This window comes from Acomys russatus, chromosome 4 (assembly GCF_903995435.1).
Source record: "Acomys russatus chromosome 4, mAcoRus1.1, whole genome shotgun sequence".
NCBI lineage: Eukaryota > Metazoa > Chordata > Mammalia > Rodentia > Muridae > Acomys > Acomys russatus.
In genome coordinates, this window is record NC_067140.1 from 4,944,907 (window position 1) to 5,087,312 (window position 142,406).

Below are 142,406 nucleotides of genomic sequence, written 5' to 3' on the forward strand. Positions count from 1 at the left end.
GTGCAACAGTAGTCTTTCTGTGAATCATGAGTGTCAAAACATGGATGACCTCCCAAGCCTAAATTTCTAGATTTTCTTCCCCCTTCTTACTGTGTGGGCCCAGCCCTGGTCTTCTTTCATTTCCCTCCTTCCTTCAGGGGCCACGCTCAGGGTCTCAGGCTTGTTAGGTGAGGACTCTTTACTCAGGCTCATCCCCGGCCCACTTTCTGTCTGTCGTTTCCTAATTGTGAGGTGGGATCTTGCTAAATCACGTAGACTGGCTTTGAACTTGGCTCCTTCATGCCTAGGCCTTTTGAACGTTAGGCCTTAAACTCAGGGCAAACACGGCTAACTGAGGAGCCTCACCTTGGCCATTTGTCCTGAGTTTCTCTCAGACCTGAGTACCAGGACTTGCAGGTGTCTGACAGGCCCAGCTTTGTTTGGGTTTTCTTCCTGCTGGCTTTCCCTTTGGAGACTCTGAGAGGGGATAGAAGCTGAGAAGCCAGTGTCCAGGTGCTGCAGAGGGAGGCAAATCTTCTCGGCGCTAACTCAACTGCTGACCCTTGAGGCGCGGTTAGTGCTTTCCTTCTCTGGACTTCATTCTTCCTAGGTGCATGAAGGGAACTGAAGCAGATGGCCACAGAGCAAGTTCTATGGCTCCTGTCCCTGTCTCTTTCTGGAAGAGTAGCTCCTTTTTCTGCATGCACGAGATTCCCTGTGACTCAGTTTCCACTCCCGAGTGCCTTACTGCCTTGTTCCTGTCCCTGTCACTCTCTGAAACCCAGCTTCCTGACTGAGTGACTGCCTCTCTCTGCCTTTGTGATCCCCTGACAATGGGAGGTAAAAATAGCCCAGAGGCTGAGCTGGAGGAGATAAAAGGGAATTTGCCTTTTGTGTCCTGTGGCCAGGCTGGGGGGGGGCTGTGACACGTGGAGATTGCTGACATAGTTCTCCTTTGCTGACCTTGACAACAGCAATAAAAGGGGTGGAATAGCTCTCTGCCCTCACCGTGGTGCCAAGGTGGGTGATCAGGGCTGAGGGTGGGAGATCAGGGCTGAGGGTGGGTGACCAGGGCTGAGGGTTGGTGACCAGGGCTGAGGGTGGGTAACCAGGGCTGAGGGAGGGTGATCGGGCCTGAGGGTGGGTGATCAGGGCTGAGGGTGGGTAACCAGGGCTGAGGGTGGGTGATCAGGGCTGAGGGTGGGTGATCAGGGATAGCTTTGGAGCTGGAGGGAAGGCAGGAGAGAGCCCATGGTGGGCCCAGGACCTCAGTACCTATAGCAGAGGATGCTCTTATGTCTGGAGGTATGCATTTGCAGGTTCACCCAGGGAGTCACTCACTCTCAAGCCTTGTGGGTTAGAGGGTCATACCCCAGTGTGTGTGTGGCCCCTACGTTTCCTGCCATTGCATCTTCCAGTGCCTGCTGCCTAGGACTACCTTGGACCACCGCCCAGATTTTCAGGTCCTCTTCCTCCTCTACCCCTCACCACCATGATGGACATGAGTGAACTTGGCGAATCAGCCTGCTACCTCCGCCAGAGCTACCAGGAATTGATGAAGGTGAACACTGCCTCATGGGATGGTAAGTGAGAGCAGAGAGGAACACAGCCAAGGAGAAGCCCAGTGGACTCAGACTAGGAGTGAAGAGGGCAGACACTCTGCTTGATACCACAGTGGGACTATGACCTGATACCTGGTCTTTCCCTTAGTTTCTGGGGACTGTGTGAATTCACTCCCAGGGACCGAGTGAATTTGACTGTGTGGCCATAAGTGAGGCTTAGTTTGTCTCTCTGTAAAATGGGACAATGTCACCTTGCTCTTGAAGTCTCCGTGAACACGCAGGCTGGAACCTGGGGCCTCTAAAATGAGACTGATGTGTACAGGTGGCCTCCATGTCCACAAACCTGTGTTGAACTTATTTTTAGTGCTTTCCATGGAGCCAATGGCACTGTTTATTAGGGACAGGAATAAAGACTACTATTTATGACTTGATTGGCTCATGGTACAATAATAACATAGGCGATGAGCATCTGCGACCCAGAGCTGGTGACTTTCCGCGAATCTTCTCAATAATCTGGGCGGGTGGAATCCAAAGCAGAGCCAGATTCAGTGGTATGCAATATCTGGGGCTGTACACAGCACTATGCTCAAAATGTATAGTGCCTAGTTAGACGTGGTGACACACAGCTTTACTGTCGGCACTCAGGAGGCAGAGCTGGGCAGGTCTCAGTGACTGGAGGCCAGCCAGAGCTGCATAGTCAGAGCCTGCCGCAAAAGAAAAAAGTGTCTCCTACTTGATTTGACATTCTGCTATTGTCATCTTAATTGTTTTCTTTTGTTAAAAATTTTAGCGTGTAGAGTAGGGGATTTCCTTAGGGCATTTTAAATTTAATAAGTAAAAAAAAAAAAAAAGGTGGGGGGAGCTTGGTTTGGAGCCTTGTTATAGGAATAATTCTGACCAAGGCACGTGGCCAGCAACTGGGAGGGCAGGGAGCAGACCCTGCTGTCTGCATGAGCTCACATTTGTAAAAAATTAAATTTATTATTATTATTATTATTGTTTTTTCCAAAACAGGGTTTCTCTTGTGTAGCCTTGGCTGTCCGGGACTCACTTTGTAGACCAGGCTGGCCTCTAACTCACAGAGATCCGCCTGCCTCTGCCTCCCAAGTGCTGTAGAGCTCACATTTTATCAACATAAAAAGCTGGGCTCTCCAAAGCTCTAGGGGTGAGCTGACCAGTCAGGAATGAGCACAGGTCACAGGTGCACCTTCTGGCCAGCTGGGTCCAAGGCTTCAGTGAAACCGGGAAGGCGCAACCTGCGTGAGAGTTAGGGGCCTGGTACTGAAGGGGTGCTCCATCTCAGGAGGCCTTATGGTCTTTGCATTGAGGAAACAGGCCCAGTGAGAAGGCGTTCCAGGTGGCAGGGAGCGGAAACTGGTGTGTAGGGAGACTGTTATTGCAATCAGTTCATTTGAGATCGTGACGGACCATGCCAGCTTTGCCCTGGCTTTGGATGAGACTTCACTGGAACTCCTATGTCCTGGCAGAAGGGGCAGAAGGCGCGTGTGTGTGTGTGTGTGTGTGCGTGCGAGCGTGTGCGTATGTGTGACTGCTTTAGTATAGGAACTCCCACTGGGCATTTGGAACCCCTCTCAAAGTCTAATTTTTATTTTATTTTATTTTACCACCTAGGCAAGAAACGAGTGTGGGTGCCTGATGAACAGGACGCCTATGTGGAAGCCGAGGTCAAGACTGAGGCTACTGGAGGCAGAGTCACTGTGGAGACCAAAGACCAGAAGGTTGAGCTCCTCCTTCCTTGAGATTTGCCCCTCTGACTGGGAGCATCTCCCGTCTCTATTCCTCACAATATGGTGCATCTCTTTGGAAGGTGCTGACAGTGCGCGAAACGGAGATCCAATCCATGAACCCACCTCGCTTTGACTTACTGGAGGACATGGCTATGATGACGCACCTCAATGAGGCTGCGGTGCTGCACAACTTGCGCCAGCGTTATGCTCGCTGGATGATCTATGTGAGCCCTGGGCAGGGTCAGGACAGCGGTAGGCGGGGCCACCCATGGGGCGTGTCTAAGGGAAGCGGTAGGCGGGGCCACCCATGGGGCGTGTCTAAGGGAAGCGGTGGGTGGGGCCACTCGTGGGGCGTGTCTAAGGGAAGAATCAGGGTCCAGAGGGAAATGTGTGGGGAGAGCTAGGCCAGAGCAGGGCTAGAAGCAGGCTCTGGGGCTCAAGGAGCACAACTGTACAGCAGCAGAGGAGAGGGCTAGAGGAACAACCCTAGGTGAATGAGGGGAAGGCCTAGAGCCATGACGTGGTAATGTCTAGGGCCTTGGAGGCGGAGCCAAAGCTGTGTGTAGAGCCTGGCTGTCTACTTGGCACTTCTGAAGGTTCTGCCAAAGGCTGTGGGGTCATTTGTTACCTGGGACTCCAGGAGGAAGGGCTGGACATGGCTATCGGGAGACTTCTTGACTATTGCAGGGGTCATGGCGGGCCTGGGAACGGCAACTTGGACATCTCTCTTTTCTCCCTCCCAAACTCTGTCCGTGAACTCTTCTCTCCTCAGACATACTCGGGCCTCTTCTGTGTCACCATAAACCCGTACAAATGGCTTCCGGTCTACACCGCTTCTGTGGTGGCTGCCTACAAGGGCAGGCGCCGCTCGGAGGCCCCACCTCATATATATGCAGTGGCAGATAACGCCTACAACGACATGCTCCGCAGTAAGAGTCTCACCTCCCTCACCACCCCTCAGCTCCGGGGTGGCCTTCCCTTCACACTGTCCCCCTTTGGCGCCACCCTAGCAATTCTGCCTCTTTAGCTTAGCCGTCCTACTTGGTTTTCCCCACTGGGTCTTTGGGTGGTGATGACTATGTCTGTGCCATAGAAGATCCAGGTGGCCCACCTATGGTTACCCCCTCACCCTGGATGACACATTTACTTCCTCCCTTTCCTCTAGACCGAGAGAACCAGTCCATGCTGATCACGTGAGTGGGGCTCTGGCTTTGGGTATGGTGTGGCAAGGGCTGGCCATTCCATGGGGGTGGGAGTGGGGGTAGGGGAATCAAAGTTATTTCTCAGGGTTGGACCCAAAGTGCTTAGGGCAGGGCCTTTACCTCCTATAGCCAATGTCCTCCTTGTCTCCACTTATTCGTGGGGTGGGTAGAAAGCAGATATTCAAACATGGGTGTGGCCCTAAGCTCCTTGCTGCCTCTCTCCCAGCTAGGAATCTCCCATCTTAATTCTCTGGGGTTTCTGTACAGTTCCTTTTCCATTCTTCCTCTTCTCATCTCTGTGTCTCAGCCCTCATCCTCCCTTAGCCTTCAGGGAAAGCGGTCCCTTTCATACGTATTGGGTTCATTCCAGTCAGGCTAATACGTGCAAACACACACACACACACACACACACACACACGCACACACACATATACACACGCGCGCACACGCACATACACGCGTGCACGTGAGCACACACACAACCACAGCCTGGTTATTAAGAACAAGGTCTCTGAAACCGGAAGAAGCTGGATTCAGGCCCTCACATTCCCACCTCTTGCTCTGTGGCTTTGGGGCCCTTGAACCTCACCAATACAAACAGAACAACCTAACCTGCCACACAAAATTCCCAACAGTTATTGTGTCTTTAAATATGAACCTGGCACAGAGCAGAGGAAGGCCCAGAACTTCTGAGGATCACTTCCTTACTCATAAGATAGCCACGGTCCACCCTTGGGGTCTTCTGATGAGGTGGGGTACCTGGATTGGCACCAGGAGCTAAGTCAGCACTATGTTGGCACCGTCACCCCACAGAGTGGTGGGCACCTGGGGACGGCGGGGGAGGGCTGCGGTTTGGGGGCTGGAGGAATTAGAGAGACAAATGGGCATTGGTGACTCATGTTTGTGTTGTCCAAGCGGAGAGTCGGGGGCCGGTAAGACGGTTAACACCAAGCGGGTCATTCAGTACTTTGCCATCGTCGCTGCCCTGGGAGACGGGCCGGGCAAGAAGGCAGTAAGACTTGCCCACTTGGGCACCAACCCCCACTGCTTTCCCGCTGTTTTCTTTTCTTTTCTTTCTTTCTTTCTTTTTCTTTTTCTTTTTCTTTCTTTTTTAAAATTGCAACCTCTCAGAGCCCCTGGCCCTGCCTGAGCCTCCTACCTTGGTGAGAGACTCTGGCCTGAGCAAGGCTTGACCAGAAAACCTGTGGCCACCTCCTCCCTCAGTGTGTTAGGTCGGCTTCCCTCTGCCACACAGGCAGGAGCCATAATTGTTGCTCCTGGATGTTTTGGTGTGTGTGTGACTTTTCCACCGTGACCATCGTACTTTTTAAAGAGTTTGCCAAGCCGGCTGTTTTTACCTCAAAGTGATTGTTTTCTTGTGCTGCCTTCATGGAGGACACTGTTACCTGCTGCCACTAAGAGGGGCAGGCTCATCCACAGAGCTGAGGACACTGGGAATTCTTGACAATAGCATGGCCTGTAGTTTTGGTTAAGACTTTTTGAAACTTCTTAAACAGTGGAGGAGCAGGGGTTTTAGTTGGTTTTAATGTGAACCATTGCATCCCTGACCTGCAGGCCAGCTGCTAAGAGCTCTGTGGCTTCCGCTGAGCCCCAGGCATCTTCGCTGATGTGAGCAATCTTTTCTTTCTGAACCCCAGGTTTCCTCTGCGCAAGTGGCACTCCTGGTCCTGTTGAGCCTTGCTTTATTCTGGGGCGATTTCCTCTTTCTTCCTTTTTTCTCTTTTTCTTTTTCCTTTCTTCTTCTTTCTTTTATTTTTGTTTTTTCTTTGTTTCCCTCTTTCTCCTTCCTTTTCTTTCTTTCTTTTTTCTTATATTTTTTTCCTTCTTGCTGTGTTTTCTTTCACATTTTGTTTTGTTTTGTTTTTGTCTTTTGTTCCCTCCTTTCCTCCCCTTTCCTCATTTGATTGTCTTGGTTTGGGGACTTAGTTTGTTTTGGTTTTTGGTTGCAGACATTGTTGTTTTGCTGTTGCCTTTTTGACAGTCTTTCTTTCCTTCTCTTCCCACCATGTTTTTCTAAAAGGCCTTTGAGGATACTGCAGAAAAGTGGGGTGACCCGATAACAGGAAAAGATGATAGAGCCCAAAGCCGACAGGAACACAACTGGCAGGGCTGGGGCAGGGGAGTGCCTGCATAGGAAGGGCTCTGACCCTGGAGTCAGGGCAGGGGGACAGCTCAGGAGACGGTCACCCACAAGATGAGGGACCTGGAGTCAGGGCAGGGGGACAGCTCATGTGGTCACCCACAAGATGTTGGAAGAAAGGTCACCCACAAGATGTGGGAACCTAAAAGCTTCACTAGCTCCCTCCCTTTGAGCTCAGATCTGACTAACCTGGCCAGAGAGAGTTTTGAATAAAAACAGTGGGTGTGAATTGTGCATGGGGGGGGGGTGGGAATAGGGGGATGGGGTGGCAGGGACCCCTTCCTTCCTCTTCCCAGCAAGGTGTCTGAGGCATTTTTAGGTCTTGGGCTCCCTGGAGGTCAATAAATGACTGAGAGACCAAGTGACATGGTCACTATCCTGAGTCCATTCTTTTTTTTTTTTTTTTTTTTTTGAGACAAGGTTTCTCTGTGTAGCCTTGGCCATCCTGGACTCACTTTGTAGACCAGGCTGGCCTTGAACTCACAGAGATCCGCCTGCCTCTGCCTCCTGAGTGCTGGGATTAAAGGCGTGCACCACCATGCCCGGCTCCGAGTCCATTCTTTTCCTTCTCTTCTTCCCCTGCTCAGTGGGTAGAAAGGGGTGGGGTGGGGGATGAGCGGGGATAACAATCAGAAATGAGGGAAGAACAAAGCCAGGAGGGGAAGAGGGGGTGTAGACTCTGAGCAACATGTCCCCGTGGAGACACAGAAGGGCATTGCAGGTGACCCCGGGGACATGGACTTGCTGTGGTGGCCCTGAGCCGATCACCTGCTAACTCTGACTGAGCTGATCATGTGCAGCCGGCAGGGCCATGTCGAGTACAGTCCATACACAATGCTGAGGACACGGCTAACATAGTACAGAGACGTATGGGAAAGGGCCGTCACGGAAGTTAGGGTAGGAAGGTGGAGTTGGGAGAAATCTCTACAGTTTCAGAGATCAGGGAAGTCTTCCCAGAGGCAGGCCTCTAATGGAGAAGACTCCAGTCAGGCCCCGTGTGGATGTGGACAGTAAAGAGACCCCTGAGAAGCCAGAGGCAGGCTTGGCCTTAGTACAGCATCTCCCAGCTAATTGCCCAGGAGAGCTAAGTGTCCCGAGTCAGCAAGGGGAGAGTGTTACATTTAACATTACTAAATACGTTGGGTAACTAATATATACTGCCCCACTGACTACTGTCCCAATGCCCAACCCTTACCGGGAAAGACTCCCCACCCTCTGACATGTTTCTTCTTCCCCCCAGCAATTTCTGGCAACAAAGACTGGGGTAAGTATAGGGCCAGCGGCGGGGCAGACATTTTCGGGGTCCTGGGGACGCCCACTTCTCCTTCCAACCAGAGATTCCATGGGCTGCCCTGGCCTCTCATTCCTGCTGCCACCAGGGCACCCTTGAAGATCAAATCATTGAGGCTAACCCTGCCATGGAGGCCTTTGGCAACGCCAAGACTCTGAGGAATGACAACTCCTCCCGCTTTGTGAGTGGGCACAGTTGGGGAGTGCATGGGTCGGCGGGGAGAAGGGTCAGGGGCTGGGAGGGCCCTGGTGGTGGGGAGCCCTCAACAGGACTGAGGGTGGCATGGTCCCTCTGCTGTAGGGGAAGTTCATCCGCATCCACTTTGGTCCCTCTGGGAAGCTGGCCTCTGCGGACATTGACAGCTGTGAGTCTGGGAGAGGACAGGGCACGCGTGGGAGGAAGGGCAGAGGCTGAGCTGAAAAGTCCTTTGGCTTCTGTCTGCTCCGGCCATTTCTCTCCATCCCCAGCCAGTTCCCGCGTGAGTCCACCCTCACCCATCACGTTGGCATCCCACTCCATCTGTGGACCAGAGTTGATCATCTCCCTCAAAACCTCCTCTCTGGAGCTAGGGAGAGTAAAGTCCTTGCTACACAAGCACAAGGACCAGAGTTCAGATCCCCAGAAGTTATGTAAATGCTGAGTGGGTGTGGCTCCCTTGGGAGGCCGAGGCAGGGAGTCTTAGAGCAAGCTGGATAGTGAGAGAGCTTCGTCATTGACAGACTTCTGCCAGAGACTCCCACAGAGGAAGTCACACGTCCCACACAGTGACACAAACACTGGGGAAGGCACTTACCAGTGTAAGCTGGCCTGTGCACAGACACAGCCACCTCCACACATGCCCTGCCTGTCGTGGCTGCCATCTCCTTATCCCTGCATTGCGCTAGGGGCTTTGCTCTGGGAAGGTAAAGAGAGAGCAGGCTAGCATTCCTTTTCTTGGCAGACCTCTTGGAAAAGTCTCGAGTGATCTTCCAGCTGCCCGGTGAGCGTGGTTACCACGTGTACTACCAGATCCTCTCGGGGAAGAAGCCAGAGCTGCAGGGTGAGAACCCAGCAGGCCAGGCCATGGGATGGGGTTCGCCCTCTCTGCAGAGGTGTGGGTACCTCCGCTCTCCTGGAGAGCTGCAGCCTGCTGTATCCCTCCCACTTCTTCCTGCTGCTGGCTGTCACTAAGCCCTCTTCCACTTTTTATTTATTCATTTTGGTGGTGGTTGTTATTGGGGATGGGGTTGGTGGCAACGGGGGTGGCTGTGTGTGTGTGTATGTGTCTGTGTGTGTGTTCCTGTGCTAGGGAACAGGCCTCTTAGCTCCACTGTCCTGCCAAGATTGCAGCTGCCCCTGCCATCCTGAGACTAGAACCCCCACCTAGCAACAAGGGAACCCAACGGTAATCTATAGCTGCTTTCAGTTTTGCAAGTTCTTTGAAGGCAAAGTATGGGCCTTCCCTTTGTCCCGGTACCCAACTCAGGGTCTAGGCTAGAGGGATGACTGAGCAGTGGTCAAAGGCTGAGTGAAGCATATGGACTAAGGATCATGCCCAGACGTGCATGAGCCCTAAAAAGAAGCAGAGGCAGGCAGGTGTCTGTGAGTTGGCTCCAGTCCAGCCAGGCCTGTAGAAAGACCTTGTCTAAAAAATAGGTTAATAAACATGTTAATAAATAAGAATTTGAAAGTAGAACTCAGTGGTAGAGAGCACTTATTTAAAGTCCCGAGTTTCATCTTCAATCTCTCTCTCTCTCTCTCTCTCTTTCTCTCTCACTTTTGTTCTCTCTCTGTATGTCTCTCTCTGTCTCTGTATCTCTCTCTCTCACACACACACACTTAGACACACTTACACACACATATACACACAGACTCACAGACATACACACACTCAGACTCACACTCAGATACACACACATAACACACTCACAAACACACACACACATATACACACAGACTCACAGACATGCTCATATACATTCACACACTCAGACACACATCCACACATATACTACACCCACAGACACACCCACATGTACACACCCACTCACACTCAGACACACATATACACACAGACTCACAGACATACACACACTCAGACACACACTTAGCCACACATCCACACATATACACACAGATATACACACTCAGGCATACATACACACAGACATACTCACAGACACATTCACACACTCAGACACACATCCACACATATACACACACTCACAGACACATACTCACACACTCAGACACACATACACACATATACACACAGACTCACAGGTATACACTTAGACACACATACATATACACATACTCAGACACATTCTCTCTCTCTCTCTCTCTCTCTCTCTCTCTCTCTCTCTCTCTCTCTCTCTCTTTCTCTCACACTATAAAAAAGAAGCATCCAGGTGGTCATCCTGTAATTCTAGTACTCAGGAGCTGAGACAAAATGATCTTGAGTTCATGGCCACCTTGGACTACACAGAACCTGTCTCAAAAGACTAAATAAAAATGAAATAAATTAAAAGATATGTGTGGATAATAGGGACCAGAAGCTCAGGTTGGAGGGAAGCCCTGGGAGCGGCGGAGACTCTTGTCAGAGACCCCCCCCCCCCAGGGCCTCGTGGTGGGCTTGGAGAGGGAAGGCATCCCAATTCACCCCTTTGGGCCCCTGTCCACAGACATGCTGCTCCTGTCTATGAACCCCTACGACTACCATTTCTGCAGCCAGGGGGTCACCACCGTGGATAACATGGATGACGGGGAGGAACTTATTGCCACTGATGTATGCTCAGGGGGGGAGGGTGGGGGCTGGAGGGTGGAGGTGTGGATGGCGGGTGGAGTTGGAGGGTGGGGGTTGTAGGATGAGGGTGGGGGTTGGAGGGTAGGGGTAGAAGGTGGGGGTTGGAGGGTAAGGGTAGAAGGTGGGGGTTGGAGGGTGAGGGTGGAAGGAGGGGTTGGAAGGGATTGGCATGGGGGTGGTGCCAAGCAGGGTTCCCATGCTGTGTGTGTGTGTGTGTGAACATGTGAGCTGGGTAGAGACCAGGAAATAGGATCAGTGGGGTGGTCCGTGGCTAGACTCTCAAGGACCCTGCTTCGTTCCTACCACTCCAGCATGCGATGGATATCCTGGGCTTCAGCGTGGATGAGAAGTGTGCCTGCTATAAGATCGTGGGTGCCCTCCTGCACTTCGGCAATATGAAGTTCAAACAGAAGCAGAGAGAGGAACAGGCTGAGGCAGACGGCACCGAGAGTGAGGGCCTTTAACCCCGGGCTGAGCTGGCCTTTACCATGGACACCTCGTGTCTTACACACGTTCATTAACCCATAACCTTTGACCTCAGTGTTCTCTCTTCCTATCCAAACTCCTCACCCTTCTGGAAGTGACAACATGCAGGCCCTGATTCCTCCCAACTCTCTTTTTCTAATCCCAAGCTATGACAATGACAACAGAGCCCCAGCCCCCAAGTGCCCGCATTGCTGAGCTCCTTCTTCCTCATCCAGGCTTGTTCCCTGCCAGGTGCTGACAAGGCCGCCTACCTGATGGGGGTCAGCAGTGGAGACCTCCTCAAAGGCCTCCTGCACCCCCGGGTTCGTGTGGGAAACGAGTATGTGACCAAGGGCCAGAGTGTCGAACAGGTGAGCAGCCTACAGACTAAGGCTCTCCAGGAACAGCTGAGGCAGGACCCCAACCCCGCCTGCCTGCATCCACAGGTGGTATTTGCCGTGGGGGCGCTGGCCAAGGCTACCTATGACCGCCTGTTCCGCTGGCTGGTGTCTCGGATCAATCAGACCCTGGACACCAAGCTGCCCCGACAGTTCTTCATTGGGGTCCTGGACATCGCTGGTTTTGAGATCTTTGAGGTAAGACCAGCTCTCGAGCACAGGCACCGCCCTATCTGAGGCAGAGGCTGATGGGTGGGTATGGGGGACCACAGCCCTGCCCCCCACTTCCCCCCTACCCGCAAGGAGCCTGCTGACCGGGGTGCTGCTCCCGGCAGTTCAACAGCTTCGAGCAGCTGTGCATCAACTTCACCAATGAGAAGCTGCAGCAGTTCTTCAACCAGCACATGTTCGTGCTGGAGCAGGAGGAGTACAAGCGGGAGGGCATCGACTGGGTCTTCATCGACTTCGGCCTCGACCTGCAGCCTTGCATCGACCTCATCGAGAAGGTCAGGCCTAGGGCAGGGACACCGCCAGGAGTGTGTGTGAGTGTGTGTGTGTGAGTGTATGTGTGTGTGTATGTGTGTATATATGTGTGTGTGTTTGTATGTGTGTGTGAGTGTGTTTGTGTGTGTTTGTATGTGTGTGTGAGTGTGTGTGTATGTGTGAATGTGTGTGTATATGTGTATGTGTGTGTTTGTGTGTGTGTGTGTGTAGGCCTATGTCAGCTTCATGTCAGTGTGTGGCTGTGTGTGTGAGTGTGAACGTGGCTGTGTGGCTATGCACATGGTGTGAATGGGAACATGTGGGAATAGGAGAATAGGGTCGTGAGTGATATAAGGATGTATAGATTCAGGGCTGTGGGCGGCTCTGCCAATCACCAGGCCCCTGTGCAGAGCTGACCCGAGCACTATGTTTATTGATCGTAACACATTCCGTACGCATCCCCACTGTACAAAGAATGGAAAAAGGAAATTGACAACATTGGAAATAAAGGGGGGTCCCTCTGAGGAAGCCCCCCACATCCTGTGCATTGGCCTTGAGCTAATTTATTCTAGATATTTTACCAAAGGCATGTGTGTTCTTTTCTTTAAAAGGACCATTACACGCATTCATTTGCTTTGTGTATCAATGTGTTGGTAATCACGTGCCGTGTCACGTGTGTGGTCAGAGGACAACAGGAGTCACTTTTCTCCATGAGCCACATGGGTCCTGGGGATGGAACTCAGGTTATCGGCTTGGTGACATGTGTCTTTTCCCACTGAAGATGGCTTGCCAGCTCAGTACATATGTTCTCTATGGACATAGTCCCAGTTTATAGTATGTTTTTCCTCTGAACATGCATTTTCAGTATTGGGAAGAAGCCAGGACAGGCCATGCTGCAGGGACTCTCAGACAGCATCTGGCTAGTGGGCATTTAGGTGGATGATGTTTGCTTTTTTTTTTTTTTTTTTTGTCTATTAAATAAGCACTGAAGTGAACAATTCTTCCATTCAGTTATGAAATGAAGGTTTGGGGCTGGAGAGATGGCTCAGGCATTAACAGCACTTGCTGCTCTTGCCAAGACCTGATCAGCTCCCAGCACCCACACCAGACAACTCATCGCTGTCTGTAACCCAGGTCCAAGAGCTCCAATTCCTTTCTGGCCTCCATGGGCACAGAAACTCAGGCAGGCACACACACACACATACAAGTAAATGAATAGTTATTTAAAAAAAGAAAAGAAAGAAACAGGTTTAGTAAAATGCAGGGTTCCTATTTCTAATGAGTGTGGGGGCCAAAATGCAGACATATTGGCCTTTGGAAAAAAACCTCAGTGTGTACACTTAAGCCATGGATGTCAGTTATTGGGGCCCAAGGATTCCAGTCTGCTCTGCACACATGGGCAGGAAGGGACTGATAGTCAAGCCAGACTCTTCTCTCCTAGAAGGCGGGTTCCTGGGTTCCTGGGTCTGCACATGTACCTGGCTCTCATGTGATGACAGGGTTATGGATCTGAAACAGATCCCGGGGGCAGGTAGTCTGGAGACCAACAGCCTGGCCCTTCAATCTTGCTCCTTGTTCCCAGCCTCTGGGCATTCTGTCCATCCTGGAGGAGGAGTGCATGTTCCCCAAGGCTTCGGATGCCAGCTTCAGGGCCAAGCTCTATGACAATCACTCTGGGAAGTCACCTAATTTCCAGCAGCCTCGCCCAGACAAGAAACGCAAGTACCAGGCTCACTTCGAGGTGGTCCACTACGCAGGCGTGGTAGGTGCCCACCAGGACTCCCCACTCAGCCACTGCCGTCCCTCCCTCCTCAGGGTCGCCACCTGGGCCAACGCTTTTCTTTTTAGGTACCTTATAGCATCGTGGGCTGGCTGGAGAAGAACAAGGACCCCCTCAACGAGACAGTGGTCCCCATCTTCCAAAAGTCGCAGAACAGGCTCTTGGCCACCCTCTATGAGAACTACACAGGCTCTTGCTCCAGTAAGGACTGAGGGACAAGCTGGACATTCCTGGGGACCCGCAGAGTGGCATTCCCTGGAGTGACCAGCTGTCATTATCTCTCCTAGCTGAGCCCCCCAAATCTGGGGTGAAAGAGAAGCGCAAGAAGGCAGCATCATTTCAGACGGTGTCTCAACTTCACAAGGTGAGGTCCAGATGGGGCCCCAGCCCTGGCCCCCCACAGCTTCCCCACCCTCTCTGCTCCCTGCCGTCCCTGTGTCTTGGGTGGGCAGCTGTTAAGACTTGCAGTGATGTTTAGCTCCTGTCCATGTGAACATCACAGCAAGTCTGTGCTGCTGCCTGCCCCCATGCCGCCTGGGTAGGACTCGGGAAGGTGGGGGCAGGAAGGGAGCCCTGGGGGTGGGGGAGGGGGAGGAGAGGGAGCTCTGGGGGTGGTGGGCGGGGGGTGGGGCAGGTGTCATCAGGAGCATTTGGGCCCCTTGGACCAGTCCCCTCTGGTCCCTATTCAGTGCTACATCCAATCTTGGTTCCCTGCCCCTCCTGTGCCTTCTCCCTGCTCTTCCCACTCCCAGGAGAATCTCAACAAGCTCATGACCAACCTGCGGGCCACACAGCCCCACTTCGTCCGGTGCATAGTCCCCAACGAGAACAAGACTCCAGGTGGTGTCCCTGGGCTGGCCAGGATGGGGGAAGCAGAAGCAGCTTAGGCTCTCACCTTGCAGGGTTGGCTCAGACTCAAAGTAAGGCCAGGGTAGGGACCTAAAGGCATGGCCTTAGATTTCTATCTAACCTTCTCCTTCTACTCCGACCACACCCAGGGGTCATGGATTCCTTCCTGGTGCTACACCAGCTACGCTGCAACGGGGTCCTGGAAGGCATCCGGATCTGCCGCCAAGGGTTCCCCAACAGGCTACTGTACGCAGACTTCAGGCAACGGTGGGTGCTGGCTGCTTAGGTGAAGCCTGAGGGGTGGGAGGGACATGTTAGTCCCTTGAGGAGGCAGCTAGCTGGAGGGAAGGGGGTTGAGGAGAATGTAGGGGTGGAGGCTGCCGGCTTTGCTGTGGTGACTCTGAGTTTCAAGCCAGAGCTACTGAGTAGTGGGTTTACTGAGCAATAAGTAAGGCAGGATGCTTAGGTTGGGTGCACAAGGGTTTTGAGCATGCCCAGTTAGAAATGCCTCCTGCAGATGCCCCTGAAGAAGGTAGGACCAGGACTGGATTTACTATTCTGGAGCTCAGATGAGCAGCCAGCGGGAATGTAGATCTGGGAATTAAATATGGGCGTGTGTGGACTGGACCCCAGGATTGCCTGACAGGTAGTGGATGCACATCAGCGCCCTCGCCCCCTCCCACTTCCCCTGCAGGTTCTGTTGTTAAATTACAAGTGTCCCTGTTGCCTCCCCTTCTACAAGTAACAGGAGGGATGCAGCTGCCCTTTAGGGCTTAGATGCCTATACTGTCTGTGGGGGCGTGCGTACACGCAGAGCTTGCAAGTTTGTTTTCAAATTATTATCAGTCTAGGAGATGGTTCCCCACGTCCAAAGACTCCAAAGGCACAAATCTACATCATCCCTTAGTTGTTGCTTAAAGCAGGGTATTGCTGGGTAGCCCAAACTTTCAACATTCCTGGGCATGATTTCTCATGCCAGTAATCCCAGCACTGAGAAGGCTGGGGCAGAGGATCACCAAGGGTTTGAGGCCAGCCTGGGCTACATAGTGAGTTTAAGGCCAGCCTAGGCTACAGAATGAGACATTTCAAACACACACACACACACACACAAAAAAAAAAAACCAAAACAAACTCCTGGGATTTGACGTATGGTTCGCTAAAGGGCTAGCCTTGAAGCTGAGAGCCTGGGTTTTAGTCCCAGAAACCATATAAAGTGCTGGGCAGGGTGGTGCACCCTCGGTATCCCAGTGCTGAGGAGGCAGGAGCTTTGAGGCTCCAGGCCCACCCAGTGCAGCCTACGTGATGAATTCCAGGTGGTGAGAGACCCTGTCTCAAAGGCAGGAGACAGAATTCTTGAGGATAGCCCTGAGGCTGTCTTCTTTCTGCTCTTAAACCCAAACCTGTGCTGGAAAGATGATTCCGTGGCTAAGAGCACTTGCTGCTCTTGCAGAGGACCCAGGGTCAGTTTCTAGCACCCACATGGTGACTTAGAACCAACCACACAACCAGCCTTGTGTGACTCCAGCTCCAGGGGCTTTGGCGCCCTCTTCTGGTCTCCATGAGCACATGCATGCAGGCAAAAACACATTCAGTTAGCAACTCTGAATGGTTCTGCCTCAACCTCCTAAATTCTGAGAATACAGGCATGCGCCATCACACCCAGCGATTCACCGTTGTTTCTTGTTGTCTCTAAGACATACAGTAGCCCAGTGACCCCCCCCCCCTCGTGAAGGGCCCTTTCCTATCTCTGGGACTTTCCCTTCACTGTGTGGCCACTGACCACCTGCACACTTGTGTGTAAATGTCCGTGTAAGTGGACATGCTAGGAATATTTGCTCCTGAATAGAATTCTCAATTGTTTCTTAACTGTGGGGCATGGCATGGCATGCCACTTGTTTGTTTGCCTTTATCATAAAAGTGGCACGCGCTTGGCATAAAGCACCTCTCTTTGCACACTCACTAAAGTGCACTTCGGCCACAAGTCCACTTTTGAAACAGGACCAGGCCAGGTAACCAAGCTGGCCTCAAAGATCTTCCCACTTCTGCCTCCTAAGTGCTGGGACCTCAGGCATATTCCACACCCCTGGCCACTGTGATGAGGTCTGTACAGATGTGCTGGATCCCTCAGTATGGCGGCACTTTCCCCTGCTATCTTGTGTAGCATATGCCCCCTTCAGAACCTCACCTCTGAGAGGGTAGGCAACCACAAGTTTCTTGCTACAGCCCTTGGGTTCTTGTTGTCAGTGTCCTTTCCATGGCAGCTCCTCCTTGCTCTCCTAGGTACCGAATCCTGAACCCCAGTGCCATCCCAGACGACACCTTTGTGGACAGCAGGAAGGCCACGGAGAAGCTTCTGGGTTCCCTGGACATCGACCACACTCAATATCAGTTTGGCCACACCAAGGTTAGGGTGTGCCAGAGTTGGGGCTGAGCCTGGGTGCATGCAGGCACACTGAACAGGGGTCCCACTTGGCTGTACCCCTGCCCTCAGGTGTTCTTCAAGGCTGGACTCCTGGGAATCCTCGAGGAGCTCCGGGACCAGCGCCTGGCTAAGGTGCTGACGCTGCTGCAGGCCCGGAGCCGGGGCCGCCTCATGCGCCTAGAGTACCAGCGCATGCTAGGAGGAAGGTAGCTGTGGGACGAGGGATGGGGGCGTAGGTGTGACCACTGTCCCAAGGCTCACCAACCCTGCCATACTGCTTAGGTTGTTCCCCATGGCTTGTTGGGGCAAGCTTCTGTGTCCTTAAAATTCTGTGCCCTTAAAATTGGGGCGAGGGCAGAGCGATGGCTCAGTAGGTAAAGGTACCTGCTGCCATGCCTAATGTTAAGTTCAATCCCTAAGACCTACATGGTTGAGAGAACTAACCTCCAAGTTGTCCTCTGACCTACACATGTGTGCCATGCTACATGTGTGTACACACACACACACACACACACACACACACACACACACACAAAGAATGTGTTTTTAAAGTTGGGGTGAGCTCAACCTCTGCCCTTCTGTGTGTCTAGAGTGTGGCCTGCAGGCTAATGACATTCAGTGCTTCCCAGACTGAACCGTGGTCTTATTTATCACTTTCTTGGTTAAAGTAGAAGGCGCCCTTCTCAGGGGCGTCCCCACCCGGTCAGCAGAGGAGGCCTGAGTGAAGCAGTGTAACCACAGGGCCTGGTAGCTTAGCCATCTTCAGACACTTGCTGAGGCCACCTGGACATTTGGAGGTTATGGACTTTGCCTTGGAGGTAGATCTGTGGCTGCTCACCAGACCCTTACCCTGGAGGGCTGCTAGGAAGACTAAGTGAGAGAGGCCGTGGCACCTTGAAGGGGCAGGGCTGGCTGCCTCATAGGAGCTGTCTCTCCCTAGGGACGCCCTGTTTACCATCCAGTGGAACATCCGGGCCTTCAATGCTGTCAAGAACTGGTCCTGGATGAAGCTCTTCTTCAAGATGAAGCCACTGCTGCGCTCAGCACAGGCAGAGGAGGAGCTGGCTGCGCTGCGGGCGGAGCTGCGGGGGCTGCGAGGGGCGCTGGCTGCGGCTGAGGCCAAGCGTCAAGAACTGGAGGAGACTCATGTCAGTGTCACCCAGGAGAAGAATGACCTGGCCCTGCAGCTACAGGCAGTGAGTAGGACAAGGACAAGAGCATTCGGGTGGCTCTGATGAAATCCTGTAGCCAGACTGTGGCCAAGGCAGCCCTGGAGGGCTCTGGGCACTTCCAACCTCTGCGTTGTCTTTCTCTTCTGGAAGTACCAGGAGAGCAGGCCTGCAGGGTCAGTGTCTGCCAGCCTTCCCCACGGGCCTTGACTATCCAGTCATCCTAAAGCCAACACTGCAGGGGAGCCCCAGCTCCCCCATCTTGATCTCCCTGAAATATACCTTTGCTCCCTTCTCTGGTTCAAGGACATAGGATTCTGAGGCAGGTAACAGGGTCATACCTAGAGGGCAGGGGTCAAAGTCTGGAAACTTCCCAGCATAGGTTTTGAGTGTCACTTGGACGCTGGCCCCAGGCTGATGCTGACATGGTCCTGGGGAAGCAGTAGCCATGGTGTTATGAAACTCCCCCTCTAGCATGGGAGCTTATGCCACAGGCAGTGAGGGAACAAATGCTGTCACCTCCTGAGTGCCCTTGGTGCTGCTCTGTGGTGGGCAGGGCTTTGACCTCTCAGAGGACAGCTTCTCTCCCAGAGCTCTTCTTAGGCCCCTGGGTTGCCTGCATTGTGGATAATGTTAATTTTTTGAGGAGGGGGCCAGTTGAGACAGGGTTTCTCTGACTAGTCTTGGCTTTCCTGGACTTGCTTTGTAGACCAGGCTGGTCTCAAACTCATAGAAATCCACCTGCCTCTGCCTCCCCAAGTGCTGGAATTAAAGGCGTGTGTGTGCCACCATGACCTGCTGCTACTGTTAATTCTTTTTTTTAATGATTTTTTGAGACAGGGTCTCTCTGTGTAGCCTTGACTGTCCTGGACTTGCTTTGTAGACCAGGCTGGCCTCAAACTCACAGTGATCTGCCTGCCTCTGCCTCCCGAGTGCTGGGATTAAAGGCGTGTGCCACCATGCCAGGCGCTAATGTTAATCCTTAACAGTGCCATCTCTATCCCTGTGTGTTCAGGGCCCTGCAGAGGCCCCTGCAATAGTCCCCAGAGCCTAGCAAAGTGTAAGTCCTTCAATTCCTCATCTATCAATCGAACTGAATTGCCAATATGTGCCTCATTGGAGCTGGCTTTGCATGAACAACAGATGGCCTCTCTCTCCCAGGGCTGAGCCTGGTGTTCCTCGGATGGCTCTTCCTTAACTGCTTCCTCCCCGTGTCCTCAGGAGCAGGACAACCTCGCAGATGCTGAGGAGCGCTGCCACTTGCTGATCAAGTCCAAGGTGCAGCTTGAGGCGAAGGTGAAGGAGCTGAACGAGCGGCTGGAAGATGAAGAGGAAGTGAACGCGGACCTCGCCGCCCGCAGGCGCAAGCTGGAGGACGAGTGCACGGAGCTCAAGAAGGACATTGATGACCTGGAGCTGACACTCGCCAAGGCGGAGAAGGAAAAGCAAGCCACTGAGAACAAGGTGTGGGGGCGGCCCGAGCTGGGGACCAGTTTTGGTGTTAGGTGGCTGCAGGGTCCCCTTCTGGCTCTGCTTGGCCCCTGCTGCGGCTTCTCCTCTGTCAGGTGGGTTACCAGCACTTATCTCATTAGAGTGATTGAGGACTTGGGTGTAATTGGCCTTTGCTAAGCAAACACTACAAGGCCTTTCACGAAGTAGGTGCTTAGTAAATGCTGGCAATTGTTGTCTGTCCTGGACTGCAAGCTAGTGGGAGGGGGCAGCTCTTCAGAACACCAAATCCTTCTATCGCAGAGACCTCTCGGTGCCCGTGGTTGCCAGCGTTGAGTGGTGACTGTTGTACAGGAGAGGAACATGATGGGCTGCCCAGGTTCTCACAGATGCTAAAAGATAAGGCCGGGGCCAGGACACAGCTCATGGAGCACCTGTGGGTGTTGTAAATGGCTGCCAGGCCCCATGCTCAGCTGTGAACCTCCACCCTGCTCAAGGGGAGAGAAAACCCTTAGGCAGCAATGGTGGGGGTCATTCTAGTGGCCGCCTCCTGCATCCTGCAGCTAGGAGGGACACCTGCTCAGGCCAGCCTGTCGGGAGGACTGTCCCCGCAATGAATGGGGGCCTTGGCGCAGGTGAAGAACCTGACGGAGGAGATGGCTGCACTGGATGAGTCGGTGGTCCGCCTGACCAAGGAGAAGAAGGCGTCGCAGGAGGCTCACCAGCAGGCTCTGGGCGACCTGCAGGCTGAGGAGGATCGCGTGAGCGCGCTGGCCAAGGCCAAGATCCGGCTGGAGCAGCAAGTAGAGGATGTAAGCTGGGGTCGCTGAGGGGGGCCCCTCAGGGTGGCGACAGTGGCGCCCGGCTGGCCTGCTCCAGGCTGATGCTGCTCTGCCCGCCCCACAGCTGGAGTGCTCCCTGGAGCAAGAGAAGAAGCTCCGCATGGACACAGAGCGTGCCAAGCGCAAGCTTGAAGGAGACCTGAAGCTGACCCAGGAGACTGTGTCAGACGTCACCCAGGACAAGCAGCAGCTGGAGGAGAAGTTGAAGAAGTGGGTGTGCGCGCGTGCGCAGGCGCATGGCAGGGTTTCTGAGCCTGCTGGGCTCGCCCGTCCCTTCTCAATTCTCTCGGCCCTGTTGCTGTGGGGGAGGGTCCCGGGGCAGGGGTCATGTCCTGCCCTCTCAGGATCAGGGCTGAGGACAACAGATGTGCAGGATTCGGGCTCCCTAGCACCTCACGGAAGGAAGGAGGTGGGCAAGTGGATGGCAGGTAGGGCCAGGGCCGCCTCATCCCGCGTGTCCTCACAGGAAGGATTCAGAGCTGAGTCAGCTGAACCTGCGGGTGGAAGACGAGCAGCTCTTGGGGGCGCAGCTGCAGAAGAAGATCAAGGAGCTACAGGTGTGCACGGTGGCGCTTTGGGGGTGCGCTGGCTGGACCAGGCCTGGTCCAGAGGCTCACGGAGTCGGCATCATCTTCCCAGGCTCGGGCTGAGGAGTTGGAGGAGGAGCTGGAGGCTGAGCGAGCAGCCCGGGCGCGTGTGGAAAAGCAGCGAGCAGAGGCAGCCCGAGAGCTGGAGGAGCTGAGCGAGAGGCTGGAGGAGGCTGGGGGAGCGTCGGCTGGGCAGCGGGAGGGCTGCCGCAAGCGGGAGGCTGAGCTGGGCCGGCTGCGGCGGGAGCTGGAGGAGGCAGTTCTGAGACACGAGGCCACCGTGGCTGCCCTGCGCCGCAAGCAGGCAGATGGTGCTGCGGAGCTGAGCGAGCAAGTGGACAGCCTGCAGCGCATCCGGCAGAAGCTGGAAAAGGAAAAGAGTGAGCTGCGCATGGAGGTGGACGATCTGGGGGCCAGCGTGGAGACTCTGGCCCGCGGCAAGGTCCGTGTCCTTCGTGCCTCTAAACCTGCGTTGACCCTCTCCTCTGGCCGCTTCATGCCAACACTCCACAGCAGCGCTGACCTCCTGCTCGCCATCAGTCCTGACCTCTAACCCTGACCTCTAACCCCGAGAGCTCAACGTCATTCCCTGGCTCCAGGCTGTTCTGATTCGCACCCAAACCTCAGCCCTTCCACCTAATAGAAGCGTCACCCGCAGCTCTTGACCTCGGCCCTCACACTGTTCTTGTCCTGAACCCAAGCACCCAGCTTTGACCCTCTCCCCGAGTCCTGGCACCTGTTCCCAGCTGAGTCCAGAGCCAGTACTTACTACCTCACTCACCTGAGGCTTCCAGTTTGTGCCCACAGTAGGAACCCAGACACTGAGCCTGGAACTCTCATCTCCTTTTGACCCCTGGTCTCATATCTAGTGATCCAGGTCCCACTCCAGGCCCCAATCCCAAGTCCCCGTCTCTTGACTGGCAGCCCCCGGATCCTGCCCTTGGCTGCACACAAATTTGTCTTGATCCGGGTTCCAGGCCAGTGCAGAGAAGCTGTGCCGGACCTACGAGGACCAGCTGAGCGAGGCCAAGATCAAAGTGGAAGAGCTGCAGCGGCAGCTGGCCGACGCCAGCACCCAGCGGGGCCGGTTACAGACGGAGAACGGTGAGGCCTGGGGTTAGCTGGCCTCTGCCAGGCAGAGCTTAGGTGGCGCCCGCAACCGACTGACCCGCCTGCTGGCCCCTTCACCCGCAGGGGAGCTGGGCCGCCTGCTGGAGGAAAAGGAGTCTATGATCAGCCAGCTGAGCCGTGGGAAGACCTCGGCAGCTCAGAGTCTGGAGGAACTTCGGAGGCAGCTGGAGGAGGAGAGCAAGGTAGAACAGCACTGGCAAACGTCAAACGTCGGGGCAGACAGGCGGGCACCGGGGCCATTCGCCTGGGTTCATGCTGTGGCCACTGGTGTCCCTGCAGGCCAAGGGCGCACTGGCTCATGCAGTGCAGGCTCTGCGGCACGACTGTGACCTCCTCCGGGAGCAGCACGAGGAAGAGGCCGAGGCTCAGGCTGAGCTGCAGAGGCTGCTGTCCAAAGCCAACGCCGAGGTGGCCCAGTGGAGGAGCAAGTACGAGGCAGATGCCATCCAAAGGACTGAGGAACTGGAGGAGGCCAAGTGCGTAGCTCGTGTCCAGGCCACTACCAATGAGAGATTCAGGCCCGCGCCTGTGTGTCCCGTGTGTAGTGGTGGGGACGCTGGGCTCCTTTCCTCAGGCTCCCGGGCTATACAGTGAGTGCACCCTGCCTGGCCCGTGATCCAGGAAGAAGCTGGCCCTGAGGCTGCAGGAGGCGGAAGAAGGTGTGGAGGCCGCCAATGCCAAATGCTCCTCACTGGAGAAGGCCAAGCTGCGGCTGCAGACAGAGTCGGAGGATGCGACCTTAGAACTGGAGCGGGCCACCTCAGCCGCTGCGGCCCTGGATAAGAAGCAGCGGCACCTGGAGCGGGCCCTGGAGGAGCGGAGGCGACAGGAGGAGGCGATGCAGCAGGAACTCGAGGCTGCGCAGAGGGAGGCTCGGGGTCTGGGCACCGAGCTCTTCCGACTGCGGCACAGCCACGAGGAGGCGCTCGAGGCTCTGGAGACGCTCAAGCGCGAGAACAAGAATCTGCAGGGTAGGGCCTGAGGGTCACCTAGGAGTTGGGGTAAGGGAAGTGACCTCGCTCAGAGCAGACGTGAGGGTGAGCCGGCGCTCCGCTCTCCCTGCAGAGGAGATCAGTGACCTCACAGACCAGGTCAGCCTCAGTGGGAAGGGCGTCCAGGAGCTGGAGAAAGCCAAGAAGGCACTGGAAGGGGAGAAGAGTGAGCTGCAGGCTGCGCTGGAGGAGGCTGAGGTCAGGGCTGACCACAGGGGTGGGTGGACTCCGGGGGTGGCTCTCTGGCCTCATTGGTCCCCAAATACCTGCCCAGGCCCTCACGTCCTGATCCACATCCCTAGGGGGCACTGGAGCTGGAAGAGACAAAGACTCTGCGGATCCAGCTGGAGTTGTCCCAGGTGAAGGCAGAAGTGGACCGGAAGCTGGCAGAGAAGGACGAGGAGTGCACTAACCTGAGGTCTCGGCAAAGCAGTCTCCCAGTACCTATGGCTGCACACGGGCAGAATGACTAGCCTGCCCCCGCCACAGGACTAGGGCGTTCCTGGTACACGGCATCATCTACAAGCCTAAAGGATGCTCAGAGTTCAGCCCATGCCCTCCTGGGCCTCTAGTGCATGTACTTGCCGTCTTTGGCAGGTCACGAGGGGCTTTACAACAGAGAGAAGCAATCGCTTGTTTTCCCTAATGGGTTCCTATCTCCATGGGTCCCTTGGGCATGGCACAGGTAATGCCTGTAGGCCAAGCTTGCCTTTCATGCCACCTTCTTTCAGGCGCAACCACCAGCGAGCCGTGGAGTCCCTACAGGCCTCCCTGGATGCAGAGACCAGGGCCCGCAATGAAGCGCTGCGGCTCAAGAAGAAGATGGAGGGGGACCTCAATGACCTGGAGCTGCAGCTGGGCCATGCCACGCGCCAGGCCATGGAGGCACAGGCAGCCACGAGGCTCCTGCAGGCTCAACTCAAGGAGGAACAAGCGGGGCGCGACGAGGAGCAGCGGTTAGCTGCCGAGCTCCGTGAGCAGGGGCAGGCCCTCGAGCGCAGGGCAGCACTGCTGGCGGCTGAGCTGGAAGAGCTGAGGGCTGCTCTGGAACAGGGTGAGCGCAGCCGCAGGCTGGCTGAGCAGGAGCTGCTGGAAGCCACTGAGCGCCTCAACCTGCTGCATTCACAGGTGGGGATGAGCCAAAGATGTCCACAAGGATGGGGGGCGGGGGCCAGGGCAGAGCCCTGCTGGCGGGCTGAGGCTCTGCTCTCCTCAGAACACAGGCCTCCTGAACCAGAAGAAGAAGCTGGAGGTGGACTTGGCCCAGCTGAGTGGGGAGGTGGAGGAGGCTGCACAGGAGAGGAGGGAAGCCGAGGAGAAGGCCAAGAAGGCCATCACTGACGTGAGGATGGGCCAGGGCTGGGCATGAGTGGGTACAGAGCCCAAAGGGGCTCCCTTTGCCCCTCCCCACCATGCTACTTCTTACTCGACAGGCAGCTATGATGGCCGAGGAGCTGAAAAAGGAGCAGGACACAAGTGCACACCTGGAGCGGATGAAGAAGACACTGGAGCAGACGGTGCGGGAGCTGCAGGCACGCCTGGAGGAGGCAGAGCAGGCCGCCCTCCGGGGCGGAAAGAAGCAACTGCAGAAGCTGGAGGCCAAGGTGTGTGCAGCCCAGTCCTTCCTTCCCCAGCGGGGCAAGCCGGGGACCGCAGCCCAGTCCTTCCTTCCCCAGCGGGGCAAGCCAGGACTGCTCGGCTGGCAGGCTACCCTCCACCTATGCATCCCCAGGTGCGCGAGCTGGAGGCTGAGCTTGATGCAGAGCAGAAGAAGCATGCTGAGGCCCTCAAGGGAGTGCGCAAACATGAGCGCAGGGTCAAGGAGCTTGCATACCAGGTGGGTGAGGGGGTCCACCTCAGGAGGCACCACTGGAGCTAACCCAGTCCAGGCAAACTTTGAGACCCCCTTTTTTGCCCAGACCGAGGAGGACAGGAAGAACCTGGCTCGCATGCAGGACCTGGTGGACAAGCTGCAGAGCAAGGTCAAGAGCTACAAGCGTCAGTTTGAGGAGGCGGTGAGCACACTTGGGGTCCAGGCACCTGGGACTGTTCGGGATGCCAGTGGTGAGCTGCTTTCATCTGCGGGGCTTGCAGCCAGGGAGGCATCTGTAGCAGGCTGCACTAAATGGTGGCACCATGTCCTCTCAACTCAGGGAGGGACTTCTATGGCTAGATCATGGATCACTTACAGCTTTAGAAGGGGCTAAAAATAAAGTGTCTTTCCTCAGCCTAGGCCTGAGGATGGCCTGATGGGCAGGTGACACACAGGCACCTCTTGAAGAAAGGTCTCCATTTTTTTTTCCTTGTGTGGGTCCTGTAAAGGGAAGGCTAGTGACAGAAAAGGGGAAGAGGACCAGGAGAAGCCAGGTCCTTCCTGGGGATGGTGGGAGCAGGGTGTCCCAATCAGTTACCAGCGGGGACCGAGGCCCTGCATATGCCGCCAGGAGCAGCAGGCCAGCACCAACCTGGCTAAGTACCGCAAGGCCCAGCACGAGCTGGATGACGCTGAGGAGCGGGCGGACATGGCAGAGACCCAGGCTAACAAGCTGCGGGCAAGGACCAGGGACGCCCTGGGCCCCAAGGTGAGGCGCCTCTGTGTTCCGTGTGTGTTGACGTTGGGGGAGACATGAGTGGTATATGGTTCAGTCTGTCTCATCTCTTAGCACAAGGAGTGACAGACATCCCAGGCTTTGAAGAGGAAAATCCACTGTGATTGTGTTGTCTCTTTTCATCTGCCACTCCAACCTCCCTGAGCCCTGGAACCCCGAATAAACACCATGTCTGCAGCAGCAGCCACTGTCCTCAGAGAGCTGGGAACAGAATCTCATGGACAAAGTCAGGTCCACAGCGGTCTTTAAAATAAAGTTCTTTAATAGTCTCCATTTAATTGGTTTATTTGCTGTTAATAAATTGGCAACACAGGAGGAGCCAAGGGTAAGCTCTCAGCCAGGCTCCTGTGTCTGGGCTCAGGCAGGCACAGGCACTCCATGCCCCAAGGGATGGAGAGAAAAGGTCGCCCACTTCTGGGGACCCGTCAGGATGAACACAGTGGCCAATGAGCAAAGAACCAGAGGAGCTAAAGGAAGACAAGGGAGGTCAGGAGGGACGAGAGGATGGGCAGACCTGGGGAAGGCAGCATTCTCTGGTACCCACCCCTGCCCAGGGCCCAGGAGCCTCTGCCTGTGCCCTGAGGCCAGGGAGGCTTGGCTCACAGGGGTCTGTGCCTTCCTCCCCATCATGTGCCTGATGGGAGAAGCTCACATAGAGATAGTTTCCTATGTTCCCTTTCTCTGGCAGGCTCCAGGATTGCGAGGGAAGGGTGGGCATAGTGCCATTGTCCTTACCCTGCGGACAGTGAGGAAACAGGCTCCCCAGTGACCCGGGCCTCAGGCCCAGGAGACAAGAGCTTCTAGGATGTTCCTTCCACTGAGCCTGTACCTGAAGATCTGGGGTAGACAGAGCAGTGGGGAGGCACGAGAGGGGCAGGGACGGGCAGAGCGCGTGGCATGTGCACTCATGCTCACCCACACTCGCCCTGGCCCAGCAGCTTCTCAAAGCCCAGCTCAAGGTCACTCCTCAGTGAAGTCTCTGTCTATGTCCATGTAGGGCTCCTCAATGTAGCTGACCAGGGCAGAAGGCGACTGGCGGTCTGGGTTCAACAAGATGGACACTGTCTCCTTCCAGTATGAGAAGTTGATGCAGGAGCTCTGAGTGAAGAGAGAGGGGGGTTGGGGAGTGCACGGAGGACTTGGGCCCAGTCTGGTGTCACACAGGGACTTGGCAGGGTGGCAGCCTGTGCACGCTCTGCCGCCTGAATGCCCATCTGAGCGAGTGGCCTTTGGTTCACAGGCCACTGTCCTCCCACTGTCATTTGGGGCTGGGGCACTCACATTCTCCAGGCAGGTGCTGTCCTTGTCCTTGTGTAGGTAATGCTGCTGCCAAAAGCGCAGCAGGTTGTGGAAGTTGTTGAGCAGGAAGCCGGGGTATTTCTTGCTGTGCTCCATTCGCTGCAGCAGCCGCAGGTACAGGGGCAGCCGCTCTTTCCGCCGGGCCAGCATCAGGATCACCAGGCTGGTGTTGAGGCAGCTGACGTTCTCCTGCAAGGCCAAAGGCAGCTGGACTGGGTGCATGTCAGCAGCCTCAGGATGCTAGTGAAACTGGACAGCCACTGGGCAGGGAAGAGGCTATCCTGGGCCAACACAGAGGCCTGGCACAATCACAGGCACGTTCCCGTTCCACCTACCACGATTCGCACTGACAGTAACACTGTTCTTACTACACCTTGGTTCTGGGATGACCCTCCATGCCCTGCTGGGCTGGGTGCATAAGCCAGATACAGTCGTTCACTTAAGGATTTAGTGCTGCACTAGGATGTGAGCCTCAGAGGCATCCCTGGCCCCATGCCTTGCAACAAAAGAGCCACAACCAAAGAACCATTAATCGGAGGTGCTAGTGTGACTCATCTTAGAAAAGATGGCGTGAGGTTGTGAAAGGAGAAGACCGTCGCCACTCAGTCAAGGAGCTGGAACCATCTGAGGTCCAGGTCCTCTCAGTCAAGGAGTTGGAACCATCTGAGGTCCAGGTCCACAGCCCAGTGTAGTCAGGAGCTGGGGTAGGTAGGGTACAAGGGGAAGGGCACTGGCTTGGAGTCACAAGAGTGCAGTGCCAGTCTTACTTCTGCCCAACTGACCCTGTGACCTCAGGAGACTTGGTATCTGGTCTTAGTCCCCCTGTAGGAAGAGCTATGTTGCTAGAGAGAAGGGGAAACAGACATGCTGGGCTTCTGGAGGAGAGAGAGAGAGTTTCCAATCTGCCCTCCCTGACTGCTCGCTGGCTGGAACAGCTTACCTGGGTTAGTGTCTGTACATGGATGATGTTGATGAGACGGAAGAGGAAGGACATCTGAGTGGGCACCTGGGATATGTAGGCAAGCAGGCGGCACTCGGACAGGACCTCGGCCACTATGGAGGGAGGCAGAGGTGTAGCACCAGGTGTGTACAGTGGCAGGGCGCCCATGCCGCAGGTTAAGTCCACTTGGGTCCTGACTCTGCAGCGGGGCCTCTCTCACCACCAAAACAGTAGTTTACGATTACTCGCTGCTCTTGCAGAGGCCCTACAATGGTGGCACACAGCCACCAATATTTCCAGCTCAGGGTGTGCAATACCTTCTTCCAGCCTCTGCCTATCCTTGCATTTACGTGCACATACCCACACACTGACATAATTACAAATAAATCTTTAAGAAAAAACACAACAATGTGGTGGTGCATGCCTTTAGTCCCAGCACTTGGGAGGCAGATCTCTGTGAATTCGAGGCCAGCCTGGTCTGCAGAGAGAGCACCAGGACAGGCCGGGGAGACACTGCTGCACAAGAATGGGAAACAGAGCTCAGATCACCAGAGCCCTTGTGAAAACCCAGAGCGGGGTCATAGGCAGATCCTAGGCCAGCCAGCCTCGCCGGATCCATGAGCTCCAGGGTCAGTGGGAAGCTATGTCCAAAAATTACAGGTGGAAAAAGAGACCCTGATATCAACCTCTGGCCTCTACATATGTGTATACACATGTGCACATACCCACACATACATAAGCCACACACAAATAGAGAAACAGTGAAATGCAAACCACTTTCCAGAGCTCCTAACATGACTGGTTTAGCATAACTTTCACATGTCTGTGTCCACTGCTGCAGTCAGGGTGCAAAGGGCACCGAGCAAATGACCTCCGAAACTATTGAAAAGGCACTCAAAACCGTGACCAATCTCCTAAGACAGATCCTCCAGAGAAGAAACAGGCGGTAAACAGTCTAATTGATGCTTTTTGCTATCAGTGACAACGATGAGGAACACTGTCCTTTTTTGGAAGTGTTCATAAACTTGTGAGAATCTGCTTGGTACCACAGACCTTCTGCGGAAAAAAAAAAGAACCTATGTACACAGATGTGTAGCTAAACATAATTCTGGGTGAGGTCTGACACACCCACCACAGCCGCACACTGCAGTCCTGTGCAGGAAGATAGAATGAAGGGACACTGCACACTTCAAGCAGCCCATCCAGAAGGTGGCTTTTTCCCTTACTAAGACATCAGTGGAGAAGTCGACACAGCTGAGCGAGGCGGCCAAGACCACCCTCTTGGCCCAAGGCACGCAGAGCTCTGCGCAAGTAAGTCACGGGTTCCTGGCGGGAGGGCAGAGGTCTGGCCGTCATACTGCACCTGTTCACCACGGCACCCTGGCCTTACCTTTCATGTCAACCTGGTTTTCAAATCGGTCGAGTGACAGAGTGACACAGCGCACCAGCATGTTGGAGTCCACCAGTGAGCTGTTGATCTGTTTCAGGAACACCTGGAACTGGAGCAGAGATGGTGCTCACTGCCAGGGGCTGCTGGCCTGCTAAAATGCTGTAACAGCCAAAGCTCTCATCCCAATAGTCTGGCTTGCAGCCTGACACAGAGTAGGTGTACTGAAAACTGCCCTCCTGATCCCAGAGCCCTCCTACTGTGTGGGCACACCTGAGGGTGGGCAGGCCAAGGGCCACAGACAAACGATGCCACAGCAAGCACCGTGGAGGCCCAGGGCAGGCCTTACCTTTGCGTCCGTGTTGATATATTTATTGAATCTCTTGAATGCATCGACGTTGAACTTCATCAGCTCTCCCAGAAGATCAAAGTAGCTCTGGAGCACATCCCTCGACTTGCACTCGCTGTCCACAATGCAGTATAAGATGTGCTGAGGAAAGCAGGGAACAGGGTGAGGGTGTGCATGGGTCTGCCCCGCACCGTCTGCCCTCAGGCCTGGCTGGAGCTCAGACCACATAACTGCTTCAAGCAAGCATGCAGGGCGCTGGACCCTGCAACTCTGCCTAGGTTCTCCCCTGAGGACACTGGTGGCTCCAAGGAAAGAGCCAGGTGGCGGAGCTCAGCAGGAGGTGCTGGGTGGGTGTGCACTGTTCTCTTACCAGGGCTCACACACAAAGCCTCCAATTTGCTTTGCAGACACCTAAAAGGCCAGAGTTCTCTGCCTCCTGTGGCAGAGCTGTCTGCAGAGCTAACAAGGGCTGCTGCCTAAGCACTAGGCCTCTTCAGTAAATCAAGGACAGAGTGTGCATTCTGACCCTAGGGGCTAGCTTTGTGTTTATCAATGAAACTGTTTAAAGCATATATACAAATCAATACATGCTTATCAAGAACAGTGAGACAATTCCTGCAACCCTCTTTGTAGAGCAGGCTGGCCTCTGCCTCCCGAGTGCTGGGATTAAAGACGTGCACCACCACACCCAGCTTCAACTTAACTCCTTAATGGTGAAACGGTTTCCAATATTTTCCACTTGTTTTCTGTGTTTTCCCCTCACTCCCTCTCTTCACCCCTTCCTTCTTTTCATGGCTGTTTTGTTTTAAACAGGGTCTGGCCTTGAGCTTGCACAACTCCTGCCTCTGCCTCTCAAGTGCTCAGGTTCCCACTAACTCAGGTCATGTGATCAACTTCCGCTGGCTTGGCACTTATTCTCCTTTACAATTCACTGGTCAGTCTCCTGTTCATAGCAATTTAAACAAACAAACACAAAAAAAGCCCCAACTGTAACTCTGGCGATTTGCTCTCTTCTCAGTTTGCTTTTTCTGCAGGCCTTTAATCAATATGGGAACACTAACGTTTCGTCAGTACTGAACTACCCTCAAGCGCAGAGGGCTTGCTAGGAACTCGGCATTCTACAATCCTGCATGACTGCCCCCGAGTCCCTCGGTCACCCTTCAGTACCTACAGGGAGCACGCTGCTGGCACCCAGAACCAATGCGGGAGCCATGAGCACAGGAACCAGAGCTGGCCTGTCCCTGACCAGACTATTTAAGGCTCAGGAGGAGAAGTCAGTGCAAGAGGCTGGGGAGGATGACCGCCAGGCGCCCAGCTCCTCCGCCATACCTCTAGGAGCCCTCGCTTCAGCAGGAACATCTGGTCTGCATAGGAGGTGGTCCCTCGGAGAAAGCTTTCCACAGCCCGGGCTTGCCAAAACCTGTGACCAAAAAGTTGACCCCTAGACCAGGTGGCTACGGCTGCCTTCCCCTGGTGCAGGCTCAATTCTCCTGGGGTTGGAGTTGTTTGCAGTCAAGTATCTGACATTTACTGAACATTGTCCTGTCCTGGGCCCCAGACTTAGGTCTTGAGGGCACAGCAGTGAGCAAGAAAGCTACTATCCTCATATCCACAGCTCTGCAGGGAACGGTCTTTCGTGGGGCTGCACCAGAAAGGGTTTGTATGGCATAGTTAGTGGCATCTGGGCTCAAAGAGTGACCTCTAGTAAGCTCCATGAGGAAACTCTAGGCTTTCCACTCTCAGAAGACCCGAAGGACATGGACGGGAGGCAGGGGTGTGTGGAGAAGCCCTTGAGCTCATGTGCGCTGAGCTGGTCTAGAGACTCGACTAGACCCTGAGCGGCCCAGAGGCTCAGCTGTGACCCCAGGGTCAGCCTGAGTAGGTGAGGCTAAGTCGACAGGGACCCTGTGGGGACATAGCTTTGTGTCCAGGCCTGCTGAAACGTTGTCTGCAACCTTCACAACTTCCCCCACACCCCACACCTGGGGTGGCTAGGGACTCTGCAGCCCCTCCTCAGTGTCGAAGCCACCTAGCAGATGGCTCCTGGGGTGGTTTCTAGCTCTATTTCTTCCCATGCTGCATGGAAGCAGGTCTCTTGCTTATTTCCCATGACCCCTGATAATGTCACACAGCAAAGCCTGGATCCCATTTGTGCCCCACCTCTTTAGGGCCAGCTTGATGAATGCTCAGTCACCTCCTGGCATAGTCTGCTAGTGTGACAAGGGTACATACATTTAGCAGCTGAGCCCCATGTAGCCAGTGGCAGTGAGACCACCTCCCCCAACAGTGACTACTTTTAAGGAATATGTTCTGGAGACTAAACTATCAGGAACCTCCTGGATCCTAAGCCCCTCAGAAATGTAGCTGTCCATAGACTCACCTGAATGAAGACTCTGCTGGCTCCTTCTTCATGACCTGCAGCAGCCGGGTTAGTAAGCCCCTCTTGCCATCACACACCAAACTCCTGAAATCAAAGAGGCAGAGCCCTGGTGACACATCTGAACGGCTGATGGGGGCCATCGAGCTAGGCTCCTAGGCTGGTGCAGACGGACAAAAGAACAGGCCATGTCTCTGAGTCTGCATGGATGCTCGCTTGCTCCACCTTGTGCCAGGACATGAGAGATGAGCAGCCATCAATGCAGTAACCAAATGCATTTCTACTGCATCTTAGGCCAGTTTTCCCTCCTCAGGCCAGTTGGCAAGAGGGAGAGGCACATCCAGGGCCAGATGGGGCTCAGAACTGCCACTGGGGCCGTTTGTGTCACAAGTGGGTTTAATCCAGGCCACAGCAAACATACCAGATGGAACAACATCTGTGCCAAGAGGGCAGGGCCCAGAGTTCTTTCCCCTGCCCCAGGGCTAGTTCCAGCTAGCTGTGGGCTTCCAGACCTCAGCTTCCTATCTATGAGGCAAAGGCAGTAGGTAAGGAAATGATTAGGCCTGTCATGGTGGCAGGTATCTGGGCCCTTAAACTCTCTCTTAACACAGCAGTTCCATGTCCATCCCCTGTAGACACTGGGGCAGCACTGTGTCCATCTTATCAGGAAGAAGTTGGGGGTATGGTTCTGGTTGCTGGATAAGGTCCACACTTCACAAGCTCCAATGAGCCTGGCATGTCACTGTGTTGTTCTCAAAGGTGAGGCAGGAGGCAGACACAGGCCAGGGGTGAAGGGCGTGCTTCTGCCTACCCTGCCTGGCACAGTGGCCACTGGGCAGGAAATGAGTCCAACTGACCTTTGGCAGGGGAACGCTTGAGACCTCTGTCATCTACATATAGAGAGGAAGATGACGATGGCACTGCCTTCTGAGGGTTGCTGTGACATTCAGTTAGGAATTGCAGGAGATGTGACTATCTAGCAAAGCCGGTGGGGCATGGTAGCTACATTGGGGAAGGGACAGTATGCACAACTGTGCCTCCTGTGAGACCTGTAGCCACAGCTGTCCCCACCAGGATCACCTGTCTGTGTTGAGGACAGCTTCCACTTCAGGGATGTTGGCTTTCAGAGAGATGGCACTGAGTTCATTTAACTCCTGATTGTTGAGCAGCAGGTACTTGTTCCTGAAACAAATAGGTTCAAAGGGTAAAGGGCAGGACTGGGGCTGCTGAGCAGCTCTGTAGCAGGGCAGAGGTTCTGTCTCTGCTCACCCCTGTGGGGAGGAGCAGCTGAGAATCCACCAGCATGTCTATGCCTGCTTGTCACTCACTAACAAGTCCTTCCCCTGGCATCTCCAGGTCCCTGTGTTGCGCACTGCGCATTCCTATACGACTTATCAAAGTCACAGAAGCAGAGGTCTGACAACTATGACATCACCTCTCCTCTTCCATGAGGCTTGTCGTTATGGGTCTGTGCAGCACAGAGGCAGCTCCTCAGCTGTTTCTCACAAGAAGGCCCTCACACAGCTCCTTGAGTGGTTTTCAGAACAGTATTGAAAATGCTTCCCCTAATTCTCACAGTTCAGCTGTGTGACACCTGGGAGTGTCATGACTCAGAGGCCCTGTGCAGCCAGGCCACCTCTGCAGCCATAGCAAACTGCGCAGCTCACACCCATCACACCGTCTGGGCACTCTGGTGTTCCTGACCACGTCATGTCCTTCCTGCAGGCGTCTCGGCACGATGGGCCTCCCGGCTAACACCGTTCACGCTGCCTTTTCATCCTCTTTAGGCCTCTGCTCACACACTGCTTCTGCTGAAAGGAGCAGCTGAGCACTGGCCAGCTGGTCAGAAGACCTGCCAGCTGTCTGCCACAGAACTGAGCTCTTTTCGCCCCCAACATGACGCCCATGTGTCATCAAGCATTCCTTTACTGATGGCCTTCTCTAACGGAAATGTGCCCTCCGTGACAGCAGGGGCCACAGTATTTCCATTGGGCCATGCAGACAGAAGTGCTGATGAAAGCTAAGACCAGGGACATACACACAGCCACACACAAACCCAAAGATGAAAAGAAAATCACTTCTGTCACCTACAGGTGCCTTCAGCCATACATAGTCTTGCTCACATGAGAGAGTCACAGGAGAGATGGAGGCCCTGGGCTACACTGAACTCAGGATGTTCTATTAGCTCGTACAATGTTCCGAAATTTTAAATCAACATTTAAAAATCAGGTTAACCCCTAGAACTGTGAGGAAACCAGGACAAACTCCCTGATGGCTAAGCCCTCCTCTAGGCCTTTCATGGAAGCCTGAGTTTCTGCCTTCCTTTGAGGCATTAAAAAAAAAAGGAAAAGCAAGCAAACAAGCCATGTACTAGAGTGTCCACTTCTCTGTGCACACAAAAGTAGGCCACTGAAGTCCTTACCCTAATGCTAAGGCCAAGAATCACCTGTTTTTCTCTCTCCCCTGCACTGTTTCCTTTATAGTAAATAATCATTTTCTTGTACATTCTCCACTAAGAGATTAAACATTAAAAATCAGAGAGTAAGCCGGGCATGGCAGCGCACGCCTTTAATCCCAGCACTCGGGAGGCAGAGGCAGGCGGATTTCTCTGAGTTCAAGGCCAGTTGGTCTACAAAGTGAGTCCAGGACAGCCAAGAAAACAGAGAAACCCTATCTCGAAAAAACCAAAAATAAAAATTAAATAAATAAATAAATAAATAAAAATCAGAGAGTAGACTATCTCAAAAAATGCGGGGGGAGGGGTGCAACACATTTCTTTGTGGAGGTGGGAGCCTCCGTGTTTCCAGTTAAGGGCTCTCTGAGGCTCAGAGGGGAATATGTTGCTCCAAGGGCAACGAGGGGCAGCCACTCTTGTCCTTTCAGGGTGTCTGTCCAAGTGCAGGGAAAGCCCACACTTAGATGGAAGGAAGAGGGGACAGTAGGAGGCCCCCACCAGCCCCTACAGATACCTCCAGAGTCAGAGCAGAAGAAGAGGGGGAGAGAGCCTGCAGGAGATGCCTGCAGGGCACACATACTTACTCATGGTGGTCACTGAAACTCTGGAGAAGTCTCAAAAACTGGATCTTCAAGGTGATGTCCTATAACACATGATAAAGCTACATTAGTCATGATACTTCTAAATAAAACAAGGCTGGGCTCCGGTGACAGCCCTGTCTTTGCTACACTGCTTGTTTTGAGTGCCTGCTGGAAAGTCAGACCTTCACAGCTGGCAGTGTGAAGGTAAACTTACTGTAGAGCTCCTCAGCTAACAGCATCCTAGCATATGGGATTTTAGAGAAAGCACACGTTCTTTTATATGTGAGGCTAGCTTAGAAGCTAGAAAGGGAACCCGGAGGGATCGGAACAGCCTGGTCCAGAGAGCCAGGCAGAGGTGTTCAGGAGCTGAGGGGCCTAGTCAAACATGGCTATGCCGTCTATGTCTCGCAGTGACCAGAAAGAGCCAATCTGTGAACCAGAGAGCTGGGTGAGGAGTCAGGCCTGCTGCCCTTGGCCCGCTGGAGCCTCCCAGGAGAAGTAAGAGATCCTAACAGAGTGGCAGGGCCGGGCGTGGTGGCACACACCATTAATCCCAGCACTCGGGAGGCAGAGGCAGGCAGATCACTAAATTCGAGGCCAGCCTGGTCTACAAAGAGAGTTCCAGGACAGCCAGAACTATTACATAGAGAAACCCTTTCTCGGGGGGGGGGGGGACCCTAAAACAAAAACAAACAAACAAACAAAAACCTGGCTCCTCCTAAAGCACGAGCAAAACAGTGTCCAGGGCAGAGGCTGCACAGGTCACCAGGATCACCACCTCCCAAACATCACAAAATGAGGGATATGCCACCCTGAGGGTGGGACAACCCAAACACAAGCTGCTGACACCACATAAGCATTTCCAAGGGACCATACAAAAGCAGATGACAAACCATTAACGAGATAAATTGCAAAAGAAAAAAACAGAAGATGCAGTATGTTTATACAGTGAACAAAGACCAAGTGCTTTCTGATAGAGCCAGGCGTGTCATCTAGAAATATAAACTACACTCAGACAAGGCTAAAGATAATGACAAAGTAAGAGGCAAGGCACTAGGAAAGTTCCAAAATGCAGGTTCAAGAACCCACGGTACCAGGTCCTGCTGGCACTCAGGCCTTTAGTGTCAGGGGTGTGGGAAGGCCGTGCTGTGAGGACAACAGGCACATGACCCTCCTAGTCCAGGAAAACAGGCTCAGAGAACTCAGTGACTCAGTCAAGTTCTCCTGAAAAGGTGGGTGGCACAGAGGACTTCTGAGTCTCGTTCAACACCCTACCTGGGTGCTCTGAGATTCAGGTAGAGCTTGAGAAACTTCGTTTCTGCTCTCTTCTCCAAGAAGGAGCCCATCAGGGTCAGCAGTAGCTCTTAAAATGACTAACTTTAGCAGTTAGCCTCCTGTACACTCCCAGGCTCCCCTGCTTACCGGGCTGCAGTCACAGTTCTGGTTGTGACCATGGAGGACAAGGGCAGATGCTGAATGCTTCCTCCAAATGAGTTTGTCAAACAAATTATTGAGTCCTGGGATCAACTTGAACTCGGCAATCATCCTGTGAACCTGTGTAGGTGGAGTGGGAAGGGAGAAACACTGAGGCCAATGTGCGCACAACATCAGTACAGCCATCTTCAGGGTGAAGAACGCAATTGCCAGGGAGTGTTGCCATTTAAAGACAGACTCCACACGTCCTCTACCCTGGCTACACAGAAAAACATCCTTAAGACAGTGTGTGTGTGTGTGTGTGTGTGTGTGTGTGTGTGTGTGTGTGTGTGTGTGTGTGTGTGTGTGTGTGTGTGTGTGTGTACACACGTACACGCGTGCGTGTGCATGTGGAGTGTCATAGGCTGACCTGCGACTCACTATGAGGAGTGAGCCATTCTACTTGGCTTTAAAAAATGTTTTTAAGAGCTAGAAAGAAGGCTCAGTCACAAGCCGTGAGTAAAGCCCTGGCTGCTCTCCATAGGACCTGGGGTTGGCTCTCTACCTCGACATGGCTGTTTACAACCTTCTGTAACTCCAGCCCCAAGGGATGCATCACGCTTTCCTGGCATTTGAAGGTACAACACACACACACATGGTGCATAGACACACAGTCAGGGAAAACACCCACCCACCCACACACACACACACACAAAAGAGAGAGGGAGGGAGGAAGGGAGAGGAAGAGAGAGAGAGACAGAGACAGAGAGAGAGAGAGAGAGAAGAAAGGAAGGAAGGAGGGGGAGAGGGGGGAAATGCTCTTTAATGTGTGTGTGTGTGTGTGTGTGTGTGTGTGTGTGTGTTTTGCTTACATATATGTTTGTGCATCACACGTGTGCCTGGTGCTCATGAAGAGAGTGTCAGATCCCTTGGAACTGGATTTACAGGCAGGTGTGAGCTGCTCTGTGTGTGTGCTAGAAATCAAAGCTGGGCCCTCTGGAAGAGCAGCCACACTTATACACTGAGCCATCTCTCCAACCCTAAGAAAATGTTCTTACATCACAGGAAAAGTTCAACCTCACAATATGAGGAGAAATTCGTATTGCAAACAATCTTTCTTTTTTAGATGGGCAGAGGAGAAGAAAGTTGTATCTGACGTTGGCATCTGTAAGTGTGTGACACTTCACAGCTGGTGCTGCCACTTCAGGAGGCTCTCAAAACCGGGAGGAAGGATCTAGTGGGGGAGGCGGGTCACAGAGAGTAGGTCCCCTCCTTGTCTTTTTCTCTGCCCTTGGCTGTCAAATGGGGACTGCTCTGTTGCACTACTCTTCTAGACACAAGGACTGATACCCCTAAAACTGAACCCAAACCAATCTCCCTCCTTCAGATGCTTTTCACAGTGACACAGAAGCCCAAGAAAGAACACAGGTGCTAGAGATACAGGGTCACTGCTTTGGCCAAGTCAGACCACGTGGTTCCTAGGCCTTTGGAACTTGTTTGCCGGAGAATGTTGGGAGCTTGGTGGTGACGGTGGGGTGGATATGGAGAGAGGAGGAGACCCAGGGGGAGATCAAGCAGAGCTGAAGAGGAGATTCTTGAGGGAGCTCAAAAGACCAGAGTACCAGAGAAGAGCAGACCGAAAAGACTGCTCGTGAGGTGCCAACGGGAACAGGCTCTAGGGGACATTTCTAATACATACTGGCAAATAAGTCGTTTCTATTTTGCCTGAAGCTTTGTGGGAGGATGAGTTTAAAGGTGATAGATCAAGGAGCAAATGTTAAGACGTCACAGCGTTCAGGCTGCCGCATGGCTACTGTGGGCTGCTTACAGCCGATTTTAGTGAAAACTGGGAGCAAAATGCAGAGAGTTAAAGAGTGAAGTGGGCTAGTCAGGAAAAGGAGTTGCAAGTTGTGGATAGAGAGGATGTGGTTGAAAAAGAGATCAGAGCATTGAAAAGGAGCCAAGCACACTGCAGAGGACAGGAAACATAGCAGAAGTGCCTAATGGGATCTCCACAGCTAGGCAACCCCAGCCATGCCAGGCTCATCTGAAGCCCGGACTGGCTCTGAAGTGGGGTCTTCATGCCTTGAGTGCTAGGATTACAGGTTTACAGCACTATGCCCAGCTCACTGACACTGGCCTTGAGGGCATCCACAATGTAGGAGTTATGGAATTACTGAGATCTCAAGGAAGGCCTGGAGACAGAGTCCTGTGAGTGTAGTAACGGAGTCCCACAGGGAACCTCTGAGGGTGAGCATGAGCCCATGTGGGGCGGAAAGCCCAGGATGCACCTACAGCAGCTACAGAAGAGAGCTGCAGGCAGCATCGAGAGTCTGTCCAGGAAAACTGCCATAAAGGCTGCAATGACAAGATTACAGGGCAAGGCTCCTGAGCACTGCAGCTCACCTCAAGACACCAGACCCCTGCCCTAGACACAGGCTCACCCAGCCCTACTCTACGGCTCCGGGTTAATGGTTTCTCTGCTAAGTGTTGGTCTCATGTTTATCTAGCCCTTCCTTGCTAGTTACCAGAGGACCTGAGTTTGGCTCCCAACAACCATGTCAGGTGGCTCACAACTCCAGCTCTGGGGGTCTGGTGTCCTCTTCTGGCCTCCATGAGCGCCCATGTATATGAGTGAGCATGTATGCACACATGTGCACACACACAATCATGCACTTGTGCACGTACATGTACACAACACACATGCATATACACACGCACACAATCATTTTCTCAGGTGTCTGGTCATCAATGCAGAAGTCTGGCTAATTCAGCATCGCTTTGGTGACTGGTAACTGGTACTACCTGCAGAGGGAGGGTAGTTTGGCAGTGTCCCCCAAATCCAAATTCACAAATCCACATTTCCCTGGCCAACAGATAGACTCTTACACATGATAAATGACATATTTACAGCACCAGTGCTGGAAGTATCATTTATAATACCCAAAGCAGACAAAATTTACACTTCTATGAATGAATATTAAACAAATAATGATGTAGTCAAATGACAGATATAAAACAGGAGTGGGGAGGCCAGGCGATGGTGGCGCCTCTCAGCACTCGGGAGGCAGAGGCAGGTGGATCACTGTGAGTTTGAGGCCAGCCTGGTCTACAAAACAAGTCTAGGACAGCCAAGGCTATGCAGAGAAATTTTGTCTAAAAACAAAAACAAAAACAAAAACAAAAAAAAACAGGAATGGAAAAGAAAGAATTGAAGTCCTTCACATGTAGTGATAAACAATCAGTGAAACACACGAATGGAAGAGTCGCATTCAACTGAGTGCTTAAACATTACACTTGCTTCTGTTAGTACAACAGAATGTACATCAGCTGACTCCCTTACTGAGAAGGCAAACGCCCCTGGCCCCCCACAGGCTGTGTGGCACCTGCTCGGTGTCCCACCCTGAGGCCGGGGAGGAACGCACCTGGTTTCGCTGGCGCCCCATGAGCAGCACGCAGAGGACATAAAGCACTTCCAGTTTGTACATAATTTCGTGCATGATCTTCATTGACTGGGGCAGCTGGGTCCTGGCTGAGGGCTGTGGCAGCCCGCTCTCCTCCGAAGCGCCTAGAGGAGGGAACACAGTGGAGGCTGGCACAGCCCCAGTACGATGGGTGAAGCACAGCTCCCGAGGAAGCCCACTCTACCCACCAGCCTGCTGTGAAGAGACTGGAGTTAAAGAGCCATCGGACCTGACTCAAGCCCTCATTAGACATTTTAAAAGCCACGAAATCTCACACCCTAAAGAGCAACAGCAACTTAGACACTGAGGAGAGGGCCTCCGCAGTGCCACACTTCCCAACATCAAGTGCAGCATTCTGACACAGCCAACAGTCACTTCCCCTTGTACTTGTTACCAACTGGACAGACAGATGTCTGACAGCAATTTGTGGAGCCCACTCTTCAGGAGTCCAACGACCAAGTGTTTGGTGCTGCCCATACACTGCTGACCGCACGAGGGAGCCCTTTAAGTAATCCCTCCCTCACTCATCACCCACTCAACAAGAGCCCAGCACTGGAGTCTTAGGATAGCTCTGAAAATGGACAAAGTGACGCCAGGACAGTGACAAGTGGCACTGTGGCTCAGTGGTTAAGGATACAGATGCTGAGCCAGACTGCTGCTTAACCTGCATCACTGGTGTGTGGGGCTGGGAAGCAGGGTAACTTCTCTGTGTTTGCTATACATTCTCACTGGTGAGGCAACGGCGATGTCAGTGACACCAGCTACTAATGTTACAAGAATGCAAAGAATTATCACATAGAAAGTGTTTACAATGATGCCTGGCACCATCGAGCAACACGCAAGGATGTTAAATGGTATTTTTTTAAAAATGGAATTCTTCTGCTAATGCTTGCATGATGTAATTTCTAGTAATTTAGAAATTAAAAACGTTAATAAATAAAAACAAACTGTACCAGCCAGGCACAGTGGTGCACACCTTTAATCCCAGCACTAAGGAGGCAGAGGCAGACGGATCTTTGTGAGTTCGAGGCCAGCCTGGTTTACAGAGCAAGTTCTAGGACAGCCAGGCTACACAAAGAAACCCTGTCTCAAAAAACCCAGAACAGGCATACCGTCCCCATCAATGGAGGCATTTATAATGTTTTCATAGGCGTGTAACATACACTGTTTAATGTTTTGCTCAAAGTTAAACATCTTTTCAAACACCCGAAATTCTTTAGGTTTTTTGAGATCTATAGTAATATAGTATCTATAATAACAGGGCAATAACCCACTGGTGCTTTTTATATTTTTGGTTGTGAGCCTAGTCTTTAACAGCTGAGCCATCTCTCCAGCCCCCTGCACTGGAGCTTTTTATTTTTATTTTATTTATTTACTTATTTGAGCAAAAGTCTCACTCTGCAGGCCTGGCTAGCCTGGAGCTTGCTATGTAGCCCTTGAGCTCAGCTGTGTACCCAATGCTGCCTCCCACATGCTGCGACTGCACCAGTGTGCGCCACCTTCCATCACTCAGCAGACTACAAGTCCTTATTTCCACCTGGTTGTACATGCTTTTCCTTCAGCTTGTGTGCTCTTCCTGGTCACCCACGTGGCAGTAGGCAAAGCTTAATTAAATATACACCATAAAAAACAAAAACAAAAACAAAAGCCTGGGGCTGGAGAGATGGCTTCCAGAGGTCAATTCCCAGAAACCACATGGTGGCTCACAACCATCTATATTGGTATCTGATGCCCTCTTCTGGCCTGCAGGTGCACATACAGATAGAGCACTCATATGCATAAAATAAATAAATCTTTTTTTTTTTTAAAGGAAAAAAAAAACCTAAGTGAGAAAAAGTTATCCATTTAGTATACTTTTCTACACATAGGAGCAAAACTCAGGGTCACTACATCCCCACAGGTGCCTAGAACAGCACAAGAGTCCAGCAGTCTGAGGTGACTGGGGAGTAACAAAGCCTGCCTTGGCCACACCCTTGAGCCTTGAACACTATTATTACCTGGTTCTGTAGGGCTCTGGGGGGGCCTAAAGAAGACGTGGCTGAGGGAGGAGGAGGAGGAGGTAGAGTGGTGCACACAATGCCACAATGCCAGAAGTAATGAGTATTCACGGGTGGGAGCAGCGAGGGGGAACATACGGGCAGCTCACGTAAACACAGAAAGAAGTGGGGGGGGGGGCAGTGAGTAGGAATGTTTCCTCATAGTTTTCATTTGTATTTTTAACGGCTAAAGCTGTTGAGTGGCTTTTCATGTGTGCTCGGCCATTTTTCCTGTTTGGAAAAAATGTCTTATTTGGATCCCTGTCTGCATTTTGAAATGAGTTTTATTGTTTATGTATGTGTGCTCTTTATGTTTTGTTTTTTAAATTCATGTGCATGTGAGTGTATGTGGGTGTCGTGGAGGCCAGATGAGGGCTCTGAACCCCTGGGAATCAAACTCAGGTCTCTTTTCTAAAAGAGTAATAAGCAGTGTTCTTAACTGCTGAGCCATTTTTTCAGCCCCATGCTATTTGCTTATTTAACTCTTTGGTCAGTATTGGGCACCACCCAGGGTCTCATATGTCTGAGGTAGGTGACATCCTTAGACTTCTTTATACATTCTGCATTCTATATTAAAGCCCCTTATTACATACATGGTTGCAAAACCATTCTGATCTGTGAGTTGGTCTTTTCAGTTTTCTGTGATGTTTGTAAGACTTTTATGAAGTTTAATTTATCTATGACTAGCCTGCTCGCTGTGCTTCAGCGTCTGTGAAGCCACCGTGACGTCGAGTCAGGCCTCCTTGGAAGTATTTGTAGGCTGTCACTGTGCAGGTTGCACTTCCTATGCTTCCCACAGACACCCACATGCCTGTCTGGAGCCTAACACTGACATCAGAGACGTGAAAACTGTCTCCAGGGTCCCTCAGGGCAACCCGCAGAGTAACAGGCTACAAATACTTCCAAGGAGGCCACTATATGCAGCCCTTGCCACCAGGCTCCTGTGAAGGAAGGAACCTGGCCCACTTAAATGGCGGTAGAAGGCATTTTTTTAAAAAAAAAATCGTTGTATTTATATTCAAAAGATATTAGTCTCGAATTTTCTTTTCTTGTGATCTTTTTGTCTAGTTTTGGTATAAGGGTAAAATTTATCTCAAAGAATGAGTTGAGAAGTGTTTGCTTTATGGAAGGGCTTATAAATTTCAGTGTGAATTTTTCTTTAAGTGTTTGGCAGAAATCACCTGTGAAACCACATAGTATAGGGCTCTTATTATTTATTTATTTATTTTTGGTTTTTCGAGACAAGGTCTCTCTGTGTAGCCTTGGCTGTCCTGGACTCACTTTGTAGACTAGGCTGGCCTCAAACTCACAGAGATCCACGTGCCTCTGCCTCCCAAGTGCTGGGATTAAAGGTGTGCGCCACCACTGCCCGGCTTAGGGCTCTTATTTCGAGCAGCTTTTGCATCCTTATTCAATCTCTTTATATATTATGCAAATTCAAATATTTTTACTTCTTTTTATGAAGCAAAGGGGGACTTATTAAGTAAGGTTTTAATGGCGTCCTGGTGTAGGACTACCTTAAAGAAAATTCTACTGTAAGCAACTCTTACTTCTCCACAGAAAAGAGATCAACAATGTCTCCAAGGGGCCCAGAAAAACCTCACCACTCAGGGACCCATAGAGGATACCTTGATTGGGGCTGGAGAGATGGCTCAGCGGTTAAGAGCACTGGCTGCTCTTCCAGACATCCTGAGTTCAATTCCCAGCAACCAAATGGTGGCTCACAACCATCTATAGTGTGATCTGATGCCCTCTTCTGGCATGCAGGTGTACATGCAGATAGAGCACTCACATAAAATAAGTAAATCCTTAAAAAATGTTTTAAAAGAAAGTACCTTGATTATGCTCAGACTCCTCGCTGGCCACTCGCATCAGGGCATCCAGCACCAATGCATTGTCCAGCCATGTGTACCACTCCTCCAGTTCCTGGAGGAAGCTGGCTGTGCCCGTTGACTCGGACACTTTTCTAGTCGCCAGTTTGCAAAGCCGTTCCACGAAGCCAGGGATGCTGAGAAGAGCAGCTGCAAGGAAAGAGAGAGAAGGACCTTACAGAGCAGCTCTCCAGCCCTGAGCTGTGAAAAGGATGCTCCTCTGCTCCTTCTGTTGAGACAGAGTCTCCGAGGCCCGGGCTGGCCATGAACTCCTGATCCTCTGGCTTCTACCTTCCAAGTGCTAGGATTACAGATATGTGCTGCCATATCCAGATGGAAAAAACTTTTTACTGTGATAGCAACTACAGTTATCCTCTTAAAACAAAATACCAAAGGGCTGAGAGTCAGCTCAGAGGATTAAAGAGTTTGTTCTTCCCGAGGACCTGGGTTCAATTCCCAGCACCACACAGGAGGATATGAAACCTTCTTCTGGCCTCCTTGGGTACCAGGCACCCACGTGGTGCACAGACATACATGCAGGCAAAACACCTATATATATATAAAATAATAAGAAATAGATAAGTAGCCAGGAGTGGTGGCGCAGGCCTTTAATCCCAGCACTTGGGAGGCAGAGGCAAGGTGGATCGCTGTGAGTTCGAGGCCAGGCTGGTCTACAAAGTGAGTCCAGGGCAGCCACAGCTACACAAAGAAACTCTGCCTCGAAAAAAACCAAAAACCAAAACCAAAACCAAAAACAAAAAGTGCCTAATTTAAGCTATTGAACTCTGTCCTAAAACTGAAACATAAAAGAAAAAGACACATAAAATTTACAGACTCCAAGTGGGCCCCGGAAACCCTAAAACACTGATTGCATGCAAATACTAAGAGCCAGGTGGTTTAAGAAGAGTCTCAGGGGGCTGAGAGATGACTCAGAGGTTAAGAGCACTGCCTACTCTTCCAGGGGTCCTGAGTTCAATTCCCAGCGACCACATGGTGGCTCATAACCATCTATAATGAGACTTGGTGCCCTCCTCTGGCCTGCAGGCACACATGCACACAGAATACTATATAAATAATAAACAAACATTTAAATGTTGAGAACCCTTTACCTTGGTTGATTTCAGCTGCAGAAGGCCCCAAACTCAAGCTCTTCTTCTGCTGAGCATTTTTGGCAAGAAGTGTGTGTTTGTCATCACTCCCTGTGTCCATCTCGGAAATGGTGACAGCCAGAATCCGGCAGAAGTTAGCAAGCTGCTGCTGATCGAAATTGGACACTAAGGAACTCAGGTTGGGCACTTCATCTAGCCGAATCATCTCCTATGGAAGACACAAATAAACAATCCCCACGCTCAATTCCTCAAGAAGTTGCATGTGTTTTCCTGCATTCCTCTTATGTGGCCTCAGCAGTGAAGACCACTTAGGTTCAAATCCCAGCTCTGCAGACCTCAGTTAAGTTCTGGGATCTCTCCTACCTCAGTTAGGTGGGGGTTACATTTACCCTGTAAGCACAACTGTCCTACTATCTACCTTTGTTCTGGCAGCAAAATTTTGCCCCACTTTAAAAAGCCTACCATTAAGTTTTATAAATTACATAGGGTCTATGTGGCACAGGCTCGCCTCGAACTTTGTGGCTGAGGATTAACTTGAGTTTCTGATTCTCTTGCTTCCTGAGTGCTGGGATTACAGGTGTCCCTACTGTGACAGTTATGTGGGTCAAGCCCAGGGCTCTGCACACGCCAGGCAAGCACTCTACTAGTTGAGCTACAGTTCCTATTGGATTAACTTTTAAAAAAGAAGTAAAACTTTTCCTATTCAGCCAAAGGCCTCCGTGAAGTGCTACAGTTACCCTCAGTCCCCCTCCCTCCTGGAGGCAGCCATGATTTTGAACTTGTGTTTCCTGTTCTTAGGTAGTTTCCAGCCCTCATCAACACTCCCATCAACCTGTGTAGCACGCTGGGCATGTGATGTGAATATACTAGAGCCTACTTGTAATTCTATGCAGAAATCTATATAGAACCTCTGGCAAACGGCGCCAGCTCAATTCTCTTTCATGGCTTCACTACAGTGTTTCACTCTCCTCTATGCACTTAGGTGAACTATGATGTCTCACCATACTTGAATGCTGCAGGGAGCGACCCTATAGCTGTTTTTTGCTTACATGTACACAATATAGAACTTCTCTTCCTGCCTCTATCAGACATATTTCCAAAGTTTGATGTTTACTATAACTTTTGGGGGGAGTGTTTCAAGACAGGGTCTTTCTGTGTAGCCTTGGCTGTCCTGGACTCGTTTGGTAGATCAGGCTGGCCTCAAACTCACAGCAATCCACCTGCCTCTGCCTTCCAAGTGCTGGGATTAAAGGTGTGCGCCACTACACCCAGCTTACTATAACTTTTAACAAATGCTCTACAGCATATCGAGGAATTTTCCTTCTATTCCTAGCTGTATTTCAGTCTCACCACAGGTTCATGCACAGAGAACTAGGCTCTTAGGGGAGCTCTGCTGGAAGGTGGAGGACCTTCAAGAGATCCTTAAGAAATTAGGGTATCCTGCTGGAAGGTGGCTTTCCTGGGACTCCTTGGTAATTCATGGAATAAAAGTATAAAAAACCTAAGTCTGGTCCCATCCACTCTCTCTTCGTGGCTCTGTCACACTCCACGTTGCTAACTGCCATGCAGCGACACAGCCACGCAGGCTATGCTGTGTGAATTCTGATGCTCCAGAAATGTAAGTCAAATAAACTTCATTTTCTTCCCAAGGAGCCCATGTTAGTTTTTGTTTGTTTGTTTGTTTTTCCTAACAAAACCTGACTAATGCTCTATTATTTATTTAAAAAATAAAAATAAAAAATAAAAAAGGGCATTCTGGCCTGGGGCTCAGTGGTTAAGAGCACTGGCTACTCTCCCAAAGGACCCAGGTTCAATTACCAGCAGCCACATGGCAGCTCACACTTGTCTGTAACTCCTGGGGATCTAACACTTTCTTCCAGCCCCTGTACTGCATGCATGTGGTGCACATATATACACGCAGGCAAGACACCCATACACATAAAGTAAATACACAAAATGCTTATGTTTATGATGTATTTTTCTTCCTTCAATTTGTGTATGCTGCATGAGATGTCCTTGTTTTAAAGGGTCACATAGTCTACAGAGAGCTCCTGCTTCTTCTAAGCCCACTAAGTCGCTTAACTTCCACTAGACTGCGCATTTTTCTATCGCTGCATAGGAACTTGCCATTATTTGTCCCTCATCTATTTTCCAAGTAATCTGACACTTCTTCAAGAGGGACAGACCTTACTTTCCTTCAGGGCTAGCTCTCATGCACACTGCCTGGTGGCGCGGAGCTTAGTAACGGTGCACTAAATAAGCAAATGATTCTTGTATGTGGTGATGGAGGAAGCAGCATTTGGGAGTCCTCTCTGCCCAGTCAGCACACAGATGTCAGCTACTGTCATCATTAGACACTTTCAGCTCCTCATGCCCCGGCCCAGCCCATCTAACTCAGTATCTCTGACTCTCAGCTCCTCCCTCCTTCTAGTCCTGTCCCCCCATCCCACTTTTTATTGCTGCTGTTGTTTATGAGATGGGGCATCCTCCTGTAATTCAGGCTGGTTTACAACTCACGATGTAGGCTAGGGTAGCCTGAGGCATCTAGCAATCCCCCTGCCTCAGCCTCCCCACTGCCAGAATACAGGTTCTAATTTTTAAAATTTTAATATGTGATGCATGTTATAAAGCATAGTCGGCTGTGTGCAGCTTCCTTACCATATCTCTCCGCCTCTGTCAGAGGTGACCACTGCTATGAATTTTTTATGGCTTTATCATCAAAAAGGTTTGTTTTATCTTTTAATTTTATGAAAACGACACGCCATCTACAGGGTTCTGCAGCTGGCTTTTATCACTGTCACTCCGACTCAGCTGTGCTTTTGCCCACAGCACCAGCCATATCTAATGCTTTATTATATTTCAGTGTGTGAGGAGACATGGGTCATAGGCTTGCTTTTTAGGTTTTCTGCTCTGACAACCCTAAGTATTGTCACTTGATGCCCATAAAGAAGCTCTTCTAGGACAGTAGTTGCTAAAGAATTCTGAATGACCAGTAAAACATATTTTCCATCACAATCCAATAAATATGTATGGGGGTGGCAGGGAAGAACATTTTCCAGCAATATCCTCGCATAACACACTTGGATCTGTTCCCTCTAGCTAATAGACAGACCTTCTGGGTACACTCTAGTGGTCTCGTTCCTTTTTTTTTTTTTTTTTTAAATAAAAAAACATGTAGTGTATACATGTTCACATGTGTGTGCAGTGTGTATGGCACATGAGGTGTCTTCCTGGATCTCAATCTACCATGTTGACAGGAGCATGGAGCATGCCTGTTTGCCTTGTCTGGCTAGCCAGCTTGCCCAGGATCCCTGTCTATGCCTTCTAGGAGGTGGGATTACACAGGGACTACTCTGACCACTTGGCTTTTATGTGGGTACTGGGATCCAAAAGCCAGTTCTCACACTTAGACAGCAGCTGTTTTATCCATCTAGCATTTCCCTAGCTGATTATTTTTGCTTCCCTAAAACATTATTTTAGCCAAGCAGTGGTGGCACACACCTTTAATCCCAGCACTTAGGAGGCAGAGGCAGGAGGATCCCTGAGTTTGAGGCCAGCTCCAGTCTACAAAATGAGTTCCAGGACAGCCATGACTGTACAGAGAAACCCTGCCTCAAGAAACAAAACAAAACAGAACAGAACAAAAACCCTTTTTTCTAATTACATGTGGATGCGCACATGTGTGTACACACGTGTATTTGCATCTATGTGTATATATGGGGTGTGTGTATATGTATGGGTGGGTGTGCATGTGTGTGTATATGTTATGTATGTGTATATACTGGTGAGTGTGTGCCATAGCACAAAAGGAAGTCAGAGGACAACTCCCAGTTGTTGGTTCTCTTTCCACTGTTTCCCAGGGACTGAGCCCAGGCTCATGTCCCTGTACCTGTCAGGCCGTCTCTCTGGCTGCATGTTTTCATTTCTGAGAATCATTTCCCACAAGTACACTGAGGCACAGGTCACATTCAGCCACAGGAAAACACGGAGGCCCCAGTCCTTGGGGCAGTGCTTCTCAGGTGCTGGGCACACAGCATGCACACAATGAAGTTAAAAACAACGACAACAACAACAACAAAGCCCAAACTGGACAAGTACATACTCTGCCGGAAGCATTTCCACTCTGCATCCACTAGGATCTGCTCTCACTTCACACAGGTAGGATCTGCATTTCCTGACTTTCAATGAAACCAAACATCTCTTTATGGCTCATCTATTCATCCTTTGTGAAACACCTGTTTGTACCACTGCTTGCTTGCTAACTAGGCTTTGTCTTTTTTGTGCTGATTTGTAGGAATTTTTATGAATTCTGAGTATCAGTCCTTTGTTACAAGAATTGCAGGTACCTCTCCCACCCTAGTTTTGCATGCTACATCAAGGCACCTACAGAGGGTGGTAGAACCCCTCACCGATTTGGACAACACAGACAGGGATGAGAAGGCATGAGGGCGTTTGCCAGGTGAGCAAAGCTGAGGAAGAGCAGTCAGTGCTTCCTACTCAGAGACCGCCAGGGAGCACGGGGCTCCTGCACTGACAGCCACTCTCACACACTGGACTGAGCACATGATTCTTGGTAAATAACAAAGGCATTTTATCAAAGAGCACAAAGGGTCTGTCTGAGGCCTGTATACATGGGAAATGTGTTCCCACAGACAACGGGACACTTGTGATGCTTCTGCCTGGTGACAACAGGCAAGGCCTGCAGAAAGCAGAAGTGGAGGCTGGTTGACAGTGTGTTTGGATCCCCCTTTTACACCATCAACCTCCAGGAGACTATGCAGCAATGAGAAGAAACCTCCTACCAGCAATCAACAGGGAGGCGTGGAGAGGACCAAGGAAGTAAACTCTAGGTCCTAACAAACACTATACCAAAACCCTAGTATAGTGCACATGAGTATATTTTTGGAAGCCTGAGTTTCTGATGAGAAAACTTTAATGCTTTCATCTTTTTGTTGCTGCCTTTTGAGACGAAGCCTCACTCTTACCCCCATAAACCTCAACTATATGGTAAGCTACAGGATAATAGTTCTGTGGTAGAACACTTGCCTAGATTGTGCAAGATCCTAAGTACAGTCCCTAGTACCACTATTTAAAAAAGATAGTAATGGTGCACGCCTTTACTCCCAGCTCTCAGGAGGCAGAGGCAAACAGATATCTGAGTTTGAAGCCAGCCTGACCTACGATGTGACTTCCAGGACAGTCAGAGCTCCACAGAGAAATCCTGTCTCATAAAACAACAACAACAACAACAACAAAATGAAACAAAAAAGAAAGGGAAATGAGAGGCAGGATTTCAGTGCTTACACTGAAATCTCATGTTCACACTAAGTAACCAACTTTAACTGAGGGCTGGTAAAGAAACATAAAGGTAGATTAAATAAGTGAGGCCAGATATTCCCACTAGAGGAGCAAACACCAGGGGAAGCAGCCCAAACACAGAAAGCTGGCTTGTGAGCAGTCAGCAGCGCACACAACACAAAAGCATGCTAAGAACAACTTGTTCCACTAAGGTTAGTGAGGAGCAATTTTATCTTAGCAAGGAACACTATAAATGCCATTACATTCACCAATCAATGTAATGTTTTGTGCTTCATACTGTTTGATTTCAATTTATATGTGCAAGTCTGATAGCCATAAAGAGCCACTGGCATGAGGGGTATAACCTGACTTTATATATGGAGCTATCACCTAGCTAAAAACTAAGGATTTACCTCTAGGGCGTGGAAGAGCTTCTTTGAAAGAGGTCCTGTCCAGTCGTTAACCAGGGCCAGCAATGCAGTACCCAAGACACCCTCCCACAGCAGAACACAGCTCACCTTTTTAACACCCAAAATATCTTCGATGAGAGTCGCTGTTTGTAAGAACGTCTTCTTACTTGTCATCAGTGTAAACAGGAAGATCACAAAATCATTTTTTTCTGCCAAACGCTTTGTTACTCCTTCGGTCTGTCACAGGGAGAAAGGAGAAAAGGCAGAAGAGCTTGTGACAATAAGCATTATCCCAGATACAGAAAGCTATCCATCTCACCTTGAAAACCAGCGTGAGCCAACAAATCTAGGAAGGCATGGGTACTGGGGGAAGGTGGGTAAGGACTCCGGGCCCTCAGAGCACTTTGGAGCTGGGAACGAGGAAAAGAGCAGGGGGCAACGAACAGCTTCAGCTGGCTTGGCATCTCTTCACCTGCACATGCTATCTCAAAAGTCCAGAAGGATTCCAGTGAGAGTGCAGAAAGTTCTGCCCACACTGTGAGCCTCTCATTCTGCACCTGGAGCCAAAGTGATGCTGGAGGAACCAACAGGCTTTAAGTTTCCTTTGCTCTTCTGTTTGGCACTCCATGGTCCTTCACACAGGTACTCAGTGCCTCTCAGAGACTCACCTCAGATCAGGTCAGAGTGAATCTGGCTGTTAGCACATTCAGCCACATGGAACAAGCTGAGTGTTGGCTAGTAGAGACATATAAATCAAGTATGCTTTGTCTACATTATGGGGGAAATGCCATCAAAAATATAATGTAACTATCCTTTTTTTCCTTTTGTAGAATGAAAAAGCTTGTCATGAACTGCTTCTACACAGAGCAGCATACAAAAGTCTGAAATTATTTGTAGCAGATTACCGATAGCTGTTTAATCTCGTTAATGGGATCACATGTGATTTACACTCTGTATCTTGTCTAGAGTTACCATTTTCTTTAGTCAAGAATATGCTTCGGGGCCAGCAACAGGATGGTAAAGGCACCTGCCACCTGATCGTGATCTTTGGACCCACATGGTGGAAGGAGAGAACCGCCCCGCAACAAACTGATTCCAACCTCCACACACAAACATATACTCACATAAGTAAATGCTTTGTTATTTATAAATTACTGTCAAAGATGTGAACAGGCAGCCTACCAACTCATCACGATGAGTCCTTCTTCGTAAAATCGTCCCTAGCCCACTCTCAACACATGACCTTTTCCTTCCCTGGAGCCTCACAGCACCTGGTCTACAGCTGTCCACAACCTTCACCATACACAACCCTCCCCCGCCAGCTGTGATGTAACAGAGGGACTCTATTCTTTGTTTTGTTGTTTTGTTTTGTTTTCCGAGACAGAAAGGTTTCTCTGTGTAGCCTTGGCTGCCCTCGACTCACTTTGTAGACCAGGCTGGCCTCGAACTCACAGTGATCCACCTGCCTCTGCCTCTCAAGTGCCGGGATCAAAGGCATGCGCCACCAGGCCCAGCTTGAGGTACTCTGTTCTCTATTATTGCACCCCTGCTATCTACAGCAAACCTAGAACATGGGCAGTATTTAAAAGCTAGAATAAAAAAACAAGTTATCCATAATGAAGGAAATAAAAGAACTAGTTGGCAAATGACCTCAAAAGTAAGGTTCAAGAGTTTGGCTTTTAAACCAACCAATGGGTACCAAGCTAAGAGAATGTTATAATCTGTGAGATAAATGTGTCAATCAAATTTAACTTTCAAAACAAAGATATTGGTAGAAATGTGCTGAGTCTTTCACTGGCCTAGAATTCAACAAGTAAGCTAGGTTGCCTGGCCAACAGGCCATGGTACGCCCCTGTCTACATCCTCAGCACTGTGACTGTAGGCACGGAGCACCCATCGCTTTCTACATGAGAGCAAAGTGGGGCCCTTATGCTTGCACGGTGAGCACTTCAGACGAGCCATCCCTGTAGCCTTTAGTTTTTAAAACTGAACTGTCTTACTGGAATGTCTGTGGTTAATACTGGGTCACAATTTAAAACACTCTTGTAAGGCACTTGACAATTATGGAGTCACTCTCTTCTATGCTGTCTTTTTTTTTTTTTTTTTAATATTATTGAATTTTAGCTGCAAAAACAGTTGAGTACTCTTGACAACTAGCCTTTGCCTATAGAGCTGCCTCTGCTTTTCTGTGCTGTGCTGTGACAGCATGGCTACTGAGCACTTGAAAGCAGCTGGTCCAAACTGAGACACTTTCTACATGTAAAACTCACACTGGGTTCTGAAAGCATGGAGTAATAATATTCTTGCTAGATGTGTTAATAAAATATATTATCAAAATAATTATGTTTCTTATTTCAAAAGAAGTGGCTCTGAGGCAATGCACAGTAAACTGACATGGGTTATGACCCACAGCACACCACCACCAGGGATGCCGCTGTGCACGGGGTCCCAGCAGCTCGCCATCTGTGCTGGCCACTAAGAACCTAGAGCCCACCTGTGGCTCATATGTTTACTGTCTGCATTTCCTGTCAGCCCAGTGTCTGTAGATTGTGTGCCCACCTTTCTCCCATCCTTTCCTTTCTTATCTACTTCTCATTTTGTGGTCCTAGCAGTGCTCACCTCAAGTCCTCTGTAGAATGGTTAAATGTTTCTTCTGCTTCCATGACAGAGGCACAGCAGCACTTAGCGTGTTCTGCTGCGTACCGCAACAAGTAAGTTTACCGTAAGTTCCTACCATAAGTACCGTAACTTTGCTTTTCAAAGCTGACATTTACACACTGCTTACAGAGTGCATCTACACCTGTGATCTCACCGAGTTCTCCCAACAACCCTGTGATGTCAGTTTGATTATAAACACTCTGTGGACCGGGGTCAGGGAGCCGTACTAAGGCCAGGGCCAGGGCACAAAACCAAGTTCCAATAGTAAGTGTGCAGCTTTCTTCTTCCTGTCAGATTACTTCCTTTATTCACCACTCTTCTTGGAGAGTCACCCGCACAGACTGCTGCACTCAATATATGGGCAGGATCTATGGCTTTTGCTTTCCAATAAAGAAAACGAAGGACAGGTAGAGTGGAGTTAAAAGTTATCTTAAGGACAGATACCCTCTGCCATCACTTGTCACCCTTCAACAAGTAATGGTCATTCTCTGCTCAGACACCTGTGTGTGTGTGTGTGTGTGTGTGTGTGTGTGTGTGTGTATCTGTGTCTCTGTGTGTGTGCACGCTGGCTACAGAGTTCGGGCTTGTTGAGGTAGCTTAGGGTCTTACTAAGTGCTACAAAATTATGTTTTGGGTCAGGCATGGCGGTGCATACCTTTAATCTCAGTGCTTAGGAGGCAGAGGCAGGCGGGTTGTTGTGAGTTTGAGGCCAGACTGGTCTACAAAGTGAGTCCAGGACAGCCAAGGCTACACAGGGAAAGCCTGTCTAAAAAAGAAATTTAAAAAAAATTATGTTTCTCCATTATTTCTACCTGCTGGTCCCGATTGTCAGGCACACAGAAAATAAGGCCAATTAATTGCCTTAAGTACCTGAAGACAGTTCTCATGCCAACATTCCCATCTCATCACTCAAGACGAAGGAGGAGATAAATGGGCCGCAATGGCAGGAGTACTCACACAGACACAGGTGTTATACAGGATGCTCAAGCAGTCCTTTGACATCTCATCACTTACTGAAAAGGAAAGAGGAGACTTATTTTTCCTCATAGAAAACAGTGTAACAACAGCACACTTCTGGAACGTACAGCACGTTCTAGCTGGGCATGTGTAGTGTGTCTTCAGTCCCAGCACTGTGCAGGCGCTTAGACTGCAAGCGTTAGGTGAACACACAAGCTCCTCTCTATCAGGTGTATGTTCAGAAGCACAACTGCTAGGACCCAGAGCCAGGAGTCCTGGCCGTTCCTCCTACACACTCCCATTGAAGGCTCTGCTGGCAGAAAATAAGGATATCACTTTTGCCTCAGACTTGCCAAGGGGCTTAGGGTTTGTTGTTGCTACAGTTATTTATATTAGGAAAGTGGCTGCTGATGTCTCATATACTGTCAATTCCACTACGGAAAGAACTCACTATTTTCTATGATCAGAACAAGACAGTAGTACAAAAAGGAACTTAATTTTATGACCCCTCCCAACCCAGTGATGACAAAACTGAGTGTGAGCCATGGAGGGTGCTCTGTCTGTGTCTGATGTTGCTCTTTCCATTCTCTTCCTCACTACCATGAGCTCTAACATCGAGATCTCCCTCAGGGTCCCAATGAATGGCCCTGTGACCAGCCTGACCAGACAGATGGGCTGCTCATGCTTTTGACTGTGCAGGTATGTGGTGTCCCTTATTACCACCTCCCGACCTATTTGCCTTGCTTATTTTTTTAATGACTATTTCAGGAGTTCTCAGTTTTCCATTTCCCAAGGGAGTTAGATTCATGCATTCACCAGGAATCTGCTCACTATTCATTTTAATGTGGAGTTGCAAGCAAGAGGAAGAGAACTCCCACTCCTCATGGCACCTACAAAATCTACTGGGGGAGGGGGGGAGGAGAAACCAAGAGTGGCCAATAAGCCATTAAAACAACGGTTCTCAACCTGTGTGTCCCTTTGGGGGATGAATGACCCTTTCACGGGAGTCAAATATTAGACATCCTGCATATCAGGCATTTACATTATGACTCAGAACAGTAGATGAATTACAGTTATGAAGCAGCAATAGAAATAACTTTATGGTTGGCATTACCACAACATGAAGCACACATTAGAAAGGTTGAGAACCACTATATTAAAAGATGCTACTTCCTGTCAGAGATGAGAGCAGGGCCTGGCAACTCAAGCATGCACTTGGAAGGTGGAAGCAGGAGGATCAGGAATTTAAGGTCATTCTCAGGCACAGAGTTCAAGGCCAGCCTGCCTCGCCCCAGCCCCACCAAAGAAGAATATGATTTTTTTAAACTGCTACATACACAGTAATGGGGCCTCACACAGTAGTACATTCTGTTGACACAGGTGTAAATTTAAAATGTGTATATATAACACACACACACACACACACACACACACACACACACACACGTTAACTGAAGTGATCCCTAACTTTTTTTATCTTTAGCTTTTAAAGGCAGAGTATACCTTTTTTTAAGGTAGTTTTTAAAAGTTAAATATTGAATCCTAAAAAAGAATGCCTGTCACACATGTAAGTTATAAAAATATAGAACCAATATCACCCAGCTTTAAAAAATTATGTATTATGCAAACACTGAGTTGTTGCCATATACGACTCTGTCAATGACTGAGCTTTTTTTCATTACTTATTTATTTACTTGGATGCGGGATCTTCATGTAGCTCTGGCTGTCCTGGAGCTCACTGCGCAGACTAGGCTGGCCTCTGCCCCGGAGTGCTGGACTGGAGGAATTGCTCCACTACCCCCAGCACAACTGAGCTTTTTACAAGAACACAGATCTCCTTTACAACAAAAGTCTGACAGGGTTGTGGGCTGTTCAAACAAGACAATCTTACCGTGTAGCCTTTGCTTTCTCTGACAACACACGTAACATAAGAATGTCTCAAGAAAATCTAGATCCAGCAAAGTACAAAGATGCAACTAACTCTTTTAAAGCAGTGGCTTTTGTGGTTTTTCTGTAAAGAAACAAATCTTCCTTTCTAACAAATTCACAATTAGTAGAGTGCATTGCTTAGCCTGGGAAGGACAGAGCAGCTCCTGCCAATGGCACCCACACTGGCGGCACACTGGGACTAGGACCAGCACCTAGCAAACATACTTACTTTTTAGTTTCTGTCCCCGGATGGAGATTGTAGGCCTCATGAGAATTTCTACAAGAAGCTAAAAACAAACAAACAAAAATAGTATAAAAATCTTCAAAATTAATTCAAAGCACAACTCACAAAGCAACCTTTACTATGAACATGTGTGGTCTAAGGAGCTGCTACAAAGCCTCCTGTTCCAGGTGGCAGTGAGTAAGGGTCAGTAGACGCACTCTGGCCAGCAGAGGGCACTGGATCCTATGGATAGTTAGGGAAGTTGTGGTTCCCCATTTGGGTGCTGGGCACAGAATCAGCATAAACTCTCTTGACCCCTGAGTTGTCTCTCCAGCCCTAAGGAGCATCTCTTGCTTTTGTTTTTTTTTTTTTTTTAAGATTTATTTATCAAGTATACAGTGCTCTGCCTTCGTGTACACCTGAAGGCCACAAGAGGACATCAGATCACATTACAGATGGTTGTGAGCCACCATGTGGGTGCTGGGAATTGAACTCAGGACCTCTGGAAGAGCAGTCAGTGCTCTTAACAACTGAGCCATCTCTCCAGCCCTGTATCTCTTGTTTTTATAACAAGGGTTTTACTTGTTAAATAAAGCTATTTTCTATTTCAGTTTTTCTATTTGTTTTTGAGACACAGTCTAGCTGAGCAGCCCAGGCTAGCATCCAACTCATGAGCCGGGATTACAACAGTTCACCTCCAGCCCACTTTGTATTTAAAGATATTAAAGTACTTTGAAGTGGGGCTGGAGAGATGGCTCAGTGATTATGAGCACTGACTGCTCTTTCAGAGGACCCGGGTTCAATTCTCAGCACCTACGTGGCAGCTCACAACTGTCTGTCACTCTAGTTCTAGGGGATCTGATGACTTCACATAGACATACATGTAGGCAAAACACCAATGCCCATAAAATAGAAACATATTAAAATGTAAAAAGTATTTTGAAGTAATCTATGTGATAACAAAATATCTAAGTCCATGTTTTTAAAAGATATTCACCATAAATAGGTATTTAGCTTTATTTTGTTGTTTAAATCAAATTAGAAACAATTTTGGAACAGACCAAAATGCTCTTCCAGCCTTTTCCAGCTATACACCAGGACTGGACAGCATACACAAGACACTTTGAGCCAAGTGAGAGAAACAAAGATCCCATGGCATTTTAAAAGGTTTTGTCTCTTCTCGTGGTTTTTAAAGCCAATGGGCAGCCTGTAAGACTAGGGAGATGAGCTGAAGAGGCTAAGAAAGCCTCTCCTCATCCCAAACCAGCAGCAAATCTGTAGAAACCAAATCCATTCTCAGAGGTGCTCCTGACAGGAGTGAATCCAACACACCAGCTGATGGGAGGGGCTTTGGCATGAGGTGGTGGCTGACAAAATGAAAACCCTCAGCATCCCTGCCCTAGACGGTCTCTTCTGGAGACTCCCAGGGCTCGCTGCACTACTGCACTGGTGAAAGTCAAGAAAGAGGTCTCAGAACTTGGGGGAACAATGAAAGGCGCTCTGAAGGCAGCTGTTTTGCTTTGTGCAATAGTGGCAGCTGTGCTCTACCTACCACCCAGCCTCCAGCCCTCGGGTAGCACACTAATCAATGCTGGGGGAGGGGGGGGGGCACATACAGGTACCCTGGAAAGTCTGTGGAATTCAGAGGACAACTTGTGGTCATCCGTTTTCTTCTTCCACTATGTGGGTTCTGGGTATCAGCCAATGCTTTCCAAGAGAGATCAAAATCCCCTGAGCTCCTGAGATGTAAGTAAAATGCTCAACTGCATCAAGCATTTTCCCTAAGATAAGCTGAAGGAGAATAATGAATAAGAGGCCCTGTACGCCAAGTGCAGCTCTACCTGGCGTTCAGACACACGTTGTCTGACCCACACTTCAGATTACAGAGGTTCCTGCTAAGTGGAATCTGAGGACTCAAATCCAGGCCTTCAGGCTTTTAGAACAAGTGCTTGGACCCACTGAACCATCTCCCTACCTTTCAATGTACATGTCTCTATTTTTAGGTTTCATTGTTTGGATGCGCATGAGTGCTCTGCCTACGTGTGCACGGCTTGTGTGCAATGCTCATGAAGGCCAGAAGAGGCTTTGGACCCCTGGAACCAGAGTTAAAGATGGTTGTGAGCCACCATGTAGGTGCCAGGAACTGAACTTGGGTCACCTACAAGAGCAGCCAGTGATCATAAGCTCTGAACTACTTCTTCATCTCCTCCTATGCACATTCCTAACGAGGTCAAGGGTCTGAGTGAGTGGGTGCTACAGACCACAAAAGCTGACCAAGAGGGAATGCTGATCACCAACGAGGGGTTTACAAAGCGGGGCTGGGAGGAGGGGTGTTGGTGGTAGAGCCCTCACCGAGTATACTCAAGGCTGCGGTTCTGTCAGCACAGAAGGAAACAGAACGAGAATGCAAAGGCCAGGCATGCTGAAGACGTAACACTCAATCTTTACTTTTGCAATTAATGCCACTGTAGCCAGGTCTGGAAGCATAGGTATACAACTACAGCTATCTGGGAGTCAGGAGGGTTAACATTTTCTTTCTTTTTTTCTTTCTTTGGTCATTGTCTCAGACCATGCAGAAGAGACAAAACAGACTTCATCTCAATTTGCAGTGGCCCAATATTGTTTCATCCCATGCGTATAACTGCTCCTGTCACCTAGAGACTACAGCAGCAAATACATGGAAAACAGGAGGACTGAAAACTCAAGGCCGACTTGGAAATCAGAGTGACCACCAGGCCAATCTGAGCAACTTAATGGGACTCCTTCTTTCTTTCTTTCTTAAAGATTTATTTATTAATTTTGTATATACAGTGCTCTGCTCGCATGTATGCCTGCAGGCAAGAAGAGGGCATCAGATCACATTATAGATGGTTGTGAGGCACCATGTGGTTGCTGGGAATTGAACTCAGGACCTCTGGAAGAATAGACAGTGCTCTTAACCTCTGAGCCATCTCTCCAACATTTTCTTGGGTGGTGGTGGGGGTGATGGCTTTGTTTTTTTCTTTACAGCAAAGTTTTAAGTTAGGACAGTCACACACACACACTTGTAACCAGTACTTAGAAGGTAGAGGCAGAAAAGGTAACAAATCAGAGAAGATTTGACAGAATAGGATACGCCCAATTCTCATGAGAGGGAAATTACTTAAGAGGCAGTTTTTACCAGGACAGTAATACAGAGGTGGGTTACAGAGAGAGAACTCAGGTGAAGATGGAACGAGCCAGGAAATGAGAAGAAGCCACAAGATTAGAGCAGATTGCTGAGTTGGTTGAGGTCAAGTAGAGAAATTCCAGGCCGACAGAGAAGCCAGATTAAATAAGTCAGCTGGGAGAGGAGTTTGAGCCAGAACAGCTGAGTTGAACCAGCCAGCCCAGCGCTCAGAAAGAACAAGTAAGACCTTATTAAGCAGTAGGTCTCAGAGGCTGAAAACATTCTAGGCCTAGGTGAGATTATATGGAGGCCAGAAGCCTCCAGGACTAGGCCCAGGTTAGTAGATGGAGGCAGTAAGCCTCCCAGACAACAACTGAACAGGAGAGTAAAAGATGCTTTTACAGGAAAACTTTTTTTTTCTCCACCTCTCACCCAAGGACCCAGGTTTGGTTCCCAGCACCTACATGATGGCTCACAATCATCTGTAACTTCAGTTCCAGGAGATCAGAAACACTATGATGGCCACAACAGGTACCTGACACCCATATGGGTGTGTTTACACTTATGTAGGCATTTACATAAGTGAATGGGACGATAACCAAATAAAAGAAATAAAACAGCTACTAACAGTTGATAGAGAAGAAATAACAAACACATGAAAATACTCAAAAACACCCACAGAAGAATACAAATTTTTTTAACTATCGAGAAAATATATAAAAAGTTTACATTTTAGCTGGGAATGGCGGTGCATGCCCTTAATCCCAGCACTCAGGAAGCAGAGGCTGGTGGATCTCTGTGAGTTCAAGGCCAGCCTGGCCTACACACAACAGCCAAGGCTACACAGAGCAACCCTATCTCGAAAAAAAAATTTACATCTTAGTAATAAAAAGGAGAAAACCTGATTTGAAAAAGGGAATAGGAGAAACTAACAGTTCTTTAAAGAGAAGCAGGTGACAAACACATGAAAGACAGTCATCGTCATTGGTCATCAGGAAAATGCAAATCCAAATCACAATGGAGCATTTCACTGTCACTGGAATGGGGGTTACAGAGTTGGCAGATGATAAAAGTATTGGTAAAAACAAAGAGAAATCGGAATATTTACACACAGCTGAAAGGAGTATGAAACAGCGCAGCCTCTTTTGAAAACGTCAGCCAGCTCCCTCAACTGCAGCACGTTACCATGTGACCCAGCAACTTCACGCCTAGGTACACACCCAGGAGGAGGACAGCACGTGTCCACACGGAAACTTGCTCAGGAGTGTTTATAGGCAGTAGTCCTCATTACAGTCAACTGCCTATCAACAGACATAGATACACAACGTGTGCTGTGCATCCACACAGTGGAGTATCGCAGGAATGTTTGTACATGCTTCAACATGGATGAGTCATGAAAGCACTGTGCTATGCCAAAGAAGCCGCTTACAAAAGCCTTGTATTACATAATTCCACTTACAGGAAATATCCAGACCAGTAACTACAGAGTCAAAGGGAAATTACCGATTACGCGGGGTAGGAGGATGAGGATGGGGGTAACAGTTCCTCCGGGGTATGATGAAACTATTCTGACTGTGGGATGCTTCTGAATACAATGAACTGTACATGTTATACTTGAACTTGGGCAAAAAGTCAAGAAACAATGAACCATATACTTTTAAGTGGGTGCACTGTGTGGCATGGGAGCCATATTTCAATGGCAAAAAAGGAACTGTAAAGAAATGTGGGGTTTTGTTTTGTTTTGCTCTCGTCTTACATCTGCTTAGTAAAGGCTTAAAATAAATACACAGGGAAGAGGCCTCTAGGCGCTGATATGTTCTACTTATTTAAGCAGTTGGAAAAAGAATTTATTTTGTGGTAATAATCAGTGTGCTCTTTCTGTACCAAGACTAGGCTTGTATAATGAGTCCACAGAAATCAACATGCAGGGGGCAGACAGACAGCCGAGCAATTAAGACACTTGCTGCTCTCACAGACGACCCAGGCTGGAGTCTCAGCACTCACATGGCAGCTCACAGCCATCTACAACTCCAGTTCTGGGGTCTTCCACCCTCTGCTGGCTTCCACAGACAACTGCACATACATGGTGCACATGAACTCATACAGGCACACATGCTACCACATAATACATACAAATGAAAACAAATCTTTAAAAATATATAGAATGGATAAATGATGTAATTACATTATGATTTCAAAAATAAAAACTAATAAAAAAAACTAATAATTAAATTTTTTTTAAAAATTTCATGTGCATTGGTGTTTTGCCTGCATGTATGTCTGTGTGAGGGTGTCAGCTCCCCTGGAACTAGAGATACATGCAGTTGTGATCTGCCATGTGGGTGCTGGGAACTCAACCTCTGGAAGAGCAGCCAGCGCTCTTAGACACTGAGCCATCTCTCCAGCCCAAAAGAAAACATTTTAAAGGTTCTTCAAAATAGGGTTTCTCTGTGTAGCCTTGGCTGTCCTGGATGCACTTTGTAGACCAGGCTGACCTTGAACTCACAGAGATCCGCCTGTCTCTGCCTCCCGAGTGCTGGGATTAAAGGCGTGCGCCACCACGCCCGGCCAGAAATAATTTTTAAAAATACACACATATATACAGCATGTTTGTGACAGTAAAAAGATTCTCTTATCCTTTGTTTGGATTCAAGTTGATAAAAATTGGTATAAATGGCAGAATAATAAATAAAAGAAATATATACTTTGACTCCAAAAGTATGTAAAAAACCCTCTGCAATCTTGTTTGTAACAACAACAACACCTCCAAAAAATCTGGAAAAACTAAATGTTCAACTGGGGTCTGAGCAAATAAACCATGGTACAATTACACCAGGAATACAAATTGGATATTTAAAATACAGCAGATTTAGGTGTACAGAAATGGAACAGTACCAATTAGCATGTTATATGGGGGGGGAGCAAAACAGAAGACAATATACTGGATATATGGCCTGCCAGTGCATGTGGGGAGAAAAGAAACTAAGCTGGGGATGCGGAGCATTTGCATTTGTACGTGCACATAAACAAGAGCATCTCTGGGACACAGAGCAAACAGCAGCTTCCACAGAAGAGACATCAGGAGACACACTTTTTACTTTGCACATTTTTTAAAGGTGCTTCTTTTAGCACATCAAATAAATTCTTCCTAAGCTAACACTATAGTGATTCAACATAAGAGAATGCCAAAGATCTCAAGTTAAGATGTGAGATGCAGGGCTGGAGAGATGGCTCAGAGGTTAAGAGTACTGTCTGCACTTCCAGAGGTCCTGAGTTCAATTCCCAGCAACCACATGGTGGTTCACAGCCATCTATAATGAGATCTGATGCCCCCTTCTATGCAGGTGTACATGCAGGCAGAACACTCTACACATAATAAATAAATGTAAGATGCAGACCAGAGAAATTCTTGGTGGGGTAAGGAACAAGCCGCCAAGTGTGATGACCTGGGTTCAATCCACAGGACCCACGTGGTAGAAGAACAGAACCACAAGGGTGTGCATGTGTGCATCACACACACACACACACACACACACACACACACAAATGTAAAATAAATTTACTTTTAAAAATTAAAAGTTAAGCCAGGCAATGGTGGCATACACCTTTAATGGCAGCACTAGGGAGGGAAAGGTGGGCAGACCTCCTTGAGTTCGAGGCCAGGCTGGACTACATAATGAGATCCAGGACAGCTAGAGAGCTGAATAGTGAAATTCTGCCTTGAAAAGAAAAAAGAAAAAAGAAAAAAAAAAAAAAAAAAAAAAAAAAAAAAAAAAGGAAAGAAAGAAAAGAAAAGAAAATTAAAGAAAAATAAAAAGTTAAGATCTGAAATGTACTGGGCATGGTGGCACACATATTTAATCCCAGTGCTCAGGGAGGTAGAAGCAGGTGGATCTCTGTGAGTTCGAGGACATCCTGGTATGCAAAAAGGTCAGGACAGCCAGGGCGCGCTCTCTCTCTCTCTCACTCGCGCGCGTGCGCTCTCTCTCTCTCTCTCTCTCTCTCTCTCTCTCTCTCTCTCTCTCTCTCTCTGTCTCTCTCACTCGCACGCGCGCGCTCACTCGCGCGCGCGCGCGCTCTCTCTCTCTCTCTCCCCGATTTATTGATTATGTATACAATGCTCTGCCTGCATGTACACCTGCAGGCCAGAAGAGGGCATCAGATCACATTATAGATGGTTGTGAGCCACCATGTGGTTGCTGGGAATTGAACTCAGGACTTCTAGAAGAGCAGTCAGTGTTCTTAACCGCTGAGCCATCTAGAAAAACAAAACAAAAACAAAAACAAAAACAAACACACAAATCTGAAATGTTTGCTTTAAATCTGAAATTCTTAGCTGGGTGCAGTGGCGCATGCCTGTAATCCCAGCACTCAGGGAGGCAGAAGCAGGTGGATCTCTGTGAGTTCAAGGCCAGCCTGGTCTACAAAGTGAGTCTAGGACAGCCAAGGCTACACAGAGAAACCCTATCTTGAAAAAGAAAACAAACAAACAAAAATCTGAAATTCTTCTTTCCTGATTCTCATTTTAAATTCTCAATGACTTAAGTATTAATAGTATTAACCAACTACTTACATCAACACCTCCAAACAAGTCAAAAATATACGTATTTGGGTATGTAGCTTCTTGAGTAAATTTCCTATCTTCAGTTACAAATGCCATAGCCTCCATGGAGAGAAGAGGGGAAATCTCCTGGTTAAAAAAAAAAAAAAGCACAGACACATTCAGAGTCTTGTTTTTAGAATTTAACAGACCAGACATTAATATATGCATTTTAGTTACAAAATGACGCCCCGTCCCCCAGCACAAAGATAGCCCTCAGTGGAGTATCTGGGCCCTCGAGCCCTCTTCCCATGGAATCTGGCTAGTGTGGCTGATTTCAATGGCGTGTGGAGAAGCGACACTGCACACTCAGACACAGCCTTACAGAGGTAGAAGTGGCTCTTGCTCCCACAGAACCTCACTCCACACTGTGAAAAGCTCCGTGGCTACATGGGGAAGGTGTGTATCCCTCACTGACTTCCAGCAGCAACCCTCCAGTGCACCAGTGAGGTCATTTTGGACATTCGAAACATCTTCAGGCCCTCAATAAATTCTACAGGAAGCAGAACTATTTTACAGAGAACTGCTGGGAGAAGACGGTGGTGCTACCTGAAGTTACTAGGTTTCGCAGGGAGCAACTGGTTCTGCAGCCATAACTAAATCTCTGTGGGACTGCAACCTCCTGCGGGAAGTCCTCAGAGACCTCTCCAAGTCAGAGGCATTTTGATGGTCTTCCACAGCCACCCAAAGGAATCGCTAAGTCACAGGTGACATTTAGAACCTTACTTTGTAACTGTTTACAAACAAGGTTTCTCCCCTAGACTGAGTTGCAGACAAGCTTGGGCAGATTCTTCTGTGGGCTTCCTCCTCTAAGACTAAGGCAGAGCTGTTCTGCACAGCAGGTAAAGGCAGTGGTTCTCAAAAATTGGGAGGGGCACAGCATTCTTTGTTCATAAAACACAGGTAACAGAAAAAAGAATGCACAGAACCCTGTTTTACACAGAGGTTTCAAACATGCATTTACAGAATGAATAAAGAGGTCAAGATCACACACCAAGGCCATTCGCATAGCCATTCCCCACGGCTTTCATTTTACCTCAGCTCTGTAAAACAGAGATTTGGCAGGAATAAAATGTAACAAGTTTTTTGAAAAGCACTTTCAGTGTTTTGTTTTGTCTTGTTTTGAGAGTCAGGGTCTCACTGTGTAGCCCTGACTGGCCTGGAACTAACTACATAGTAAAAGATAGCCTTGTACTCACAGAGATCCACTTGTCTCTGGCCTCCCAAATGCTGGGATTAAAGGTATGTAGGCTCCACACCCAATTTGGAAAGCATTTTAAGGCACATAAAGAAGCTATAATATGTGGTATCTCTTCTTAAAGGGAAAAAATAAGTTTAATAAGCATTTTAGAGCAAACCTGTGTGATACAGTCATCGAAGCTTTGCCTCTGAAAAGTACTGTAGTTTTTTATGACCACAGGCTCACACAGATCATAACTGTAGCTCCAGCTGCTTCTCTAAGTTCAAGCTTGGACCCAGCCGCTCAGTCAGGAACTGTGAGCGTGGCCAGCCCTGAGACTGTGCGCCAACTGGAGAACAAGTGTCTAGAACAACTGAACTCTCAACCTAAGCATAATCCAACGTCAATCTTGCCTTAGTGACAATCTTTACAGCAATCAAGCCCCTCCCAAGCGCCTTCAGTGATATGGCGCCTTTACAGTTCTGTTCAAAAGGAGTATCATCTAGGGGTGGGATGGGGATAGGGGCTGAGGGTCCAATTCTAGCTTAGCATGTGCAAGGCTCTGCCTGGGCTCAGTCCCCAGGACCACAGGAGGTGGGGCTGAGGGACTCACTCAGTTCCTGGGCACAGCGCTGACCTCCCAAACAAAGGAAGCATGTTTCAACGCTGCGCAGGACAACCACACCTTGACTAGCTGAAGAGAATGGAATCACTAGTGATTGTTTTCTTCTTTCCATGTTTCTGAACTTCTCCCATGTTCTAAAGTTCATACAAAAACTAGCTATTTTTAAAAGGTCAACAACAGTTTGGGGCATCTAGAGACTGAGCACAGCCTTTCTAAGGACTCTATGAATTAGTTACCTTGAGAATGTTTTGGCACTCAGTGAAGTCACTGTGAAGGTGGCTGGTGGCATACAGCTTAAGGAGCAACTGAGGAATTCCACTCCATTTGGACAATTTGTCCCTCTCGGTCAAAAAAGTCTCCGTGAACTGTGAATAAAAAAATAAAAAAGGAACATTTTAATGGCAAGAAAGAAATTTTAACAAAAGAGAACAGCTGACTCCCCAACAGCCAGGGAAGCAACTTAAAGGTGCTCTCAAGAAATCTTGAGGCACTTGCAACAACTTATAAAGCCGCAGCGTGAGGCCTCTGCTCCTGACAGCACCATCCTGGATCTCCCCCTGCCGCCAGCCTCATGTTTTCCTCAGTGCACTCTCAAGACTCCAAGTTAGCTGTGTTCTCTGTATGTCATCTCCCTTGCCCAGAGGCTCTCTGCCAGTCTTTTCCTGTCTAAGATGCTGTTTTCCTCCAAACCCAAGATGAAGCGGGCCAGCGAGGTGACTCAGAGGGTAAGGCTGCTTACTGTACTAGACTAATAACATGACTGATCCCTGGAACCCACGTAAAGGGGAGGAAAATTAACACCACACACCATCTTCTGACCCCCACATGCACACCACAGCACAGGGGTAAACATACATATACTTAATAAAATAATTAAAAATTTAAAGAACTTTTATTAAAATTTTAAGTTATTTATTTTATGTGTATGAGTGTTGTGTCTACTTGTAGGTCTATGCACAACATTTATGCCTGGTGCCCATGCAGGCCAGAAGAGGGTGTCAGATCCCCTAGAACTAGAGTTACAAACACCTGCAAGCTGCCTTTTTGTTGTTGTTGTTGTTTCTCAAAACAGGTTTCTCTGTGTAGCCTTGGCTGTCACGGACTTGCTTTGTGGACCAGGCTGGCCTGGAACTCACAGAGATCTGCCTGCTCTGCCTCCTGAATACTGCCGCCACACTGGGCTGAGCTGCCATGTTTTTAAAAGACCTTTTAAAAATCCTGAGCTACGTAGTGAGTTCCAGGTCAGCTTGGGCTGTAGAGACCCTGACTCAAAGCAAAACAACAGACTGATGCATGCCTGCATGCACACAAAAAGACATGCAGGGCTGGAGAAATGGCTCGGTGTTAGGAGGAGCATTTCCTATTCTCACAGGGGACCCACGTTTGGCTCCCAGCACACATATTGGGCAGCTTACAACCACAAATAACTCCAGTTCCAGGAATTTAACACCCTCTTCAGGTCTCTGTCAGCAACCCCCCCCCATATGGCAAACATTCACATAAATAAATAAAAATATTCTCTTTCTTAAATACAAGCCAACTGCGAGAAACCTCCCTTGTAGGCTTTCCTCTCTCTCCTTCCTAAGGCAGCAGGGCTCCCTACTCAGGGGCTTCCTTATTACAGATCTTAACTTATCGTACATAGCTCCCAGTTCATCCGTCCCTTTGTTTCTCTGGATCATAACTACTTCAGAGCAGATAACAAACTGCAAACCACCCACTCTCTCTCACTGTCATCCAGCTGCAGAGTTCCTGCTCAGAGCAAGGACGTCTGAAGGCAGCGGCACACTGGCAGAGCATGAGCAATTATGAAGTCACAAGCACTTTACCATTACAAAGACCAGACAAATTTTTTGCAGATAAATCAAATCAAAAGCATCTTGTTTTAGTTTGTATGGAACAGACTTTTAATAATGCTTGGGTTTTTCTGAACACACAGCCCTATGATGATAAGACAAGTCTCCTAACTCTTCCTCCACTTGTGTCTTAGATTACTATAGTGTGAGGGGCAACTAACAGAGGAGTGGAACACAAGAAAATATTACTTCTTACAACAAAAATGTCTGAATAGCAGCAATTTTATAGTGTTTAAGCTCAAAAATCAATGCAAACTAAAAAATAAAAAAATAAAAATGGTAAAAACCTCTTTGCTTCCCTTAAGAAGCAAAGCAAGCACCTGCGGCTCTGAGGCCTGCAGAAGCCATTCAGAGCACTATCCATGCACAGCACTACAGGGTTCTAAACAGCATTACGGTGGGAAATCACAAGCCAGTGACCTACCATGAGAAGCTGGGGAGCAATCCAGCACAACAAAATTAAGCAGGACAGTAAAAATAAAAGAAATTGAAAGCAGAAAACTACACAAACAACACTAAAAGTTTCAAGATTTTCTGAAAAGGTCAATTAACAGATAAACTTTTAACTACAGCTGCTAATGACTGGCTGGGATTACTAAATTCATGAATGAATGAGAGCATGTTACTAAAGAGATTATAGTAGAGCACTGAAAGTGACCTCATGCCAACAGACCAGCTAAGCTAAAGGAAATGACAAGGGACACAGCTGCGACACTGATGGAGCAGGAAGCAGCCCCGTATCAGCAACAGAGGATGATTGTGTAATGACTCACACAGCGACAACCAAGACCTCCAAAGAGAAGCCCAGATCCAGACTGAAGGGTTTGCACTGCATCACCCACTTAAAGGAGAATTAGCACAAATAGTCAGATTACCACAAAATAAGTGAGCCCAATATCCGGGTAACCAATCTAGACAAACACACAAGAAAATGACAAGCCAATCTCTCTTAACAACACAGATGCAAAAACCTTGCAACACTTGTAGCAAAAACAAGCGGGATTCATCGGGGAACGCAAAGACACTTCAACATACCAACTATTACATACATAAAACCAACAGCATACAGGACACCTCAGGATATGTCAAAAGACACAGATGAAAAATGGCAATAGCCAAATACGTTCTCATGATTACACTCTGCACACACTAGAAGCAGACAGAACTTTCTCAACCAGCTAAAGGTATTTACAGAGTCTAAACTGACACCATGCTAACTAATGTTTTCCTACTAAGATCAATGAGAAAAAAAGACCCAAAAAGTCCACTTTTTTGTTGTTGTTGTTGTTTGCTTTTTGTTTTTGTTTTTCGAGACAGGGTTTCTCTGTGTAGTCCTAGTCGTCCTTGGCTAGCATTGTAGACCAGGCTGGCCTCAAACTCACAGGCTTGCCTCTGCCTCTGAGTGCTAGGGTTAAAGGTGTGCACCACCACCGCCCAGCAAGATGTCCACTCTCATCAATTTTATTTAACAATGCACTAGAAACATGAATGTGAACAATTGGGTGAGTAAATAAATATGAGCACTGATTTGGAAATATGGAATATTCTTTGTAGATAACATGATCCTGGTTATCAATTACATGTATAGCAGCATTAAAAATAAGATGTTAGCCTGGAGTGGTGGTGCATGCCCTTAAACTGAGCACTCAGGAGGCAGACACAGGAGGATCTACAAAGTGAGTCCAAGACAGCCAGGGCTCTGTTACACAAAGAAACTCTGCCTCAATAAAAACAAAAACAAGGGCTGGAGAGTTGGCTCAGAGGTTATGAGCACAGGCTACTCTTCCAGAGGTCCTGAGTTCAATTCCCAGCAACCACATGGTGGCTCATAACTATCTGTAATGAGATCTGGTGCCCCTTCTGGCCTGTAGTTATAATACTGTACACATAATAAATAAATCCTTAAAACAAACAAACAAAAACAATATTTAAGAATAAATTTAGCCAGGTGTGGTGGCACACACCTTTAATCCCAGCACACGGGAGGCAGAGGCAGGTGGATCACTGCACTGAGTTCAAGGCCAGCCTGGTCTACAAAGTGAGTCTAGGACAGCCAAGGCTACACAGAGAGACCCTGCCTCGAAAAACCAAAAAAATAAAAAATAAAAAATAAATAAATATAATAAAGGACACCAAGGCAGGAGGATCTCAAGTTCAAGGCCAGGCTGAGTTATTCAGTGAGAACTTGTCAAAACAAAACAAAACAGGAAATATATCTCATGTTCAAAGATGGGGTTTTACTGAGTTAGCAATGCCTTCCATACTGCTTATTATTACTAAAACAACAATGCCCCCTACAATGATAATTCAATGTAATTCCTATCAAAGTCCAGCTGTCTTCATTGTACAAATTGATAATTTACTACTAACTCTCATGGGAATGCCAGGGACCCAGAGCAGTCAAAACAGTCTTCAAGTCTGAAGAATCCTAATTCCTGAATTGTCAGTTCATCACAAGTCTACATTAATCAAGACGGCATTAGCGGACTGGGCATAAAGAAAGGCAGAGCAATGAGAGTTAAGCAGTTTTTGTTTTGTTTGTAGGTTTGTGAGACAGAGTCTAACTGTGTAGTCCCGATTGGTTCGGAACTCACTATGGAGAACACACACAGATCTGCCACCTCTGCCTCCCGAGTGCTGGGATTGTCTATGAAAAGCCCATTTCAGTGACTAGAGAGATGGCTTGGGGCTAAGTGCCTGTACCGCTCCTGGAGAAGACCCAAGTTCAGTTCCCAGCACCCACATCAGGCACTTTACAACTTCCAGTAACTCTAGTTCCAGAGGATCCAATGACTCTGGCCTCCTCCAGTACCTGCTTCCTATGTACAGATGCAAACACAGACCTACACACATACTCATTATTAAAATAATAAAAATACATCTTTAAAAATGCTATTTCATATATGACATTATGGATCCATTAAAAGTACAGGTACACATTTGTAAACCCACTACTTGGGCGGTGAATACAGAAAGTTCAAGACCAGTTGCAGTTATCTGGTAAATTCATGTTATCCAGGGATACATAAGACCCTGTCTCAAACAAACAAACAAACAAATAAACAAATGGGTCTAGAGAGAAGGCTCAGTGGAGAGCACCCATAAGTAGATCATAACCATCCATAACTACAGTTCCAGAGGATCAGCTTCCAGGGATCTGATGCCCTCTTCTGACTCCTATGGGCACCAGGTATGCATGTGGTATACATAGACATATACATATACGTGTGTATATATGTATGTATATGTGTGTGAGCAAAACACTAGTATAAATAAGACAGATCTTTAAAACAAAACAATAAAGTAAAAGGCACGAAGAAAGACAAGTCATGTTAATGACAAAACAAAGTTTAAGGAGTTGTATGAGTTTCAGATAACTCAAAACACTGGGGGATGTGTTTTGTGCACTGTGTATTCAGATGCTGATTTCTGTGCCCAGAGATCCAACTGCAGTCCAGACATAGGCACTGTCATTATTATTGTTTTTGTTGTTGTTATTGAGTTTTGTTTTGTTTTTGTTTTTGTTTTTTCGAGACAGGGTTTCTCTGTGTCGCTTCAGCTGTCCTGGACTCACTTTGTAAACCAGGCTGGCCTTGAACTCACAGAGATCGGCCTGCCTCTGCCTCCCGAGTGCTGGGATTACAGGTGTGTGCCACCATGCCTGTCATTATTAATGAAGAATCTCTTATCTCAATGTTGTATAAAAATTGTTCTCCATTCTCTCTGATGCTGGGCAGGAGAGCTGAGGTGGAACTTGCAGTCCCATGAGGAGGGGATGAAGGACAAGAGAAGGCCGAGGCGAGGGCTGCCAGGCCAGGTCGTCATGAAGATGCGGATGAGCAGGAGACTAGATGACAGGTGATGGGGCACGTGGGTGGCAACAGTCCAGACCCTAGTCTAGCCCACAGATGAGTTACAATAGATGAGAAACCGCCCAGCTAAGAGCTTAAAGCTTATTACTACATTTAATAGGTCTCCATGTCACTATCTGAGAGCTAGAGCGGGCATAGAAAAAAAAACTTACTTTGTTTTCAAGACGTGGTTTCTCTGTGTAGCCTTGGCTGTCCTGGACTTGCTTTGTAGACCAGGCTGGCCTTGAACTCATAGAGATGAACCTGCCTCTGCTAACCTCCGTGCTGGAATTACAGGCGGGCACCACCAGGCCCAGTACAAGGTGTGTTTTCAAACCATGTAATGGGACTAATGGACAGAACAGCTGGACAGTCTAAGGTTTTGGAGATGAAGCAACCCAGTCTGAATAACTTGAGTCAAATAAGCCTCAAGAGAAATGTAAACGTATTTTGAGCTAAATGAAAGATTATTTACCAAAATTTGTAGGATATGGCAAAACTCTGGGTTTAGGAAAGAATTTACTACACTGAAAGTGTTAGGAAAGAAGAAAACGTTTAGTCCACAGGCTACGCTTTTACCTTAAAAAGTCAGAGAAAGATGAACAATGTAAGTCTAAAGCAAGCAGAAGAAAATAAGAAAAAAAATGAGAGCAGAAACAATCGAATTCAAGTTGACTATAGCAGTTCATACCTGTAACCTCAGTGGCACTTGGGTGGCTGAGCTAAAATGATAGACATGAGTGTCACACCAGCCTGAGCGACTGACTGAACAAAACCTGGTCTCAGACCACACACACGTGTGCGTGTATATGTGCGCGCACGCACACACACACACAAACACACACACATACTACAAAGAAGGAAAAGAAAAAAGAAAGACTCTTAGAAGGCAGAAACAGGCAGATCTCTGTGAATTTGAGCCTGGTCTACAAAGCAAGTCCAGGACAGCCAAGGCCACACAGAGAAACCCTGTCTTGAAAAAAAAATAAATAAATAAAGAATGAATGAAAGAAAAGGAAAAAAAAAAAAAAAAAAAAGGAAAGATTAAATTAAAAAACATAAAATCAGTAGAGAAAAAGTTTTAATAAAAAATTGGGTCTATAAAGAAAAATAGAGAGGCCAGCCTGGTCTACAAAACAAGCCCAGGACAACTAAGGCTAACACAGAGAAAGCCTGCCTTGAAAAAAAAAAAAGGATACAAACTACTAATGCCAGAAATACATGTAGGGTCATTATTACTGATCCCATTGCCATTAACAATAAAGAATACGGGCTGGAGAGATGGTTCAGAGGTTAAGAGCACTGACTGCTTATCCAGAGGTCCTGAGTTCAATTCCTAGCAATGACATGGTGGCTCACAACCATCTATAATGTGATCTGGTGCCCTCTTCTGGCCTGCAGGTGTGCATGCAGACAGAGCACTCTATAATAATAATAATAAAATAAATAAATAAATAAATATTCAACAATAAAGAATACTGTAAACAACTCTATGAACAAAATTTTATTCGATTAAATGGACCATTCTTTAAATGGTACAATCGAGATCTATAAAAAAAAAAAAAAAAAAAAGGATGTGTTGACGAAACCAGCTATTATAGAAATATTTACAAATAAAAGTGGGCAATTGTCTCTAAAGATACATTTTCCAGCCAGGCATGGTGGTGCACACCTTTAATCCCAGCACTTGGGAGGCAGAGGCAGGTGGATCGATGTGAGTTTGAGGCCAGCCTGGTCTACAAAGCGAGTCCAGGACAGTCAAGGCTACACAGAGAAACCTTGTCTCAGAAAAACAAAACAAAGCAAACCAAAAACAGAAAAAAAGAAAGAGATATTTTTCTAGATAGACTCAGTGTCGGTAGTCATCAGAGAAAAAGCAGTTAAATCCACAGTGAGCTCCATCACACCATCCAGGACCATATGATCACAGAGAGTGTTTGGGAAGGTTTGAGGAAACTCAAACTCTCTTACACTCCAGGTAGAAATGAAAGATGGCACAGCCGGTTTATCAAGGCTGGAAAGTTCAGCATACAGCCAGGAAGAGGAGTGTGACTCTAACTCCAGTGCTTGGACAGTGGAGGCAGGAGGGTCACACAGATTTAAGGCATACACGAGCTACTTAACAAGACTGTTCCAAAACCCCAAGGCCTGCGGAAGTACCTGAGTAGTGCAACTTGCCTAGGTGTGTGCTAGGTCCTGGAATAGCAACACACACACACACACACAAACACACACACACACACACACACACACACACACACGCGCGCGCGCGCGCACGCACGCACCTCCCCCACAAACAGAGTTATCATATGACCCAGCAATTCTCTTCCTAGGCAAATATCCACAAAAAATCTTGCACAAAAAGGTTTACAACAGCAAAAATCTTAGTAAGCAAAGGTAGAAACTTGAGTGCCCATCAACTGGTAAACATACAAGTAAAATATAGGTCATTCATGTGATGGCATTATTATTTGGCAAGAAGCAATACATATAACACAGATAAATCTTGAGGCTTATTATTCAAGATGAAAGAAACCAGACACGAAAGCTTACATATTATTTGACTCTATTTAATATAAAAAATATTCAGAACAAGCCAATCCAGAGATAGAAAATAAAAAGACTAGCTGCCCCCAAGGGCCAGAGAGAGCAACTGGGAAGTAACTGCTCTCGGCACAGAGTTGGTTTGGGTCTCAGTTTGAGATTGAATCTCATGTAACCCACCCTCACTACAAACTCTCTATGTAGGTGAGGATGGCCTTGAACTCTGACCTTCTTGCTTTTACCTTCCAACTTCCTTTTGTTGTTGTTTTGTTTGTTTTTTTGTTTGCTTTGCCAGGAATATTCTAAAATTGGTTATGGTAACTGTAGCGTTGTATAAACAGCTACTTACTTGCATAATTAAATAGAGTGTGTGTGAAAGGCAATCAACACTTCAACAAAGCTGTTATGAAAGCTAAATACATAATGGACATAAGTGAACTTTTAAAAGGACAGGAATGTCCTAAAACTATTTTGGTGATGGTTGTGTAATTTTCTAAATAAATTTTTTAGACTTCTTACCTTATTTGTGTGTGTATGAGTGTTTTCCTGCAAGTATGTGCACCATGTATGTGTGCACAGAGGTCTGCAGAAGGCTCAGATGCCCTGGCACTAGAGTCACACACAGATGGTTGTAGACTGCCATGTGGGTATTTGGGAACTGAACCCATCTGAGGAACACCAAGTGCCCTTAACCACTGAGCCATCTCTCCAGCCCCATAATTTGCTAAAACAAACAAACAAACAAACAAACAAAAAACCCCACTGAAATGAAAACTTACAATTGGTAATTTGATTTTGTTTTTTGAGACAGTATCTAATGGAGCCCAAGCCAGCCTCAAATTCCTGATCCCCCAACTTCCACCTCCCAAGTACTGAAATTACAACCATGAGTAAATCTGGTTGTTTTCTTATTTGTTAGTCTCAATAAAATTATTATTTAAAAAAAACATTAAGCTGGGTGTGGTGGCACACACCTTTAATCCCAGCACTCGGGAGGCAGAGGCAGGTGGATCGCTGTGAGCTCGACGCCAGCCTGGTCTACAAAGCAAGTGCAGGACAGCCAAGGCTACACAGAGAGACCCTGTCTCGGAAAGAGAAACATTAAGAACTGGGGACATAGCTCAGTCCATAAAGCTCTTGTCTGGCAAGTGTGAGGGTCCAAGTTGGATCCCCAGAACTAACTCACATAAAAAGCCAGGCATGGTGGAATACACCTGCAGCCCAGCAAAGGCAGAGGTAAGAGGGGCAAGACAAGTCCTCAGAAGCTCACAGGCCAGCTAGCCGGCTATCTGGTGAAAGGTCAAAGCAACGAGAGTCCATGCCTCAAACAGAAAGGAGAAGAGGCACCGGAAGACTGATACCCAAGGTTGTCCCCTGACTTACATATATACACTATGCATTCATGCACCTGCACTTGCCCCCACAAGCACATGCATGTGCATGTACACATAGACACACACACACAGACACAAACACACACACACACACACACAAATAAATATTAAGGAAGCCTAATAAAAAAACACAGAACCAATATGACATTTGAAAAGCAAATATCATATTAAGTAAATATATTTAAATCCCCAAATGTCAATTAGTATAGTAAAATTCAAAAACAAAGCATATTATGCTGCCTACCAGAGAAACATTTAAGAAAATATCAGTCTAACAGACTGGGAAATAATACACAATGTAAAAGTGCACAAGAGAAGAAAGGTGGTGTAACTTATCATCACAAAAAACCCAAAGCGAAAAGCCCAACTGGAGAGATCCAGGTTGATGACATGCACCGGTGACCCCAGCACTCGGAAGGCTGAAGCAAGAGGACTACCGTGAATTCAAGGCTAGCACAGGCTGCATGGCAACATCTGTCTCACAAGTAAGTACATAAAGAACATGTCCAGAGATAAGTACCTTAGGAGCTAGGTGTGGGGTGCACAGCTAAATGCCAAAGCAAATCCACACCACTTCAGATGATACACTCTTCCAGCCCCTGAGAGCAAGTGTTTCTGAAAGAGGATAAACCACTTAATTGACAGAATGCACTATGATAAAACTAAGCACTTATGCTCATCAAGAGATTGTCTTGTTGTTTTTTGAGGTGTGTGTGTGTGGGGGGGGAGGTCTTACTACGTAGCAGTAGCAGTGGCTGGCCTGGAACTATATAGATCAGGCTGGCCTTGAACCAGAGGCCTTTCTGCCTCTGTCTCCTCTATGCCTGGCTCATCAAAAGATCTTCATAGATTAAAAAGGAGTCATAGAAAGAGAGAAAAGATCTACAAAACATCACTTCAAAATGTGCATATATGCATCTGGAGGTGGTGGCACACACCTTTAATTCTAGCACTCAGGAGACAGAGACAGATGGCTCTCTATGAATTTGAGGCTAGCCAGGGATATGGTGAGAACCAATTTAAAGAGGGAGGGGGGTTGTATATCGAGAAAATGCCAAAGGCTTCTAGTTAAACAAGATGCAAACAGCCTGGAGAGATGGCTTAGTGGTCAAGAACATTGGTGACCTTCCAGAGGACTCGGGTTCAATTCCCACCACTCACACAATGTCTGACAACAATCTGTAATGCTAATTCCAAGGGATCTGATGCCCTCTTCTGACATCCTCAGGCACCAGATATGTACATGGTACAGACAGACAGACAGACAGACAAGACAAAACACTCATACACATAAAATAATTTCTAAAAAAAGATAATAAAAATATACAAAATATTTGAACAGGCAATTCACAAAAGAGGGGTATCCAAATTTTTCCAATAAACTTCTGAAAAGGAGTTTAACTTCATTAACTCACCATAAACTAAAGCCATAGTGATTATACCACTAAATAAATACCTGAGAGAGAGAAAAAAAACCCGAAACTCAAAAATTAAAAAGATTGACACAACTGGGTATGGTGGTCCATGCTTTTAATCCCAGCATTTGGAAGGCAGAGGCAGACAGATCTGTGAGTTTGAAGCCAGCCTGGTCTACAAAGTGAGTCTAGGACAGCCAAGCCTACACAGAGAGACCCTGTCTCAAAAAACAAAAAGAAAAAGAGACTGACACAACACTGTAGGTCAGCAAGAACATGCAGCTGACAGACACTGCTGATGAGAATGAAAATTAGTGTGTGCACTTGAGAAACTCTGGTAATGGACACCGATGGCAAGCCTGTGCACGGCTGATACCCCAGCAGTTCTCAGTATGTACCCTCCAGGTGGAACAAACGCTGAATACAAACACGAACAGTGCTCATGCTAGCATTATTCATAATAGGCCCCAAACTAGAAGGATCTAATTTATTTCTCAAAAACATAATAATTGTGGACCATTGATAGAATAACAGGCCAAAACCAAGATGGATGGACTATAGCTTCATCATCTTCAAGAATGAGTCTAAGGGGCTGGAGAGGTGGCTCAGGGGTTAAGAGAACTGACTGCTCTTCCAGAGGTCCTGAGTTCAATTCCCAGCAACCACATGGTGGCTCACAGCCATCTATAATGAGATCTAATGAATGCCCTCTTCTGGCATGCAGGTGTGAATGCAGGCCTGGTCTACAAAGCGAGTCCAGGACAGCCAAGGCTACACAGAGAAACCCTGTCTCGAAAAACAAGATTTTAAAAGAAAATACTTTGCAATTCAGAATTAGATCGGATACAAAAGTATCAGAGTAAAAGATACTTTCAAATAGTAACATGAAAAAAAATTACCTTTTGCACACTTCTTTCTGGAGTCTACTACAGAATGTGCTCCCAGAAAGGTAAATATAGATTTAGGAAACAAGGTCTAAAACACAAAAAAAGTCAGTAAAAAAGAGTAAGATGCCCTGAACTTGATGTTCCAAGAATCCAGCTGCAAAAACACCAATCCAAACTCCAATGAGGAAGGGGAGGTTGGTGAACTTAATAAGCCAAACAAACAAACAAACAAAAAAAACCACAACGTTTTAGAAACTGGGGTCAAATTATATATATAGAGAAAGCGGAACAAATGTAAAAAGATTCAGTTTTATGCTAGGGAGACGCAGAAGGCTCCGCGTGTGCTAGGGAGACTCAGAAGGTATAGGACATGTCTTTATGAGGTGTCATTGTTTTGAATATAAAATGTACCTCACAGGGTCATGTCTGAGCATTTGGTGCCTGGTCAGTTGTATTTTTCTGGAAGATTGTGGTGCCTTTGGGACTGTGACATAGATAGCACAGGTGGACACTGGGGGCAGCTCTTGAAGGTAACACCCAGGTTGGCTCCAGCCAGAGCACTCTACATCCTGTCTGCAGCCATGCGCTGTCACCACGGACTCCCTCTATCATGCCATCTCCTCCATGGTGGACTACACTCCTGAAGCCAGAGGCAAAATAAAACTATCCTCTCTTCAGCTGCTTCCATGAAGTGTCAGTCACAGTCATGAGCGATGTCAGCAGCATGTCCGTGTGTGACTCCAAAAGGAAAAAGTCGGAGAGAGGGATGATGGTGGGAAGAGGCTGCAGCCTCTAAGGAGGCTTTCTAGGCAAACTAGACTCATGTGGCGACCACGGGACCACATGCATCTGCCTAACCCCAGAGAACGACACACTAAAAATGATTCTCAGTGGTGCAACACATGTTCAGTACATGTGGGGCCTGAGTTTAGCCTCCAGCACGAAAAGAGAAAAGTGAGCTTTGCTGTGTCTGTACTTGTATATCAATAAAAACGCAAGAAAAAGAGCCTTTAATACCAAGGAAGACATATGAAGCCCGTAGCTGTTAGACATGCATGGCTCTGATATAAATAGTGATTATATCCGCAGCAGAATGTTCCTACTTTATACCAACAACCAAAACTGTGATACTGGGAGAATGGTAGAGACAAGTAAGTGACACATAGATTCCAATCATTTTTTAAATAATTTATTTATTTTAATTTTATGTGCATTGATGTTTTGCCTGCACGTATCTCTGTGAGGGTGTCAGTTCTTGGAGTTACAGACAGGTGTGAGCTGCCATGTGGGTGCTGGGAGTTGAACCTGGGTCCTCTGCAAGAGCAGTTCATGCTCTTAACCACTGAGCCATCTCTCCAGCCCCTAGATTCTAATCTTTAACACGAGGAAGAAAATAGATATTGTCAAATTGAAAAGTGGAGAAAGAACTTTATAAACAAGTTAGTTGGAAATACTCTGGTTTCCTGGGTCCTTCTCTTGTGAAAGCCAGAGCTACGCTGTGACCAACGGTTGCCTTGGGAGGATGGAAGTCAGAGCGAAGAGTGGAGCAGGGCACTGCTATTGCCTGTAATGAGCCTCATGATACCCCAAGACCCAGCCGCAGTTGAAATACCTAGCTTCAGATGTTCACAACTTATACACTGGTTTTTAAGACACTTATTTAAAATAATATGTAAGATGGGCACAGTGGCACAGGCCTATAATCCCAGCACTCGGGAGGCAGATGCAGGTGGGTCTCTGGGAGTTTGAGGCCAGGATGGTCTACAAAGCGAGTCCAGGACAGCCAGGACTACACAGAGAAACCTTGTTTCAAAGGCCAAAAAATAAATAAGTAAAATAACATGCAAAGCCAGGCATAGTAGCTTGTGCCTATAATTAATCCTAGCGCTTTAGATGCCGAGGCAGGAGGCCATGGGTTATCTGGAGCCAACACAGTAAGATCCAGGCTGACCTGGGCTACAGAGAGACCTTGTCTGAAAATAAAATAAATAAAACAATCATTTCCACTTTGTTTTCCTTGCAAGTACCTGAACGCTGCGATGAGAGAGCCACCATGCAGGCATCTTCACAGCTGAGTTACTGGCAGGTGTCATGTGGGGCTTTCTCTTCAAGCACTTGTGGTCTGACAGTTCACAGGAGCAGTAATCTCTCACAGCATGTTCCCTAAGCTGTCAGCCTGCTCAGTCAATGGGACATTTCCAGACTTTCACAGTTTTTACTGACTGTCTTTACTGCCTTCCTTTTAAAATAATTAAAAGCTGATTTCTATGAAAACAAATGTATACCTTTTTTGTTTAATCCTAAGCATAAGATAGCAAAAAAAAAAAAAAAAAAAAAAAAAAAAAAAAAAGATAGTTAATGTCTTAAAATAGCAAAGTACAAGCAAACAGACATTTCAGAGGATTATTAATAAAGATTAAATATCTTATTAGGAGCCCAGTGGTGGTGCCTACTTTTAATCCCAGCGCTTGAGAGGCAGAGGCAGTGGATTTCTGTAAGTTCGAGGCCAGCCTGTTCCACAGAGCATCCAGGAGGCCAAGGCTACACAGAGAAACCCTGTCTTGGAAAACCAAACAAACAAAAACCTTGTTATGGAAGTCTGATAACTAATATTAGCCACTAAATACCTGTATCCTTTGCAATGGTGTTTGTGTGGCTTCAACACTAGGAGGGGTACATCTCAGGGTTTGTGGATACAAATGCTACCTGCTGAAACTAACACTATTAGTATGTTTCTGAGACTTTACTTATCCAGCGGGTTCTTTCTTTCTTCTTTCTCTCTCTCTTCCCATCTCCCTCCCCCACACATGGAGAAAGGGGTATAGCTTTTAAGTCAGACTGTATAATCCTGACTAGCCGAGAACTCACTCATTATGTAGGCCAACCTGAACTTTGAGTAATTTAACAGTCTCCTGCCTCTGCCTCCCATGTGCTGGAGTTTACCAGCTATAATACTGCCATGCCTGGTTTCCAAGGTTTTCTCAGTATCAAATTGCCCTTACCAGGAAAGAGAAGCTTGTTTTTGCTTTTTGGTTTTTTAAACTTAAATCATTAAGTTTCAAACTCTAATAGAGTAAGACTAAAACAAACAGTATTTACAAAAGAAAGTAAGTAAGTAAGTTGGGAGGGAGGTTGTGGGAGAGTATTTGCCTAGCCTGTACCAGGTCCCAAGTTGGATTCCTAGCAACAGACAGAAATGAAGGGAGGTTGGGAGAGAGGAGAGAAAGGATCCAAAGAAAAAAGTAGAAAGTAAAACAGGCGAAATCTAGAGTGATCTCAGAGGATGCAATGGCAGCACTTGGGGGAACAGAAGAGTTCATTCCATAACCCAGACTACCAAATGGCCAAGATACAAAGCACCTGAGGGTGAGGGGCCCTGAGACGCACAGGTGCACTGCTGTTCCACTCCCCACTGTTTATCCAGTCTCTCTCCCCTCAACCCCATTGGCCTTGCAGGACCTTGTACCTCTGTCATATAGTAAACAGATTTGGTTCTACAGCAATGGAAAGCAGCCGGGAACCTTCAAGCAGAGGATTTGTAAGACTCAACTTGGCTGGGCACAGTGGCACACGCCTGTAATCCCAGCACTCTGGGAGGCAGAAGCAGGTGGGTCTCTGTGAGTTCAAGGCCAGCCTGGTCTTCAAAGTGAGTCCAGGGCAGCCAAGGCTACACAGAGAAACCCTGTCTCCAAAAACCAAAATAAATAAGTAAACAAACAAACAAATAAATATTCAATTTGCTTTGAGGATCAAATGGGCAGATGAATATGAACGCATCAATAAACCGCAAAGTATCCTGGCATATTTATTACCTTGACAGAGGACGGACGAACAATCGGAAAGAGAAGCAGGCAAATGAAAACCCAAGAAGGACCAGCCCATCCTGAGGCCTACAGTCTTCTCTCAGGCTGCCCTTGTGTCCCACTCAGGGACAGGAGGAAAATGGGGAGGATGGGATTTGGTGGAAGAGGAGGCCAAGATTCTGGTTTTATACATGTTAAACTTGAGCTGCCCAGTATCTACATGGAAATTCAGAGCAGGTGGTTGACCATACCTAACCACCAGCGCTAAAGACCTCGGCAGAATGCAGATACAGACCTAAGAGCCATCATCAGAATATACAGTGTTTATAAAAACAATAAAAGCTAGCCTTTCTGCATACTCGTGACACTTCAGTTAACTATTTCCAACGTTTTCCTGTAAAAACACATTTTTTTTCCTCACCATAATCTTAAGAGATTAGGTCCTGGGGTAATCTCTATTTCACAGATAAAGAAACAGATATTAAGTAACTTTCCCAAAGACTTAAAGCAAGTTTGTTTCAGAGCCAGGTTTCAAATCACAGGTGGCCTGACTCTGGAACTCTTTAAAGCTATGGAGTTACCGGAGAGTGACTACAGACAGACACAGACTGAGGATATAATATTCCCATTCAAATAGTTTCCTGAGTCCTTCCTATCAAGTGCTTGGTATTGTTTCAAGCTCTGCAGATACAAAGAAAAGTAAGACACTCTCTCAAAAAAGTCCAGTCTAATTACTGCTGGCTGAGAGCAACTGTTTATCAGGTAACCGGTATTTGGCCCACTGGTTAAACTTTCGAGACCTAGTGTTTCACCTGATTCTCATAACAACCTTATGGGATAGATTTTAGAAATAATGAAACCGATTAAAGAGATTGATTTAGCCTAGGGGCACTGGCAAAAAAAAGTAAAAAAAGTTGGAACTAGGATTTAATTCAGACCCATCTTACTTCAAAATCCAGTCTTTCCCAAGGAAATTCTACCATGTGGTATTCAGATAAACCTTCAGGGCATTGGTCAAACTCACAGCAAGAGAAGCAGAAGTGTGGCTACAGGGCCAGGAGGGGCATGAGGAGTTACCAAGTGGATACAGTTTCAGGTTTACAGGATGAAAAGGCTCTAGAGATCCAGTGTGCATCAGTGTGAGACTAGTAAAAGCTACTGAATCCTATAGTTTCAAACAGTTGTGATGATCAACATATGTGTTTTGTTGTTGTTGTGTTTTGAGACAGGGTTTCTCTGTGTAGCCTTGGCTGTCCTGGACTCACTGTGTAGACCAGGCTGGCCTCGAACTTGCAGTGATCCACCTGCCTCTGCCTCCCGAGTGCTGAGATTAAAGACGTGCGCCACCACCTCCTGGCCATATATGTATTTTTTATTTAAAAGGTAATTAGGCAAGAGGTGCTCTTGCTACTGTCCAGCCTGCTGCCCCTTACAGTGCACTTAATAAATTTATTTCTTCCCCACCCTACCACCCCCTCAAAAAGTTTTTTAAAAACTTGGCACTTTCCTACTATGCCATATGCTGTAACCAGTATGTGCATGGTGCTATGGAAATATGGGTAAGCAAATAATTTATTCTGCATAGCAGGAGAAGGGAGAGGGAGAGCATAGCAAGAGGAAAATAACAAATGAAACTGAAGAACACTACTAAGAAAGGAATATGAGCTGGGAGGTGGTGGCACATGTCTGTAAATCCTGCATCCAGGGAGGCAGAGGCAGGGCGAACTCTGTAAGTTCAAGGCTAGACTGGTCTACAAAGCAAGTCTAGCACAGCCAAGGCTACCCAAAGAAATTTTGTCTCAAAAGAAAAAAAAAAACAAAAAGCAAAGAATTGTCACTCTTATTTGGGAGAGAGGGGTTCTAATTCAACCTCCGAAATAGCACCTGTATCAAAATACCAAAGAAATATGCAATTACAGGCTAACAAGGTAATTTGACTGAAACAAACTTTGGGCATCATTTGTGGGGACAAGGAACATCCAAAATGGGCTCCAAGAATACTCTAGTAGCCTTCTAATCTAGTTTCCTAGCATTCCTAGGATTTCAGCATTGGAAACAAACTATTTTCCTAAACTGCCTCATTCAGCATGTTAAAGAATTTCCATGGCTCACTGTTCTTAGTGATTTTCTGGAAGGGAGTTTACAAGCGAACTGCTTAACCTTTCTGAACCTCAATTTCCTCATCTGTGTTGAGATGAATTCAACGCGTGGCTCAAAATAATGAAGACTATTGGGTGTGGTAGAACGCACCTGTAATCCCAGCACTAAGAGTGCTGGGGAGGGACCACCACAAGTTCAAGGCCAGACTAGTCTATATGATGAGTTCTAAGTTAGCCAGACCTACACAGTGAGAGCCTGTCTCAAAAGTAAACTCACTTTCAAAAAGTGTTAACACCTGCACATTGACTGACCCAAAATCCGCGATCATTAAAAGTTAAATCAGTCTAGGCAGGTGGTGGCGGCACATGCCTTTAATCCCAGTACTCAGAGGCAGAGGCAGGCAGGTCCCTGAGGAGGCTAGCCTGGTCTAGAGAGTGAGATCCAGGACAGCCAGGGCTACACAGAGAAACCCTGTCTCGAAAAACCAAAATAAATAAAAAGTGAAGTCAGTTCCCTTTCTGCCTGTCCCTACATACTCAGCTCAGCGAGGTATCCTGGCTTCAAGGACAGAGCAAAGTATTTCTCAGACCTTAAGGCAGATTCAGAGGAATTCAAGGAAGAAAAGACTGCTCATCTACAGTTTTGTAGGAATATACAGCTACCCAAAAGCGTTCCTTCATCCGCAACCCTCCACAAATACAGATCATCACACCTTTATCATATCACGTTTTCAGTCCTGAGTAATACTCAAATGACTGAAAACTAACCTCAAAGACGTAATCGAGGTTATACTGGTGGTACACTGAGAAAAATCTCACACCCGCTCTCTCATCCACTCGCCTAAATGCCATCCCTCTCCCATCAACACTTACAGGATGCTGTGTATATTCATCAAAACCATATGCGAAGCTATCTTTAAATTAAGCTAATGTTTTCAAAGTAACTTCTGGGACCACCTGAGAGAATGAGGAGAAAGTGAGATGGGTCATCCATCTTGCTTTATTCTAAGGTAGTGCCACACACACACACAGACACACACACACACACACAGACACACACACAGCAACTGGTGTAATGATAGGTAAGCAGTAAATATAACAGTAACGAATTACCTTCGGTCCTTAAATGCACCTGAAATACACTAACACTTGGCACAACTATCCTCTTTGAATTTGATAATAGCCTTAAAAGGTGAGTTAAATGAGGGAAATTAGGCACTGAAAGGTAACTTGCCCAAGCAAGAAAAAAAAGAGCAGGGCTTTGAACTCGGGCTTGACTAAAGTTCCCCCTCCAATGCATGTCGCCCTACGCTGGCAAAACTGTCTCTGGACCCGTTGGAGTTCAGCCTAATGTGGAAGACAGGCGTAAAAAGGGCAGACAACAAAGAAATATGCAACTGCCGCCTAAGAAATATCATGCAATCAAAACCACTGGGGGGGATTTGACGGAGTAACAATGGAAGCCTACTTTGGAAGAGGAGGAGGAGGGGGAACGTTAAGCCCTCATTGAGAAGATGACATTTTATGATAGGCTTGGGAACGGTTTGTGGGGGCTGCAGTGAGGACGACCCCGTCTTGCTCACAAGGAGCAAACGCGAGACCAGTAGAAGATGAAGCCGACTCGCCGCCAAGGTCCCCCAGACATGCAGACGTGGCGCAGGAAAATGAGGATCTAGAAACTCGACCCAGGGCTTATACGCGCCACCAGTAGCCCGGGCAGCCCGACCCAACTCGGCCCAGACCTGCTGGCCTCCGGGCCGGCCGCTGCCCACCGTCCTACCGCGGCTGACAGCGTCCGGGCAGCACACAGGACAGCCCCGCGGCCAGCCAAGGGGGGACCTGGCCGGTCCCCGCGGCGGCCTGGAAAGGCCTCTTCCCCGGCCCCTGGCCAGCTCCAGACTGGCCCGCCCCGCCCCGCCCCTCCGGGCTGGCCTCCTACCTGCACCGCCCGGACCAGGCCCCGGCCCGTAAGCTGGCCCTGCCGCAGCTGCAGCAGGATGTTACCGGGCTGTGGCCGGCCGCCCCAGCCGCCCCACGCCGCCGCTGTAGCTGCCGACCGTCTCCCCCGGCTGGACCCAGCTCCAGCCGCTGCCGGAGCAGCCGCCATGTCTCTTCGTCCGACAAACAGGAAGCAAGCGGCTCCGAGGCCGCGTCGATTTCTACGGGGCGGCGGAGGACTCTCCACATCGCCCCCAGTGGACTGACGCGGAGGTGCAAGCCGCGTGGCAGGGGATGTGGGAGCCCCGGGGCTTTGTGGGAACTGTAGTCTTTCCCGAGGCTGGGCAGGTGGCAGAGGTTCTGTGTTTCCCGGACCTCCTGTTTTCCTGGGGACCACCTGTTTGTCCACATCCCACCTCCAGCTCTAAGTGGAAAACCAGTCGCTGCCTGCACATGCTCTCAAATTTCTCCTCTATTGGTGAATGATGCAGCCTGTGGCCAATGAAGGATCCTAGGCCCTAGGCTAGAGTTGACTCTAATTTCTGTCCCCTTCTTTCTAAGAATGACTTCTGCCAAGTCACTGCACCTTAGCCCTGCCCCTCAGTACATTTAATATTTATTATAATTAACAAATATGTCTTACGTAAATAATACATGAAGGACCATCAATGAGCTACTGCTTGTTCGAAGAAAACGGTGGAAAATATTTCATGAATTACAAAATTGTGTTGGGATTAATAATTTTACAGATGTCAATAAATAGTTCCTAAGGGAGGAACTCCTCACATTGGACAGGCATTTGAGGTGGAGGGTGAGGAGAGGGGCAGAACAGTGAGGGTTACAGGAGAGCACAGCAAATACACACACACACACAAATGTATCGTTTTTGCTCTGAACTCACACACTCCTGACAGATTTCTGTACCAAGGTGCTGCTGACTCTCCCCATTCTATCTTCTGGGAGGCAATCTTGTAACACACATAAGGAGAGTTGAGTGTGATGAAATAGGAAGTCATGAAGTTTGCTACTTGTAACTAAGGTGGCTATAATTTGTTGCCCAAACCAGAGTTCCTTCAAGAGTGAAATGATGCAATCGACAATTACACCAGAACAACAGCAGACATCTATAGGCCCTGCCAGGACAAGCTGGACTGTGGTTGCCATCTTCATTTCATGCCCACTTAGAACTGCTGGACTGCCTGGGTTAAAGCAAAATAAAATAGGGTCCAAGAGATGAGTCAGTGGGTAGAGGCACTGGCTGCCAAGACTGAGGACCTAATGCACACATGTTTGTGGAAGGAGAGAAATGACCCCTTCAAACTGCTCTCTCTCTCTCTCCTCCCCCCTCCCCTCCCCTCCCGTCCCTCCCTCCTTCCCTCTCACACAAATTAAATGTAATTTTTAAAGTTAAAAAAATTGTATTGAAAGAGAGCAAAGAGCGGCTGGAGCAATGGCTGGGCAGTTAAGAGCACACTGGCTGTTCTTCCATAGGACCCGGGTTCAATTCCCAGCACTCACATGGCAGCTTACAACTGTCTGTAACTCTAGATCCAATGGCTCTGACACCCTCAGGCCAACACCTATAAAATTAAAAAAATTCAATTAATGCCGTCAGGCAGATCTCTGTGAGTTCGAGGCCAGCGTGGTCTACAAAGCGAGTCCAGAACAGCCAAGCTAGAAATCCTGACTCGGAAAAGAGAAAGAGAGGAGGGGAGAGAGAGAGAGAGAGAGAGAGAGAGAGAGAGCGCACAAGAGAGCAAGGAGAAGTATATGTGAGGGTTTGGGGGGAGAAAGGATAATAAAAGTGATATAACCATATAATCTCAAAAAATTAAAAGAAAATAATTTTTAAAAAGAAGAAAAAACAATAAAAATAAAAGCCATAAAACTGCATTTTTTTTTCTGTGAAATTGTACCATCCTGAAATTTGTATGAGCCAAACAAAATCTGTGTGCTTGTGATTGCTGGAGGAAAACAAGAACAGGTACTTTTTCCTGTGGCGAAGGAGATTTTTCTTCTCAATTTGATAAGAAAACATTAGTTTTTTAAGTTTACACTTAAATCTAAAATTCTTCTTAAAACCATCAAACTAAATGTAACAAAATCAAGTGTACCTGTAAAACTGGGCTGTGGTGACAGTGGTACAACTGCATAAATTCACACACGCAAATCACTGGATTGTACATTCAAAATGGGTGGGGTTTAAAACATAGATTGTACATCCACAAAGCTGTTTAAAAAGCATAAAATGGTAGCCACAAATTAAGATAATCCTTTTATGAATTGGGGGAAGAAATGTCTTCTTAAGTATAAATTTCAGAACCATAACTGGAAGATTAATAAAAGCAGCCTCAATGTCAGGATAACAACCCTGTAGGAGACAGCATGGACAACCATAGAAGGCACATGGCATTCTGGGAAGAAGTTAATTTAAAGTTTATGAAGAACTTTCTGTCCTGTTGGCTTCACGTTCTCCACCCCAGGGCGGCTGTCTGAGCTGCTAGCTCCCTTATACTCCTCCTTTCTGATCAAAGACCACTGCCCTGAGCACAGACATAAAGCGTCAGTGTCTTACATATGCTCGCACTGCCTGCTTTCTCCACTTGACATGTAATTCATTACTCTGTGCGCCTCTCCAGTTCGTTCCTTATGATCTGGTTAGTGCTTTGCCATGACCATCTCCGGTACCCAGATCAGTGCCTGGAACAAATTCTAGTTAGCGATCACTGAGCAGATACCAGCCACTGCTACAAAACTGCAGCAAGACAAAGAGGCTGGGAGCAGCTGGGGAGATGACCCTGGAGGTCAAGACACTTGCTGTCAAGTCTGAAGACCTCAGATCCATCCCTGGAGCCCAAATGGTGGAAGCAGAGAACCCAGTCCTGAAAAGTAACCTCTGAACACAAGACATCCCATCCTATATGTGTGCACACGAGTGTGTATATATGCACACATACACAGTAAAAAAAATAAATGTTTTAAAAAGTAATAGATAAGCAGGAATAGGCAAGTCATAGGAAAAAGAAAAAACGTAGGAAAAAATAAGTCTCCTCAGTTTTCCCCAGACTGGAATACTGGTGATGAGAGGGTTAACTGAAATGTCTTTACTGAAAGCATTTTTTTTTTCATCTAAAAGAAGTCCACTTTTGATTCAACAATACTCCATTAGCATTATATCATTCTAGTTAGTGTAATTCTAGAAGATGTAGCCAAAGCAATTAGTCAAGAAAAAAAAAAAAAAAAAAAAAAAAAAAAAAAAAAAAAAAAGGCAGCCCAGTTGGAAGGGAAGAAGTACAATCATCTCTATTTCCTGATGACGTCATCCCATATGCAGGAAACTGAAGATTTCCACACACAAACAGAACCAATGAACAACCTCAGCAAAGTTTGCACAATACAAACCACACACAAAAAGCCAAGAAAAAGGGGCTGCAGAGTTGCAGCTCCGCTACTAAAAGTGCATACTGTTCTTGCCCAGGATCTGCGTTCTGGGAGGCTCATTCCAGTCCAGGGGGACTTGATGCTGCCCTCTTCTGGACTCCACAGGCACCTGCATTCACATGAGCATACCCCTGAACACACGAACACATTTTTAAAAATCTTTTTATTTAAAGCATTCACCTCAAATTCAGTCCTTAAGGACGCCATAATACTAGGAGTTAGTTAAGGACAAAGGTTTCCCCGAAAGCTGTGTGGCAGCTGAGTGCACTTTATCTGTTTCCTGTCAGCCTCTCCCATGGAGACCAACTGCTTCTCACCAGCAGAGGGAGCAGCATCCTTCTGTTGGTGTGAATTTGTGTCAACACTGGGAAAAAACGAAAACAAAAAATGGAATCCCTCAGCTCGACTAATTTTTGCAGTAAGCCCTGTGGTGTAACCACATACGATGGTGTTATTCCCAAAATATTACCTCCCTTTAATTAACTCAAGATCATCTCAATAAGGCATAAAGATTTTTCTAAGGCAAATTTTTAAGTCATATTTTTAGAAAATCACATTATTATGTTCAGGCCATAGTAAGAAGTCCATGTAACCATTCAACATCTTGTGATGTCATTTTGAACAATATCTTCACATTTTGTTTCTAATGTACAACTTCTCAATGATTTGACTTTTTGTTTTGTTTTTTTGAGACAGGTAGCCTTGGCTGTCCTGGACTCACTTTGTAGACCAGGCTGGCCTCGAAATCACAGAGATCTGCCTACCACTGACTCCCGTGTGCTGGGATTAAAGGAGTGCACCACCACGTCCAGCTCAACTTTTTTATTTATTTATTTTATTTTTTATAGAGAGGGAGTAGAGATTAGAGAAAAACTAGGGGTGGAGTCCTGTTCTCTCCTTTCACCTGTGAGTTCTGGGTATTGAACTCATGACATGTTTGGTGCCATGAACCCATAGAGCCATCTCACTGGCCCAGTGATTTGTTATTTTAAACATTAGCTATCGCCTATGGGCCTAGTGCTCTCACAGGCACTAGGAATGCTGTGCTGGGTAGATGAAAGACCCTGCTCTCATAGGCCTCACACTCAGTCTAGAATCCACCCTTTTATTGGGCACTGACCATTGGACACTTAATTCTCACGAGCTTCCATTTTCTCCTCTCAGCTTTTTTGGGAAAACTTTTCAAGTCTACAGGAAGGTTAAAAAATAATATTATGAACACCCATATATATTTTGCTTATATTCTCCCATTATTAACATATTTTATATAATATATACATACATATATGTATCCTCCTACACAGATATAGAGATACATAACACATGATGTATATCTTCATATATTTTCCTTTTGGTTTTTTTTTTTTTCCTGGCTTTTTTTTTTTTTTTTGAGACAGGGTGTCTCTGTGTAGCCCTGGCTGTCCTTGAACTCACAGCGATCTGCCTGCCTCTGCTTCCTGCATGCTGGGATTAAAGGCGTGTGTCACCATGCCCAACTTTCTTCATATATTTTCATAAGTAGATAAATATTTATAGAGAAAATTAATTTTATTGAACCTTTTAAAATTTTTTTCTTGTGCATGTGTGGGATTTTGTGCATATGCATGCCAAGGTTTGTGTGTGAAGGTCAAAAGATAACTTGACTCTCTGCTTCTGCCTTGTGAATCCTGCAGATTGAATTCAGTCATCGGACTTGGCAGCAGGCTCCTTTGGCAACTGAGCCATCTTGCTGGCCCAAACCATTTACTTTTTGCTACGCCATTTAAAGAAAACTACAGATACTATGAAATTTCACCTCAATATTCCAGTGTTTTTCTCTTCAGAACAGAGACATACTCCATAATCATGAAAACATTATATCCAAGAAATTAGTGTGGATAGACATCTATAATTCCAGGATTCAAGGGGTTAAGCCAGAGCTATACAATGAGATCCATTTTTATTTTTTAATATTTTATTAATTTATTCATATTACATCTCAATTGCTAGCCCATCCCTTGTATCCTCCTATTCCCCCCTCCCTCCCTCCCGCTTTCCCCCTATTCCCCTCTCCTGTGTTTGTGACTGATATATATATGCTCATAGAATAATGCGACTCAAAACGACACTGAGATTCCATCTTACACCCATCAGAATGGCTAAAATCAAAAATTCAAGTAACACCACATGCTGGCGAGGATGTGGAGAAAGAGGAACACTCCTTCATTGCTGGTGGAAATGCAAACTAGTACTACCACTTTGGAAATCTATCTGGCGCTTTCTCAGAAACATAGGAATAAGGCTTCCTCAAGGCCCAGCTACTCCAGTCCTTGGAATATACCCAGAGATTCATTTTTAAAAACTACCAGGTGGAGTGGTGGGACATGCCTTTAAGGCAGAGGCAGAGGCAGGTGGATCTCTGTGAGTTCAAGGCCAGTCTGTTCTACAAAGTGAGTCCAGGACAACCAGAGCTACACAGAGAAACCCTGTCTCAAAAAACCAAAATAAATAAATAAATAAGGAAAGAAAGAATTAAAAAGGCCTGAGTTCACTTCTGGATTTTAAGAACCCATTGGTCTCTGAACTTAAAGACCCACCAATGCCTGGGCTTGCCCCAAGCTCAAGACTTGAAATCCCACCAATCCCTACTCCAGAAACACCCCCCCCCCCCCCGCCAAGAAACCCTATCTAAAGCTTACCTCCACTCAGTTCTCCACTGTTTCTCGCCAGAGCAGAGGCAGCCACCCTCCAGTGTCTTTCCCAACAAATCTCTTGTGTGATGTTTGTTGTGTAGTGTGACTGTAGCGTTCCTTGGCTCCTTGGCGCCAGAATACCTTTCTCCTCAGAGCTGCAACACTTCCATCAGGGAAACCTTTCTCCTCAGAGCTGCAACACTTAACCTGGGATCAAGTTAGATGAAAGGTTAATGACCTAAAAGCCTTAGGTAAACTGGGAAACTTCAGACAGGAAAATTGACTTGACTGGTGGACCTGAGGGAGCTTCTGATAAGAAGACTGGCAGGCATACCAAACCCTGCTGGTATCTATCATTCTGAGACTGAAGGGGGACTGACCTTCCGTCCATGAAGGGTGGGATCTTCCATTCCCAAAGTCCCCTTCTCACCCTATACAATCTCCAAGCCCCCCTGCACTACATCCGCAGTCTCCACTCCCAAGGAGAGGCGATGCCCTTCATTGCTCTGATTGAGGGACACGCCACTTCTGGGCATGCCTGTCACTTTTCCTGTTCTCTTCACATCACCCCCATCAATACCACTTCGAATTGGAGAAGTACGGGTCCTTTGGCTCATATGTGAAAATGCTTTTTCTCTTTTTTGACTTTTATTCCAGTTTCACACGTCCGTAATAACTTTCAGTTGTTTTCCCCCTCTGTTCCTCTCTCTCATCCCCCTACTCTCTGGTGAAAACTTTCTTCTTCCCAGGAAGTCCTCCTCCTATTTTCATGTCTTCTTTCTGTGTGTGACCCATTGAGCTTAATTAGAGTTGCTTCCAGGGATGTGCATGGGAGGCCATTTACCGGCGCCTGGGTAATATACCGATACCTACACCTTGGGATACAAAAGGCCCCTTGTATCTGGTGTCTAGATATCATGAATTTTCAAGATTTCTCTATATTGTAGCATTTGTCTGGACCCTGTTTCCCTTTGGGGTTGAATCAGCAGTACCTACCACATTGTTTTGGGGCCTTTGCCATCTCTGGCACATCCTGCTGCCTTCCTTGCTTCTTTCTCCATGTTACCAGTTCAGCCCACCATAGTGGAAGTAGGCTTGTTAGTATGGGAACGCTCCAAGATAACCCAATCTCTTCAGCAAATTGTAATTCTGAGAAATTCTTTTTTTCTGTCAAAGGGCACATATTGCCTGAACCTCTCCCTTCGCTCTGATTAGTCAACTGTGTCAGATTGTAAAGTTGAGGTCTCACCAATGGGATAAGACACAGTCACTACCTATGACAGAGATAAAAGAGAGAGGCTGTCTTGGCCAACATGCTCCCGAGCCTTGTCTGGGCTCTGGGGCACCCTTTTTGCAAAAAGAAATTGGCAAGAGCTGGGTGCAGTGGCGCATGCCTATAATCCCAGCACTCTGGGAGGCAGAGGCAGGTGGATCTCTATGAGTTCGAGGCCAGCCTGGTTTACAAAGTGAGTCTAGGACAGCCAAGGCTACACAGAGAAACTCAGTCTTGAAAAACAAAACAAAACAAAACAAACAAAAACCAACCAAACAAACAAACAAAAAAACAAAAACAAAAAAAGAAATTGGCAAGTTACTTTTGTTTTGTGTATTCCTTTGTGGGAGCTAGAGAGATGTCTCAGTTGTTAACAGCACTGACTGCTCTTGCAGAGGACCTAGATTCTATTCCCAGAGTCCACATGGTGGCTCACGACCACTATAGTTCCAATCCTCAGGGACCTGACGCCTTCTTCTGGCCTCTCTGGACACTATGCACATATGTGCACAGACATTTATGCAGGCAAAATACTCATACACAGAAAATAAAGATAAGTGGAAAGTGGGAAACAAGAAAGGGAGCAACATACGGAGGGGAGGAGGGGAGGGAGGAGGGGGGTAGGAGGGAGGGAGGAGGGGAGAGGAGGGAAGGGAGGAGGAAAGGGAGGGGGGAAGGGAGGAGGGGGGAGGAGGGAGGGAGAGAGGACCTGGATATCAGAGGACACTGCAGAAACATACTGCTAATTACCAAATATATGAGTACTGCTTAGGTTCTGATTTCTTTGTTTGTTTGTTTGTTTTTGTTTTTCAAGACAGGGTTTCTCTGTGTAATAGCCCTGTCTGTCCTGGAACTTTCTTTGTAGACCAGGCTGACCTCAAACTCACAGAGATCCGCCTGCCTCTGCCGAGTGCTGGTGTCAAAGGTGTGCACCACTCCACCCAGCTAGGTTCTGATTAATCAAATATAAATTTATAACACAATAAGAATGTTGGACATGAATTAGATATTTTTAGGTGTTAAGGAATAATTGATCACTTTTGTAGTTATGTTTTGACAATGAATCTTGAATTATTTTTTGAGACAGGAGCTTATCATGAAGCTCAGGCTACCCTTGCCTCAGCCTCCCAAATACTGAGATTATACACGTCTGATGTATCCACTTGCAGAGATATGGTCACTTTGCAGTCTATGAATTTTATGGAAATAAGGAAGGTTGTTTGTTAGCCTACCACCTTTTGGACTTTCATCCATCCCTCCATCCATCTACTCGTTCATGCACGTGAATGTGTGTGTGCACACGTGTCTGTGGAAGCCCAAGGAGGACGTCAGGTGTCCTGCTGTCACTCTGCCTTACTCCTTTGAGACAAGGTTTCTCACCAAATCTGGAGCAAGAAGACAGTCAGCAAGTCCCAGTGAACCTCTAGCTCCACTCTCTGGTGCTGGGTTAAGGTTGTGCACGGCCACGGCCACGTTTTTGTGAGTTCTGGGATTAGAACCCATGTCCTCACGCATGGGCAGTGTTCTCGCCCACCGAGCCATCTCTCCAGCCCCAAGTCTACCATCTTTGAAGCTAATTTTGTAGGAGTTGAATGAAAAGTGCACGCGTGGCCACCATTTTGCCCTGTTTTTCCTGATGTACAGATGCTCCTGTACCAGAAGACCCCCGTGGACCCTCTACATGAAGGCTGCCTAGTTCCCCCCGTTATTAACATCACACTCTTTTCTTTTACCCTTCCTTTCTTTTTGGGTGCATGTGTGTGGATCCCAGAGGATGACACCCAACGTCTTCCTCCATTGCTTTCCATCTTGCTTTTCCAGAGGATCTCTCACTGAGTCAGCTCAGCTGGCTGACCACTGAGCTCCAGAGATCCACATGCTCCCCCCCCCCCCACATTCCCCATGCCCAGCACTATGGCTACAGACACTGCTGAGCCAGGCTTTCACGTGCATGCTGGGGGTCACCAACTGAACCCACCTTCAGTGCCCGCCGAACCTGTTCTTCATGGAACTTACGCTAATGTCACTTTATATACCAGCTAGTTTATCTCTCTCTACCAGAATCTAGTTCCAACAGGAATAAAATCAGTTTTCTTTGTTTTCTGACTCTCTGGGGTTATGGCTGGCACCCAGAGGTGCTTAATAAACCTCTATTGCCTAGAAGGACACGTGGATGAAGGAGGCAGTTAAAAGCTGAAAGCATGTGTTGGAAAAACCAACAAAGAAATGCTGGTGACATCACCTTCCCCAGAGATGCCAGAGAAAGAAGAAGGATTCAATATTTAGCCCTGGGGCTATGTAGACAGGCACCTCAGTGTTTAGTCCCTTACCAACTGGCTGAGTGGGACAAGCAATATTCATGATTGTTTAGCACAAATCCTTTTTTTGAGCAAAATCTCACTAAGAGTCCAGTGCGTACAACTTGATAGCCAAAAGCAGATTTATTATTAGAGCTCAGTCTCAAAAAAATAAAAATTAAAAAAATTATCCAGTGGTTATGAGGAATCTAGGAAAACCTGGCCTAGCAGTGCCAGTTTAGAAGTAAAGGGCTGGCTAGGGCAGCTGAGAAGTGGGGTTCTCTGCCTCCCCCTCGGCTGCTCACGGCTTTCAGGTGAGGAGTGTGTGCCTGGCCCTGCTCGGGGCTCCCAGGGCCCCGAACTCATGGTCTTTCTCTGAGCTCTGGACCTGCTCTGTCTGAGAGAGGAGAGCTCCCTCACCAAGTCCTCCACCTCCCACTGCTCCTCCTTCAGCCTCCGGCAACAGTGCAAGGCAGCAGGGTCAATGGGGTGCGCCTCCGTGTTGAAGATGTAGCCCCCAGCTCCCAGGATGCACTCCCCATGGGGGGTCATCACAGAGTCAAAGGTGGAGCCGTTGTTGTGGATGAAGTTGTTTGGGTGAAAGAGAAGGTAGAGGTATTTCACAGTCTCGGCCAGGAAGAAAGACTCCATGCGGTTGTCAAGCTTGTGGTCCCGGAGGTCCTTGATCTGCCAGGGGAGGGAGGAGGCGAGTCAGAACAGCAGCGCGGTTAGGGAGTAAGGGTCAGGCAGCCCCTTTAGAAACTGCTCTGCCACTAGACAGCTTGGGGCTTTTGGGTGAATCACTTCTTTCCGCCACCATCACCTCTCACCTGAATCGTGACAAACTGGGCTTCCTGCTTCCATCCTTCCCCTGCCGTACATGTGGACTGTAGGTCTTACCTGTCCCGTCTCATGACTCTGGGATATCTCATTTCACACAGGCTGGAAACCTGAGTGTGTCAGGTCCCTGCTCCCTCTCTGCCCTCATTTCTTCCTGCTTGAATCCTTTTCTTGCACTAAGCACACTCTCACCTGAGGGTCTTTGTGAACTTTTTAAAAATACAGATGTAAGGAAGTGAGGGAGCCAGCTAAGAAGCTGATGGGGGAAACAAACAAACAAAACAACAACAACAACAACAAAGGACCTCTGCCCCTGTGCCTCTGAGCTTCCTGAACGCTGCTGTGGTCTCTTTACCCTTCTGTACTCCTTCTATCATCTGGCCACATTTAGACAGACAGTTAGGTGACAGACACAGCTAGATGTAAGTCCTGCGCACTGTCTAGTACGTGGCCCCAGAGTTAATATTATTGAAGACTGGAATAGAAGAGCTTGTGTTTGACAACAGACCACTATGGAGGGACACTGGGACTACTTGGCAAGCTGCACTGAAACCAATGTAGCTTGTAAGCTTATTGCTAAATAACTCCTGGAGCTGTGGGAAAACATCAATGTATCCATCTGTTTCTGACACACTGCTCATGACAAACAGCGACACAGTATTCCTGATGTGCCCTTCCTTGATGAGGGTCAGGCTTTCGCTATGGTAAATAACTAACCAGGGGTCAGCTGTAGAAAAGTTTAAACGTTCACAGGCAGAGATGAGCAGGGCAGTTTACTGCAAATGCTTCTTTTAGCTTCTTAGATTTGCCAATACCCTTAAGGGAAATTAATTCTCAATGGACATTTAGCTTGCACAATACTGTGACTCAACTATGGACTCAATCAAAAACCAAGTCAGATTTTCTTCCCTGTTTGACAAGGAGTGAAGGGCTGTTCCCATCATGTACCTTGGGAGGCCTCCAGGAGACCTTCTTTTCATGGAAACAAGCTTTCCCAGTGGACTTACTGCTTTGGCTTTTCAGAGAACTAAACACACTGGAAGTCAAAACAAAGCACTGCTTTACTATCCCACACACTACAGGTCTCCTCTATCAATAAATGAGTCTAGCAGGGATGTAGCTCAGTGGTAGGACACTTGCCAGCACACAGCAGCCGCTAGCTGGACTCTTTAGCACTATACTTTACTTATAAAATATTGTCACATTAAATTTTTTTGCAAAAGTTTTGCTGTTTTGTTTTGAATTCCACACCCCAACACAAACTCTATAGACTCTCAGGACACCCCCAGCGCGTTCTCTTCTACATCTGTTTTATGTGTATCCAGCGTCTGCCTGTGCCTCGCCTGTTGGGTCCTCTAAGAGTGTCAGCTCTCACCAGGCGTGGTGGCACAAGCCTTTAAAGAATCCCAGCACTCGGGAGGCAGAGGCAAGTGGATCGCTGTGAGTTCAAGGCCAGCCTGTTCTACAGAATCTAGGACATCCAAGGCTAACAGAGAAACCCTGTCTTGAAAAACCAAAAAAAAAAAAAAAAAGAGGAGAAGACCAAAGTTTGCAGCCCAAGCTGACCAAATCCTACTCTCTGCTGTGCCGACAAAGGCGCCCTGTGATCTACCCCTCCCTTTCTGAGAGCTGCTCTCTACCAGTCCTCCTGTTTACTCTCCTCCACTCCAGCCACACTGGCTGCTTTTCTGTCTCCCTGACACATTTTCCTTACTTTTCCAATAAGGAACTAAAATGAGAGCTCATCAGAGCAAGGGTCCCCATCTGCCTGTGTCTCTAACCCATGGCCCAGAACAGTGCCTGGCACATGTAAGCCGTACTTACAGTAAGTACCTGAGAGAACAGAACTGTTTATTAAGGTGTCCATGTTTGAATACAGGGCTATAGAGCTCTAGATTTCCTCTCTTAAGATTCACTTAGGGGCTGGAGAGATGGCTCAGTGGTTAAGAGCACCACCTGCTCTTCCAGAGGTAGTGAGTTCAATTCCCAGCAACCACATGGTGGTTCACAAGTATCTGTAATGTGATATGATGCCCTCTTCTGGCGTGCAGGTGTACATGCAGGTAGAACACTCTATACATAATAATAAATAAATAAATATTTTTTTTTAAAAGATTCACTTAAAAAGTCCGCAGACAACTCTTTCTACAAACCTCACTTTGAAAAGCATCACTCTGACAGAAGAGGACCACTGATGCAGGCAGAGGTAAGCCAAGGGCTTAGGGTCTAGTCTATCTTGGTAGCTAGGCCCCTGCCATTTGTAAAACTCCATTTTGGTTGTGACAATTCCAGTAACTACAATAATTTGGCTTCTAGAAGTAATTAACTTGTTTCTTCATACGTTTGACTGCCCACGGACCCCACATAATGGCCCCTAGGAAAGATGTCTGCCAGTCACCTACTGCTCTTTAACTGTCTACCTCACCATCTACCTCTAGCGACAACAAACTGCAGGCCCAGGAGAAGCCTAGCCTCCTTCCATGAGCCCTCCACTGTGTCCTATAACTATACCATCTCGTAAGGGGACACTGGGCGTACTTCTTAGAGGCCCTCTGTAGATTTCTTTCCCCAAATAAGGCCTGCACTGCCATGAGTCACTCTGCCCTTGCCTGCCTTTCCTCCTTGCTGACCTTTCACACTTCCACCAGACACATGGCCTTCAGCAAGCGTCTGTTCCTAAGTTTAGAACCACTCCCTTCTGGTGATAAGGCTCCAGCACTGCCAAATCACCACTATGGCTTCTGAGTGGCAAGAGGTGACACTTCCACTTCCCCGGGCCCCTGAAACACTTACCGTTGCAAATCCACACTCCACCTTGCTGATTTTCTCAATGGACTCCACAGCATCTCTCCCAAGTTCTAAGAGAGTGGGGTCTCCTGTGGCACGGTAGAGGTACATTGCACTCTCGATGAGTTCTGTAAAGCCAAGCAAACTTTAGTGGCTGGGCAGGCGTGGCAGGGGGCCTGCTCAGGGAAGGCAGCAAAGAACTCCTCCCCGCCAGGACCTGGTCTGCCCAGCCCCCTGAAGAGAATCAAGGCATAGCTTTTGGGACTACTTGGCAAACTGCAACCAGTGAACCCAATGCAGCCTATGAATTTATTATTAAATAAGTTCTGACAGTGTGAAGACTGTGAAGGCTGAATGTGTCTGTCTTTGATTCTCAGAGCCAATGTGCACAGGTTCTGGAGCTCAGTGGGGCACAGCAGACCCCTGTCCCCCAGGGAGAGAGAGGCAGACAGGCTCTGGGATAGAGAAGGTAGCAGAAGTCGTGACCTGATCTGCAATGTCTGTTACCTCCCTGACTTCACAGTGTACTCTGTCTGACTGGCAAGTAGTCCCAGCGGCAATGTGACAAGAACACCATGGAATACAGCTCTGGGAAGGGGCATTTACCCAACATGTGCAAGACCCTGGGTGCGATTCCCAGCACCACAGAAAAAGGAAAAATATTAATTATGACACATTAGCTGGGCGTGGTGCCACACACCTAAGATGCTCGCACCTGGGAAAGGATGGCATGAGGGTCAAGAGTTCTAAACCCCCCTCACGTGAGCTCAAGGCTACAGGAGAGTGTGAGAAGGTGCTCCAGATGCCCTGAGGGGTCCTAGTCTACACCGCTGCTGCTGGACTGTGGCGCTCAGCCCGGCCCCTTCCTCAGCTGGATGTCGGCCAACAGGCGTGGACCCAGGTAAGACTACTTGTCCTTAAAAATATATGTTTATTGCTTTTAAACACATGAAAACTTGTTATGGGAAAAATGTTTTTTTGTTGTTGTTGTTGTTGCCGATAGCCTCGGTGGGCAAAAGCGAGAGCTTGTTATGTTTCTCTTCCTTTCTTTCCTCAGGTTCCACAGGTTAGGGTTAGGGTTAGGGTTCGGGTTAGGGTAGCTGGCCTTGACTTCTCAGCGATCCGCCTGCCTCTGCCTCCCTAGCACTGGGATTACAGGCGCCCGCCACCATGCCCAGCTTCACTGTTCTCTACTTCACACTTACCTCTTCTCAAATAAAAGACCGCCTCTCTCTTCCCTCCCCCAGCATCTCCTCTGGTCTTCTCCTTTCCTGGCCCTCGCTTCTGATGTGAGCTCTAGCTCTCACTCACTCTCTCATCTTCTCACTTCTGTAGTGATGGGGGGCAGAGCCAGGGCCACGCACATGCTAGGCCCACCACCCACCACTGAGCCACATCCACAGCCTCCTCATCGACTCTTAGTTTGGAGAACAAGTCTCTGCCTGTCTCCTCAGATCTCCTGACCCTTCCTCCCTCGTTCCACGATCCTCTAAATAAAAGCTAATTCAACTGTTCACATTCTAGGGTGCATTCCAGAGCAGATGGACACACGCAGAAAAGACAGTGCTCTCCTGGGAGGCCGCCCTTTGCTGCTGGGAGCTGGCTGGGGCAAGGCCAATTTGTTCTCTTTTTCACACATGAGCTTACTGTGTGAGCCAGTGCTTTGCTGTATGTCACCCTGGTCAACTCTCAAGGACAGTCCAGGGAGGTAAAAGCCTTTCGAGGACTTCAGGCTAGGTTCTCTAACTGCCACTGAAGACCACGCCCAGCCTGGTGGTACACACCTTTAATCCCAGGATTTGGGAGACAGAAGCAGGCAGATCTTTGTGAGTTCGAGGCCAGCCTAGTCTATGTGGAGTCCAGGACAGCCAGGGCTACACAGAGAAACCATGTCTTAGAAAAACAAAACAAAAAAGAAGAAGTCATGAGAACAAATGTCTGAGAAACAGCAAGAAGTGCAGTCCGTGCGGAGTCCTGCACGTGACGGCCGATGCTCTACTGGTACCACAGTACTCTTCTCCCCTCCAAGTCCTACATCCCCTGGCATGAGAGGAGGAAAGGAATGGGGCAGAGAACACAGGACAGCAGGAGGCACGAAGAACGCAGATCTTGTGGCTCAAACGAAATTCAGGTGGCAAGGGAGGACGTGCAGAGACTCCCGTGTGACCTGACTTACACTGGGCCATGTGCCTACCTCCTGACTAATCTCGGCCTCAGCCTCCCTAGCCCTTCCTTCCTCACAGCTCTGAACTTCCCTGCAATGAATCAGAAGACATCAGAGCTGGCAGTGAACTTAAGACAGTGTCCAGTCTGTGGTCCTCTCCTTGATTCTGACCTGCCAAGACAAGAGTTGAGACTCGATGGCCTAAGGTCCACAGTTCTAACATTCCATAGTGTAGGAGTAGACTTTTCATAAACCACTGACACAAGTGGCCTGCAGTTCATGATGTGCTGGTGGCAGAAGTCCCCAGGATTCAGCCTGCCTGGCATCTCTCTTTTTTATCATTTCTCCAAGTTTCAAAGACACTGGACTTAGACAGGAGACCTGGGTTCTGGTCTTAGCTCCTACAGTTAACTGTCTTGGGTGAGCCTCTTCAACTCAGCAGAACTCAGTTTCCCTCCTGAGGAGGAAAGCCATCAAGAGCCATTAGAAGCCAGGTGTGGTGGCACATTCCTTTAATCTGAGCACTCAGGAGGAGGCAGAGGTAGGCAGATCTCTGTGAGTTTAAGGCCAGCCTGGTCTACAAAGAGAGTCCAGGACAGCCAAGGCTGTCACACAGAGAAACCCTGTCTCAAAAAGCAAAAGAGAACAAAACAAAAAAAGAGCCAGTAGAGAGGACAGAAAAACAGCCTGGAGAGCATCTGTGAAGGGTTAATGTGTGAGGAACCAGAGCCTGCAGGTCAACCACAGACCAAAGACTCTGCTTACCCGGTCGAAGTGGGTAGCCTTCTCGCTTTTCCACTGTGTATCCCTGAGGAATGTTGTAGAATTCTGGTAGCCCCCCAAATTGCTTCCATACAGTGTAGTAGTTGAGGAAGGTCCTCATGGCATTGTCAATATCCCCAATAAGGCTCTGTGGAGAAAAAAAAAAAAAGGTCATCGGGTCAGCAGACTCAGGCTCAGAGTCCACAGATAAAACCTCACAACCAATTGATATCTAGGGAAGAACAAAGCAAAGTCTTGGAAGCCAAGAGTGCTGGTGTCAGCCCTGAGGCCAGCCACTGACTCTGCAGCCCTGAGCCACAGAGTGAACCTCTCAGGGCCTTGACTGTAAGACATAAAACTCAACACCTATCTCGTTCCTTGTTGAGGACTCTCTGAACCTCCATGGTCAGCGTCTGCCTCTATCAGTCTTTTACCTTGGAGAGCTGATCCAAGATTCTAAGTGCAGGGGAAAGACTGACATGTTGAGACTCACGAGGACCCCACACCTCCAACAGATGGCCATGCTTACTAGTGGCCTTTTTATTACCTTATTCCTTATGTAGACCTAAGAGAATGAGAGTGCTGTTTCCCTATACCGCGAACAGCCTTTTGAACATGCTGTTCTCTGCTTTCTTTATTCATTCAAGAATATATCTCGGTCTTCTTCCATGTATACAGAGAGGACCCGCCTATTTAGACAGCTGCCCAATATTCTGTCACAGAGAATCAAGTTTCATCCATTCTATAACTACTCATTTGGCTTGTTTCCAGTCTTTTGCCATTTGTTAAAACAGTTAATGCCACAATGAATACTACCTACAAATCACTTCAAGCATATGAAAATGTATCTGTAAGACAAATATCCAGAAATAGGATTTGTGGGTCAGAGAATATATGTTACTGTTAAGTCTATTTAAAGAACCCTTCCTTCCTTCCTATCTTACAGACAGGCTCTTCCTATTTGGCTCTGTCCTAGAACTTGCTATGTGGACCAGGCTGTCTTGAACTCACAGAGATCCATTTGCCTCTGTCTTCCAAGCATTGGAATTAAAGGTGTGTGCCACCATGGCCAGGCCACTGTCCTGCTTCTATTTAATAACTTTAAAATGTTAATTATTGCTCCTAGTGCTTTACCGTAGTGCAATAGCAATCTTTCTGTTCGTGTTTCCTTGACTCTTTATGTGTGCGTGTGTGGATGCATGTGTGCTCCTGTGCAAGTGTGTGCATACGCCAAAGGGAGGCTGCTCATTCTCACGGCCTCTGAAGTGTCTTTCTCTTAATGCTTGGGAGGCAGAGGCAGGGAGAGCAGCAGTTCAAGGCCACCCTCCATTACACAGTGAACTCAAGGCCAGCCTGGGGTAGATGAGGGCCTGTCTCAAGACAAAGCAAAAGGCATCATTTAGATTACAAAAATATTTTTGCACATGAAATATTTAGGTATAGGTAGGGGTAGATTAGATGGGCTCGAAGGTCTCTTCTAACTGTAATTCTATCAGGCTGTATCAGGGGTAAAAAATCAGGATGGTGGGCAGGGCAGGCCACCGTGTCAAGTAAGGAACTGGACACAAATGCCCAGTGGAAAAGTAGCTGTTGTCAGTGGCTATTCCTATGCAGCCTGTGGCAACACTGCACACGGCTGCGGGTGGCACCGCACCTGCAGGCACCTGGGCGCTCAGCTGCTTAACGCTCTCTTAGGTAGAATCACGTCTCTGCCCAGCTTGCTTTGGCTGCTTCTTCCACGCACCACCCCCAGAGCACTCAGCAACTAGAGCTCCTCATTGGATACATTAGAGTAAGCTTGCTTGCATTGTCATTCCACAGAAAGATGAAGCCTCTCTTTGACAAGTCCTACCTGAAGGCCAGGCCAGTAGGCCTCCAAGGACTGGAAGACTGGCATGGACACGGTCCCCTTGTACATCTGCACCCAGAGGTACCAGTCATCGAAGTAGGTGTAATTCCGAATAGCCTTGTTGTACTCTGCATCGTGGGAGGTGAGGTAATGGACACAGGTGAGTGAAGGAACAACAGAAGCATGCACTTATGCCTAGCCCCGAAGCACACTGGGACACATTGAGGGAAGCACAAGCGAAAGGAACACAGGTTCAAAGCCCCGCCTCAACTCTAGCCCACCACTAAGACAGTGCATAATAAATATAATCTGGACAGACAACGAACCAAATACAGACATAAATTCACGACCTCTGTCAAAGACGTAATAAGAATTTAAACAACCCACGCTCAGAGCTTGGTGCAGTGTTTGGTATGTCAATGTTACCCAATAAATATGTACCAAATGAATCAACAGCGGCTGTAATAACTATTACTGTGTGCTTGACAAGCTGACATGACAATTATTGCTAGTGTTCAGTGGCCTGAAAGGTCAATGTATTTACTGACCAGCTAAGTGTGACCCTCTGCATATAAAGGACTGGGAGAAACTCAAAAATGAGTAAGGCGCAGGGCAGATGCTGACGGCTCTACACTTGGAGGGGAGGCATACTGCCTGCTAGGCAGGACACACAGACTAAGCTCTGATGGAAGGATGGAGGGTGGACACATGGAGTGTCCGTACTCCAGCCTGTCATTGGTTCCCTATGTGGGATGAGCAGACGTTTGTTCATGTCTCCCCAGGAACAGTGTCACACAGCAGAGGAAGAGGTGGGAAGAGAAAGAGTTTAAGGTTATCCTTGGCTACCCAGAATTTGAGACAAGCCTAGGCTACATGAGACCTTGACTCAAAACCAGAAATAAATAATCAAAACCAAATAGAACAAACCTAAACCAAAAAAACCCTATAAAACAGAAAAAGAAAATATTTAGAGCCTCCTGTGGTGCTGAACGCAGAACGTGTGGATTCTGTAGGACTGCGCAGAAACTTGACATACACAACAAAGCACAACCAACGGGAGAGTCATATAAAAAGCCCCCTTACCCTGCCCCTTTTACCTAGAAACATGGACATGAGCTTCTTATCCTGAAGAAGGATTGCTCCTTTTACCAGGTACTCAAAATAGGAGTCCACACCGGCCCCGATGCCTGCGTCCTGGGCCACCCATTTGCCAGTGAGCACATCGATGTGATTGCCAACCTAAGAGAAACACAGTACTTAGGAAGGACCCAAGGCCCAAGAAGGACCTATCTAGAGCTCTGAGTGCCTGCTTAGACACCAGGCAGGCACCTCAGTGCTTCCTTGCGACATGCAGGCTACGGAGGAGAGCGTGCGGCTATGCCACAGCCCATCCTTCCTGCACATCTCTGCTGTGGAGACGTGGCCCACAGCAGCTTTGAAAGGACTTACTTAGCACACTAGACAAAATGAAAAAGAGGGCATGTATGTGGGAGACGATAACTTGTTTCTAGAATCTGTCTCAGACTCAAGACACGAGTTTGTGACTCCAGTGTCTAGAAACCCAAGACAGCTGGGGATGAAGCTAACAGCAGAGTGTCTGCTTAGCAGTCGCAAGGCCCTGGTTCAATCCCCAGTATCAAAAAACCAAAAGCAAAGGAGCTCACACACACACACACACACACACACACACACACACCCTACTCACACTCAGGAAAGACCCAGGAAGCTGATAGAGATATTGCTTCTGGACGGTTGGGGGCCTGGGGTGAGAGGGGACTCCACCAGTGTCACTGGGTACCCTTTGTGTATGCTTTGGTTTTTGAATCCCATGACTTTAAAGCCTTTTAAAAGGAATGTTAAAAAGGAGATTTTGTTTTGTTTTGCTTTAAGCCAGGCAGTGGTGGTGCACACCTTTAATCCCAGCATTTGGGAGGCAGAGGCAGGTGGATCTCTGTGAGTTCGAGGCCAGCCTGGTCTACAGAGTGAGTTCCAGGACAGCCAAGGTTACACAGAGAGACCCTGTCTTGAAAAACCCTAAAAAAGGAGGTTTGTTTCATTTTGTTTTGTTTTTGTATAACCTGGAGAGTCCAAGTTGGTTGGCAATCAACTGAAAAGACACAGCTACGACGTATACTGTGTGAGTGCGGGGGCCCCTCACCAAGGAAAACTGGAGGAAGTTCATTCCAGAGGTGAGTTCCTGGAAATACAAGTAATGGAGGAAGAAACAGACGAAAGAGGCAAGGAGAAGCAATCCATCAAGGGCTGTGATGAGGAAGGTCTCTACAGGAGGTTACTGAAGGCAGACCCATGGGGTCTGGAGGCTGCTGCAGGAGATGCCCCTCAGAGTGAGCTCACCACAGACATCACAGCAGCAGTCACTGGTGGAGACCTGCTCATAGGGCCTGGAGCTACCAGCCAAAAGCAAAGCAGGTTAATCTCCAAAAGGATGTGGGTGTTGACAGGCCAGGCTGCACAGGGATGGAAAAGGAGAGAGGGCACCAAGTCCACCACAGCCTAGTGCTGGCACAAAACCTGTCTGCACTGGACTAAGGTGCTACCATGGGCCTCTAGGGTGGCATCTCAAGGGATTTTCTAAATTCTCAGACAAGCTCCACTCTCTGAGCTCACAGCACCAAATTTTATGTAAAATCAAAATCACTTTCTTTCTTCCTTTCTTCTTCTCCTCCTCCTCCTCCTTTTTTGGTTTTTCAAGACAGGGTTTCTCTGTGTAGCCTTGGCTGTCCTGGACTCACTTTTGTAGACCAGGCTGGCCTCGAACTCACAGAGATCCATCTGCCTCTGCCTCCCAAGTGCTGAGATTAAAGGCATGCGCCACCACAACCGGTTCTTTTTTTTTGTTTCTGTTTTTGTTTTTTTTTTCTCGAGACAGGGTTTCTCTGTATAGCCTTGGCCATCCTAGACTCACTTTGTAGACCAGGCTGGCCTCGAACTCACAGAGATCCGCCTGCCTCTGCCTCCCGAGTGCTGGGATTAAAGGCATGCGCCACCACGCCTGGCTTTCAGCATAGTTGTTAACATGTTAACACCATTGCTCAAATATCTGAGGACCAGAGTGGTTGAACAACTTGAAGCAGGGCCAGCAGTTGAATCTAGCACCGAACTGAATCCAGCATTACTGTCTTGATTGCTTTGGATTAACTACTGTTAGTGTCACTGTCTCATCCCTTTTCAGATTTGAAATCAGCTTTGAGAATTGGTTGGCCCAGAATGTGTTAAATTTCCATTTATTAATAGGAACTGAAGGGAAAATGAAGCCCTAGGGTCAAGTATGCTTGGGAAAGACATTTCTTTACTATTGCACTTAATAACTTTTATTCTGTTCAAGTTCTTTATAACTTTTAAAAAAAGAAAAAGAAAGAAGAGAGCAAAAGTAAAAGCAAAACAAAACATAAAAACCTATACCACATGCAAGAATCCCCTAATTTAATTGTTCTGATTTTTTTTCCACAGAACAGCCATTCGACACCTCTCAGTACTGGTGTTCTATGAAACACGGCTTTGCTACGCGGATGGTCACTAAGGGGCCAGGTGAAGTGATAATCTATAGCCAGTGAGTCAGACGTGGAAAGTATATGACTCCTTCCTATGATTAAGAAAGGCTCAAAGAGTAACATAACCCTGTCCCTCCAAGGGCGAGGTATCTGGCTCTCTCCCTCCTGTGCTAGCGGGTTTTGTGTCAGCTTGACACAACTAGAGTCATTTTGGGAAACAGAACTTAACTGAGAGAATGCCCCAGGAGACTGGCCTCTGAGCAAGTCTGTGACACATCTTGCTTGACAGAGAAAGACCTGGCTCACTGTGAGCAGTGTAACACCTGGGCACTCTCAGAAAGCCAGCTGAGCAAGCCACAGGGCACAAACCAGTAAGCAGCACCCCTCCATGGCCCCTGATCAGTTACTGCCTCCAGGTTCCTTCCTTGAATTCCTGACCTGATTTCCCCAGGTGATGGACTAAAGATGAAATAAACGCTTGCCTCCCCAGCTGCTTTTGGTCATGGTGTTGTATCACAGCAGCAGAGACCCTAACCAAGACACCTTCCTGTGGCAAAATGTAAACAGAGGCTCAGTCTACTTTTGGTATCGTGGGCCACTCCTACAACCACTGTAAGATTGCCTTGGATAAACCCTAACTCACGCCTTAGACCTCTGGGTCTCATAAGTGGGGGCCGCACAGAGGCCTTGACTTACACAGGAAAGTAGCAACAGCTGACCTACCAGCCCAATGTCTGACCGGCTCTCCCAGAGGCGCATCAGGGCCACTCTGGCCACATCTTCGAACACAGGGTCACCGGTGAGGCTGCTCAGGGTGGCAAATTCCACAATGAAGGTCCCAATCCCCGCTGTACAGGTAACAGGAGTCTCTCCAGGATTCACGCCACGAAGCAGGTTCACAGTTCCATAGGGCATGCCCGTGGGGGTCTGAAATGCTAGACCGTCAAAAACGTATGACTCCAGGTAGAAGGAGAGAGGGATGGGTGGTTTGATGATAGACCCCAAGCTTCAGGCGCTGGTCAGCACTTCTTCCTTTTTTTCCCCGGGTAACTGTTTTGTGTCTGAGCCAGAGAAAGCTGTATGTCTCACTGTAGGACCCTTAACCCAGGACCCTGATCTGCCTAACCTAGATGCTGTCAAACACTGTGCTATGTAACCGTGGGCTCCCACCGTGACGAGGAGACCTGGAAAGAGCTGCCGCACTGCCCGCCTCCTGTTAGCCAGCACAGCTTTTTATTTTACTTTACTCCTCTATTCTCACCCTGTGCCTTCCAAAGCCAGGCACATAACTGAGTGTGAAGCAGGCCAAACTTATGCTTTAGGCAGTAGTGGGGCCACACCGGAAGTCACTCACACTCTCACCAAACAAAACAGATGGGCAGGGGAGTCCATTTTAGATCCTTGATTCAAATAAAAAGTTCAGGGACTAAACTATTTTTAAAATAAAATCTAAAAATAAGATGACAACCAAACCACTGATAATACCTCCCTACTTACAGGTAGGAAAATTACGCCTGTAATAAGTGACTCAGCTAAGGGTCACATAGCAGAGTCACTCAGGAAGGGAATTGGTAATGCCTGCCCTGACCCCACCTCTTCAAATCCAGCCCAGCGCTCTGCCCATCCTACCCCGTGTCCAGGGAAGAACTTGACAATGAGCCCAAGACAGAGATTTCCTCTCCTACCCCAAAGGCCAACAATGGCAGAGCAATCCGCGCGTCACCAAGTTGTGACCTAAGTTGTCAAAACTCGTAAGTGCTACAAGCCCTAGACACTTTGTCTGCTGGAGGAACGAAACTTGCTTTCTGGCACAGGGCAAGCAAGGAGACAGAGTCACAGGCAAGAAAGGCTCAAAGGAATATCTTAGGGACAGGCAGTTGGTATTAAAGGAAGGGTGTAAGAATCCATTCCTGACCTACAGAGGTGACACACTAATGCTGGCTTTCTAATTACTCAGTATGAACTTTAGAATATATTACTCAGTGCAAATAATTTTTAAATGAGAAAAAAGAAATAGAAGGGGCAACAAGGCAGTCTTCTCTGCGGATGAATCACACAGGACATGTTTGTGAGGAAACGTGTGGCTGTGAGCCATGGGCTATGAGACCTGAACCCAGCTCACCCTCCCGCCTTGGCCTTCCCCAGGGCTGAGAGGCGAATGCTGCACTTGAGAGACAAATAAGTGAGATGGCCAAGGAGCTAGCAGAATGCACGCCGTGGCAGTCATGTGTTTGGGTGTGAACATCCCTAGACGTCTACCACACCCAGAAGAGAACACAGCGTCCAGCTGATGCTGCTGAGCCCAGCAGTGATGGCCCCACTGGATAAAAACAGTAAGGCCTGGCGTGTAGTCCTGAACATGGCTTAGCCACAAAAACCAATCTCTCTCATCTGGTTTGCCAAGCGTCTTCTCCTGTCTCACCCCAGCTCAGCCTTCCAAAAGCACATCTAGCAGGTAAGAATTATGCTTGGCAGAGAAACTGAGCAACAGAGCAGGAGAGGGGCATGGTCAAGATCCCGGTAGCAGAGAAAAGCCTAGAACCTGTAGCTCTTAATGCTCAGGCCAAAGATATTCCCTGGGGCCCTCTTATTCTAGCAGCATGTGGCCTGGGAGCGGGCAAGAGGGCTCCCTCAAAATAAATGCAAGGCCTGTGAACCAATGGAACTCACTTTTAGCCTATACCTGTAAACAGTAGTAACCCCAGCTTAGCCATCCTGGGCCAAGACCCTCAGCAGACCCTTAAAATGCTTAGGCCTCTCCTGACTTCTATAGTGAATGGTTTCTACGGGGGCAGACATAAAGATGAGGTTTTAAAATAAAATCAGGGGGAAACTCCAGCACTGCCATTCTTGCCTCCAGGCAGAGAAGTACAATTAGAGCCAGATGTGGTGGTCAGCCCAGCACTTGGGAGACAGAGGCAGGGCCGTCAGAGCTCAGGGTGAACCCTGTCTACACAGCAAGCTACAGGCCAGGCACAACTACACAGCGCAACCGTAGCTCAAAGGAAGACAGGAAAAGAGGGGAGAACCAGCTGGGCTCCGTGTCCTTGTCATGTCCATCGTGTCCGCCCACCCCACCTCTGCCTGGCTCTTACCTGGGAGAAGTTTTCGGGCTGCCTCCTCTGCCATTCTGAGGAGAGGTCCGGAACAGGGCCACCCAGCTTCCACTTCCACACCAGCCTTCTTTGACAGGAGGTGAGCAGAAAGGAGTCCTCCTACCACTGGAGAGGGCACAGAACACCAGTGTCAGGGCCCTGGACCACTGCTGGAGTGCCTCACTGGGAAGAAGCTAATGAAAAAGCCACCACCACCCAGGCAAAGTGTCGTACACCTCGGATCCCAATGCCTGGGAAGTAGAGGCAGAGTTTGAAGCCAGCCTGGACTACAAGTGAGATAAAAGCCAATTCTGTCCGCCTTCATAGTGCCAAAAGGTGCTACGGGAGCTGGGGACAGTATCAATGCCTTCACAGCAGAGGGCCCTGAATGCTGACCTACTGACCTATCCAACAAAGTACATCCACTGCTGCAACAGTGGCGTGGCTACTGTGGAGTAACTTACTACTTTCTGGTTATATTTGAGGCTTATTCCACAGGAGGGAATTTATGTCCCAGTAATGTAGTAAACCTGATCAAAAGCCCATGGTAAGGAAGGCCACAGGCGCTAGGGGTGACCCTACTACTGTAGGGCTACTGAACAGACATGCTATCAAACTGCCTTCTAAGTGTTTATTTTTACACCCACCGATTAGTGCTGCTGAAGGAGCTTCTCTGGGAGGAGTCAGTACTGTAGCCTTCCACCTGTTCTCAGTGCGGAGATCAGCGCTCATGACTGGCCAAACTGCTGAGAACGAGTGACTCCTGAGTGCTCGGCCCTCAACAGAGTACCTATACTAAGCTACTTCCTCAGGGCTCAGGGAGCTTCCCAGGAGGGACGGTGGGGTGAATCTAAGAGGGAGAGGATGGAAAGGAGTGCTGTGGACCTGACGTGGTTGTCACACTCATGAGCTCACAACAGCTGTGGTCACCACACAACTCAAGCTAGTGAGCTTCCAGTGTGACTGGGACAGGAGCCCATGAGGGTCCATCCCTGGCTGAGGAGCCATCAGTAACTGATGGCTCTTAGGGGTTAGGGGATCATCTTCTTCAGGGGCGTGGCCACTGGTGGGTTGCCCATCCGAGAGCGGATGACCACATCCCATGTGCAGGCAGCATTAACTAGATATGAAGGTTGGAGAAGTGTGGGGGATGGTTTTGAAGGAGTGGGAAGAGGGATTTAGGTTGGATATGACCAAAGTTCATTATATCCATCTATGAAATTATCAAGAATACACTTTAAATGGGCCATTGAGATAGCTCAGTGAGTTAAGGTACCTGTGAGTTCCATCCCCAGGGCCCATATGGCGAAGGAGGGAATGAATTTCCCCAGTTGTTCTCTGCCCTCCACACACACGCTATGTCATTGTGCATTCACTCACACCCATACAATAAATACGCAAATATAATACAACTTAAAAATAAATCAAAATATTCTAAAGCAGTGGCTCTCAACCTTCCTAATGCTGTCATCTTTTAATATAGTTCCTCATGTTATAGTGACCCCCACAACCATAAAATTATTTTTATTGCTACTTCATAATGGTAATTTTGCTACCATTATGAATCATAATGCAAATATCTGTGTTTTCTGGTGATATTCGACGTCTCCTGTGAAAGAGTCATTTGAACCCAAAGGGGTTGCAACCCCACACAGGTTGACAACCACTGTTCTAAAAAAGTCACCTCTTAATCCCACATACTTGACAGCATTAGCAAAGTATTTCCCTTGGTGGGTCACAAAAACAATGCCTGCCCTTTGAAGTCTCCATTACAGACCAAGATATAGATGCCACTGCCCCCTCTGCAGAAATGAATCTTAAATTTCAGAGAAGCAAAGTGACTTTCCCTGTGACTTGTCACCTGTCTGACAGCTGGTACGACAGTCTATCCAGTTCTGAAGCTCTGCACACTTCAGTCTGTCACTCTTCCGTTACCTTTTGCATGTCATGGGATAAGAAGGTAGCTTACTGCTACCTCCACTTACGTTTTATTTTGATTCATCACACAATATTCAGAACGTATAAAAAAGACAGAGACTTGAGCTGGACGTGGTGGTGCACGTCTTTAATGCCAGCACTAGGGAGGCAGAGGCAGGCGGATCATTGTGAGTTCGAGGCCAGCCTGGTCTACAAAGTGATTCCAGGACAGCCAAGGCTACACAGAGAAACCCTGTCTCGAAACCCTGCCCCCCAAAAAGGACAGAGACTTTACCATTGAAACTAAGGCTAATTAGATACCAGGAAGTGACCTCTGACAAAAAATAGGCCACCACGCCCGGCCCTCTTAACCTATTCTTATAGAGCAAATATTTCTTTCAGGACTCACTTCATGCAGGGACCCTTTATCAGATGACTTGTTTGGCCCAGCCCTGTCTTGTCTCAGTTTCTCTTAGCCCTGAAGGAAAGAAAACCAAACAGGCCAGCCTGGTCTACAAAGTGAGTCCAGTACAGCCAAGGCTACACAGAGAAACCCTGTCTTAAAAAACCAAAAAAAAAAAAAAAAAAAAAAAAAAAGAATAGGTTAAGAATAGACCCTGTGAGTTTGAGGCCAGCCTGATCAACAAAGTGAGTCCAGGACAACCAAGGCTACACAGAGAAACATTGTCTCAGAAAACAAACAAACAAACAAACAAAAAGAATAGACCCTGCATAATTCCATGAGTGAACATTAGGAAAATTACAGGCTTCAAACCTTGGCACCAAAGTTTTAATTACTGTGTTAAAGAGATCCATGAGACAAAAATGCCTCTAACCCGTAAGCCCCTTGCCCAAGGACAGATACTTCTGGAAGTGCTGGAGACTCTTGTTTGTGGGAGATAACAAGTCCTCGTTTTCACCCCCTAACCAAGTTTGTTTGCCTGAATTGTACCGCCTGTGCTTGATCATGTGTAGGTGGGAGGGACGTGGGCAGGAAGTATGAAAAGATGCACGAGGCTTGCCCCTGACTGAATGTGGGTCGGAAATATGTCAGGAGATATGCCTGACCCTGATTGGACTTGATGGGAAACATGGTGGCCTTATGGGTCTGCCTTTTTGGTTTGTTTGTTTTTTTCCAAGACAGGGCTTCTCTGTGTGCTTTCCTGGACTTGCTTTGTAGACCAGGCTGTCCTAGAACTCACAGCAATTCGACTGCCTCTGCCTCCCAAGTGCTGGCATTACAGGCCTGCGCTACCACATTCGGCATGGGTTTGCCTTTTTAAGTCTCTGCAAAATGTGGCTTGTCACCATTTTCTGGAAATGCTGAAAAGGTCCTGGCCAGCGTCCATCATCCTGGCCAGTGTTTAATTGAAGCTTGCTTCAAATTTGGCTCAAAAATTGTGGAACTGGCCTTTCCCAATTCTCAGGTTTAACAGTTAGGGAACAAAATGCCCCCAGAGGTAGTGACTACAACCAGAAATGCACAAATTTTAGTCTCAATACACAGGAACCCGATGGTCCAGAGAACCTCAAATGTCAGCCGAAAGGGGGCTTTGTAGAAATCTGACCGCTTCGGGATTGTGCAGAGCTAGAGATCAAACCCAAGACCCTACCACAGCTGGCAAGTGCGCCACGCTAAACTACACCCCCAACATAAAGAGGGGCTCTGTAGGTGGAACCTTGAGTCTCACAGCAGAAATCAACAAGAATATATTTGGGGAGCGGCGAGCCACATTCCATGCAGGCCTCAAAGAATCCAATTGGCGAGGATTAGAAAAGGAGCCTATGGTAAATAATACAAATAAGATGTGTAAATCTTCGAAAAGCATTGTGAAAACAAAGCCTTATGGATAACAGCATAAGTAGAAGTAGATCAAGGTGACCCACCACTTCAGATGGAGGAATTTTCCAGAGAATGGAAAATAAGTATGAGAGATATATTTAAAGAAATGAAAGAGATTAGAAGTAATTCGGGCAATGGTGGCGCATGCCTTCAATCCCAGCACTCCAGAAGCAGAGGCAGGTGGATCGCTGTGAGTTTGAGGCCAGCCTGGTCTACAAAGTGAGTCCTGGACAGCCAAGGCTACACAAAGAAACTCTGTCTCAAAAAACAAAGCAAAAAACCAAAACCAAAATAAAAATAAAATGTCTATAGATAAAAATATTATAAATGGAAATTACATGATTTACTAGTATGTAAAATATACCCGAAGACTTAGTAGACTTAAAGACAGCCCAAAAGTTATCCAAAATGCAACTTGAAGGTACGAAATGTTCCTCAGATACAAGAGCAACTCTGGAGAAAAAGTAGAATTCTATAGACGGATGGATGGGTAGATGGGTAGATGGGTAGATGGATGGATGGATGGATGGATGGATGGATGGATGGGTGGGTGGATGGGTAGATGGATGGGTGGATGGGTAGATGGATGGATGGATGGGTGGATGGATGGGTGGGTGGATGGGTAAATGGACGGATGGAAGGACAGATGGATGGATGGAAGGACAGATGGGTGGATGGGTAGATGGATGGATGGAAGGACAGATGGATGGATGGATGGATGGAAGGATAAATGGATAGATGGGTGGGTGAGTGGATGGATGGAAGGATGGATGGATGGATGGGTGGATGGGTAGATGGATGGATGGAAGGATAGATGGATGGATGGATGGGTGGATGGATGGATGGGTGGATGAATGGATAGGTGGATGGATGGATGGGTGGATGGATGGAAGGATAGATGGATGGATGGGTGGGTGGGTGGAAGGATGGAAGGATGGATGGATGGATGGATGGATGGATGGATGGGTGGATGGATAGATGGATGGATGGATGGATGGGTGGATGGATAGATGGATGGATGGATGGATGGAAGGATAGATAGATGGGGAAAGATGGGGGGAGAGGCAGTATCTGAACTTTCTCAACCAAGGACAAACAGCAATTTATAGACCCAAGAATCCCAAGCAAGATAAAAAGAAACCAACATCAACATACACTAATATATATACTTCAAATGCATATATTATAAAATCTCAAGCAAGTTAGTAAATAAATACCCCCACACTCCCCCACACTTTTCTGGCTGTCCTCGAGGTAACAGTGGGTGAATCCCCCCCCACACACTTTTCTGGCCATCCTCGAGGTAACAGTGGGTGAATCCCCCCAACACACACACACTTTTCTAGCCATCCTCGAGGTAACAGTGGGTGAATCCCCCCCCACACACACACACTTTTCTGGCCGTCCTCAAGGTAACAGTGGGTGAATCCTCCCAACACACACACACTTTTCTGGTCGTCCTTGAGGTAACAATGGGTGAATCCCCCCCCCCCCCACACACACACTTTTCTAGCCATCTTCGAGGTAACAGTGGGTGATGGCTGCATCCAGTTCACTGTACTATCTTCTCAATGGTCATAGGTATTTACTTTTTTTCCATAATAAAAGCATTCTAAAAGGACAGGTAGCATGAGAATAAAAAACAAAAACAAAGACATGACCATGAGGTTGGCAGACTATTTCTTAACAACAAAATGAAACTAGGAGACAGTGGAAACTTTTCTTTGATGAACTAAGATAAAAAATCATTAATAGAGGCTATACATGCAACACCTCCCAAAGACGGAAGGCAGTGGGACAAAGGCGTTTTTGTGTAAACAAAACCTGAGAAACTTTGCCAAGAGCATACCCATACAAAGGAAAATTCTAACGTTCTTTAGACAAAAGACGGATTACACATATAATAAGGCCTGAGACGCAACAGCAAAGTCTGTCAGGAGGTAGTAATGGGCTGGGGAGTCGTTGTAAAGGGCTTGCCCTGTAAGCATGAAGACCTCAATCCCATCCCTAGCACCCATCTGAAAAAAAAAAAAACAGTGAGTGTGAAGGTTCATGCCTGTGACCCCAGTGCTGGGGAAGCAGAGGCAGGAGGCTCCCTGGGGCGCAGTGGCCCTGCAGGCTAGCACAGTCAGCGAGGCCCAGGTCCCAGGAAGAGACCCTGTCTGGAAAACAAGGTGAACAGCTCCTGATGACTAAGTCTGGGAGCTGGCCTCTGGCTGTACACATCCGTGCACACTTCCATGAGCACACATGCATGCAGAGGTGCTAAATACGCAGCACACCTGAACTTAAGTGTAAAGAACGAACTATGCAACTACAGCGCCATGTGTCAAGATGCTCGCCTCTGCATCGCGTCCACCATTCAGGAAGAGAACAGAAAGTGTTCACGACTTTAGTAAGTTGTTTAGCGATTTGTTAAGAAAACTATTTTAGAGAATAGCGTGCACAACTTCAACCTTAATAAAAGGAAATGGGATCTGGGTGTGGTGGCTCCCGCCTGTGATCTCAGCACTCAGCAGGCTGAGGAAAAAGGATGGCTTTGAGTTTGAAGCCAGTTTGTACTACATAGTCAGCTGTAATTCGGCCTTGGCAAAAGCAAGAGACCATGTCTTAAAAACAAAAACAAAAACAAAAAACAAAAACCTAGCAGGGAGTGGCAGTATACACCTTTCAACCCAGCATTAGGGAGGCAGAAGGGGGCAGATATTTGAGTTTGAGGTCAGCCTGGTCTAGTTTCTGGCTAAACCCAGCCAGTTTCTAGCCAGCCAGAGTTACATGTATGACTATGTCTCAAAAACAAAAGAGAAAAAAAGAAAATAAACCAAATCAAATGTCATTTCCATCATCCCACAAAGCCCCACTGGCTAACAACTGTTATTTACTCCAGGAAGACAGCAGCCTTGTCAGTCACTAGTTTGGACTCAAGACCTCATCTGCCTACCCCTCTCCTACAGGCCAACGGAGGCGCCCTCACCTCGGATGTTGGTTTCGAACACAGAGGCATTCACGTCGATATCAAAGTCCACATTGTCCTGGAGGACCTCCACCACTCTTTGGAATTCAGAGGTATTCCCCAAAATCTGAAACGAAAGAGAAGCTTGACCATATGGCTCCCCTGAGCATAGGAGCAGTTCAGATGCTGGGCTGACCATCGCTTTTCAGTCAGAACCTCTCTGTCCTGAGTTCAGTTACGCTGAGCCAGCAACCACGCAGAAACACGGTCTGAGCAACTTTCTGGTACCCATTAAATAGATCCCATATAAACAACGCGGAGATCAGCAGTGGACATCAATTGTTTGTACCTCACTTGTCCTTTCCTTTCCACCCTGTGGAAAACAATACCAGTTGCTGCCCAGACATCTATATCCGAGAGCTTCCTGCCCCAGAGGCCAAGAGCCCTGATGCCACCTGCCATTCTCAGCTGCCTCTGCTGTGAGAGGGCACTGTCACCGTAACTGCGACCCTTGTGAAGTACACCAGACACACCTTTGGGAACAAATCTTCCCTAACAACAGACTCAGCCAGCATGGCTTTTACTTGGCCCCTGCGATTTCTGGAGTGCTGGAAGCTGTGGGGTACAAATCATGGGAATAAAAGCCTATGGTGGGAGACTAGGAAGCTACGAAGAGCCGGTGTCTGATGACGTCAGTTAAGTAGCTGACTCATTGCTAGGAAAAAAAAATGAACTCTTGGCTTCCTTTTCTTTTCTTTTTTGAAAAATTTAATTATTTTGTGGGTTTGAGTGTTTTGCCTCCGTATAAGTGTGCCACATTCACACTTGGTGCCCTCGGAGATCAGAAGTGTGTGTGTATGCCGGGGAGAGGGGGTTGAGTCTCCTCACACTGGAGCTAACAGATGGTTGTGAGCCACCATATGGGTACTGGGACCTGATCCCAGGTCCTCTCCCAGAGCAACAGTGCTCTTAAAAATCTCTGGGCCATCTCTCTAGCCCCCAAATTGTATGCTTAAAGGATGAATCTGCATTTTCATTCAGCTTTGTGGTTCTTGTCCATTTGAAGCTGACGGGGACTGAGCCCATGGCTGCAGGCGTACGGCAAGTGTTCTATCAACTAAGCCATGGCTCCTCCTTTCTTTTCCTTGGGAAAATAAATGTTTAAATTACCAGCCAAATGCTAGATATATGTTTCTACATATATATGTGTGTATATACATATACGTTGTATGTGGATATACATATATGTAGGGAGAGAGGGTGTAGGGAAGAGAGAGAGGGAGAGGAGAGCTATATACACAGAGAGTAAACGTGTTTGCTTTTTGTTTGTTTGAGATGTCCTCATACAGCCCAGCTAGGCCTCAAACACACTGTAAGGCAAAAACGGCCTTTTGACTGCTGGTGTTCCTGGCTCCAACTCTCAAGCGCTGGGGTTACAGTGGTGTGCCACCATGCCTAGTTTGATATGTAATACTGATTAATTTTCTGCTACTATCACTCCAAATTTCCCTTGAATTCTCTTCCACCCACAGTCACTCCTGTAATGCAGAAGAGGGTGACCTCATGTTCCCAGGTGTGGAGCAGGCATCTCACCGGGAGCAGCCACACTACCAACCATGTCCCTTCACCAAGGGAGGCTGTTTGGGGACACGTGTGTGATCCAAGCCTGGTCGATAAAGACTGACCCCCTGGATTAACGGGGAAGGGTGATTGTTTGAACATACTGTTTCTTAAGCTGCGGAGTAGCAGAAAAGACAAGTGGCTGACCACCTTTTACGGAGATTCTGAGAACACGGCAGCCACAAAGGCAGAGATAAAAGGTGGAAGGCGACTCCTATGGACGTCATTTGTCTGTCTGGATCGGGTCTGAGGCCTGCCTTGATCTGGACTTTCTAGTTATCTGATCCAGTAAGTTCTGCAATTTGCAACCCAAACAGTTCCTGACTATCTCACCGCTCACCCTCAAGCTTCTCCAGGGCCTGGAGCCAGCCTGGCCTACTTCCTGCCCTGTGTGCCCACCCCCCCCCCCCCCCCCCCCCCCCCCCGTTCGCCTGCCTCTAACCCACCTTCATCTGTAGCAAAACTGGCCCCATTCTTCTCCAGTGTCCGCTTTCCTCCTCCAGAAGTCACTTCCTCCTATGTCTTCCATGTATAAATCCGACCCACCAGCGGGGACTGTCGCCTGCTCTAGGAGGCCTCTGACTCTTTCTTCAACCTTTTTTTCCTCTAAAGATCTCTAAGCTCTCTACTCACACAACTGTTAGGGCCTCTATGTCTTTCTCTCCAAGCAGAAATGTCATTACTTCCTGACCAACTTTCTTTATGTGGCAGTCAGGGATCTGCAAGCAGAAATGTCATTACTTCCTGACCAACTTTCTTTATGTGGCAGTCAGGGATCTGCAAGCAGAAATGTCATTACTTCCTGACCTTTTGTTTGTTTGTTTGTTTTTCAAGACAGGGTTTCTCTGTGTAGCCTTGGCTGTCCTGGACCTGCTTTGTAGACCAGGCTGGCCTTGAACTCACAGAGACCTGAATGCTTCAGCCTCCTGAGTGCTGGGATTGCAGGTGTGTGTCACTGTGCCTAGGAGCTCCTCTGTACTCTCGAGTAAAAGCTCATAACGTAGTGAAGAAGCTCCTGCAGCCTCCAGACCCTACAGATCCCCCGTGTCACTCGTGCCCTCCTCTCTCCCAGCTCCCTCCACACTGGCCTCGCTCCCATTTGTTGCACTTGCTTCGCTCTCCTGCCACAAAGCCTTTGCACTACTGGCCTCACGTCTTTCTTCCATCACTTTCCCAGTTACCACCAGCTTCTCGTTCAAATTCCAACACCAACTTTACATCACTGCCTCAGACAAGTTCTCCCTGCATCCTCAGCCTAAGTCAGATCAGTTTTTCTGATTGTTTGTTTGTTGTTTGTAAAACCCTGGCTGTCCTGGAACTCACTCCATAGACCTGGCTAGCGTTGAACTCAGAGATCAGCCTGCCTCTGTCTCCCCAAGTGCTGGGATTACAGGTGTGGGCCACCATGCCCAGCTTTTATGGCTATTTTTTGATTCCAGTGCTAATATCTCAAACCCCAGGCAAGCCGGGGTCATTTCTGTTTAAACTCATTATTTTTTTTTTTAAATCTTTATTTTATTTTATTTGCATTGGTATTTTGCCTGCATGTATGTCTGTGTGAAAGTGTTGGATCCTCTGGAACTGGATAGAGGTATAGACAGTTGTAAACTACCATGTAGGTGCTGGGAATTGAACCTGGGTCCTCTGGAAGAGCAGACAGAGTTCTTAACCACTAAGCCATCTCTCTAGCTAAACTCATTATTTTGACTCCAAAGTTTAGCACTATGCTTGTCCTCAATAAGCATATGATGAACAGATAAAAACATACAAATTAACATTACACAAAAAAGTATAAGCCAAGCCATACATAGGTAGTACTCACAGTCACATAAATATTATAGGTGTATAAAAATGAAAAGTAACCAGGCATGGTTTGTAAATCTTTATAATCTTAGCACTTGGGAGGCTGAGGCAAGAGGATTGCCTCATTTGAGGTCTACCTGGCTAGGTAGGGGTAGGCAGAGCAGAAGACAACCAAGGACTGGAGTCACATAAAATTCAGGTTAAGTCCCAGTTCTGTTTTTATCTTTCTAAGGATCACATTTCTCAGCTATAGGAAGGAATAAAATAATGAAATAATAAAACCAAGAGAGTCCTGGAAGGATTAAATAGGATAGTGCGCATGTTGTAATTTGAATAAGAAGAAATTGTGGTGCTGGGCAGGTGGTGCATGGCTTTAATCCCAGCAGAGGCAGGCGGATCTCAGTGAGTTTGAGGCTAGCCTGGCTACAATTTGAGTCCAGGACAGTTAGAGCCACACAGAGAAACCTGTCTCGAAAAACAAAACAAGACAAAAAACAAAACAAAACAAAACAACAACAACAACAACAAAAAAGAAATTGTGATAGGCTGTGTGGAAGTCTAAGCTCCCAGCAGGTAGTATATTTTGAGAAGGTATGGAAACCTTACCAAGTGGACCTAACTGGAGGAGGTAAGTCACTGGGGGGTGGGGGGTGAGAAGTGGGGGTATCTTGTCCCTGGCCCCTCCTGTCTCCTGACATCTGTTTTCAGTCCACCATAAGGCGAAGAACCATCCCCGCCACACTGTTGCCAAGCACACGGGGCTAAGCAACCTCCAATACTGTGAGCCAAAATACATCTTTCCTTCTTTTAAGCTGTGCTCTTGTGGGAGCATAGTAATGACAAAAACTGACTAATAAAGTCTGCAAAGGACTCAGCACAAGCCATGCACATGACAGTCCCTGGTTTTGTTGCTATCTTGTTGCCACTGCACATGACTCCCAGAATATAAGCTTCTGAAAAGGATGATGCCAAAGTCTCTGGATCTTTCACAGAGCTGTGCACGTCTGTCACAGGTCCTCTGTAAATATTTGCTCAATGAATGAGCTGCTACGTTGGTTTTCTCCTGGAACTTGGCATTCTCTCCTATGCGCTCGGTTAACCAGAGCCTGGTGGCTCAGAATCATGAGATGAAAGGCTCAGGGGAGAAACTTACTTTTTATCCACAGACGAGCTATCAAAAGAGGAACAATGCTGGCTAGGCAATGATAAGACAGGAAAAGAAATAGGTGGGGATACTTACCAGCAAGGTGTCCAGGGCATCGATTAGCGTCAGAGAAAAACTGTGAAAAGACAAAATCCCAGCCGCTTCGTAAGAACGTCAGCCACCAGATTTACAACTGCCCCAACAGATTCTCCCCAAACTGTGAGGCCCGGGGATAGGGACGTACCTAGCTATCCTACTTTATAGTCACAATAGAGGAACCGGAGGGAAAGTCAGAGTCCCTTGAGGCAGCTGTAATTAACAGTTCACTTATGTTTTCTGGCATGCTTCCCTGCGACAGAGAGGCAGCACAAAACTGTTGCATGTTGGAAAATGTGCAAGGCTTCGTTAGCTTATAACATCAAAAAGCTAGACATTAGCAGTTGCTCACAGGTTGAAGAGTGATGAACAAACTATGATACAAACACGTACAAATTCATGACATTATTAAGGTCACCAGGAGAAGATCGTGCTTTTACATGACAAACACCGGGCTGGAGAGATGGCTCAGCGGTTAAGAGCACTGTCTGTTCACCCAGAGGTCCTGAGTTCAATTCCCGGCAACCACATGATGGGTCACAGCCATCTATAATGTGTTATAATGCCCTCTTCTTGTGTGCACAGGTGTACATGCAAATAAATTACAAACACCAGCAGCCTGGGGGTACTCGCCTGTAATCCCAGCACTGGGAGGCACTGGGAGGCAGAGGCAGGCAGATCTCTGTGAATTAGAAGCCAGCCTGGTCTACAAAGCAAGTCCAGGACAGCTAAGGCTACACAGAGAGAAATGGTCTTGAAAAAAAAAACTTTAAAAAAAAAAGAAAGAAAAAAGAAAAACACCATGTATGAAGTAAGCCACCACATAGCATGTTTTCACATGCATTCCCAAATAAATATAAATAAAAGGCTGTGCTGGGGGCTGTACAGATGGTTCAGTGGTTAGAACGCTTACTGCTCTTGCAGAGGACATGAGTTTGATCCCCAGCAGCAATATGGGGGTTCACAATTGCTGGCAACTTGGGTTTCAGGGACTCTAGCAAGGAGCCTCTACAGGTTCCTGCACACATATGGTACACCTAAATTCACACAAGGCAAACATATATACCATTAATACAATTTCTAAAACCATACTGACAGAAAGCTGGTGTGCAGCTGTTAGGGCCAGGGGCAGCAGAGGGATAACTGATAAGGTGTAGCTGGGAACTTTTTAGAGTAAAGACATATTCTACATGTTAGTTGTAATAGTGGCTACTAGACATTTAAAATGGGGTACTTAATTACATGGAAATTACATCTTTAATAAGTTCATCTTTTCTTTTTTTTTTTTTAACAAAGAAACACAGTAGCCAGGTGTGGCCTGCAACCCCAGCAGTGGTGAGGCTGATACAGTCTGGGCTACATAGCAAGATTCTGTCTCAATACATAACACACATATGCACACCCAGAGTTGTATAAACAGAATATTCTAGAATGATATACAGAACAGGTTGTAGTGCTGGAGTTCTAAGGAACGAGATAGTTTGCAAGAATGACTCTGCCCTGCTTCGATTCGCCATTTGTTTCTGTATTTCCTTTTTGTTCCAACTAAAAAATAAATACTAGCACAAGCTCGTACTTACTTGTGTAGTCTACAAGATTATGCTATCATTTATAAATATTTGTAAAAACAGAGATAAGTCGGGAGTGATGTGAGCACCTGCAAATCCCAGCACCAGTTTCAAGGCCACTCTCAGCTACACAGTGAGCTTGGGGCCAGCCTGTGTTATGCGGCACCTATCTCAAACAAGATCAAACAAAAAAGCAAACAGCAACTAGGGAGTCTAGCCCTAATGTCAGTTTTGGCTGATGCAATGATTCTTTCCTCAGCTGGGGTTTTATTCCAGTGGAAATGAAAAAGGATGTGATAATACAAGACAGGAGTGACATGAAACATTGGTGTGAAAATAGAGATTAAATACTTTTTGGTTATACAAGGTACACCAACTACAAAGGATCTTAAGTTTGGAGGGAGTAACACCCTGTCCTGGACCTGTGTGCCCAGTGGAGTTAAGTTTTCTGACTCTTAGGAGTTTTTGTTTGTTTGTTTGTTTTTTGTTTTCAAACTATTTTTGTGACTCCAGAAACATCCCCAAGTCTGTTCCTGCTGAGGGTGCGTCCAGAGGTCTAGCTTGGCAGGTTAAAGCAAGACTTTTTTGTACTGTGAAAACTGTATAGATTCTGACAGCGGTGGTTTGCATTGAGGGGAAAGGGTTGAATCAGCCCCAGGCCGGAAACTTTCCACAAACTGTGAGATCACGAAGCCACCAGCCCACCTAGGACCCCGGCCAACCCCCTTGGCCCTCAAGCTCGTTCTACCTGCCCCAGGTGTCGTGCCCGTCACAGGTGAGAGGTCTCAGCTCGTCGTAGGGAAAGGCATTTTCCAGGTAACTGTCGTAGGCGTGGTAGAACATGGCCTTGACTCGCTCCCTGGTTCGAGGGATGAGAATATAAGGCAGGGGCCAGAACCCAAAACCAGGCGGGAGAAAAGGACCAGACACAGGACAGGACAGAGAGTGGGAACCACCAAGTGATTTCTGCCAAGGGCCCAGCAGCGGGACCAGAGCACGTCAGGGTGGGGGTCCTGGGGCTGAGGGAAGGAAGGGAAGGGGCCCGGTGGGCGCTTGCCAGTCCCCAGCCATAGAGAGCGGGAGCCTGGTCCCCTTCACCTGTAGTGGGCGGGGTCGGGCGCGGTGCCGTCGGGGCCTGGCGCACCATGGTGCAAGGGCAGCAGCACGCACACGAGGCCGAGAGGGATGAGCAGCCGGAAAGGCATAGAGCTCGTGTCCTGTCAGTGCCGCCGCAGCAGCTGCAGCCACCGCCACCAGCTCATCCTCCGAGCCGCGGCTGGTTCTTCCGGGGATACGCACTACGACGCCTGCGTGTTGGGCAAGAAGCCACTCACTTCCTGACTACAAGGACCAGGGTGCAATGGGCAGTGGAAGCCAGGCAAAAGAGCATCTCGGGATATCTAGTCTACAGAGAGGAGTTCAACGTGTCTTAAAGACAGTGGCTGTTGTGCCTTCTGTTAATGGTGTTTTCACAATCCCAGATTCCGTTTGTTGAGCCCTCACTGTGTGGTAAAGCGTCAGGGAGCACTTTACAGGCACTGTCCAGTTTAGTTTAGTTTTTCCCAAATACCTTTTTAGGAAGGGACTAGCAGGGACTCAAGATTTGAGCAGATGTCTATGTAAAGATAGATGAAAATCCTCCGCTTTGACCATTATTAGACGCAGGGTTTCCCAAACCACTCCTCTATTGTATAATGAAGCTCTGTAATTATTTTCCGAAAGCTGTTACTCTCAGGATTTCCAGAAATCCCTTCTGTTCTAGGAATTCACAAATGTATGACGTTCTTTCGCTTTAGGATGCCGTGAAATCGTGGCTCCTTGAAATCTTTAAGTCAACCCAGAGCTTTCTTTCCTGTCCGAGTACCCTGGACCATCTCAATGGCTGCAGTCCTTAGTATCTCCGGTGAGAATGAAGACCTCCCCGCCTCCCCTCCCCAGCACTACTCCTTTGAGAACATCTGGGCCAATTTTTCCACTTCCTTTCTTGCTAGGTCCTAGACTTTGTCGGTGCGTCAACCACAACAACACTTATTTCTTTGGTGAGTGTGATGGGCTGTAGAGACAGCCCCGGGTTTGAAGTTAGATGTGGCTTCCTTACAACTCTGCCATTCACACACAACCGATCTCTGCGACCCTACAGAAGCCCCTCCCCTTCTCTGGACAGCTTCCATGTTTATTTAAAAAAAAAAAAAAAAAGGAGCTTTGACTAAACTGATCATTGAGACCCATTTTGTTTGTTGGTTGGTTGGTTGGTTGGTTGGTTTTTCGAGACAGGGTTTCTCTGTAACAACCCTGGCTGTCTTGGAGCTCAGCTCTGTAGACCAGGCTGGCCTTGACCTCTTAGAAATGCACCTACCTCTGGGACTAAAGGCATGCACTGCCCCTACCCAGCCTCTTTGAGATCCTTTTAACTTTGACTTTTCTTTAATTCTAGAATTGCCCACCACTTCTTTGCTGGAGAAGTGAGAGGGAAATGGGGCTGCTAAACTTATTGAGCAGAGGACAGGCAAATTTCACCTCATTTGGGCCAGCATTCTTTTTAAAAATATTGCTCTCAGGGTCTGAAGAGATGGGTCAATGGTTGGGAGCACTAGCTGCCCTTCCGGAGGGCCAGGGCTGGGTTCCCGGCACCCACATGGCAGCTGACAATTGTCTGTAGCTCCAGTTCCAGGGAATCTGACACTCTCACACAGACGTACATGAATGCAGGCAGAACACCAATGCACATAAAAATATAATAAACAATCATTTTAAAATGATTGTTCTTTGACAATTTCATATGCATATATAATGTGTGCTGGTCACTGCCCCTCCGCTATTACCTCCCACCATCTGGCTGAACCTCTTCTTCCTCCCAGCAAGCCCTTTCCTACTGTCACGTCTTTTGTGATTGTGTTTGCGGTACACTACGTTTATTAGGGCTGCATACATGAGCAGAGGTAAGGAGTTATGGGCAAGTTTTGGGTTCAGCATAATTTTGTAATTTTATTTATGTACATGAGGGTTGTGTCCAAATGCCTGATGCCCTTTGGAGCAGAAAAAGGGACTAAAATTATAGACATTGTGAGCCTCCACGCCCACATGCCCACCTGGGAATTGAACCCAGGTCATTTAGAAGGGTAGCCAGTGCTCTTTAACGGCTGATCCATCTCTCCAGTCCCAATCCAGCATTCCTGAAAATATCTCTCAGTAAGTGTCCCAAAGTGCCATCAGTTGATAAATGAATTAAACTCTGTATCTAACCCTGAAACACTGAGGTGGGTCCTAAATATGATTTTTAAAAAAATTATTACAGGTGGGTGGGTCAAGGGTAAATGTGGGGTGTTAAGTTGGGGCATTACTATTAGGGGTGTGACCTCCCCTTTTTTTCCTCATTTGTAAATTAGGAAGACTATTAATACCTACTTAATAGGATTGGAGGAGTCAGTGAACCATAAAAAATGCCTACAATACTGGCAGAGTGAACACCAAGTAACTAGAATAGTAATTTTTATAAAGATATATCTATTTACTTATATACTCTAGGACTTCGTCTGCATGCGTGTACACCTGCACACCAAAAGACTGCATCAAATCCCATTACAGATGGTTGTGAGCCACCATGTGGGTGCTGGGAATTGAACTCAGAACCTCTGCAAGAACAGCCAGTGCTCTTAACCACTGAGCCATTCCTCCAGCCCCTAGAATAGTATTTTTTTAAACACTTCTTAGAGGGAGCCAGGCGCTGTGATGCAGAGGCAGGTTCATCTCTGTGAGTTCGAGGCCAGCCTGGTCTACAAAGTGAGTCCAGGACAGCCAAGGCTACACAGAGAAACCTTGTCTCAGAAACCTCAAAACAAAACAAAACCACTTCTTAGAGGGGTCAGTTAGAAAGGAAACCACAGGAGACTGAGACCTGGGTAACAACACAGGGGTGTGTGAGTTTTCCCAAGCTACTGTAGCAAATTATCATGAACTTGGAAGCTCAACACAAGAGAAATTTATGCTCCCACTTCCAGAGTTCAGACACCTGAAGTTAGTTTCATTGAGTCCAAAATAGCCTTTTGGAAAAGTTACCATTACTCTTCTAATGCTTATGAGGAAGGAAAGCCTGCTTATCTTAATTAGGGTTTCTACTCCTGTGACAGAACACCATGATTAAAAGCATCGCGGGATCGAAAGGTCTCATTTGGCTTATGTATCTCCTAGTCACAGTGCACTGAGGGGAGCCAAGGCGGGAACTCAAACTGCCAGCTGATGCAGAAGCCATGGACAGGGAGGCGGGGGGGGGGGGCAGGGGGGGGGCTGAGTGGCTTTCTCCTTATGGCTTGCTCAATCTGGTTTCTTATAGGACTCAGGGCCACCACCTCAGGAACGATGCCATTCACAACGGGCTGGGCCCTCCCCTCCACCCCCCATCAGTCACTAGTGAAGAAACTATCCTATAGGCGTGCCTACAGAAACATTTTTCTCAATCAAGGTTCCTTCCTATCTGGTGACTACAGCTTGTGTAAAAATGACGTAAAACCAGCCACACGCTGCTTCTTGCCTCTCCCGATTCTCCTGATGGTTAGAATCCTCCACCCCCACCCCCATCTTCTAACTGTGTCATTCCTGTCTATGCTTCCATCTTCGCATTCCTCTTTCTGTCTTCTGTCCTCTTAGAGATGTATCACATCTCCCTCTGCTTCTCTTTCATAAAAACTTTTTTGTTGCCTGGTAATCCCAGCACTTGGGAGGCAGAGGCAGGCGATCTCTATGAGTTCAAAGCCAGCCTGGTCTACAAAGTAAGTCCAGGACAGCCAGGGCTACACAGAGAAATCTTGTTTCAGGAAAAAAAAAGGGGGGGCGAGTGGGGAGGTGCTGGGCTGGAGAAATGGCTCAGAGGTTAAGAGGATTGACTGTTCTTCCTAAAGGTCCTGAGTTCAATTCCCAGCAACCACATGGTGGCTCATAACCATCTATAATGAGATCTGGTGCCCTCTTCTGGCATTCAAGAACACATGCAGGCAGAATACTGTGTAAATAATAAATAAATAACTCTAAAAAAAGAAAAACAACAACAAACTTTTTGCTATGTTTAGGACCCACCTTGAAAATACTGAAAAATCTTTCCTCTCAAGATCCTTAATGACACCTTTAAGGACTCTCTCCAAATAAGGCAGCACAGGCTCCAGGAGTGATGATGGGGACGTTGGAGGGCTACCAAGTTTAGCATGGGTACTAAGCGTGAGTCTTTCTTTATTATGAAAGTCGGCTTAGCCTAAAACATCTTTTTCCATGCAATAAGCCCCTTAGCTTTTTTCTCCTATTCGGAACTCTAATGTATATGAAATATTTTCAGGGAGGGTGGGATAAGACTACCTGGATTTGGTAATTGTGTCTCTATGAACAGAACAGAAATGGTTAAGTTTCTTATTTTGATTAAAAAACAAAGCTTTTCCAACATTCACAGAATGAATAAAACCAAGATTCATATTTTTACAATCTTTTTTTAAAATAACAAATTTTTTTTTCTTCTTCTTTTTCTTTTTTTGAGACAGGGTTTCTCTGGGTATCCTTGGCTGTCCTGGATTCACTTTGTAGACCAGACTGGCCTCGAACTCACAGCGATCCGCCTACCCCTGCCTCCCGAGTGCTGGGATTAAAGGCATGCACCACCACCACCTGGCGTAAAATAACAGATTCATTTTTATTTATGTACATTGGTGTTCTGCCTGCTTGTATATGTGTATGTGATGGTGTGATGGTGTCAGATTCCCTGGAACTAGAGTTATAGACAGTTGTAAGCTGCCATGTGGGTGCTGGGAATTGAGCACAAGTCCTTTGGAAGAACAGGCAGTGTTCTTAAATTCTGAGCTAACTCTCCAGCTCCAATTTTTAGATTTTTTTTTTTTTTTTGGTTTTTCGAGACAGGGTTTCTCTGTGTAGCCTTGGCCATCCTGGACTCACTTTGTAGACCAGGCTGGCCTCGAACTTACAGTGATCCGCCTGCCTCTGCCTCCCGAGTGCTGGGATTAAAGGCGTGTGCCACCACGCCTGGATCAATTTTTAGAATTCTTTTGTGACTGATTTCTCAGGTCTCTGATGAGGCAAAATAAAAAAAAAAAAAAAATTTTTTTTTTTTTTTTTTTAGCCCTTGAAAAGGATTGGAATTCTTCCTTCCTGGCCTTGCCCCTCACTCTGTTTATGATATTATGATCTAGCTCAGGAGCGTGCGGTTCAGTGAAATTACAAACTACAAAACTCTTTACAGATAAAGAAACCCTCAGAGTGAGTCACCTAATGGCCCTAAACCTCAATTTCCATATTTTAAATGCAGAAATTGACAAGGCAAGAAGGGATGTCTTCAGATTAAATAGGATAACGGAAGTGAAAAGTCCCAGGATAAATGACTTGTATGCATTGTTTCTTTTGGGAGGAGGATTGTTTGTTTTGTTTGGGACAGGGTTTCTCTGTGTAGCACTGGCTGTCCTGAAACTCTCCCTGTAGACCAGGCTGGCCTCTAACTCAGAGATCCACCTGCCTCTGCCTCTTGAGTGCTGGGATTAAAGGTGTGAGTGCCACACTCACACACCCATCCAGCGTATATATTGTTCTTAATTGAGGCTAATTCTTTTCCCTGTCTTCCTGTGGGAAAGCTACTCATTTTGCATTCACTCCTAACAGTGCTAGGGGGTCACAGGCGATGCTCAAGAGTTTGAAGCTTCGGGGCTGCAGAGATGGCTCAGTGGTTAAGAGCACTGCCTGCTCTTCCAGAGGACCCGGGTTCAATCCCCAGCACCCACATGGCAGTCTACAACTGTTTGTAGCTCCAGTTCCAGGGGATCTGACACTCTCACGCCAAGGCACATGAAATAAAAATTATTAAAAAAAAAAAAAAGAGCCAGGTGTGATGGCGCACGCCTTTAATCCCAGCACTCGGGAGACAGAGGTAGGTAGATCGCTGTGAGTTCAAGGCCAGCCTGGTCTACAAAGTGAGTCCAGGGCAGCCAAGGCTACACAGAGAAACCCTGTCTCGAAAAACTAAAAAAAAAAAAAAAAAAAAAAAAAAAAAAAGAAGAAGAAAAATAGTTTGAAGCTTTGTGCTGAGCACAAAACTACTATTACAAACCAACGGGCCAGGGTCCTTTCCATGCAGACCTTGACATTTTGCTGGAAAGGAGAGATGTTTCTTGGTGACTACTTGGTGGACACTTGGAATACAGAATAGTCACATCTTCCCATGGGTGAATAGAGTTTGGAAGGTACTTTGATCGTATCAGTACCCCAGAGCAATGACCTTGGACTGTGTATTGAATTACAGAAGCCTCATGTTGAGAGTTAGTAGGTCTTGGTTCTGTTACCGGTTTAGCATCTTTGTGTGGTCTTGGGTGAGTTGCTTTCTCTCTCAGAGACACTATTTCCATATCTGGAAAGCAAATGAATGAGATCATTTCTCAGAATAAGAAAAAAACATTACAAATCACTGAGTTATTGCAAAAAAAAAAAAAAAAAAATCAGAAAGCAGAAACCCAACAGTCATGGACAACAGAAGTCCCTCAGCAACATTCCGGAAGCAAAACACAACTGGGGCAACATTACAGATGGAAGAACTATTTGCCAAATGGAGGAAGAGGAGGAGGATGAGGGGGAGCAGAAGAAAGGGGAAGGAGCTAAAGAAGGAGGAAGAAATGGCTAAATGTGTTGGCAGAAGTATTTATATACAGTGATTTACCTGTTGCAGGTGGACCGGTCTGAGTACTCATCCCACAACCTCCCAACAGTATTGTTATCACCATTTCACAGTGTGTGTGTGTGTGTATGCACGTGTGTGTGCATGTACGTGTGTGTGTGTGTGTGCCCGTGTGGGTGCATGTCCCCACAGAGGCCAGAAGAGGGCATCGGATCCCTTAAAGATAGAATCCCAGGCAACGGCGAGCCAAACTCAGGTCTTCTGCAAATCCAGAATGTGCCCTTTATCCACCGAGTCCTGTCTCCAGCTCCTTGAAGGGCAAATGTTAAAAGTCAAAGAGAGGTTTGAGCAAACAGCAATGTCTCGTGCTTAGAAAGCACTAGAGCCAGAATTTGCAGCCAGGCAGTCCGCTTTCTACCATATTGCTGAGAGTACTGAGAGGCTGGTTCAGAGTCTAAAAATGGCAATCTGGTCAGCTTGTCCAGTGCCTGATGTGATTCCAGGGTCAGCATTCCCTTCCCTTGGGTTGAAAAGCCAGAAAATAAAGTTGAGACCTTGGGGCTGGTCATTAGATCCTCTTTGGCCCACAAGCTGGGCGTCTAGCTGGGGAATATCTGGGAATCCCTTTTCCAGGATCTGAAGGTCAGGAGGTTCAGATTCTTTCAACTCCCAAAGCAGAGTTTGTCCACTCCATACTCTCAGACTGCCAACAAATAACTATTTTGTTCCTGGGAAGTTCTCCATCTGCTGCCTTGTAGAAATGCTTGCATTTCCCCTGTGCCCAGCACATCCAAAAACTGCATTGATGACTCGTAGGCCAGGGCCCTCGACATTTTTTTCCTAACACTATCTTCCATGTGAACTCAGACTTATTAATGAATCTACAGCTGGTCTGCAGTCTTAAAAACAATTAAAATGATCTGACCTGTTATATACATTGATTCACTTTTGGGTACTGAGCGTTGAACCTGGGGTCTTGAGCATGCTGGGCAAACACCCTACCCTGAGCTACATCCTCAGCCCTATGATGTTTTTTTTTTAAAGGGGAGTAAGTAAATATAAAATGACTGAATAAAATTGCAGGACTTTCCATGGTATCTACTGGCACCATAATGGTCCAATGCTTTAACAATGAAAATCTGTTCCTATTCAGCAAATGGTGAGGATGTGGAGAAGGTGTTTTGGTGATGTCAAAAGCAGATGCTTTCTCTGCCAGTTTGATGGTTTGGTGATGCACCAAGCCCCATGGCACACCCAACCGAGGAGGGGAGATAACGATTTTCCCCTTCAGCTTTCTTGCTTTGTGGCTTCAAATTCTGCCACTACTTATTTGTGCAGGAACAGTTTTGTAGAAAAAAAAGGAAGTCTAATAAAATGCTAATCCTTTCAACAAAAGCTTGAGCATTGTGATCACGACTTCTTGCGTCTTGTGAGTTAAACTAAGTAATGTTAAGAACAGTGATACAAAACCTGTTACCAAGGAAAGAACATGATTGTGCAACTTTCTTTGTTTGAGCATAGTGGTACCCACCTTTATTTTTATCTTATGTGTATGGGCGTTTGCTCGCATATATGTCTGCGCACCACATGTGTGCAGTGTCCTTGGATGCCAGAAAAGGGCACCAGATCCCTGAATTTAGAGTTCTAGATGGTTGTGAGCCGCCACGTGGGTGCTGAGACTCTATCTGGGTCCTCCAGAAGAGCAGCCAGTGCTCTTAACTCGAGGCCATCTCTCCAGCCCCGTGTGACATGTTGATGTCATGGTAAGTCATTGGCTAGCAAAGCTCTTGAAGAGGCTTCTGAAGTCGGGTGTGGTGACATTTGCTTGCAATCCCAGCACTCAGGAGGCTGAGGCAAGGGGACTGAGAGTTTAATCTGCCTGGGACACCTACTGAGACCCTGCCCAAAGACAACAGGACTAACAAGACAGTCATCAATCCTGAAAAGAACAGACTTTCATATCACTGAGAGAACCCATATGGCATACAATTCCAAAAACTGACAAGGCCCAAAAATATCCTCCTGTCTAGTACAGAAGAGAAGCCCAAAGATTGCAGTTATTATGCTGGGTCTGTTTAATCATCTTGCGTTTTATTTAGCACTCCTAATTTTATATTATTCTCTCCTGTTGATTATTTGAAAACTCTGTTTTTTTATATTCTGTTTTCAGTTGGATTTGTCATCTTCCTGTCCCCTTCATTGATGAGTTAAATGAACTTGTGACTCATGCTTACTATTTTTATAAGCATGACGTTGTTACTATGCCAAAGGCATATTAACCTTAACACAAAGTGCCAGACCCTGTGTTGAATAATGTACAAACCCACAGTACCCCCTTTGAGACATATTTCTATGTCTATGTGTATGGGTGCTTTGTCTGCATGTATGTTGGGCATAGAGTGTGTGCAGAGCCTCTGGAGGGCAGAAGAAGGCACGGATTCCCTGGGACTGGGCTAGAGATGCTTGTGAGCTGCCATGTGGGTGCTGGGAATAGAGCCCAGGATCTCTGGAAGAACAGTGTTCTTAACCTCTGAGCCATCTCTCCAGTCCTGAGATAGTTTCTATTTTATTCTCTTTTTTCAGATAAGAAATAAGAGACTCTGAAAGATAAAATAATGCTTTTAAGGCCAAGAGGTTGGCTAATCACATTTTTTCAATTCTTCTTTAGAAATCTTATTTGCTCTTTCACTTAGAAAATACCTCTTGAACACTTACTGTGAGCCTGGTGATACAGACATGTCCAGACGCAGCCTCTATCCTCTTGCAGTTTTTGGTATGTAAGTTTTTTTTTAATGGCATATAAGAGGGTTAAACTAAAAGGTCTGAGTTTCTGAGAAGGAAGCAACTGGTTAACAGAAATGACATGTGCCCAGGAAGGGCTCTTCAAAGTAAAGGAAGAACTGGTATGTGGGCCCCAAAGCAGCAAAAAGTGTGATCCACTTACAAGGACAGCAGTGGTCACCTAGCTGGAAGAAGGGCGGGTAGTTTTATAAGCAGTGAGAAGCCATGGTGATAAGTTGGGGGAAGGACTAGACAGTACAAACCTTTGTAAAGACAAGCAGGGATCTTGGACTTTGTTCTAAGTGTTGCCAATGGGGTTTCAAGAAGTAGAAAACAAAAACAAAACAAACAACAACAACAAAAATAGCAGGAAAGGTAGGAGGCTAGGACTCTACTAAAGAGGTACACGGTTGCAATCCCAGCACATGAAAGGTCAAGGCAAGAGGATCAGGAGTTCAAATTAGACGAGGCTGGGGAGATGCTCTGTCAGTAAAGTGCTTGTCTTGTAAGTGTGAAAACCTGAATTCAGTTCCCAGAATCCACGTAAAGATAAGTTAGGTGTGAGGGGTGGTGGACGGCCCTGCAGATAAAGGTGCCTGCTGCCAAGCTTGACAACCTGAGTTCTGTCCCGGCCTCTCACAGTGGAAGGAGAGAACAGACTCCCAAAAGTTATCCTCTGACCTCCACACATATGTTGTGTGCCTGTGTGCACACAGTGAATAAATAAGGTTATAATCAACTTCTTTTTTTTGGGGGGGGGGGTTTCGAGACAGGGTCTTTCTGTGTAGCCTTGGCTGTCCTGGACTCGCTTTATAGACCAGGCTGGTCTATATGGTGTGTGCCACCACGCCCAGCTTCAACTTTCTTTTTTAAATGCTGGGTGGGATTAAAGGCATGGTGATGCACGCCTTTAATCCCAGCACTCGGGAGGCAGAGGCAGGGGGATTTCTGTGAGTTCGAGGCCAGCCTGGTCTACAAAGGGAGTGCAGGACAGCCAAGGCTACACAGAGAGACCCTGTCTTGAAAAGCCAAAACCCAAAAACTAAAAAATGCTGGATGTGGTGGCAGATGCCTGTAATCCTAGCACAAAAGTGGCTAGTTGGGAGAGAGAGGCAGGGGAATTCCTGGGACTCTCTGGCCAATTGCCTTTGACAAACTCCAGGCCAACAAAAAACCCTGTCTCCAAAAAGTGTAGCTGGCATTCCTAAAGAACAACGGGTTGTCCTCTGACCTCCTCTGTGTGCTTGCATGAACACACTGGGCTACATGAAGGTCTGTCTTTTAAAAGGGAGTGGGTGGGAGGTGTAACTGGTATTTGCTACTTTGTGAGTTCTTTTTTCTTCCTCCCTTCTCCACTCTCCTCCCCCCCACCCCTTTTTAAAACTAATTATTCACTTTACATTGTGGTCATAGCCCCTCCCTCCTCTCCTCCCAATCCCACCCTCCCTCCCTCTTTCACCTATCCCTGCCTACTCCTCAGAGAAGTGGAGCTCCCCCCCCCACCTACCCACCCCAGCGTATCAAGTTGCATCAGGACTGAGGGCATCCTCTTCCCCTATGGCCTGGCCAGGCAGCCCCAACAGGGGAAAGTGATGGAAAAGCAGGCAGCAGAATCCATGTCAGAGTCAGCTCCCATTCCCCTACGAAGGCACATATATGAGGACCGAGCTGTCCATCAGGTACGTCTGTGTAGGGGGCCTAGGTCCAGGCCATGCATGGTCCTTGGTTGGAGCTTCGGTCTCCACAGGCCTCCTGGGCCCTGGTTAGTTGGCTCTGTTGGTCTTCTTCTGGAGCTCATGTCTCCTCTGTGTCTTTTATCCTTCCCCCTCACTCTTCCCCAAGACACCCTGCGCTCCACCCAATGTTTGGCTGTGGGTCTCTGCGTGTGTTTCCATCAGCTACCAGGGGGCTTGCAGAGAGAAAAGAAACCTTGGGCAGGAGCTTCTCGGTGACAAGCTGGAGACCTAAGACAGGGCAGGCTTCTGGGAGGTGACTCTAGCTGAGACTCCTAGTAGCGGGGGTTATCGAGACTGAAGAAGCCACCCTCTAACTAGACACGACTCACCCACCCACAAAAACTTTGGCCCAAAGCTTACCCTGCCTACAAGATGTGCAGAGATGAAGATAGAGCAGAGATTGCGGGAATATCCAACCAGTACCTGGCCCAAGCCCTGACACTATTAATGATTGTCTGCTATACTTGCAGGTGGGAACCTAGCGTAGCTGCCCTCTGAGTGGCACCCACCCTTTTTCTCTTTTCTTTCCCCCTTTCAACCCCCTAACACTAGATAGGAGAGGGGGAAAATGATAGAAAGGGAAGGAGGTGATGTTATCTTTAGTCTATATCCTGCCAATTAGAAGCATTGAGCTTCTTGGGGCAAGTTTGGTCTTTGCCATCAGATATCTAATTTCTCCTCCTCCTCCTCTTCCCTTCTTTCATCTCTCTTCTCCTTCCATCTCTCTTCTCTCTTCTCTCTTCCTTCTTTCTTCACAACTACTTAACAACCACAGCAACCCAACAACCAACTACCAGTCAACAACTCAGCCTCCCAGTGCCCTAGCATGTATCTGCCCTCTGAAAAGTTCCCAGAATTCCAAGTGTCACACACTCACAGAAACTATCTGCAGCTGGCAAACTCATGTCCCTGTGTCTCGAGCACAAGGCAAATCATAGTCACCTGCTGTGAAGCAGCCGCCACATCCCCACACCTGGGATTAAGATGAAAACATATTCCCATAATATTTCTGTGGGGTTTTTTTGTTTTGTTTTGTTTTTTGGATGGTTGGTACGGGTTTTGGGGGCCTTTGTTGTTGTTGTTTGGTTGGTTTGGTTTTTCAAAACAGGGTTTCTTTGTGTAGCTTTGGCTGTCCTGGACTCACTTTGTAGACCAGGCTGGCCTTGAACTCAGCAGAGATGCAGCCTGCCTCTGCCTTCCTGAGTGCTGAGATTGCAGGTATGCACCACCATGCCCAGCTCCAATTTCTGTGGAGTTTTTTTGTTGTTTTGTTTTTATTTTTTTTTAATTATTTATTTATTTTTTACATATACATTTACCTTACTACACATATATAAAATGAACTACATACAGCAAGAAGAATCATAGAACAATCAGGAAGACAACAAATTTTTTAAAAAATGAAATGAGCCCTTGTTTCTTATTTTTTTTATTAAATAATTTATTCAGATTACATTTCAATTGTTATCCCCTCACTTGTATCTTCCTGTTCCCCCCTCACTACCCCCCCTTGTTTCTTTTCTCTCTTTTTTTTGCTCTTTTTTAAAAAATTTAATTAATTTATTCAGATTACAACTCAATTGTTATCCCATCACTTATATCCTCCCATTCCTCCTTCCCTCCCGCTTTCACCCTATTCCCCTCCCCTAGGTCTAAGACTGAGGGGGACCTCTTCCCCCACTATATGGTCATAGGCTATCAAGTCTCATCTTGGTAGCCTGCTTATTCTTTCTCTGAGTGCCATCAGGCCTCCCCACCAAGGGGAGATGGTCAAATATGGGGCTCCAGAATTCATGTCAGAGTCGGTCCCCACTTTCCACATAACTGTGGAGAATGTCCTGTCCATTTAAATCAGAGTAGGAGTTCGATGTTTACTACTTGTATTTTCCTTGGTTAGTGCAATAGTTTGAGCAGACCCCCTTGGGCCCCGATCCACCCATCAAGATGTTCTTCTTGTAGGTTTCTAGGACCCTCTGGATCCTTCTATTTCCCCCATTCTCCTATATTTCTCTTATCCAGAGTCCCAGTAAGATGCCCTCACATCTATCCCAATCTCCTGGTAAGTGAAGACTTTTGTGGGACATGCCTTTTATAAGTGAGTATATACCATGTGAGTCTTTCTGCTTCTGGGTTAGCTCACTCAGTATGATCATTTCTAGTTCCATCCACTTGTCCACAAATTTTGGGATTCCCTTGTTTTTAATAGCTGAGTAGTACTTCATGGTGTACTATTTCTGTGTGTGTGTGTGTTATTTTTTAAGAAACTGAAATTACAAAATTCTCACTACAAGAAGACAGGTGGCAAACACAAGGAATCCCAGCATTCAGGGAAGAGGGAAGCCAGGGCAGGAGGAATGGAAGTTCAAGGCCAGCCTGAGCTACACATTGAGAAGCTGTCTCAAAAAATAAATAAATAAATAAAACAAAAAAACTACCACCACCAACAAACAAACAAACCAAATGCAATAGCTCAGTTCTTAAAAGTGTCTGCTGCTTTTCCAGAGGATGGAGGTTCAGTTTCTAGCACCCACAGCAGGCAGCTTATCTGAAACCTTCTTAGGGCATCTCCACACATGGGCACCACAGAGATAGAAACACATATACACAAATAAAACGTATCTTTATAAGTAGATGAAAAGCAAATAAAAATTAAGTCAGGCAGTGTGGCATGTGCCTCTAATTCTTGCACTGGGAAGGCTGAGGGAGGAGACTGCCAAAAGTTAGAGGCCAGCTCAGGACCCAGTCTCAAAAACAGAAGAAAGAAGAGTGGCCGAGAGCCATCTCCAGGAGAATGTTTGCACTCAAGCATGAGGACCTGAGTTCAGTCCCCGCACCTGAGTGAAAGCCAGGTGTGGGGACTGTGTCTGGGATCTCAGCACTGGGGCTTGGGGAAGGGTAGAGACAGATCCAAGAGCTTGCTGGTTAGTCAGTCCAGCAGATGAATGGACTCCAGGGTCAGTAAGAGACCCAGTCTCAAAAAAAAAAAAAAAAAAAAAAAAATAGAGTTGAGAACCCAGTGTGGTGGCACACACCTTTAATCCCAGCCTCGGGAAGCAGAGGCAGGCAGATCTCTGTAAGTTAGAGCCCAGCCTGGCCTACAAAGGAAGTCCAGGTCAGCCAGGGCTCCGTGTAACAGAGAAACCCTGTCTTAGAAAAAAAAAAGTTACTAGAAGCAAAATTGTTAGTATTTCTGTGCATAATGAGCAGTCAGAATATGAGATTTTTCTCAAATACTACTTTCAGTAATATTTACTTTTCACGGGGTTGAGGCAGGAGGGTCACTGTGTCTCGGGGTTCGAGACCAACCTGCGCAACATAGCAAGGCCCTATCTCAAAAATAAGTAACTATCATGATCTGGAGAGTTGGCTCCGTGGCTAAGGGCACTTCCTGTCTCCTAGAGGACCCGTGTTCTGTTCCCAGCACCCACATGGTGGCTCACAACCTTTTGTAACTTTAGTTAACTACTCACACAACCCAGAGAGAGACATGGTCACACACATAACTAAAAATAATTCTTAAAAAACACAAACAAACAAAAAAAACCCTTTCCTAGCCTTAAGTCTCCTACTTATCCCCCAAACTGTACAGTTTTTATCTTTCACCTTTGGGTGTACACGCTAAAGCCAAGGTCTAGATTTGATGTCTTGTCTGGTCCCAGTGGGGCACGCCCATCGGCCAACACCCAGCAAACAAACCCAGGAGGATCGTGAGCTGCAGGCCAGTCTGGGTCACATGGAGAGATGAAAGAAAACAGCAACAACACAAAGACTGGTGTCTCTTACTTGCCACCCACTGTCCGGCCACCAGTCATCCCAAGTCGGCTTTTCCTTGCAGATCTGCAGTGACACTTACGGCTGACTTTGATTCTCTGCCTGCACCAGTGACCTATTATCTCAGTTTGTACGGTTTTAGGTTTAGTCTTCATAGCTTAGGGCCACTTTGTGTTTCAAGAGCATCTTGGCAACTTTTCTATAGATTGAGTTGGGAGTTATATTATTAGGCTGATAAGCTTTTGCTGATTTTTTTTTTCGTTGTGTGTAGTAGTATTGTCAAATGGCTTTGGGGATAATAGATATCTTCACAAATATTAAACCATCCAATCACAGAATAGTCTCTCTCTCTCTCTCTCTCTCTGTCCTCTGTCCTCGCCCTCCTCTTCTTTCCCCCTCTCTCTCTGTCTCTCCTCTCGTGTCGCTCTCCTGTCTCTCTGGTCTCTCTCTTCTCTCGTCTCTCCCTCTTCTCTCTGTCCTCTCTCTCTGTCTCTCTCACACTTCCCTCGCGCTCTGTCTCTCGCTCTACTGTCTCTCTCTGTTCTCTCTCTGCTCTCTCTTCTCTCGCTCTGTCTCTCTCTCTTCCTCTCTCTCTCTCTCTCTCTCTCTCTGTCTCTCTCTGTCTCTCTCTCTCTCTGTCTCTCTCTCTGTCTCTCTCTCTGTCTCTCTCTCTCTCTGTCTCTCTCTCTCTCTGTCTCTCTCTCCAATTTCTTTGACATCTCTCAGAGTTCTATAATCTTATTTCTTTCTTTTTTTTTTTCTTTTTTGTTTTTGTTTTCATTTTTTGAGACAGGATTACTCTGTGTGTAGCCGTCCTGTCCTGGGCTCACTTTGTAGACCAGGCTGGCCTTGAACTCACAGACACTCATCTGCCTCTGCCTCCCCGAGTGCTGGGATTAAAGGCGTGCGCCACCACCGCCCGGCTCTATAATTTTATTTTTAAACACCTCACAACTTACCTATACTTTGTTAGATTTTTCCTTAGATAGCTCATCTCTTTATTGTATTTAATTATTTATTAAATCTGTACTTTCTGTCAAAGTTAGGTGTATGTGTTTTCCTGCATGAGCTTGTGTGCAATGAGCTGGTCAGGACCATAAAGTTAGAGGCTATCTTTTAAAAAAAATGATTAAAGAGGGTGAAAAGATAACACGTGTGCACTCTGTCCAGGAAACCAGAGGGAGGGTGTTTGGCTGAAAAGAATCCACAGAAAGATAAGGCTGGAAAGAATGGTGGGAGTCACATCAATGCCATCATGTGCCTGCCAGTCACTGGGGCTGGCAGTACTGGACTTAGCCGGACCTCAGGCCTCTGGTCACATGTCCCCACATGGCCTACACTGAAGTGTGTTGGAAACCATGCCTACACAGAACAAACACCCTGACTAATACTCCCATCTATTTCTCTGCCTTCCCTTCAGGACATCACAGTCCATTCTCATCTCCCTCATCTACTCAGTTTGCACAGTGTGGCCATGCAGGATCCTCTAAGGGCGGGGAAACTATGCGCATGCGCGCGCCCAGGGGTCCAGGTCACGTGCTTTGCAGCTCTGCCTCTGACCATCTGGCTATCCTAGCGGGCCGGCTTACAGTCGTGTCTCTGTCTCCTCATCTGTAAAATGGGACTTCGCCGCTTCTTCTCCAGGCTGGATTTTTTTGGGAGGCGGGGGTGGGGGGCGGGCGGTTGGGCATCAAGCACAAGTGCTCCCCTCACTCAACAAGTGTCTGCCTGGGCATTGTAAGCTTCGTGTTGTTAGTGGTTCCCAGTCCTGGGGAGGTGGGGGTGGCGGTAGAGGTCATGCTCTTTGCTGTGGAGTTGAGCCAGGTTGGGTCAGGTCTATCTTCAGGACACAGGGAAAGGGGAGTGGATCCTCTGAAGTGCAGCTAGGCACACAGCCAGCCTGGCAGGGGCTCTCATCACCCACTGGGGCTGCACCAGCACTGGCCCCAGGCAGTTTCCTGTTTCCCTTATCTTTCCCCAACATGTGCTCTCCGGGGTGAGAAACACTACCACTTGCTTCCTTTACTTCCCTTTGCTTGTTAAGATACTTATTTTTCAGATTCCAGTCAAATCTGGCTGCTGGCCCAGAGCCCACTATGGTGTGTGATTTTTTTTTTCCCCTCAACGCCAATGGCAGCATCTCTGAATTGACTCTTCTCAGTACACTAGTTTACCGACCCCCAGTAGTCTTCCACTGCCTCCCACCCAGCCCCATGCCCTCATCCTCTTTGAATTCAAATTCTTGCACACTGCTTGCCAAGTAATGTGACCTTCTGAGAGTTATTTCACTTTCCTGGGGCTTCAGCTGGCCTGTCTGTAAAGTGAGGATAGTGAACTTGGCTTCCCCAGAGGAAGTGAGCACAGGCCTGGGCTACAGCATAAATCTGAAGCATACATTCAACGGTCAAGAACATCAAAGGCATGTGTTAAGAAATGCGCCAGTGGAAACTGACCAAAATCTTTTTGAGGGCTGCAGGGGCATGGCTCATCTGGGAGAGTGTTTGCCTTTGAAGCATCAGGAGCTGAGTTCAAACTCCGGCACTCACGTAAAAAAAAAAAAAAAAAAAAAAAAAACGCCTTGGTACTGGCAAGGCAGAAACGGGGATTCCTCTGAGCCAATGAGAGGCCCTGTCTCAAAGGAGGTGGGGTTGATGAGCAAGGGATGGCTCAACAGGCCAAAGCATCAGCCAGGCAGACCTGGTGGTCTGCATTTGATCACCGTATCCCACAGTGGAAATACAGAACCAACGTGCTTCAGTGTGCATGTGCTACACACACACACACACACACACACACACTAATAATAATAAATGGTCTTCAAAAGAAAA

At 47.6% G+C, this 142,406-nt stretch overlaps 3 protein-coding genes and 2 non-coding genes across 6 annotated transcripts; 1 reads left to right on the forward strand and 4 right to left on the reverse strand.

Moving 5' to 3' along the window:
• Positions 1–1,456: 1,456 nt before the first annotated feature.
• On the forward strand, positions 1,457–25,970 carry Myh7b (myosin heavy chain 7B). The gene is made up of 41 exons (XM_051143597.1): positions 1,457–1,562; positions 3,174–3,280; positions 3,370–3,513; positions 4,062–4,218; positions 4,455–4,482; positions 5,407–5,503; positions 7,893–7,916; positions 8,032–8,124; positions 8,244–8,307; positions 8,884–8,982; positions 10,607–10,710; positions 11,040–11,178; positions 11,446–11,564; positions 11,640–11,789; positions 11,927–12,097; positions 13,657–13,836; positions 13,923–14,055; positions 14,142–14,218; positions 14,607–14,694; positions 14,853–14,970; positions 16,984–17,107; positions 17,195–17,331; positions 18,066–18,321; positions 19,516–19,758; positions 20,379–20,555; positions 20,650–20,795; positions 21,052–21,142; positions 21,225–21,614; positions 22,150–22,276; positions 22,367–22,485; positions 22,583–22,779; positions 22,925–23,274; positions 23,369–23,493; positions 23,598–23,713; positions 24,027–24,423; positions 24,512–24,637; positions 24,729–24,899; positions 25,028–25,132; positions 25,215–25,310; positions 25,740–25,877; positions 25,959–25,970. Exons 1-41 carry the CDS (start codon positions 1,472–1,474, stop codon positions 25,968–25,970), a joined length of 5,826 nt encoding a protein of 1,941 aa, XP_050999554.1. The 5' UTR covers positions 1,457–1,471.
• A 178-nt stretch (positions 25,971–26,148) lies between these two features.
• Trpc4ap (transient receptor potential cation channel subfamily C member 4 associated protein) lies at positions 26,149–86,244 on the reverse strand. The gene is made up of 19 exons (XM_051143598.1): positions 86,002–86,244; positions 66,450–66,578; positions 64,382–64,498; positions 56,667–56,724; positions 54,509–54,564; positions 51,002–51,130; positions 45,186–45,393; positions 44,041–44,226; positions 40,131–40,273; positions 36,715–36,846; positions 35,296–35,354; positions 33,337–33,438; positions 32,260–32,343; positions 31,209–31,299; positions 29,880–30,020; positions 29,534–29,642; positions 28,144–28,256; positions 27,186–27,392; positions 26,149–27,002 (listed from the first exon to the last, which is right to left on the reverse strand). Exons 1-19 carry the CDS (start codon positions 86,167–86,169, stop codon positions 26,865–26,867), a joined length of 2,370 nt encoding a protein of 789 aa, XP_050999555.1. The 5' UTR covers positions 86,170–86,244; the 3' UTR covers positions 26,149–26,864.
• On the reverse strand, positions 43,053–43,185 carry LOC127188672 (small nucleolar RNA SNORA70). Its single transcript, XR_007830531.1, has one exon. It is a non-coding gene; the product is annotated as a small nucleolar RNA SNORA70 (small nucleolar RNA).
• LOC127188679 (small nucleolar RNA SNORA20) lies at positions 59,217–59,345 on the reverse strand. The gene has a single exon (XR_007830538.1). It is a non-coding gene; the product is annotated as a small nucleolar RNA SNORA20 (small nucleolar RNA).
• Positions 86,245–95,423: 9,179 nt separating the features above from the next.
• On the reverse strand, positions 95,424–124,936 carry Edem2 (ER degradation enhancing alpha-mannosidase like protein 2). Of its 2 annotated transcripts, XM_051143599.1 has the most exons (11): positions 124,735–124,935; positions 124,385–124,495; positions 122,069–122,108; positions 117,427–117,532; positions 110,693–110,818; positions 108,321–108,532; positions 105,183–105,324; positions 104,089–104,213; positions 102,240–102,384; positions 99,317–99,438; positions 95,426–96,370 (listed from the first exon to the last, which is right to left on the reverse strand). In XM_051143599.1, exons 1-11 carry the CDS (start codon positions 124,839–124,841, stop codon positions 95,882–95,884), a joined length of 1,725 nt encoding a protein of 574 aa, XP_050999556.1. In that variant the 5' UTR covers positions 124,842–124,935; the 3' UTR covers positions 95,426–95,881. The 2 variants fall into 2 exon arrangements, with proteins under 2 accessions (XP_050999557.1, XP_050999556.1); XM_051143600.1 differs by lacking the exon at positions 124,385–124,495 and having other exon boundaries at positions 95,424–96,370; positions 124,735–124,936.
• Positions 124,937–142,406: the final 17,470 nt, after the last annotated feature.

Excerpts from the sequence above, each read along its gene's own strand:
- Myh7b (XM_051143597.1), top strand. The coding sequence starts at position 1,472 with ATGATGGACATGAGTGAACTTGGCGAATCAGCCTGCTACCTCCGCCAG. Across the intron at positions 3,281-3,369 it reads TGGAGACCAAAGACCAGAAG|GTGCTGACAGTGCGCGAAAC; the intron begins GTTGAGCTCCTC and ends TCTCTTTGGAAG. Across the intron at positions 8,983-10,606 it reads GAAGAAGCCAGAGCTGCAGG|ACATGCTGCTCCTGTCTATG; the intron begins GTGAGAACCCAG and ends CCCTGTCCACAG.
- Trpc4ap (XM_051143598.1), bottom strand. The coding sequence starts at position 86,169 with ATGGCGGCTGCTCCGGCAGCGGCTGGAGCTGGGTCCAGCCGGGGGAGA. Across the intron at positions 36,847-40,130 it reads TGGGGCGCCAGCGAAACCAG|GTTCACAGGATGATTGCCGA; the intron begins GTGCGTTCCTCC and ends CCACCTACACAG. Across the intron at positions 35,355-36,714 it reads AGAACTGTGACTGCAGCCCG|GACATCACCTTGAAGATCCA; the intron begins GTAAGCAGGGGA and ends CATGTGTTATAG.
- Edem2 (XM_051143599.1), bottom strand. The coding sequence starts at position 124,841 with ATGCCTTTCCGGCTGCTCATCCCTCTCGGCCTCGTGTGCGTGCTGCTG. Across the intron at positions 104,214-105,182 it reads GCTCATGTCCATGTTTCTAG|AGTACAACAAGGCTATTCGG; the intron begins GTAAAAGGGGCA and ends CCCACGATGCAG. Across the intron at positions 96,371-99,316 it reads TGGAGTGTGGATTTGCAACG|ATCAAGGACCTCCGGGACCA; the intron begins GTAAGTGTTTCA and ends CTCCCCTGGCAG.